General features: G+C 42.1%; 2 protein-coding genes across 2 annotated transcripts; one reads left to right on the top strand and one right to left on the bottom strand.

Annotated features, from left to right (window-relative positions):
* The first annotated feature begins 14,288 nt into the window (after positions 1-14,288).
* Slc67a2 (solute carrier family 67 member 2) lies at positions 14,289-33,408 on the top strand. The gene is made up of 6 exons (XM_004844474.3): positions 14,289-14,503; positions 16,613-16,700; positions 18,485-18,528; positions 22,231-22,360; positions 24,802-25,011; positions 30,746-33,408. The coding sequence occupies exons 1-6, from the start codon at positions 14,390-14,392 to the stop codon at positions 31,528-31,530; spliced, it is 1,371 nt and encodes a 456-aa protein (XP_004844531.2). The 5' UTR covers positions 14,289-14,389; the 3' UTR covers positions 31,531-33,408.
* A 7,861-nt stretch (positions 33,409-41,269) lies between these two features.
* Slc9a2 (solute carrier family 9 member A2) lies at positions 41,270-129,420 on the bottom strand. Its single transcript, XM_004844473.4, has 12 exons — positions 129,063-129,420; positions 98,366-98,829; positions 89,481-89,731; positions 70,701-70,918; positions 69,871-70,073; positions 57,003-57,092; positions 56,453-56,523; positions 50,826-50,987; positions 47,866-47,962; positions 45,990-46,121; positions 44,026-44,116; positions 41,270-42,834 (listed from the first exon to the last, which is right to left on the bottom strand). The coding sequence occupies exons 1-12, from the start codon at positions 129,316-129,318 to the stop codon at positions 42,461-42,463; spliced, it is 2,409 nt and encodes an 802-aa protein (XP_004844530.2). The 5' UTR covers positions 129,319-129,420; the 3' UTR covers positions 41,270-42,460.
* Positions 129,421-133,965: the final 4,545 nt, after the last annotated feature.

Here is a 133,965-nt window from a genome sequence, read left to right as displayed (position 1 = left end):
TCCAAGGTACCTCACAGATCTATAACAAGTTATTCTGAATAATAATCTCAAAAGTGAAATGATAGAAAAAGCCTCAAAAATATATTGTTTTCTGGGTGAAGAAAGGACCTGGTCTATTCTTTATATTCTCTTCAAAGTATATGGCTTCTTCAAAATATTAATCATACTTAATACCCATACTGACCACCTAATATTCACGAATCTACAAGAGTGATCAAAAGATATGGTGAATGCTTAAATTTTTAAAAGTTATTACAGTAAACACACACTGTCATTAACTCCTTCAAAAATACTCCTTCTCACTTCAAACTTACTTATCGCATTATCTTTGCCACATTCTGAAGCAGTTCTGGAAGTCTTCTTTCTTGAGTGTCTTTCTCAGAGAAAGATGGGATAACTGTGTTTAAAGGAAGAGGGGGTATTTTGAGGGGGACTACTGACAATGCATCCTTTACTATAATACATTTTTTAAATGTATACATTCACCTTGTTTGATCACACCTCATACATTTTCTTCAAGCCTTGCTGCTTTACAATTAGTTCATTTGTTCATTTGGTTTTCATGTCTGAATATGCCAGAGAGTGATTCTTTTTTTTTTTTTTGGCCCTTTTGGCGACCATGTCCTTGTATCTCAACAATAACAGGGACTGCTTCATCTTCTCAGGAGGTATCTGAGCTCCATCTGTTTCCTTCACCCCTTCTTTTGGCTTTGTTTAGGATAAATCCATATGTACTATTTGTATATACTTACATAAAGTGCCTCAAATAATTTTGAGAAAAGAAAAAAGACTAAACAATGAAGCAAACCAAAAGAGACATCTTGCAAAATCAAGTGTGAGAAGAAATACCCAGTTCTATTTGGTTTTGCCATTCAGTAAGTTCCTTGAAATCTTTGGTCATCCCTCCATTTTTTCCCTTAGTCTTATTATTTCCACTCATATAATTTCATGCCCTATAATTCCTGGAAATGACTTTTATAGTTTCCAGTTACCTAGAGAAATTATGGTGAAAAGATAAAAAACCAATCTTTTGAAATCTAGAGTACACTGAGATCATGAACATGCCAAGATATATACCCCTATCATCAGTACATACCCTATTACTTAGCAAATATCCAGTTGTATTTTATTTGTGAGTGATAATGAGCAAAATGTTTCTTTTTCTAAGGTCAAAGTTTCTAGTCTTACTATACAATATTCTAAATTATCTCAGAGTATTTAATAAAACTATTTAAACATCCTCCAGAAGAAAGTAAGTCAGATACACTTTATTTTACAAATACTCATGCATGGTAGTGCACAACACCCAACAATGCTGAGCATATTTGTAAACAAATATAGAAACAAAACTCTCAGGGCTGAGAATCTATGTTTCAGTAAACTGGAATGCTTTACCAAAGAGAACTGAAAATCTTTTTATAAAATATATTTTATGGTAAATTCTTTGTTCATAGGATAAATGGTACAGGTCCACAATATCTACAATAAGTCCAATATATAAAATAAAAAGCTTTTAACAAAGCAGATCTGATGGGCAAGAGGCTGTATAAAGTTAATGAGGACTCTCATCTATTTTATTGTATAAATATGAATACCTTTGATTACAGTGTCCCCAGGTTTCAGGGGGGATACTGTGCTAAGTAATATACAGAATATGCATGCTGCATCTTTTCTAAAATCCCTCAAATTCTGAATGTTAAAGCCTGTAAATTACAGAAAAGGGATTGTGGTCCATAGCCCATACCTAAGACAGTGAATTGAGTAATGACCCTAAAAATCAACTGTTCCTATGAACATCATTGAAACAGACTTTTACTGGTTTGAACTACATGTCTCTGTGACCCTAGCAACGTTTTTCATCTTAGTTGTTTTTTTTTTGGGGGGGGGGTACTGGGGATCTTAGTTGTTTTTTATACATCATGGTTCTTGTGTGATATCCTCTTTTTCACTACCTCTTCCACTACCAATGTGACCAAATGGTCACATCATAAGCATTTTGAGGTACTGTTCACAGACCTTCTATTCTTACATGTTACAAGAACAATTAACTTGGCAGAGGACCAGAGCCCTGCCTAGCACCAAGCAGCTGAGCCTTTGGGGCTCCCGTACCACTACCCTCAGTGTATAGGAAAAAAGCCCCACCCAGAACCAAGGAGGTGAGCCACTTGGGCACCAGCAGCACCCCCCCACACACACACCCCCATAGAAATGAGAAGACACATGAACAAGTCTCAAAACCAGACTTCCAGATCACCTAAAGCAACCTCAAAGGGAAATGAGATGGAACAATCTGATACTCAACCATCTGGACTCCTTGAACTGGCAACAAAAGAGGATCTGGAAAAAATGAAATCAGAAATAATTTCTCACATAACAACAGAGATTGTGCCCATAGTGCAAGACATAATTAATAAATCTAGAGAGGACACAGATTAAAAAAAAATAGAGGAGCTGAGGAACGTGATGGAACCCCAACATAGGAAACAAATGGAATCCATAAAACAAATGCAAACAGATTCCTAGGAGATTAAAATCTCCATTGAAAGTCTACACAGGAGAATGAGCCAATGTGAGGACAGAATTTCAGATATAGAAGATAAGATTACAATTAGTGACCAGGAAAAGAAAAATGTCTTTAAAATAGTAAAGGACCATGAGAAATCAATCCAGCAGCTGCTAGATGATCCAAAGAAGAATAAGACTGATTAGAGTCAATGAAAAAACAGGAGATAGTGCAGATAACATAAACTGTTCACAGAAGTGATGGCAGAAAACTTCCCAAGCAGGGGAAAAGAACTTGACATACAGATAAGTGAGGCATATAGGACTCCAACCAGCCTTGATCAAAAAAATTCTACACATAGGCATATAATAGTTAAGATCCAGAAACCCAACAAAAGAACAAAATTCTACAAGTAGTTAGAGAAAAGTAATCACATACAAAGTGAAGCTCATCAGAATCACAGTAGACTTCTCACAAATAGATAGACCAACTAGACAAAAAATGAGCAATGAAATACTAGAATTAAATCAAACTCTTTAACAAATGAACTTAACAGATGTTTACAGTCTTCCACCCCACAAAATCAGAATACACATTCTTTGAGCTGCACACCAGTCATTCTCCAAAATAGACCACATACTTGCTCATAGAACATGTTTAAGTAAGTGCAAAGGAACTGAAGTTATCCCTTGTATATTATCAGACCATAGTGTGATGAAATTGGAGATCAATAGCAAAAGAAACACGAAAAATTTCATAAACATATGGAAATTGAACCACACTTCTGAATAAACAATGTGTCACAGAGGAAATTAAAGAAGAAATCAGACAGTTCCTACAATTAAATGACAATGACAATACAACATATCAGAATCGATGGGACACAATGAAAGTCTTACGAGGGAAATTCATAGCAGTGAATACTCATATTAGGAAAACAGAGTGACCCCAATTAAACAACCTGATGCTGAACCTCAAGGTTCTAGAAAAAGAAGAGCAGGACAAACCCAAAGCTCATACAAGGGAGGACATAATAAAGATCAGAGCAGAGATCAATGCAATGGAGACTAAGAGAACGATACAAAAATCAATGAAGCCCAAAGTTGGTTCTTCGATAGAATAAACAAAATTGAAAAATCCATAGCCAACCTTATCAGAAAAAGGAAAGAAAAGGCCCAAATACATACAATTAGGAATGAAAAGGATGAAATTGCAACAGACCCAGCAGAAATCCAGAGGATCATCAATACCTACTTCCAGAACCTATATACCAATAAGATGGAAAACAAAGAAGAAATGGACAGATTCCTAGATACATATGAATTACCAATGTTGAATGAAGACCTAAAAATTCCAAACAACCCAATATCAATCAATGAAATTAAAAATGTAATTAAAAACTTACCAACTAAGAAAAGCCTGGGTCCTCATGGCTTCACTGCTGAATTCTACAAGACATTTAGAGAGGAACTACTGCCACTACTGTTTAAACTCTTCAATGAAATTGAAAGGGAAGCAGTACTCCCAAATTCATTCCTGGAAGCAAGCATCACCTTGATCACCAAAGCCAAGAAAGACCCAATCGAAAAAGAGAACTATAGGCCAATCTCACTAATGAACATAGATGCAAAAATCCTTAATAAGATACTGGAAAATAGAATACAGAAGATCATCAAGAAGATCATACACCCCGACCAAGTGTGATTCATCCCAGGGATGCAGGGATGGTTCAACATACACAAATCAATCAATGTAATACACTATATCAATAGAGTGAAGGACAAACACCATATGATCATCTCAATAGATGCAGAAAAAGCATTCCACAAAATCCAACGCTCATTTATGATAAAAAACGCTACAAAAAATTGGAATGGACAGTCTCTACCTCAATCTGATAAAAGCCATCTATGAAAACCAACAGCCAATATCATACTAAATGGTCAAAAACTGAAATCCTTCACACTAAAATTAGGAACAAGACAAGGATGTCCACTATCAGCACTCCTGTTCAACAGAGTTTTGTAAACATTAGCCACAGCAATTAGACAAGAGAAAGGAATAAAAGGAATAAAGATAGGAAATGAAGAAGTCAAATAGTCATTATTTGCAGATGACCTGATACTCTATATAGAAGGCCCCAAAAATTCCACCAAAAGTCTTCTAGACTTAATAACCAAATTCAGTAAAGTAGCTGGATACAAAGTCAACACAGAAAAATCAATAGCTTTCCTCTACACGAACAGACTCACTGAGAGAGAAATAGGGCAAACAATTCCTTTCACAATAGCATCCAAAAAACTGAAATACACTTAGGAAACAACCTAACAAAAGAAATCAAAGACCTCTTCTCAGAAAACTATACACTCTGAAAAGAGAGATTGAAGATGATATCAGAAAATGGAGGGCCAGGGCTTTAGCTCAGTAGTTTCACCATCTGCTGCACAAGGGCAAGGACCCAAGTTCGATCCCCGGTACCAAAAAAAAAAAAAAAAAAAAAGGAAAGACATGACTTGCTCCTGGGTAGGAAGAATCAACATAGTAAAAATGGCCATACTTCCAAAACTGCTATATAGATTCAATGCAATCCCAATTGAAATCCCAGCAGCATAATTCATGGACCTTGAGAAATAATCCAGAAATTCATTGGAAACAAGAAAAGATGTAGAATAGCAAAAGTAATTCTAGGCAACAGAGACATGGCAGGGGGTATCACAACCCCCAACTTGAAACTACCACAAAGCTACTGTGATAAGAACAGCATGGTACTGGCAAAGAAACAGACCTGAGTATGAGTAGAACAGATTAGAAGAGGCAGAAACAACTCCAGACACACTCAGCCACCTCATCTTCAACAAAGGAGCCAAACACCCTCACTGGAGGAAAGATAGCCTCTTTAATAAATGGTGTTGGAAAAACTGGGTTTCAACTTGCCCAAGATTAAAACTAGACTTGTATCTCTCACCATGCACTAAACCAAAATCGAAATGGATTAAAGATCTAAATATTAAAACAGTAATGCTGAACGGACTGGAAGAGAGGTTAGGTAGAACTCTTGAAGACATTGGTGCAGGAAAAGATTTTATGAACAAAATCTCATTTGCCCGTGAACTACCACAAACAATCAACAAGTGGGATGTCTTCTTATTAAACAGTTTCTTCACAGTAAGAGAAACCACCAACAGTATGAAGAGACAACCCGTAATCTGGGAAAAAATTTTCATCTGGTGTTACTCAGACAAAGGTCTACTATCTAGAATATATAAAGAACTTATAAAAATCAGATCTCCCAAATTTAAAGACCCAATCTGAAAATGGGCATCTGAAATGAACAGACATTTCTCAAACAAAGAAATAGAAATACCAAATAAACATATGAAAAAATGTTCAACCTCACTGGTCATTCGAGAGATGTAAATGAAAACAACGCTGAGATTCCATCTTACCCCAGAAAGAATGGCTATTATCATGAAATCAAACCAATAACAAATGATGGTGGGGCTCTAGGGAAAGAGGAACACTGCTTCACTGCTGGTGGGAGTGTAGCCTGATAAAACCACTGTGGCAATCAGTATGGAGATACCTCAAAGAACTAGGACTGGAAGTCCCATTTGACCCAGCTATTCCCCTGCTAGGTATCTTCCCCAAAGTATTAAAAGAGTCATACCACAGTGACATATGTACACCCATGTTCATAGCAGCACAATCTGTAATAGCTAAACCTTGGAAGGAGCCCAATTGCTCATCTACTGGAGACTGAATAAAGCAAATGTTTTATAAAATGGAGTACTACTCAGCCATAAAAAACGAGAAATTAGAGACATTCATAGCTAAATGAATGCATATTGAAGCGATACTCTTAAGTGAAATAAATAGGATACACATGTGTAAATACCGAATAGTTTCTCTGGTGTGAGAAACTGAAAGTGTAAATAGGGACTAAAAGGTATAATAGATAATGTGAAATTGGAAGAAAAGGGCCAAAGGGGAAGGGGAAGTGGGAGGGGTAGGGGAAAGGAGTGAAGGGAATGGAATTAATATGAGAAAATGAAAAAGTGGAAACAAAGTCTTTGTAAATAGGGAAGGATGGAAGGGTTGAAGAGAGGGCAGGGGAATGGGGAAAAAATAAGAACCAAGAGAGATTATGTAAAGGTCCAAATTTCCAATGATGAATGTCATATATTATGTACCTAAAATGTACCCATAAAATTAATTTTTAAAAAGCACAATAAACTCTATGGAGGCAATAAATGATTCTGTTTTTGTTTCCTGTTGCATCAACTGGCACAATACTGCAGTTACCACTTAATCAAAACTTACTGAGTTAAACATTCTTAGTTTGGACACTGCCATCTGCTGGCTACAGGTAAAAATTAGCGTTCCATAAAATAGTATGTAGGTTGTTGGGATTTTTACCTATCAAAAATATTTTAGAGCAAAGTTTTGCTACTCTCATATTATTTGATGTATAACAGCCTTAATAGGATGTTTTGTACCAAAGGGCCAAGTCCCTAGTAGAAAAACTTATACTGAACACAGATGTAGCAGGATCTGGACACTCACTGACTTCTTACATGTAGACAGCTTACTCTGTTAAACTGAGCCTTACTTACACAAATATTTCACACTAATGAATTTATATTAACAATATTTTCTACTTTGCAAAAGGGTTTTCTGCCTCACTGTGGCTCTATTCCACAAAACACACTCAATGTGTTTAAGTGTTTTAACTCTTGAAAGAATTCATTACAACACGCACTTCAGCAGAGTCTGAAAGGAAATGGGTTTCAGTGATGCTTACTGTAGTACCAGAATCCAAACTCACTCAGAAAGCTTTATTTATTTACATACTGAATACATGCAAAGACCTTGCAGAATCACTGATCATTTTCAAAAGATTTGACTATGACATTTGGGAGAATATTCTATTGTGCAAATCACAGGGATAGATATCATGAAATAGAAGACAAAGAGGAGAAGAAAGATTCCAGATTTCAGCAAGGATAAGTATTTCCTCAAAAAATGTTAAGATGGCAGAATTCCCTTAGGACAGCAGCAACATCAACAAAATAAAGATAGAAGTGTGCCTGTTCTCTTTGCAACCACACGACATACATTCAGGGAGGTATGATCCACTGTTCAAACTGTGTGCATATAATGATAAAGTTCTACAGATAAGCTATTTTATGTCCTCTGGTTTATTTCATAATTTTATTTGTCTTTGGCTTTCTGCATTTTGAATATGTTCTGCCTCAATGTAGATTTTTTGGTATTTATCTTCCTTGACATTTTACCTCCTGTGGTTTGGTATCAGCCACTAATTTTGAAAAATTCTAACTCATTATTATTTCAAACAATTGTTCTGTCTTTTTCTCCTTTTGGTATTACTATATGCTTATGTTATAATTCTTGAAATTTTTCCACAATTTATGAATGTTCAATTCTTTTAAAAATCATTTTTTTCTTTGCTTTTCAGTTTGAGAATTTTCCATTGACCTATCAAAATGCTCAATGTTTCCTTCCTTGGCTGAGCCCATCTTACTAATAATTGCAAGACCTAGGCCATCTCTGAGACTAACTCTAACACTTGGACTCTTAATACTATCTTTTCTCTATCTTTTAGAATGCCATATAGTTTTTTGTTGAAGACATGATGTAGTAATAGAATCTCAGGTACATGGGCTTTTAGTGAGCGGCTTCATGTCATCTGGCCATACCCAGGCTGTAGTTAACTTTTGCATAGTTGGGAGGCTTCAGTTTCTCCTAGTCCTCTGGTGGTATGTTTTTCCTCCTGTTGTCTTTAGCTTTGCCTAGAGACCTGCTAGGAAGCAGTGGGGTCTGGGTCCTGCTTGTCCCTCAGTTGTCACTGCTATTACACTGGAGCACTGTTGATATTTCATAAGGTGTTGGGCAAGGGAAATTAGATTTTAGTATTTTAGTGGTTTTAACCCTCTGGGGCTGTGCCCTATAGAAGCATTTCTTAGCATTTCTTTCGATCTTTATGTGAGACAAAAGGGTTAGAATGGATGCCAAATATCCCAGGACTTAGAAGATTTGGTGGAAAATTTTCCCTTGATGAGAGTAGACCTTTGTTATGGAGAATGCTCTGGATGGATTTCAAGATGGTCAATTTTCCCCTGTATGTATTTTTAAATTATTTCCTTTCTCTTTCTTCTGCTGGAAATATAAGATTTTTTTTCTCAGATCTTCACTGTAAGAACCCAATGGCACTTTCATCAGTGAAACCCATGAAAGTGTGGAGGAATCAGTAACACTACCCCAAGGAGATTTTATCTCTCAGGTCAGTTCTTACTCAGCCTCTGAGAATTCATCAAAGCTACCACTGAACTGTTCCTTCCAGTTGCTAGTTCCAGTACCTACCAGCTGCTCTTGTCTGCAATTCTCTACATTAGCCTCTCTCCATATTCGCAGGTGGTATGTTGCCCTGTGATCTCAATTCTCTAATATACCTGTAAAAATTGTTTTCTAATCTGCCCATATTTTTTCCTAATATAAAGTAGGTGTGGCAATGTTTAGGCTCTTTATACATTGGAGCAGAGACTAAAAGTACTCTAAATTTTTAAGATGCATAGACTCATAGAGCATGTATTCCTTTACATCTGGCTTCGTCATTAAGTGTAGCTGTGTCAAGAATCATCCATGTTGTTACATGAGTTCACAGTTCGTGACTTTTATTGCTAACTAGTACTAACTTGTATGGATATACCACATTTGTTTCTCCATTCATGTGTTGGATAGATATTTGGGTTGTTTCCAACTCATACATTAGGTATATGCTTTACTTTCTAACAAATCTCTAATCTCTTTTCCAAAGTTGTTATACAATTGCACATTCCCACAAGCATTATTTTTTCAAATCTTACCACATCTTGCTACACTCTTCTAATCTTAACCCATAAAATGACAAGTCATCAATGTGGTAACTATAAATGACTACTAAATAATATTGTCTTCTAGTTCCTGATTGTACTAAATGTCTTCAAATATTTTTGTTGCTTTTTCATATCTCTTAGCAGTGTTTCATACTTTTCACTGTATTTGACTGTTTGGTCTTTGATTTAATCTTACCCTGTCTAAAATCTAATCTATTCATAGATGCCAGGAGACTCCCAAATCAGAGACCAAAAAAAAAAATTTTTTTTACTCATAATACAGCAAGTAATATAAAAAACTGCACATATGTATAAGTTTTGCCTTGGGGTTACATCACACGAGAGTGATGTTAATAGATTCCTATGGATGCTGTACATGCTGTAGACTGTATCATTTGAGGAATACAGAGCTTGGGATAGTCACTGCATTTATAAACAGTAAGTAAGCTTTCTTCTTGACCAGTTAGAAGACATTACCTCATTTTTCAAGATTACACGATATATAGTCATGCCTGGGGAGTGGCATAAATAAAAGAATATTCTAGATGTTTGCCATCTTGGTGTCTCTTGAAATGTAGAAGGAGTTCAATAGATCCAAGGATTGCCTGCACATCCATAGTCATATTTATCCCCATATAATGTTTTTAGGTTGGAAGTGTTCTGAAACTCCAATTTCTAATAGCACACATGAATAAAATTGTATATTGACCTTGTATTCTGCAACTTCACTCAACTCATTTTATTAGTTCTACATGGATTCTTTCGAATTTTCTACATAGATGACTCTGTGATTTGTCAATAAAGGCAGTTTTGCATCTTCTTTTCAAATGTAATCTTTTATGTCTTTTTCTTGCCTATTTCACTCAGTTGGGCCAGTGGAAAAACACACTGGGAAGCCACTGGCCAGGATTCCTGTGGAAAAAGCTTGGAGTCATTTGCAGTGCACTGGGGAGGATGAAGTGGAAACTAGCTGGGATCCCAGTGAAATGGGCTGTGTGCGTGGATGCCCTCAAACTCTCTGGGGATGGAGGACCACAGGGGTCCTGCAATCTTCTCCCTGCTGCACCCAACAGAAGCAGAAAGAGTGAGAACCACACAAGACAAGAGTAAAGCTCCTTCCTTATGCAGTGTCCCTTAGTGCCATCTGTTGACAAAGTTTAACATGGTGCCATTAGTAAAGGGAGACTGTTTACAGGGCCCAGCTCCAGTATCACAAAGCAGGCGATGATGGGAATATTTGAAGCTGAGAGCATACATTTATAACTGGAACAGCCCACCTATTGCACTACTCAGGTCTTAAATGCATCCTTTTATCCACATTTCAACTCTATAAAACAAACAAAACCTCTATGTTTCCACTTTACACAAGGAAACTGTTATACTAATAATTGCTGGTTATGCTAATCACTTCATATGTTGAGTCAATCTCACTGAAGGGTCTGTTACCTAAATGTTAAATTGTAAGGTTAAACTACCAACTTCAGTGGGCCCTTGACTTAAGAACTTAATTTATTCCTGAGGGATGGTTGTAACTCAAGTTGGTCAACTGCCTTAAAAGTCTCTCTCTTGTAAAATTTTAGGCCACATTTTTTTCCAGGCAGATCTCAGTGTCCTTAGAGAGACACTGGCGCAGGATTTCTCAATGAACCTCACACAGGAGAGGATGTTGTAACGTTCCTTCCAGAACTCGTTAAGGGTTAAATCTGTATCTGAGACCATCTGGAACCACAAGCAGCTGGCATTCAGGTCATAACTCAAGACTTTGTTTGTTAGTTAAAACTGAAATTGCAGTTGTAACCCAAGTTGTTCATATGTCAGGCAGGTTGTAACTTGAGGGTCCACTGTACTTTTATATAAAATTACATTTGGAATGAGAAAATGCTTAGCATATTATAAATAAGCATATATGTACGGTAAGCAGAGAAAATATTCAAAACTTATTAGTTCTCAATGTTGTAATTTAGCATGGAGCCAAAAATGGTATCTATGGGTTCTTTCTTTTGCCATCTATTTCACCAATTTTTACTTGTGCTCAGCCAAAATATCACCTAGTTGGCATTGGTAAGACTCTTTCATGAAGGATGTGATTCTTTAACAGTTCTACCTTTTTTATTTGTATGTGTTTGTATTTTCCAGACATAGTCCTTCTTGCCCCTACTGTATAACATCAACTCAAATTCAGTTACTCCAGCCCATTGAGGAATCTATCTTCCAAAATGCCTCATGGTGGTCTCATCTCCAAATTCGATAGAACCTTTGTTTTGCTGGTGGTGTATCCTGGGACCTAAGGTTTCTAAAAACAGCAGAGCTCAAAGCTGTTTGGCCAGGGGAAAAAAAAAAAAAAAAAAAAGCTGTTTGGCCAGGAAGCAATCATTTTGTCAGTGATTCTGAAAGGAAACATTACCACTTTGATTCCCAAATCGTGGAATGGAGAAGAGAGTGCCATAAATGGATTCTGACTCAAAGCATATTCTATAAGCATCAAGACATAAATCTATCCTTTTAGGCTGTTATAATGTTAGCTGAGTAAAAAAGATAGGCACTGTTATGGTTTAGATCTAAAATGTTCCCCACAAGTCTTGTTTGGAGGGGCCCCTGGTTGGAAGGTGTAGATGACTGGGGTTGTGACCTCCAAGTGTGTAATTCTGTGGCTGGATCCTGCCCCAGGCCCTTCCACCCTACTGGTTTCTACACTGGAGTCAACTGACTATGCATGGACTGAAACCATAAGCCAAAATAACCCTCTTCACCTTCAAGTTTCAGATGTGGGGTATTTTGTTCCAGTGACTGCAGTGACTATAACTGGCCCCTTGTTTCATTCTTTCCCTTCCTCTGCAGTAGAATGAGAACACTGATCAGGAACCATGCTTTGTAAAATGACATCATGGTGTAAGGTTCTGTGGCTACAATGATGCAGGTGGTGCCACAAGCATTCTGAGTAGGCAGTTCCATCTCCAGAATGTGTGTTTATTCCACTGTGGATCACTGTCTACACCTTTCATAGCAGAAGAGAACTAATATAATCAACTGTTAATTAGGTTGCTAATAAGGCTTCTCCAGGGAATGACAGTATAGGAGGGTCTTCCTATTTGTGCCTTCTATTGGCAAATTAGACATAAAAGGATAGCATTAATGGGCTGGGGATTTAGCTCAGTGTTTCTGGCGCCTGCCTGGAAAGTGCAAGGTCCCAAGTTCTATCCCCAGTACCAAAAAAAAGGGAATAGCATTAAAAAGGGGAAGCTGCCAACTCTATCTCTAGTTACTTTGTCCAAGGGCCTAGTGAGGAAGCACTGTGTGACTGGAGACATCCAACGAGTACCTCATTTTATCCACCTGATTATTAAAAGTCTCTGCAGTGAAAACCCATTGCCCCTAAGTAGTCCTGTTGGACTTCAGCTGTCCACTTTCAGGTGGCACTAGAATATCATGGATCTATGTTTGTAGGCCAGACTCAAGTTTCATTTCTTCCTTGGAAAACTGATGGGAACTCTTCAGGAGACCGTGGACAAGGATGGAGGAAGAAGAGGCAGTGCAACAAGTTTCAGTGTTGGAAGGGTTTTGAGTCATGCTACAAGCTTTGGCAGTTTAGTTGTACTTTCTATAGTAGCCCCAAACTGATCTTCCGTTTGATAACGCACACATGTAACCTTATGTCTAGGTGAGTGCAGTCGGCTGAAAAATGGCTCCTCAAAGATATTCATGTCTTAATCCTTAGAATTGATAAATACCACCTTACATGCAAAAATTAAAGGTGATTAAGTTAAAGTTCAAGAAATGGAAAGACTGTCTTGAATTAACCAGGTAGGTCATAAATGCAACCACAGGTATCCTTAAAAGGGGGGAATGGGGAGATTTGACACACAAGGAGGCAGTGAAAGTAGAGAGCAGAGAGATTTGAAGATACTAGCCTTGACGACTGGGATGATGCAGCTGCAAGCCAAGGAACACCAGCAGCCACCAAAAACTGAACAACACAAGAAATACGTTCTCTAGAGCTTCTAGAGGGAGCATGCTCTCTGACACTTTGATTTCAACCCAATGATACTTAAATATCTTGTTACCAATTCCGTAAAATAAATTTGTTTTCAACCACCAAATCTGTGGTAATTTGTTACTACAGCTGTAGGAAACCAATACAGGGATTCAGAGAAAACACAGTGTGTGAAGGGAAATTTAGGCTACGCGGTCACCTTATGTCCCACCAGTTGTGTGATCCCCACGAGTCTGCCCCGAGGAAGCTTCAAACGAATAACTGACACTTGCTGCGGATGGTACAGATCTGCTCTACCACCTTAGAGCCTGGGAAGGCACCAGGACGCACCCTTACTTGCCACAGACATGGCAAGCACCACTGCTCGTTCCGGCTCAGGAGGCCTGATCAGAAGAGCACTTTCTACTACTGCGGAATCCTCACAACTCCGTTCCTACATTATTTCCCCTTGTTTTACAAAAAAGCAACTCAAAGCTTGGAGAGCCACAATCAGTGATCTCGGCTGACTAAGGGTCAGGGTCCACAGGAGGTCCCCACACTAGCACCAGGCTCGCTACAGTTCCCTCCCACCTTTCAGCGACAGGGTCAGCCCGGACGGAGGAAACAAAGAGCATCGCTGGTATAAGCACAAAACCGGAGCGCGCTTAACATATTCCATCTCACGCTCCCTCGCCTCAGAACGACAGAGGACTGCCCTCTGCAGCCGCACCGCTGCGCAGCACTCTCCCACCGCGCAGGTGCGCGCAGCTGCTTCCGCTGGAGGCGGGGCCGGGGTATGAGGCGGGGCTTCTTTGGGGGGGGTGCCCAGGAACTTGGGCGGGGCTACCACTGGAGGCAGGGCCGGGACCGGAGGCGGGGGGGGGGGGGGGGGGGTTGGAACGCGGGGGGCGGGGCTACCACTGGAGGCGGGGCTGAGATGTGTTGGGGGGCTATGGGCTGGTCGGCCCTCTGGGCGGGGCTGCTGGGGGAAGTTGAGATACGTCCGCACTCCTCTGCCTGGCGATGCAGCGGGAGCGTTGCTCTGCCTCCGCAAGCCGGGAGCCGCCGTGGGAGCCAGGGTCGGGCGCGGTGCGAACCCGCCGCTTCCTGCTCGGCCTCTACCTGGTGGGCTTCCTGGTGAGTGCGAGGCGCTGGGCGAGCGCGGGGCTTCGGGACCTGGACTCAGAACCTCCACCCCCAGCTCTGAGTCTTGCAAGCCCAGCCCAGCCAGGACCCCGGCCTCTTGAGCCCCTTTTTGCCTTCACCCTCACCCCTTTCTCTGCTGGCCCTGGCCCGCGCCCCGGGGTGGCCCCAGGTATCCACCCCAGTGGTGGCCGCTGGTGCTGGGGGCAGCCTCTGTCCTGACCAAGGTAAGGGATGTGGCTGTGGAGCAGCAGCGCTTTCTCCTTGGATTTACTGGTTGGCTTGATATGAACTGTGCACATCCGCTTTTCCACACAGTGTTTGTATATTGCACGACACAGGTTCCGGTTCCGTTTCATTATGGCGTGTGTGTGTGTGTGTGTGTGTGTGTGTGTGTGTGTGTGTCCCTGATTCACTCCAGAATTATTTCCAACGTGGACTGGAAAGCTAAGTGTGTCGCAGGGAAAGTCATCCATCCATGCCTGCAACCATTAATCAAATACTCATGGAAGGTAGAGTGTCTGCCTTGTGGCAGGAGCTCTGCTTTGCAACTTCAGTATTGTAATACTCGTCTCCTGACAGCGGAGATGTTGCAGTCTTACTAGTGAGCTTGTGTCCTGTCCATCACCTTCAGGGGGCTGACCTGCCTCTTCACTCCTCACCTCCTGGGGCTAGGCCTATTGTTGTACACCAGTCCCAGTTGTGAGCTAACCCAAGGCAGAACAGAGCTGGAAGCATTTCCTCTTTGGGCAAAAGGAGCTGGTTGAATAAGCTGTCAGTGGGAGAAGGCCTTGAAGATCACATTGATGGCACCGTTTCCAGGTCCCCCAGTTCAGCTGCCCATTCCCTGGAATTAGGAGTCAGGACCCCCAGGCATGTAGGAGGGGCGCAGAGAGGCTGGCTCCATCTCCTCCCTCCAGCAGGGTATCCAGCGGTCCATAAAGGCTCTCTCTTGAATGAAAAGTTAAGATCATGAAGAAAGTGTTTTTCACCAAATTGCTGGGCACGCAGAATCAGGTGACACTGATTCTGTATTATATGAATACATGGGATGGATGAGGAAGCAAACCCTTCACTCTGGGCCTAAGGAACATTTACATGCATGCTCTTTCGTTCAGTTCAGGCACGTTTATAGGTGAATATAAGAAAAACTGTATGTGTAGGTATCTCTCTCTTCCCCTTAGCCAGTTGTAGCAGGTAACCAAGGGAGGTGAGGACAAGAATGAAACCTAAAGGGAAAGCTAATAGTCTTCTTAATAGCTCATGATACTTTCCAACAGGATCCTTTATTATCCTCAGCATGCAAGACAGGAGAGAGATGTTTGGGCTTCCTTGTGTGCCAGGCTTTCTCAGCCATTGTGTCACTCTGTGGGCATCATGGTTCACCAAGAAGGTGTTATTACACCTCTTCTTTACAGATGACTGTGTCAGGACATGGTGACACTGAAACCTCCAAAGCACACTAAGTGGTGGAGCTGCCGTAGAGATGGTGTCTGACCCAAAGCAGTGCACTTTCTCTGACTTGTTTGTAAAACACTTCCTCCCCAGGGGAGCCCACCCAATGCCCAGGTGCTGTCTCCTTGCTACTGTCCTGAAACTTTTTTCTCAGCTGGTACCTTGGAGGCCACCAACTGCAGGTTCTAGCATGGTAGTTGCCTTCTCAAAGTTCAGAAGGAAATTGTTATCTTTAAGCAAGTGCTGCTTCACCAATCAATATGGACTGTCCTGCCCTTCTTTTCTACTTCAGTATCTGGGTTTTTTGATAATCTGATTTTTGTTTTTATATGAGGAGCTTGTGTTGACCACCTATCTTGAATCTCAAGTCTCAGCTACAGAGAAGCTAAAGATGAAATTGATCCTGGGTCAGGTAATCCAGGCATTTACAGGCAGTACCTGTCATACCACATTACATTTGGAGCCCTCCTCCTGGCCTTATCCAGGATAAGAATGGCATACTCTGGAATACAATTGCAATACCTTGTTTGCTGAGAAGGTTAGAAGCTGGGTTATTTTTGAAGTCGGTTTATAATTTCAGAAGCACCACTTTAAAACTTTAAAAGCCACAGTTTCTAACCCAAGCCATCCTTGTTTGTTTCCTCTTAGGATTTGTTTGGAGTCAGCATGGTCATCCCTTTGTTGGGCCTTCATGCCAGGTCACTTGGAGCAAGTCCTACTGTGGCTGGCATCGTAGGTGAGTGGGCAACTGATCAGCTTCAGAGCACTGAGTTTTAAGCACCCGCAAACAACTCAGCCTTTATTGCCAAATGATGTCCAAAGGCAAGTGGGAAACAAGATAAAATGAATTTCTAAAGTATTTTTAAATACTACTCTGGAGCAAATATAATTCCTCTCTACTCTGGACTGCCGAATTCAGAAAAGTTTTGGGTTTGAAAATGTGTTAACCCCACACCCCTTACTGGCACTGATGTGACCAGGACTGACTCTGTGTCCCCAGGGAGCTATCTGTGCATGCTGGAGGGCAGGGATGGCCGCTGCCTGCAAGAACCCGTTACCTGAGGGTGGACACCAGAGACTTAATCTGCAGAGCTCACACCTGCTGGAAAAGCTGGAGCTGAGCCTGGCAGATCAGTCACAAGCTTCCCACACCACCAGCAGCACATCTTGGAGGACTGTGGATACCTCTGGGTTTCCAACTGAAAGTCATCAATTTACAACCGAGACAGGAGTTGGGGTTTAGGAGTGCACTAATTAACAAGAAATCCTTATGACTAGCAGTGCTTAATTAAATTCACAAGCTGGACAAGTAGATGTTCTGGAACAGTTTTGTACATTGCCTTTGTCAAATCCAAGTCCATGCCAGGATTGATAATCCTCTGACAAATGTATTTTAAATTATACTGGATTATGAGCAGCATGGAGATTTCTACAAAAAGCAACAGGACATATTATATGATAAGGAACGTAATAGAATTCTGTAAAACTGTGATTTCTTTATAACATTATGCAATTATATGTACTGTGATCAAAAATAAAGTGAATGTTTAACACACTTATCTCATTATTCTTGCCACTTTCTGTAACAGTTCTGGAAGTCCTCTTTTGTGAATGCCTTTAGTTGTCCTGTCTTGGCTGCCTTGGTTACCTGAATCAATTCAAAAACATTTACCTTTCATGGTCATTTTGACTTTGGGAAAGAGCCAGAAGCTGCACAGTGCCTGATCTGGTGAACAAGGTAGATGACTTTGATCACACCTCATAAAGACACTCAAGAAACAGGACTTCCAAAACTGCCTCAGAAAATGGCAGTGAGATAAGTATCCAAGAACTTGAGAGAAGTTCTCAATCAATGAGATAAGTGTGTTCAAAGAGAAGGGAAAGATTTTGAGAGGAATTCATAGCAATGTGTTGGGTTTTTTGTTTTTTGTTTTGGTTTTTTGAGACAGGATCTTGCTATGTAGTCCAGGCTGGCCTCGATCTCACGGCAGTCCTCCTACCTCAGCCTCCAGAGTGCTAGGATTGCAGGCATGCACCACCACACCTGGCTAATGTGTTTTTTACTGTAAGGAAATTTTTTAAATTTAGATATTTTCCATGTATTTTGACCGTCCTTTGTAAAATGGTAAAATGTTAAAAGAGATGAGTCAGTATTAAGATTTTAAGACTCAATATAATTTTTCTAAGATTCAGCTATCTCCTCCCCTCTGTGCATGTTTGTAAGTTGGAGCTACACAGTTCTCATGGAACCGAAGGAGGACTTTCTTTCAGGACCCCTGAGCTTGACCCTCACTTTTATGCTCCCTCTGTTTACCCTCTGTTTTATTTTGAAGACTTTCTATTAAAAATTATATTACTTACACTCTTCCAATTGGAAAAAATGTGGGGCATTTTCCTTTTCCTTTGCTAAAACTTCTGCCCTTCTGCTTTTCTATTAATTGTTACCACTTTGATTCATATTTATAACAGGTTCACCTGATTTTGCTGATGTTATTTTTTTGTTTCTTTTGTTTTTGGCAGGCTCCTCCTATGGCATTTTGCAGCTCTTCTCTAGCACGTTGGTGGTAAGTCGTCCTCTGTCTGTAGTGTTTCTGGAGATCCTAGGCCTACATCTCTGAGGACCATGCTTGCTGGCTGTAGTAATGGAGGACTTGAGATTGACCAAAGGTTATTGGAACATGCAGTGTAGTTAGGTCAAACAGGATCCTCTCATTGCCCATTCTTTTTATTTGGTCCAAGAGAAGGCAGAGGGCTGAAGGGTTTAGATGCTGTCTGCTGGGAAACTGAAGGAGTTGGGTAGACCTTAGATGAGAAGGAGTTAAATTGTAGCATGTTCCTTTCATGAGTCCCTGCTAACTTCTTCCTGGAGAAAAAAGTTATCACCAACAGAAGTTATTATCAATTTTATTTTTTCCTTAACTTCATTGACAGTCATTACATCCACTTAGGTTTCTAGGATTCTGCTTGAAGTTGTGCCTGTTTAACTACATGCCTTATCTTTAAGACTTACACGAATAGACAGAAGCCGAGTGTGTGGCTGGTTGTATGTCTGCCGTGGAGGACAGAGGTCCAAGGTGACCCTGCCACTCTGCTTCTGACTATCCCCTGGGTAGAAGTGTGGACCCTTCATGACCACCCTCTCCTCTCTCCCTCCTGCTGGCTGCTGACACCAATCTGATTCGGAGACCTCAGTGTCCAGTGGTCCAGACAGTTTTGTAGTTGTTACTTTGGTCTCATGGATTGACCATTGATGACTGGTCTGAATTAAGCTGGCCTGGGGCTCTCACATTTAGTGAGCATGATGGAAGTATTCTGCACCCATGTTTCCTGAGAGTGGCTTCATTGTAAAATATGGTGTTTTTTTTAAGAAAAATTCATTAGGATCTTATATTGAACTTCTAAATGAGTAAATAGCTACTTCCCTGATTTATTTTTTCTTTTTCTACTTCCACAGCCCTTTCTGAGACAGTCTCCCTAAGCACCTAATTTTTCCAGGCTGGTCTGGAACTTTCTATCCTCTTGCTTCATCACCCCACCCAGGTTTATCCTTTTAAAAAAAAGTATTTCCTGTGTTAAATTTGCATAAAGACAACAGTTTTATTCTCATTTAACTACAACCCTGCAGTGTAGTTTGGCATCTCCATTCTTATAAGAGGAAATTAAGAATCACAGAATTTCAATAATTTGACTAAGTCAACTGGCTTCAGTATCCAGACTCTGTCCTGTCTACACTCCTGCTATTAACTTTTATTTATTTATTTGTTTGTTTGTTTATTTATTTATTTTGGGAAAGAGTCACCTGTCATTGCCTTAATGATCTGAGACAGTAGACAGAGCTAGGGTTACCAGGCTCTACAGCATTTCATACCCTTGGGAGCAGAACTTGGGCTGGACCTCCTGAACCCTCTGCTGTGTTGGGAAAGTCACCCACTTGTTCTTGCTGTGTGCAGGACTGAAGCATCTAGGCCAGGGTGCACATTAATCATCGGGTTTCCTCCCTCGCCCGCTGGACTCTGGCCACCCTGACATAAGGACTGGGTATCACTGGTTGTTATTTGTTACTAGCACTTATTACAGCACCTGGCTCAGGGTCAGCATTTTATGATTGTTAATTTTTATTGCCAACCCTCATCCTACCCGCTTTTTCAGATTGATCCTTTGTCTTATGCTTGTGCCTACAAAGCACATAATTTCATGGATCTTGATTTAATTGGAATTTAATAAAAATCTTCCTAAGAAGTTCTTCAAATAGAGAAGTAGCTAATTCCAATTTCCTATTTGACCAATACTTTTATAAGTACATATTTTAATTATGTTTTATAAAAATATGTTCTAAGAAGAAATGTCTATGAAGAAAGGTTGCCCCCTGTATGTTTTTGATGTAAGTATTTTCATAAAAATGGCTAACATTTATTAAGTATTTATTGTATATCAGGCCCTGTTTGCTGCACTTTGTTTAAGTTTCCTAGTCATGAGCCTCAGGGGTGTGGGGTGACACTAATGACTCCCTTTATATTAAGCTCTGAGTGTTGATAGGGAAAAGAATCCAAGGCCAATAACATTCCTGTCTTACAGGTAGAGACACTGAAGTGAGGGAAGGTAATCTGTATAGCAGAGGTTTTGGTGTGCAAAGGGACAGCTCAGAGTGGAGCTGGCAACCAGGCAAGGGCCAGCGTGTGTCAGCCGACGATTCTATCACCCCAGAAGCACAGAAAGTCAATGACTCCCAACTCGGAAGTTGGGGAGATTTCCAAAGGCCACTGAAAAGAGTTAGGAGTCAGGATTGGTGATATTTGTGTAAGGGTGACAATATTTTGGAGGCTCTGGATGTTTCTGAGAAAAACATTAATGACAGTTTATATCTTAGATCTCTAGGGTCCTTGAGAAAGAGAGACACATCAGGACAAAGGGGGAGGAGCATGAACAGTGCAGTTTGCTTTCCCTGAGGAAGAGAGGCTGGCAGAGAAGGAGACGGTAGAGCCAAGGTGGGGTGTTTTGGCTGTCTCTGAGGACAGGGACACAGGAGGTAATCTTAGGCACCTCCTAGCCTGGACTGACCATGCCTTGCTCTGGGGTGATGGGACACACACACACACACACACACACACACACATACACAACACCTATGACCTTGCCCTGCCTGTTCTCAGACTGTGCCCTGGGGCTCATACAGTCCTTAGGTAGTTGTATTTTGTTTTTGTTTGTGTTTTGTTTTGTTGAAACAGGGTCTTGTTACCTAGTTCAGGCTGGCCTTGAACTCACTGTGATCCTCCTGCCTTAGCCTCTGATGGCTGGGATTTCAGGCATGTGCCACCACACCTGGCCCTAGCAAGTAGTATTTTAAGGCTTTTAAACATTTCCTGGAAACCAAGGAACAATAATGATGCTTTCCTAATTACACTGATTTGGGATATAGATCTTTTAAAAGAATAATTTGTATGTATCAAATACCTAAAATTAGGCCATTCATTTATCCTAACAACCTAATACCAGAGCTCTATTCTAAGGATATTTCCAAGAATGTTTTCAAACAGTTTACTATGAAGGTACTTATTGCAGTATTATTTTTCTCTTTGACAAATTAAAAAGAACCAAATATCTAATAAAAAGATTTGTTACTAGTAGTATGTAGTACACTGATAGCATGATTTAAAATGGTAGTAATGGCAAACTTTTAATGACATGTGGTGATGTTCAGATCATACTGTTAAGTAAAAAAGTGAGTTACAACATAGAATACTATATGACCATTTTCTTTTAAAAATTTTTAAGTTACTGCAAAATGATTACATTCACCCTGGGAAATAGGCCCATGTACTGGCCTTAATCCTTTTTATTCCCCTATGACCATTTTCTTAAAACTACACCACATGTAACTTTGGGATCATGAGATATTTTTAATAGCCTTCATTTCGCTTTTCAATATTTTGCCAATTTCTAAACAATGAACTGGTATCTGAGAAGTATAGTTGCACAAAAGAAGGAAGGCAGAAATAAGCCTTTGTGAATGATACTCCACCCTCTCACCAGCTGATTCCCAGCTGCCGGATCATCAGGCTTTATTTTTTTGGACCAAGAAAAGTGTGGTCTGTCCCCACTCACCTTGTGGGAGGACAGAGCAAATAACTACCTGGTGGATGGCATAGCAGAGCTGTGTGCCCCTGGGGACAGCAAGCCAGCCCCCCTCCCCCCCCAGAACTCTGGGTCCCTCTGTGGGGCTCTGCCAGGTAGTGGGTGTCAATACAGACCTGTGTCCCTCTCCTCAGGGCTGCTGGAGCGATGTGGTGGGAAGACGCTGCTCCTTGCTGCTGTGCATTCTACTCAGTGCCCTGGGCTATCTCCTCCTCGGAGCCTCCACCAGCATGTTCCTGTTTGCCCTGGCTCGAGTCCCTGTGGGTGAGTCTCTGCCCCTCTCTCTGTGCCCTTGAGTCCGGCCCTGCTGCCGCTGCCACTGGTCCCCAAGGAGAGCCCCCCACAGAGAATGTGGTCCTCCCCAGAGAATGTGACGGCAAGAGCTGCACCTTCAGCAGCTGTGATATTGGAGCACTGGGCTGGCATTCTGCTGCCTTAGCCAAAGCTGTAGACCTCGTAGCAGGCAGGTCTGGGAGTCCCCACAGACTGTCCCATGGGCACTGTGCCCACACCCGACCTACCTCCTTTCTGCCCCAGCTCTCAGCGCTGAGTAGAAATACTTGTTGTCTTTGGGCAGTACCATGATTTCTGTCCCCTCTCTGGGTGAAGTGAGCTTCTCACTTTGTACCCGGGCTACTGACTTCAATTGAGACTGGCCTGGATGGCTTCCTGCTCTGAGACTGCTCTTGACTATTACTCCCTTCTGAAGTGCTTTATTTAGTGCACTCCTTGAAACATTTCACTATTTGTAAATGCCAGTGGTATCTGGTGGCTGGGTGGTTATGGCAGAAGTGCTTTATGCCCTCCTGGCCTTTCCTGGTGGTCAGAGCCCTGGAGTTTCTAGTTTTCTTTCCTCACCTTGCCTGCTAGAGCCCAGCAGCCTTTTCAGCCCTGGCCCCCAGGTCTGCAGTGCTGGATGTCTGCCCGCATTCAGCTAGCTGCTTGGCCTAGCTTAGCACCTGGAAGGAACAGAATAGGTCATTTAGCAAACAGCTGATGCTGTGCTCATTTGGAAGTGCCCCACCATCTCTATGACGTGCATATATACTTAGAGTGTCATCTGAGTACTCCCTCCAAAATGCATACTGTGGCTTTTTGTTGACTAACATCTTGGCTCAAATGTGGCCCATGATCCTCACAAACCTATCACCATGCCCAAGCCCCAGACAGTAGCTGCTCCTTGGGCATCAGTGTTAGGTTTACCATGTGCCTTCAGTTTGGTTAGCAGTGTCTTTGTATATCACACACCCTGCCAGTCAGTGGTGTGCACTGTTCATTATCCCAAAGACAGATGAGAGAACCTGGCTTGTTATACAATGGCCAGAGGTTAATGGGGAGGATTGAAGTGATTTAATGTGAAAAGATTCTGGTTGAAAAGATGATAGCTTTGTTTTACCACCATCTCGATCTCATCAAACAAGGAGAGCTATACATAGCATCCTTTCTCACCAATACGGCCTTCTCAGTGTTTGGCTGCAAACAGTGGGACCTGGAGTGTCATCAGGCTTCTTATGCCCATGGTCAGTTGTGGATTCAGATCCTCAGGTCCTGACTGTGAATGTGCCTGTGAATGTGATACCTCATTTTACCTTCCTCACCTCTCAGAGACAAGGGACCACTCACTCGTCTTTGTGGTCACAGGGTGCTCACTGCACAGTCCTCCTGGGCACAGGTGAGTCCACATGGACTCAGAACCCATCTCAGAATTTCTGCAAGATGTCTTGGAAGTCATCCTCTATCCCAGCCCTTTGCCACATGTAAGGAAATGCATCTAGAGTTAGTCTTATTCCTACAGGTCTTGTCAGTTTGCTTCCAAAAGGGCTGGCTGCCTGGCTCATCCATATCTCATATTGAATCCTGGGCATCTTGGGGGAATCAACCCAGAATAAGCACAGTGCCATGTGGAATGAGTCCACTGGTGAGGGATCCACAGAGGCTACTGTGTCAGGTGCAGTTCAGAGTGATCTAGGTCACTCATAGCAGCCTGGCTGAATCCTTGCTGTGTATCCATCCGGACAGTGGGCATCCTGCTGTCAGAGTCCCTCAGCAGCTCCACAGGGGTCTCGGGTGTGTAGGAGTTAAACACATCCGCAGTCCTAGGAGGAAGATAAAGTCACATCACAGGTCGCAGGCAGGTTGGATAGCAGATCCGCCAGCTTCTTGCTGCAGAAGTAGAAGGCAGTTGGCGTTTGCCTAGATGAAGGCACCATCATCTTTCTGCTCACATCTAGTCCCCTTCCATGCTCTGTTCCTCTCCATAGCCTCTGTCACCTTTGGGTAGATCCACTGTGGGTTCCCCAGGAAAATCCAGGCTCTAGGAGGGCAGGAATCAATGTCTTTGTTGGGATCAGTGCTGGACACAGCAGGCATGCAGTCTTTTGCTCAGGAGGAGAATGGAAACAGAAATAACTCTGAAGGAAGTCACCATGATGGCAGTCAGATAACAGAGAGGACTGGAAGAGGCAGATGTCATGACAGGAAGCAGGCACTTGAGGGCTCAGGGGTTGTGTCATGGATCGCTCACCTACCACAGCTGTGGCATTAGGCCAGGAATCCAGTTCCGATGGGGTGAGACTTGCAGGCTTGGGGTTTCAAAGAAGATAGAGGTCAGATCTCCATCTTGGACAGAGACCAGGTGTGAGATCACAGGAGATATCCTTCTGGCCTGGGAAATGTCACGGAATATGTTTCCTGTCCCCTTACAGGTATTTTCAAGCACACCCTGTCCATCTCCAGGGCACTGCTATCTGATCTGGTGGTGGAGAAGGAGCGGCCTGTGGTGCTGGGCCAGTTCAACACAGCGTCGAGCGCAGGCTTCATCCTGGGCCCCGTGCTAGGTGGTTACCTGGCTGAGCTGGAGGGCGGCTTCCGCCTCACTGCACTCACCTGCTGCTCTGTCTTCCTGCTCAACGCCGGTAAGTGGCATGTAGTCATGGAAGATTGCTCTGCGGATGTTACTAAATTCTACCCACTCTCATTTCCTTATAATCTGGTTGTTTTTAGAATAGACATAGTCACTGATTAAAAATAAAGGTCACCTTGAAGAATCCTCATGCTTTTCTCCACTGTAGCTGTACCTGGCCGCTTCACCACCACCAGTGTGCATGGCCTCCTGCTCCTCCACAGCATTTATCTTTTATGTTTTTTAATGACCCTCCTAACAGGGATGAGGTAGCATTTATTGTGGATTTGATTTGCTTCATTAATGATGTTGAACATCTTTTCAAATACTTGTTGGCCATCCTTTGGCAAAATGTCTATTTCACCTCTTTGCTCATTTTTTAATCATGTCTTACATTTGCTGTTGAGTTGTAAGAATACCCGTATATTTTGGATGCTAACTTTTTATGAGATGTGGATCAGATTTGCAAATCACATACCCATCTACAGGTCACTTTTGCAAATTGTTTCCCATATGGTGCAGTAGCTTTCTAGTTTGATGCTGCCCCCTTTGTCTATTTATGCTCTTGCTGCCTGTGCTTTGGGGCTCAAATCCAAGAAACCATTGCCAAAGCCAGTTTTAAGATGCTTCTTCCCACTTTTGTTTTTCTGGGAGTTTTATAGTTTCAGTTTTTATGAGTTTCTTTTTAATATTCATTTTGAGTTTATTTTTATGTATGATATAAAATAGGGTCCACTTTCATTCTTTTATATAATAACATATTCTTTTAGTTTTCAATTAAATGAAAATTTGCTTTATTTTATGAGTATATTAAAAATTTAAATCAAATTATGGATGAAAGATAGAAAAGAAGAAAGAAAGAAAAGGATAGACTGCACTATCCCCTGCCCTGAGCAGACTCCTGAGGCCTCCCCAATGGTGTTCCCATGCTTACATAGCCTACACCATTGTGGGCAGTCACTGCCTTGCTGCCCCTTCCGTGTGCATCAGCCACACTGGCTTCCTGGTAAACCTCTTACATACCAGGCTGATTCCCACCCAAGGGGGTTGTCCTCGCTTCTTCTTCCACTGCCATATTCTTTCCACCTATCTTTCCAGGCTTTCTCTTCTTCCTATCATTCACACCTCAGATATTTGCTTCCTTAGACCTTGTAGGATCAGTCTTCATAGTACTTCTACTATATTCTGTTTGTTGCCCTGTCAAACACACGCACACACTGTAGTAAGCACACTCCAGAGGGCCAGGATTTTGTCAGATCTTCTCATTGCTGCTACTCCTACTCAGGACAGACTAGATATTCAATCATATTTGATATGTCAAAGACTTCTTCCTGGCCTATGGGCTCCTTGGAGGCTGGGCCAGGTGCCTAACACATCTTTCACGTTTGCCCAAGGAGTGGGGCATAGGCAGCCGCCATACTTTTCACTTCCCTGGTACAGGATCAGATCCCACTAGTTCAGCTTTTGAATTCCCACATTCAGGGAATGGTGTTGAGCAGTAAATTCCATGTTGAGTCAGGATCTCAGATTTGGGAAATGAAGTTCATGAGTTTTGTCTCAGTTTTTGTAAGATGAGTTGGTAGTTTTCTTTTTTTTTGTTTGTGTGTTTTTTGCTTGAATTTTTTCTTGGTACATTCTAGGTATACAATATGTTTACATTTATCATTGGGTGCCTGGACCTGTACATGATACATCTTGGTTTGTTTTTTTTTTCCTATTCCCATTCCCTGTCCTCCCTTCACACCCTCCACCCTTCCCTATTTGCAAACACTTTATTTCCATTTTTTACCTTTTCTCATAATTTTACCTTTCCCTTCTTACCTTTCCCCTTCCCCCTCCAACTTCCCCTATCCCTTTGGACCTTTTCTTCCTATTTCAGCTTATTAATTACTCGTTTTAAACCATATTTACACTTTCAGTTTCTCCCACTAGAAAAACTATTCGGTGTTTACTCATGTGTGTCCTGTTTATTTCACTTAAGAGTATGGCCTCAATATGCATCCATTTACCTATGAATGTCTCTAGTTTCTCATTCTTTATGGCTGAGTAGTACTCCATTTATTTAAGAAACCACATCTTCTTTATCCACTTCCCAGTTGATGGGCACTTGGGCTGCTTCCAAGATTTAGCTATTACAAACTGTGCAGCTATGAACATGGGTGCACATATATCACTGTGGTATGATTTTTTTAATTAAATTCTTTTATTGGTACATTTTAGGTACACAACACAATTACATTTCTCATTGGGAATTGTACCTTTACATAATGCATCTTGGTTCTTATTTTTTCCCCATTCCTAGCCCTCCCTTCACCCCCTCCACCCTTCCCTATTTACAAAGACTTTATTTCCATTTTTTCCATTTCTCAGCATTTTTCCTTTCCCTTCTTTCCTTTCCCCTGCCCCTCCCACTACCCCTACCCCTTTGGACCTTTTCTTCCTATTTTGCATTATCGATTATTCATTCTAATCATTGGTACATTTTAGGTATACAATATAATGACATTCATCATTGGAAATTTGCAACTTTACATAATCTCTCTTGGTTCTTATTTTTCACTCTTACCCAGCCCTCCCTTCAACCCCTCCAGTCCTCCCTATTTACAAAGATTTTGATCCTATTTTTCCATTTTCTCATATTAATCCCATTCCCTTCTATCCTTTCCCCTAGCCCTCCCACTTCCTTCCCCTTTGACCCTTTTCTTCCTATTTCACATTACCTATTATACATTTTAGTCCCTATTTACACTTTCAGTTTCTCACACCAGAGAAACTATTCAGTATTTATACATGTGTGCCCTATTTATTTCACTTAAGAGTATTGCCTGAGTTGGTAGTTTTCTGCAGGATCTTAACCTGTAACCTCAGCCAGGAAGGCAGGCCTGATGGGTTGGCATAAATCTAGATAAAATGACTTGAAGGACACGATCAGCTGGCATGGTCTGAACCAGCCCATATAAAGGAAGGTACCTGAATGTGAAATCATACCAAGTGCAAAGTCAGTGTATGTATCAGTTAGGGTTCCCTGGAGGAGTAGATTTAATATATAGAATATATAGGATATATAAAGGATTTAGAAGGTAGGTTTACAGTGGCTGCCTGCAGAATCAAGTGTGGGAGAGTGTAAAAGAGCTATCTGTGCACTGGAGAACTGGAGGGTCCAGTCAAAAATCGAAGGTCTGGAACTCACCACAGAGTCCCATGCGAGTCCCTGTTGGGAAGACAAAGGGTCTGTGCAGGAAGCCTGGAGAACAATATCCAAAGGCCATATTGATGTCTGGAGCTCCTCCAAAGTAGCAGAAGCCAGACTTCCTTCTCCTTTCCCATTTTATTACATCCAGGCTACAAGCCTTTTGGTTGGTGCCACTCACATCCAGGCTGGGTCTTTCCTCTTCAGTAAGTCCATCGTCTACACCCAGAACTGTGCTAAATTAATCCACTGGGTGTTTCTTATTCAAATTGACACCACCATGAACTGTCAGAGCATGTAAATAAAAGTGATCTTGGCGCTCTCCTTTGGATTTCCCAGTGAGAGTGCAGTTTAATTTTCTGCCCTAACTTAAGCCAAGGTGGGTTAAGAATACACTCAGCTGTAGATGTTTTCACCTACAAGGGCATAAAGTTATAGGGATTTCTTTTTCTCACTGAAGAAAACTGGGGCATGGTGGGCCTGGGCCGACACTGAGTATACAGAGGAGCCAGAGAAAGACCAGGCCAGGCAGCAGGAGGGTCCCCCCTCATGCAGTGCACACCGTACTGTGCTTTCCTTGTTCCAGCCTCACCACTTTTTCCTCTTCGATGATTGCACCCATTCTCCTCTGCCCTTTTCACTCCATCAGCTGCTCCTGTCCTGGCTCTGATCTGCTCTGTGGCCTTAGAAAGCCTTCTCTTGTCTTCCTTCCATGACTTCTATCTGGTTAGCAACTGAGACCCTGGGCTGTAGTCGACTCAGGTTCAAGGCTCCCCGCCCTGCCACTCACTGGTATGTGCCTTGGTCAAGCTGCCTCTGTGTCCCATGCTCTCATCTTTAATGTGGGATAGCAAAGCTCACAGCCTTGTTCTGGGGACTAGAAGAGGCTCTGCAGGCAAGCAGTTCACTCTCGCATCTTGCACGTGGTGAGCAACACAGTGGACGTCAGCAGCGGTCATCTTTATTGTTATAATTATATTAATTCTATCCTTACTGTTAGTCCATCAGTGACAGTTCTTTTGTGTTTTTTATTAATATTCTCTGAAGTATCCAAGGACCCCTTTAAAGGTAGAAATAGATGAAAAGTCCCAATCCATGTTCTCATGTGATTGGTTTTCTGTTGTAAGCATGTCTTGGCTGAAGCACTTACTCTGTTTTTTTTTGAAAAACCACACACAAAGACAAGGTTGGTACAGACAACATGAAATCACCCTGAGTTCAGCCACTGGTCCATGTTGAGCTTTTAAATCTGAAAGATTGAGAGACCAGTAGGGAGGTGTTGGAAGGATGTCATAGAATGGCAAGTTGGACTTCAGATTTAAGAAGGTTTTAGAGCATGCACTGGCAAGAAGTTTTTCTACCTGGATGGCACAGAATAAATAAAACAGCAGAGCCAGGAGCATGCCAGAGGCAGGAGGGTGCCAGGAGAAAGACTGAGAGGGTGCTGTAAGGCTGTGTCATGATTTATGATGATGGCATCCTGAGGTTTTGCATGTGTGACTGGAGAAACACAGTGGCCTTGCTGGGGGAGGACCCAATAGAGGCTTCCTGAGAGTCATTACTGTCAAATTGTCCCTGCTGCCTGTCAAGCCAAGATCTGTTGTTGCCAGGGTCCACAGCACTTGTGTCTCCCCAGCATGGCCTCCCATCGGAACCTGTTTGCCTGCTTACTTATCTGAGCCTCCTTAGGTTAAATTCTTTAAGGACAGGATATTGGCAGGCCTTGTCTTTCCTGTTATTGGATTCCTAGTATTGAGCACAGGGCTTAGCACATAGAAAGTGCTCTATAAATGTTGGATGTTGGGATGGATGGATGGATGGATGGATGGATAAATGGAAGGATGGATGGATGGATGGATGGGCAGTTGGTGGGTAGACAGAGAATTAGGAAATGTATGAAGTAAAGAAGTAAGTATAAGTTTAAATTTATAAGATGTTAAATATGAAGTGATGGGATCTAGAAAACTTCCATGGGCTTTGAGCTGGGGACAAAGTGACTCTATTGTATATAGTTTTGGTGTTTTTGTTTTGTTTTCTTTTAAACTGAAGAAGACATGCTTGAATCCTCATATCACAATAGGACTATGGGACTGGTGAAAATATTGGGATCAGAAATACAGACTAGTAAATCTAGTACAGAATAGAGATTAGTAACCTAGTACAGGTAACAGCTCCTTCCCTGGAGGTCTGTGGAAGTCCACACGCTCAGCCCTTTGACAAGTCTCACGCCATTTTTTTTCTTTTTTCAATTTTTCTGAGTCTATGTTTGCAGTATAATGATTACATTCGTTGTAGGTAGTTGGTTTACACACATGACACAGCTTAATTCTTTTCTCATTCCCTCTCCCTCCCTGCCCTTCCTCCCCCCTCCATCTCTTGGTCCCCTAGCTATTTGCAAAAGATCTCTCTCCCTGTTTCCTACTATCTGTCTTTTATTTTGCCCTGTGATATAGCTATACTTGGATTTCTCATGCAAGAGGAACCATGCAATGATTTTAGCTGTGTGTCTGATTAATTTTGTTCAACATCGTGGTCTCAAGGTGCATCTCTTTACCAGGTCTCATTTGGCTCTTTCCTTGGAGTGGCACAGAAGTCAACAGGACAGAGAATGGCCCAGGATGGGTTAAGGACCAGTCACTGTCGAGAAGGACAGACCCTGAGCCTCAAAGAGCAGCCACCAGCCCCACGGCCACAAAGACTGCTCCTCCGAGCCCCTGGATGGAGGTCAGGTTGGCCTTGCAGGATGCTCAAAGCCTGGTGTGCTCCGAGATGGGCGACATCCTTCTCGTGCGCCTACTCATGGGGGTGGCAGTGATGCTGTACCATAGCAACTTTGTCCTGGCACTGGAGGAGCGCTTCGGGGTGCAGCCTCGGACCTCAGGCTACCTCATCAGCTATAGCAGTGCCCTGGGTGCCCTGGCGGGCCTCATCCTAGGCCCCATCCTCCACTTCTATAGACACAACTTGCACACGGCCCTGCTACACTCCAGTGCTCTCACCTGTGCACTGCTGCTGCTCCATGCCTCGGCTGGCACTGTGGCCCTGGTGGTCCTGACCTCTACACTCCTGTCCTTCTCCACTGCCATCGGCAGGACCTGTGTCACTGACCTACAGCTGACTGTGGGTGGTGCCCGCGCAAGCGGCACTGTCATCGGCGTGGGACAGTCAGTGACTGCTGTAGCCCGCATCATTGCTCCTCTCCTCTCAGGAGTGGCCCAGGAGCTCAGCCCCCGTGGGCCCCCCGGTCTTGGGGCTGGCTTAGCCTTGGTAGCTGTTCTTATAATGTTGTTCAACAAACCTCACTCTGGGGGTGCTCGGAGTGGGAAGTTAAAAAGTGAGTAGGACACACTTGGACAATTGGCAGTGTTCAATCGGGGCCAGTGGCCACAATGAGAAAGAAAGTATGGAAGGGGCCAAGGCTGTAAGTGAGTCATTTGTATGTGGCATGCTCTAGCCCTGCAGTTATGTTTGTGGGATGATTGGAAGTCATAGGGACACTTGGAAAGTTAGGATTAGACCAAAGCTTTGCCAAGAGGGACCATGTACAATGTTTACCTGAAATACTCTCTTCTGGACCAAACAATTAAACCTTCCAGTTGAAAAAAAGTTCCTGGCTGCATGAGAGGGAATGGCAGTGGAACCACAGCTCTCGATGTGTGGGAGGAGGAAGAAGCCATGACCGCATGCCCACCGAGAAGTAGGCCAGCACATTAGGGATGCACTGGTCCCCTGGAGCTTCCCATTGTGAAAATCCTAGAGAAGCTTCTGGATTAAACCAGCCGGCAAAGCCAGGCCTGGTAGCACACACCTGTAATCCAGCCCTCAGAGATACTAAAGCAGGAGGATTGCAAGTTCAAGCCCAGCCTGGACAACTTAGCAACTTAGTGAGATCCTGTCTCAAAAGGGCCAAGGCCCTGAGTTTAATCCCCAATACCAAAAAAAAACCAAAACAAAACAAAACAAAATGCACATTTTTATGCAGATTAAGGGTCCATGGTATTCCATACAGGCCATCTAGGAGAAGCATGGTTCCATAGGATTCATGTTCAAAGTCATGTCCTTTATTTCATTTTAATTTTGTGCCCAGAAAGAGCCACATTGAGCCACAAGCAATGTTGGGCCTGCCTTTTCCCGAGCCTTCTCTAAACTTCCATTTCATTAGCAGCACCCAGGGGGCCAGGGCCAGGCCCCAAGAAAAGTCTGTGCCAACTCAGGGAGGCACCGGCTGGGCACGCTGACCACTGGGGCAACATTGATGAGATTAAGAATGACAAAGACCCCTTTCCTCACACACTGCCAAGGTCCACATTCCTTTTGATCCTCTTAATTAGCCCACTAAGATATTATTCCCATCTCCAACCGAATGCACATGACATATGATTGTAAATGAAATTTTAATACACTAATTTGTTGCAATATTAATATTTATTGTTTGTAAATTCCATAGTTTTAGAAATTGTATGTGTGGGGTAAACTTAAGTATTTATGACCATTAGAATTATGTTTTAGTTTGAACATTGTCCTTTTTCTCACCTGGCTGCAAGAAACATAATGAACTTTTTATTGTAGAAATAACAATGTGAACTTTCATACAAAAGCTATGTGCTGAGAGACGGAAATGTGGTATGAATGGCCTTTTCCTTAAGGAGCATGCTAAGTGTCATGGAGATCAGACTCAAAAGGACAGAAATCTGGGGTTTATGCAATGAAATAGAAATTCGGGAATTTCTGCAAAGATTGATTTTCCCTCACTCTTAGAAATACATGAGTTTCCTAAAAGTTCTTAAGTTTGGCCATGTTTTTATTTTTAAGATCATAGCACTTTATTTTTGAAGTTAAAGCCTGTGAACTAGTGAGGCTTTGTGAATTGACCAGGCATATGGAAATATTGAAAACCAAAGATGGATCCTTGTAGAAACATTTTTGTTACTGTACATTGGTGACTTTAGCATTCTGTTAACATGGTGTTCTTCCTAGTACATGTCTCTCGCAGTCTTCTACATTGTCCAGTGTCCTGCTGTTCACAGTGTGGTTGGCCACCACATGCGCATCTAGGGCCGTGGGGGACAGGCCACTCACCCTCCCACAGACTCCTAGAGACCCTTTAACAACCATCCAGCTGATCCAGTTGTGCAGTAATGCTTGAAAAGCACTGTTCCATAATCTGTATTGTTTGTGGACTGGAAACTCAGGGAAAATAAATGTGTTTAATATTGGTGCTATTGTGTCCTCTAAGGTCTCGAGTAATTCTGTGACCCTTCCTTAACCATCAGTAAAACATCTCTTCTTAGAGTTCAGTCTAATATTCTTTGGGATCTTGTCTGCCTGGAAGCTTCCTGGAGGGAATGGCACTCTTTGCTGTATTAGGGCGGCCACAGCTAGAAAGCATGAGGGGGTAAGGCTTGGGGCTGGGCTCTGGAGGCCTGGCTCTGTCCATTGTGCCAAGGCATACCTGCCCTCGTGTCCAGAGGGACAAGTAAAGGACAGGCAGGGGTGCCCAGCCACTGGGGCTACACTGAAAGGCCTCAGCCCAGGCTGGGGGTCTGGATGGAGAAGACTCCTCCAGGAGTCAGCTGGAGCCCACAGAAGGGCTGGGACCTGCTTGCATGCCCTGCACCTCAGGAACCTGGCTTGTGCATGTGCCTTAAGGGACAGGTGAACTGGAGGAGGGCAGGACAAGGGGGCCCTCAGGGCGGTCCCCGGGAGCTGCTGTGACACCCAGGTGTGTGATCTGGGCAGAGCTAGTACTACATCAGACAGGCTACTGGTGAGTGTCCAACACTCTGCCCCTTCTGGGACCACCTGCAGAGAATGGGTGCGCATTTCTAAGAGCAGGCACTGCAGCACAGGCAGGATGCTTCTGGAGCACTTCCTGTCCTCTCCTGTGGACCCTGCATCATGCAGAGACCCGGCAGGCTTGCTGCAGCCCTGGCTAGAGTAATTCAGGCATTTGGGCAGCTGCATTCAAAGAACAGAACAGTTTGGGATGCACAGCAAGCTTACAGGAGGGCGATGCCCAGATCTGCCCAGACCTGCCCAGCAAACTGAGTGACCCAGCTCCTCCTGCACAGGGCGCCAGACCTAACGAACCTCTACTCAGTCCTAATTTTTTTCCTGAAGAGTTTGCCAGTTTCTTAATATTTGTCAAAAATAAAATCTCTTTGAAATTATAGTTGTTCTTTACTCTAATAAATTTGTATGTTTAGAAGCCATTATTATGTCCTGATATAAATTTGATGTTTACAACCATTACATAGCATCAAATATGTTCAGAATCTGAAGTTTATACTGCTGGCCAGTAGAGTAGTTTTGAGATAACATCATAGAAGATTTATTTCTAATTAAGCAGATGCACAAATATAGACCTTAAAACATTTTCTCTATAGTTCTTTTTTTCCCAAAAAGATCATCTAAACTCACCAGACATCTTATAGACAGCTCTCTATGAAAACAGTAATAGTCAAAACAAGGCTTTTCCTGAGTCAACACATTGTAAGAAATGGTGCTGAATCTTATTTTGAAGAGTTTTAAGAGAGCTTGTGTTGTTCCTTAAGTGGGCAAGATAATTATAGACATTAAGGAAAAGCATTAATTACTACTAATAACATGTAACATAAAAGTGAATTGTACAAATCTGGTGTACATGAAGACTTACATTGCTGTCAGTCTTGGTTTAAACTGTACCACCTCTTAAGAAAAAATCCTTCTTCCAAGAATACACTGTGAGGGCTGGGGATTTAGCTCAGTGGTGCGGTCACCTGCCTTGGGAGCGCAAGTTCCCAAGTTCAATCCTCGGTAACAATAACAACAAAAAAGAATACACTGTGAGAGAAAATAATAGTTAAATGTTGCACTTTATAACATGGATGAGAGATAGCCTTTTATCAGGTTTACCAGAAATCTCTCCCTCAGTTCCATACCTGTTATGGCTTGTGTCCTCAAAGCCTCATCTGGTCATAGGTGGGCCTTTTGCAGAGGTGGGTGGAACTAGAGTGTGTCATGGTGTGATGCTAGGTTCAAGGGCACTAGGATTACGGGTGTGAGTGCTACTGGTCCTAAGTAGTCTGGATAAGATAAAAGGGGTAGAAAGACAGTGTTAAATTCCCTTATTGCCTTTGCTGTCTTCTGCATGCATTGAACTGTCTCTCCTGTGTGACGCCCCTTTGCTGTGTGCCACTCTCTCTTGGAGGCAGCCAACTATGGACTCAAACCTCTACAAACTGTGAGCTAAATAAACCTTTCCCCTTTAACTTTGGGCATGGAATATTTTGCCTCAGCAACAAGAAAGTAACTAAGACACCACCCAAGGGCCACATGTTCATGCAAGAGGATGCCTGAAATCATGTTGGAACTGAACCTTATGTATCCTGTTTTTTCCTAAACATATATAAATTTAATTTTTTTGCATCCTAACTAAGCAGTTATTGTGCATAGTAACCACAGCTTTTGCAGTTTTAGGTATGACAACAAATTAGTACAAATTTCTTTTTCCTTTTTTCCCAATATCAAGAATAGAAGATGTTCCTCCTGCAGATCTTACCAACCTCAGAATATGACTTTTTTCTTTGTAATCAAGAACTTTCACCTTTTCTGTTAAAAGAAGCACTGCAGCTCCTCTGGTGTATCTGTACTGCCACCATCACTACTCACATGTTGTAACAGCATTACTAAGTAAAGAAAGATGAACTGAGCACAAGCCCTGCAATACTGTGGCAGTCTAACTGGTAACCCAACAGCTACTAGGTGACTGGTGGGTAGGTAGCTCATACACTGTGGATACACTGGACAAAGCATAGGACAGCAGGACAGTAATGCATGAAATGAAATGCATGTTAGAACAGTGTGAATTTAAAACTTAGGAGTTGTGAAATTTTCCATCTCACATGCTTGGATCTTGGCTGTCAGGAGTAACAAACTATGCAGTGCAACTTCAAATTTTAGTAAGGGGCTTATACATTGCATCTTGAATAGTTGAGACTCATGCTTTTATCCAAACAGATTGATTTTCTGGTGTAATAGCTCACTTCCTTAAACCTGTCTCAAGTGTGCTTAATGAAACTTCCTGAAATACCCAAAGTAAACCTAACATCATCAGTGTGTTCTGTTGTTGACCTGGGACCTGATCCTTTGGGCCTGCAAGCATGTGACAGGGTACGTGTTTACCTCGAGTGTCGGTTCCATGCAGCTGAGGCTGAGACCTGGATATCAGAATCCACTTCTGGCAGTGCCAGTCCAGGGCATCAATAGCAAGGGTGATTCTTTTCTTTGGTTCACAAAGCCCTTTCACTGTGCCACCTCTTTGGAGTTACACATCAACAGTATGTCAAGTAATAACTGATTCAAAATAACTTTCTAGCTATTAATGCCCATTAATAAAGGAACAGGCAATTACAGTAGCAAGTATAGTTCATGTTTAAAAACCTGTGCCCAAAACTATATGTCAGTGAAAATATAAAATTGAGGTTCATGCATTGCTTTGCATGATCTTTGAAAATCATTTGGTAAAACAATGATTAGCATTAACTTGTTTTGTTTGAATTGGCTTGGGAAGAAAACATTTAATATTTCTGAACCCTTTACAAGGGACTATTTAAGTATAGAAAATTAATGAATCAATTAAAATGCATATTCCTCTAATCAAGTTTCATTACAGAGTAATGATGTTAGCCTCATTTGAGATGTATGTCTTTGAAATTAATACAGTTGAAATGTTTAAATTCTTATCTCTCATGAATTCCAGCCACCAGAACCCCATTTATACAAATGAAAGTAGTTTGATACGTAAATATCAAAGTTGGAATTTCTAGGACTCTCATGTGATGTATCACCTCCATAAGTGATTATGTATATGTGATTTAATACCTAAAATTTGTAAGAATTTCCATAGAAACAAGGAAAATTTCACTTAGCATTGTACATACACAAAAATTTTGTATGGCAAGTGAAGTTAACCATAAATGCATGTAAATGGCCTCACCTATATTAGAGATTAGTGAGTAATCATACTTATGACTCAAAAGGAACTAATAAAATAAAAAAGGAGAAAAAACATGATATTTAATTCAAAGTATTTAGTCACAAACATAAAAAGTCAGAAAAGTCAGTATGTCTGCTGTGTCTGGCATTCTGTCACCAGGCATCATGGAACAATATTTCCCCACCCCATAGTAGGACAATAACAGATCCCTCTATAGGACCTTAGGGACAGACCGTAAGTTTTAAAGTAGGTTCTGAACCATTGAAAATGACCCATATGCTGTTTAGGTTGAAAACATGATTATCTACTTTCTCACTGGTTGACTCTGCACTAAAAAGGACACAGTCCCTGACCATACGAGGAAGAGAACTGATCCAAAATTTTATGAATCTACATAGAAGGAGTAAAATAGAATTTTATTTGAAAAATTACAGAAAGTTAGAAACAATAAGAGAGATCAAAAGCTGATGAACCGGCATACCATTAAAGAAGTGTTCTAAAACTACCCAGCTGGGCTGTTGGCCTGTATCCCTCAAGCAGCCCACAGTTGTCAGCTACGTGGTGTGGAATAGGAGGCATGAGGAATTCTGAGAGTGTCATAAGGAGGATCTAAAGTGCTTTTCAGAAGTCTTGAGTTCAGACGTGGGCCTTTTGCAAGGTGAGTGGGTCATGGTGGCGCTGGGCAGATTAATCAGTTGATGAGCTTGTAGCAGAACATGCTGTTAGGAGGTGGGGCCTGGATGGAGGAGGTGGGTCTCTGGGGTGTGACCTGGAAGGGTGTATATCTTGCTTCAGCTTTTGCATTTGTTTTTCTTCCTAACTGCTGTGGACTGCACTGCTTTCCTCTACCAGGCCCTTCTACCATGCCATTTCTGCTTTGGAGTCAGCCAGCCCTGGACTGAACCCTCACAATTATTGTATAAGCCAAATAAACCTCTCCTCTTTAAAGTTGTGAGTGCCATGTATTTTGTCCCAGCAATGAGAAAGCTAATACAGAATATGTAATTTGCTAGGAACAAAGACCTAAGGTTAGTGTCATGTATCCAAGTGGCTCTCACTATCCTTAGAAGGAGGCTGAAGACAGGGTCTGGTTAAAAAAGAGGCTAGGAAATAGCAGTGAGCTACACACTTGGTTCTGTAATGAAGAGATCAAAACACAAAACAGAGGTCCCCAGTGGTTTCTAGGTCATAAGCTTTCTTGTTAAGGTAATGAGAGAATCAAAGTACAGCCCACCTTCCATATCTACATGCTCCCGTGTAGCCGTAGATTCAACAAACCATTTGTCAAAAATATTTTTCAAAAGAAATACTTCTGTACTGAACACTGCAGACTTGGTTATTATTCCCTAAATCCAATCAGCATAGCAACCATGGATGTAGCATTTACATTGTTTCAGGTTTTATAAGTCAAGTAGAAATGTTTAATGTATATAGGAAGATGGGTGTAGGTTATATGTGAACACCAATTTTATATAAAGGACTTAAGAATCCACAGAGTTTGGTCACCTCAGAGGATCCCAGAACCCACAAACAAAGTGTTCAGGCATCAGCAGAGAATTCCAATAGCCACTCCATCTGGACAAAGTAATCTTTTAAATCAGTCTTTCAAGAATCAAGTCCACTTTATTCTACATTCTTTGTCTCCTGCCCTCTTCTCCAGTTTCCCACAGCTTAGGTGATCATTTTTGATCCTCCAGCCTTTCCTCTACATTATTTCCATTCATTTATCTCTCTGTTCTGTCCTCTATCCTTCTAAATCCTCCCCTATAGGGCAAAATCACTCCACTAAGGGGAAACTCACTGTGTACAAGTTCCTGGTTTCTGTTGGATTTTGTTATACAACTATAGATCTTGCTCCTATGGTTAAAGGTACCAAATTAATATTTACCACAGTTTGTCAGTTTCTAGGCTGTGTTTGATGATACTATTATTATTGTTAATGGTACTACTTTAGCCAGGATGTCATACTTGCTGTAATCAGTTGTTCTCCCTTGTATGACAACACTATATGATTGTCTGGGGTCATAACCATCACCATAGTCCAGTACCAAAGGACTGGGTGCTGAGCCGAACAGATAGCAACTTCTGATGCTTAATAAATTGGGAAGGTAGGATCTTGGGACAGATACAAAGACCAAGAACCACCTACACCCAGAAGACATCTCTGAGGAATAGACAGTCCCTATGGAAGCCTCGATACTAGCGATAAAGGTATCTGTCATAAGGAACTTACAAGCATCAACACAGAAAACAAAATAAAATTTAAAAAGCAGAAAATAACAGGACACATAACAGAAGTAAAATGCAATCCTAGTCCTCCAGCCCACCCAGGGCAAGTCTAGGGGACAATGAGATAGAGGAATTCAAAAGCGACCAACTTGAATTTACTGAAATGATAGCAGTAGAAGTAAATAAAATACAAAAAACAGATCATTGAAGCTATACAGAAAATCATCTCTCAGGTAAGAATCAAGTTCAGTGTGAACTTGGAACTAGCAGCAGTATGACTGGGCGCCTAACTGATTATGAAATGCTAATTTAAACATAAACATGATTTGCAGGCAGTGCCACAAATGTAAACCATGCAGTCTCTGCTTCTCCACACTTCTATAAATGAGAACCACAACACTCCCCCATTAGCACCTTGCAGCAAAGATTAGCAAAAGCTAAAAGAAATTTCATCCTAGTCATTTGGGGGACCTATACAGAAAGACATACTTTACAACAGATTTTGGTACTAATTTGTAGAAGTCTGCAGACTGGCAAAACTGTGCCCAGCAGTCAGCCCTTCCCTTTCTATAGATAGCATTAAACCCTGATTTTTCACTTACATGTGGTTCAAGTCAAATGTGTTACATCACAGAAGACCTATCAAATCGTACAGGCATGTTGGAACTATTGGATCAGAAATTAAGTGAATCATTTAGAAAGGATCCAGGCTCTTTCTATACTACAGAAATTCAAATTGTTATGGCATTTAAAGGGTCTTACTTCCTTTCGTAAGTTGTCACTATCTCTTCTCATAGGGACAAGAATTTGGTAATTATCAAAAGAAGAAAGTATACAGGAAAGCTAAAGTCAAATTTATTTTTATTGCCTTTTCCATCCAACAAATAGGAAAAAATTTAAACTAATAATAATTAAAATAAAATGACTTCACTGCTCCTTTTCAAAAATGTATACATTGTCATTCAAATTCTGATTGTGACCCTTGGCCAGCAAAAGCTGAGTTAGGTCTACTTGCTCAATAAAAAGGGCTAAAAAAATTCTCATTTCTTCTTTGGTTCCAGAAGATTAAATCTGATATAGTATTTATTTATATATAAAACAGGAAATTTGTTTTTTAAGGTCGTCTTTAGTTTCTACTTCCTTGTCCGATGTCATAAATCATAACTCTTCCGAAAACTTACTCTTGACTTTCTCAAAAATACACATCACATCTCTTGATCAATTATGCTTCTTTTTTTTTGTCATTGTTTCAGTATCAGGGATTGAACTCAGGACCTTGCACTTGCCAGGCAGGCACAGCACCACTGAGCTACATCCCTACCTGGTCAATTATATTTCTGTAATATAATTCTAGATCAGCTTTAATTTCTTTCCAGCAAAAGGAATATATATTTTAATGTAAATACTTTCACTTAAAATTGAGATTTTAGCACAGAATCCTAAGCTTGTAGTGTTCTGATTTTGTTCTACTCTGATTTCTGCTGATCAGCTTGGGAGTGTTGGGGAAGAAACTGAATTTGAGCCTGTGCATTCTTCTCCTGTCATATGCCAGTCACCAGGCAGTGTCCCAAGATGTTAGGGCATGAAAAAGAAGGTGTGCCTCTCCACGTTGATGAGCCACTGTAGGGTTGGTGGTCCACAGCCAAGAACTGTCTCTCTCTCTCTCTCTGCTAGACATTCATGTTCGTTGCCTAGTAACACTGGGTTCTTTGCTGCATGTAAAAGGTTCCAGTGGGAAACGAAGAAGCTACACAAAGGTCCTCATTTAATATCTAAACCCACAGATTTAAGAGTACTTGTTCTGGCAAATTTTAAAGAGAAACTATTCAGAAAGAAAAGACAGGTCAATAAAATCTACAGCTTAAGAACCAGGGATTTAAATATTAATCTTTAATGATTATGTTCCACTTCTTTCCACAATGTTCTAAAAAGTAATCCCATGAGTAGAATCCAATTTGATATGAAGAATTTGAGTCACTACATTATGGAAAGTGAAGAGGTAACAAATTACAGACTAGTGCAAAAAAAAAAAAAAAATAGGACTCCCACATTCTCCAAAGTGCTTCCTGATCAAAAGTCAAAACCCAAAATCTGGCCAATGTGTTATACAACAGAATACAGTCCACATAAACTTTTATCCTCATCTGCTTGGAGGTGCTGAACTGCACTTAAAAGTTCTAGAATGCTCTACAGAAAAATTCTGTTAGAGCGGGTAGGCATGGATGGGCATGAAAGGAGTCACCTCCCCCTCTTCCCTGCATTTCAGGAGCTAAACTCACCAACCATGGCTGGCAGGTGCTGCCAGACTCCCAGGGGCCACAAGAGACCATCATGCCTATGGCTTTTCTAATAGTTGTGCTGGGCAGCCTTTCTCTTTCCACTGCCTAAAAAGAAGGGGAGCACATGGTAGACAGAAGGAACAAATTAGGAACCGACTAATTCATTTGGAGGACAGGGACTGTTGCCCACATCAAGAGAGCTGCCACTTTGTCTGCCACTCACCCTGCCTGTGCTCCAGCTGTGTCCTGAGATGCCCCTTTTTGGGGCTCTGTTCCTCCTTCACCAACTGGCCCATAAGCTTGGGAAAGAGAAAGACCTCAACACTGAACTTAGGATCTACCTAATGTTCACCCCTGGGAAAGATGTCCTTGGTAATTTAGTGCCATTCACTTAAAAACTGATCTGCTAGAAATATACACATTTTTTCATAAATAAAATTTGAGGCATATATGTAATATATTAACATTTTCACTAACAAGTGTGTGTTAAAAATTTCAAGTTCTGTCATTCAAGTTTGATAAAGGCACACATTTTTTTTTCTTTAGGCCTGAAAAGAATACAATTGTTAGCCACAAGTCACAAAGACACTTTTGTGGGACGTTTCTCCTTTGATTTTCCTCTCCTTGGGATAAACATTCATCCCATGAATCGGTGGCTTAACCCTGCCACCCAAAGAAAGGGTTTCAATAGAGGTGTTTAAACAAATTCCAGGGTTGCTTTGGTGTCTGGAGTGACAAACCACAGCCTTGCTAGGTCAGTCCCCCAGTTCTACTTTGGCCATTTCCGTTAAGGCTTCTCACTTGCCCCAAATCGGGCTTTTTGGTTCCCAGGCTCTGATGCCCTCTGAGCCAGCCTGGGTGGTGGCCTGGGTGCAGCATCTTCAGTCAAACTATCTTCCCTGCCCTGGCCTGGCTGCTCTTTGGAGAGAAGGGGCTGACGAAGGATGCCCGGGGTCTTAGTGCCCCCATCCTTGCTGCTGGGTACCGGGGGGCTGCCAGGCTGCTCTTGGCCAGAATCCACATTCACCTCATTCTTCCATTCCATCCTATAGGGCTGGGTCAGCCTTCTGGAGAACTGCTCTGGCAGGAAGCGCCTGGCTCGGGGCTGCAGATTGAGCACGGTGGTCCCCAAGTCAGGGTCTGAGTCACTGCTGTTGCCATCTGTCACAAAGAAGGACAGGGTGAGCAAGTGGTTCAGAGAGGGGTGTTACAAGGACCTTCCACACCTCAGTGGGCCAAACAACTTCTAGGCTCCCAGGCTCAGGGGACCGCAGAGGTCACAGGGCCCACTCCAATTCCAGCTGAGGGACCTTGGGTGTTTTGTGGCACCTCTGACAGCATTCATGTTCCCAGCACTGATTTGGGAGTTTACTGTGTGCCAGTATTTTAAGTGCCTTGAAATGCATTTATTCATTTAATCCTTAGAATCACTCATTTTACAGATGGATAACTAGGGTCAAAAGGTGTTAGTAAGGGGCGGAGCTGGAATTCAGACTGACACACGGTAAACCTCTGCCCTTCACCTGCCTTCAGCCTCCGCCTGGAATCTCAAAGTCCCACATAAGGACCAAATCTCCAGTGTGCACTTTGCGACAAAGGCAGAGGCACTATGAGGGCCAGCCCCAGGTGCTGGACAGTGGACCAAAAGGCTGTGCACCCAGGAATTGAGATTTACAGGAACTAAGGACATATTTGCAGGGCACACAGTGGGAACACAGCCAAGATTAGAAATTCTCAGTGCTTCCCTTTCTCCCTACCCCTCCCTCTCATTTCACCTTGCCCTCTATGACCTCAGCAATCCCTAGACTTCCCTCTTCTTGGTTAATTCAATAAATGAGCAGGAGAGGGACAGAAAAGGGGTTTAAATTATTCTTCCATCCCACATTTTAACTATGCAAAATCCTTAGATAGTTCCTCTGGGATTTACAGGAAAGAGCTTGGGTGTCTCCATTAAAATTACCATCAAATAAAGAGATTAGATCTGAAACAAAGCTTAAATAATTTTACAAAGTAAAATCTACGGTTGACTCTATGAAAATATGTTAGAATGATTGTATAACTCTAAATGTTTACACATTTTCAGACTTAAAACCCTCTGTTTGTATGCTGAATAACCCCATGGCAACAGTGTTTGCTTTTTGCTATATCAAAGAATCATTATGGAAAATAAATGACTGGATTATTTATAATTTGCATAGGACATCATTCAAACGTCACAGTGCTAATAAAAGATCACCCTGTTATTATTTTACATTGTGAGTTATTGAACTCTTCCTTAATAAAGAAAAGTAATAGGAACATTTCTCTACCTTAGATAAATCTAAAGTTTTCTACTCCAAGTACATTCTCTACCTGCATTAGAAATATTCTTTTTCTTTTGTAGTTTTTCTGGAAGCTTTGTGTTTTTAGGTAAGGATAAATATCTGGAAGTTGAAGTGGAAGCCTGTAAAAAAAAATTAGACAATTTGACTTAGATTATATAAACGGAATTTATTGTATATGAGAAGTTGAAAATTTTATGATAGTACTTGGTCTAATAATAGGATTTTAGTTCTTCATCATTCCAAAAACTACTTCGTGAAATGTTGTAATCATTGTACTTGAAATAACTAATCTCTTCTAAAACCTAGTGGAGATCCATACTAAAGAAGAAAATAAATAGGACCATGTTATAGCTTGAATCTAGATGTCCCCCTAAAGCCTCCTGTGCTCATCGGTGGAGCTTTTCAGATGTGCTTGGATATAGGGTGTGCGATACAAGGATCAGGGGTGTACGATAACTAAATGCAGTTAGCATAGTTCTGGGTGTGAGTGGCACCAATAAGCAGGCTTATAGCCTGGGTAGAACATAAAGAGACAGAAGGAAGGGTGCCTGGTGCTTCCTGCCTGTTCTGCAATGCAGCCCTGTCTTGGAGTCAGCTGACTATGCACCGAAACCTCTATAAACTATGGACCAAAATAAATCTTTCCTCCTTTAACTTGTGGGTGTCAGATACTTTGTCCCAACAACAAGAAAGTCACTAAGACAGACCATCAGAAGCGAGGTGTGGAGGCCGTTGGGTCTTCCTTAAAGAAAAGCTATTAAAGCATCTATTTGTAAAAGAATTACTAGAAAGAAAATCTACATGAATAGGAAAAGAGATAAAAAGAATGTAGCCTACTTCAGTTTCACTCCCTTTAATAAACTTGAAAATGCTTGAACAACAAAAATTGCTAGAAATTTGCTGACATTTTGAACACAACAGTCATTCCTGTCTTTAGTTTCTAGAGTAAATTCTTGACAGTGCTACGTTTTACATGTAAAAAAAGTAATTGTTCACATGCAATGGTCTTGAACTCTGTGACCCTCTGTGAGCATTATTAAAAGTAAAGTGCCATGGCTGGCATGGTATATTAGGAAATCATGACACTGTTTTTAAATTGCTCTCCATATCTCTTGACAATGCCCTGGACCAGCTGCACAGATTTCCTTACAAATCCTCATCTCCCAGGCGCTCTGGGCTTCCTGCAGGGAAGAGCACATAGAACCTGGAGAACACAGACTTCCCCACCCTTGCCTGGTACGAACCCTCCCTGGATGGCTCAGAGAGTCATGAACTGCAGTAGAATATTTTGGTCAAAGACCAGTAGCATCTATAATGGGGATCCCATGAGATTGTATCGCCTAATGACACTGTAGTCAGCTTGTGTAAGTACACAGTGTGATGTTCTCATCACACAATCACCTAGCAACACACTTCTGAAAACACATCCTGATGTTATGTGGCACATGTCTACATTGCTTTCCAGTGGGGGAAGCTTGGCCCATGCCTCCTGGCTAAAGTTGTCATTTCATTGTCTCTTCTCTGAACTACAACTGTCAGCTTCACCAGCTGTTTGTGTGTGTGACCACAGCACTTATTACCTTGATCATAATAAATAATTTAGCTCCTATTCTTGGAAGCCTTCTCCACTTCCTGAATACGAATCCCTCAGCATGGGAATCTTTTAAAATGTTACTCACCAGTGTGTTCCATGTGCCTATGAAAGGTCACTGGCTGGAACGTAACAGACATTTAAAAAAATTAGAAAAGGCTTTATTATTCTTGACCTTTTTTCATTGAGATGGGGGTCTCACTCTGTTACCCAGGCAGGCTTTGAACTCCTGGGCTCAAGGGATCCTCCTGTGGGTTGGGACTACAGGTACCATCGGTGCTTGTGGCGAAAGGACATTATTAGTTTCATGCCAGGATTCCCAGGGATCAGCCCTCAGCAGCCACTCAATCAGCAGAGGCAAAGATCCCATGGCCTATCCACAACAGAGGCAAATCCTGTACCCTGCGGTCGCGGTTCAGGCTGTTGTCCTTCCTGATGCTCTCTCGCAAGCTGTGCCGCCGGCGGATCAGAATCTCCTTGGCTTGCCTCTCACTCACGTCGGCTGTCAGATTGTGTCTGTTGTAGGACAAAGTCTGAAATTGAGATGCACAGGTGACATTTTACCAAAAGTCCGATCATTTCTCCAGAGACTCCAAAACACTAGCACATTCCTTCGGATCCCCACCTCAGCCTGCCTCAAAATCCATGCACAGCAAAAGACAAAACAAAGTTAAAGTCAAGAATGTAACAGTTAATGCTTTCAAATTTTGAAAGAATTCATCTTTTCATAAAAGTCAGTAAATTTTTCTGTTGAAAAATAGGATTATTATAAATTTTTTAAAATGATGGACTTCACACCTTATCTATATTTAGCCATCATCCATAGCTAGAAAAAATACAAAACATCTTTCTACATTCTCTGTTGTTCACTGAACAGGAAGTACTGACATAAAAGCAAACCACTGGGAGCCACTTGGGGGTGCCATGTCCCTTAGATTGGCTCCAGAGTTTGTCCTTGTCCTTGTTCCAGCTGGGACTTCACACTGAGAAGTTGCTGCCACCACGGTGATGATCCTATCCCAGAGTGGGAAGGAGTGAAATTTCTAAGCTGGGCCACACCTGGCACCAATATTTAGTTAATAAACTGCATAGAATTATGTTTCCTTTAAAAAGCCATGATTACCAACAGAGTCCATTTTGTATTAAAATTGGCATGCACTTTGTGGGAATGTCCCTGTGACCAGAACCTTATCAGGCACGGTGACAGAGAACAAGACCCAATTCCTATGTGGAGGTGTGTGCCACATAGTCAAGCATTGAAGGCTAACAATGTGAACCAAAACCATGAAATTAAGGGGTCCTGTATGTTCCAAGGGTGAGCTCATGTGAGGATGGGGTTGGGGATAATAGGGTGGTTGCTGCAGAAAAGAGAAAAAGTGTACACCATGATATAAGCTGACAGAGCTGACCTGGAGTGGCGGCAGGCACCAAGGAGAGGGAGAGAGACAGAGCAAGAGAGAGACAGACCCCGCAAGTATTGGGGCTCCAAGGTTGCCTGGTGTGGGTGGGACAATGGGAATTAAGACTGGATGAAGCAGAGGTTGGACACAGGGCCCCAAACTCTGCAAGGAGAGTTTAGCCACACCTACCACTTCATCATCTTGAACAGGAGAATGCTGCCTTCCGAAGATGCTTTTAGGGAGAAGGAGGAGGGAGAGTAAGGGTGGGTGGGGACAGCTGGTGGGGAGACCAGCCAAGGAGCTTCAGATCCAATGGTCTGGCAGGAGGGAGGCCACCCTGCAAACTGTGTGCTCCCCCACATGCCACTTCACCTCCTGAAGCCTCAGTTTCTCCATACTGGAAATGGAGCCAACAGTAATGCCTACTCCTTTCCAGAGGACTGAGTGAGGCCTGGGGAACTGAGGGCTCAGAGGCTCAGTGACATTAGGAGCTCATCAGGAAGACTCAGTGTCTTCAGTGGAACTACAGGAAAGGAAGGAGTTGGAAGAGCGAGGGAGGAAGCCGCCATGCACTGTGTGAACACTGCAAGGCTTCCATGCATTTAAACAGCCCACGCTATAAAATATGTCTTTTAAAAAACAAACAATTCATTTCTTCACCCTTGGCCAGCATATTTTTATCTGCAAGCCCACAGGGGCTTCCGGCTTCAGCTCTGCTGTCCATGGGGGACTGTGGATGCTGCAGAGAGGGAAAAGGAGGTACCCAGGGGGCACCCAAGGAAGTAGCTGAATAGTGGGCCTCTAATTGCAGCACAAAACAAGAAGCATATTTTTAGCAAAAGGCAAGAAAATATTTTGGTAAATAAATTCTTCTCACTCGCTGACGGATTTGATAGAGATTCCTTGATAATATTTCTCGAATTTCATCCATTTCACCAGGGGTAAGCTTCCTTATTTTTTCTTCGCGGCAATCACTGTGAAAGTTTGGAAAAAGAAGATTTCACCTTTCCATGGGTATTAGAAGCACTGATTTTCTTTCTCAGCAGTAATGATACCATCATTTTAGAAGGACAATCTTTGTTTAAAAATAGCACTTGGGAATTATCCAATATCTCAAAATATTTTTAAATTCTTTAAATTTTTAAAAATGTCTCCATTTTCAAATAATGAAACATTCTGAAAATTATTTTAGTGTCAAAATTATTCATGACATGTAATCATATACAAGCCTTCAGAGTCTGTTTATGCTACTATATTTTAAGGAAGAAAAGTTACACGAAATGGTTTGCAATGCTATTGCTTTGTTAATTCTACCACTATAATTAATGTAATATAGAATTGCTTTTCACAGCAGAAGCTTAATGAACTATATTTTTACTAAGTATTTATTTTTGAAGTACTTCATTATAAATATCTGGAAACATCCTATTGTAAATGCAGGCAAATATAGTTGATCATTTGAGGAGTCCACATCTGCGAGTTCACCTACTCACTACAATGGAGTTGTAAGCCTGGCATCAGCACTCGGGTAGATTTACTCCTTCTCAGACACAGAGGGGCAAAACTCAGCCACTCAACGTGTGCCCCACACTGAGGCTGAACAAGGCAATGCCTGTCCTGCTTTCTTGTTTCTTCTTCTTACTGTACTGTAACTAATGTCCTTGTCACAGTCTAGTTAGTGATATTTTTCTCTTTCTTTTTTCCCTTTTTTGCTGCTTGTTGGTAACTTCACTGTTTAAAATGGTCCCCAATCACAGGGCTGAAGTGCTGTCTAGTGTCCCAAACACAGGTGTGTGGTAGAGGAAGTATGTGTCCGATATGCTTTATTCGCATGTGAGGTACAATGCTGTTGACCATGAGTTCATTAATGAATTAATGATATATATGTATATGTATGTATATATTACATATTGAATACAGTGTCATAAAACAAAGATGCACATAAAACAAGCTTGTATGTGAACTGGCTGATGAGACTTCTATGACCAGAGACTTTCAGAAACCCCCAAGAGCAACCATTCAGTATGATATTTGCAAATAAGTGATAACTACTACAAATAATGAGAATGGACTGTATTGTATGTTTTTTACTACAATTTCTTCTAAAAAGCCTTGAAGAAACCTACAAAAATATATAGCACAATAAAATAGATAAAATTAAGAAAATAAACTAAAACTGAAAAACTTGATTTGCAACACATCTTACAGAATGTGTGGCATGACACACAAGTTAAAGAACATAGTTGCCATGTTTTGTAATGAAAACTTAGTCATTACTGTAAATCAAGCATATCAATACTTAATGAGCCACATGAATGAGTGAAGAGAGATCACAGACTTCAGCAGACAGACTTCTCTAAATTTAGATTGTTCATTTTGTTCCTTAATCTGAATTACTTATATAATTTTTTATAAGTATCTTCTTAGGTAGAGGTATTGCTGTTTAAAATATGTCTCGTGAGTATATGTGCTAGCAGTAACAGCAAACTTAGATGATTTCTACAGCCATGGATTGAGATAATTCTAGGCTAAACTTCTTTCCTTTGAGGGGTAGGGTGAAGGACTTTGAAGTAATAACCTGTAGCTGGTACAGGAGCTCCTCCTTTTTGGTGGGCTCTGAATTCCAATCTTATTTTCTAGGGTCAATGAGTCTGTCATACTTCTATTTATCTCTTAAACTCTCTGTTACCATCTCTGTAGTTAATGGATAGCTCCAGAGAAAAAATGGCCCCACTGCCAGTTCCATCTATTTGGACATCTCTGTTCTCTTGTCTCCTGGTCATGAAATGACTCACCACACCATACTATCCTCCTTCCACCCAAACTCATAAAATACATTTTGTCCCTTTTTTCTAACAATCAGAAATTTAATTTAAAATCATAGTTTATAGAGTTGGATATTTTGTGGAATTTCTTTCTCTCTCACTTCAACTTCCTCACAGTTAACATGTTAATTATGTAAAGTTTAGTTTAAATGACTTCAAGCTCATCAACAGCAGAAGAAATCCTTGAATTTCAATCCTTGAAATCCTTGAATCACAGAACCTGTGATTTCTGTCACTTCTGTAATAGAGAAGGATGGATGTCTACATGATAAAGACTCTTACTTGCTGAGGGTCACTCTATTGGTGCTTTGGCTACTGATGGTCAAAAGACTTTGGGTAAGTCCCTGCACCATTCCAGTTTCATTTCTTCCTTTTTAAAATTAGGGAGATAGACTGGACCAATGGATTTCAATCCTGGCTGCATGTTAGAAACATCTGAAGAACTTTTAAATATGCCTGGGTTTCAGCAACGAAGATGCTAATTCAATGGTGTGGAATGGGGCACAGGCATCTGCATTATCTAAACAATCTTGGGATTTTCCAATGTGCAGGCTACTCCGTGACCCCCTGTATTCGTGTTCCTGTCATTATTGCCCCCCTCACAACTCCAACTGTAAGCCTGTGAATAATTTATAAGGAAACAGCTCTGTTAGCACATTCACATTCATAGTACCAAATATAACCCTAAAATAGGCCATTTCACAACACCAGCTATGAGGCTTTAATTTACTTCCAGTAAACATTGAATTTGCCAAAGCAAATGTAATAAAGGCACAAATATCCTAAGCATAACAGAATTATTTCTGACTGATCAATCCTAAAGTAGCATAACATAAAACAACATAACATAGGACACACATTTCTAGGCTGTTCTATTTCAATTAGAATCTCATTCTGTGTGAAATCTTAAGGTGTCTCTCTAGAATGTAGGTTAATTTTTTATTATTTCTAGTTTCAAAGAATTACCAATGAATATTTAGTAACACTAACTTTTCACAAAAACCGTACTTACTTTAGGGATGCAAAAGAAGGGACAGTACTTATCATCCCAGTCTCTGCCATCTCAATGGCGTGTTTGATTTCAAGCTTTTTATACAAAGACACAATGCTTGACTTCGGTTGGTTTTCCCGAATCAAAAGCTTCCGGAGATACTTGTCATCAAATTTCTTAAACCTATAAAATAAAGAAAATCAGAGCCAGGGATTTAGCTCAGTGGTGCCGCCACCTGCCTCCCAAGCACAAGGTCCTGAGTTCGATCCCTGGTACAAAAAAAAAAAAATCAAACTTTCAATTACTGAATACTGCATGAACTTAAAAACAAACAACTCAAACTATCTCCCCAGGTAAAACTTAGTAGCAGCAGTTAGCTACTCTGATCATAATGTGGATTTTCATATGTACATAAATACATATACTATACATGTGTAGTGTATACCTATGAATATATACACACCTATGTTGATACTTTTTATATGACTGTAACATGCATATATCTAGTATTCACTAATTACATCTACCATTTTCTACTTCCTCTTTCTTAAACATGTTGTCAAGACTTGCTAGCTCCCATTCTTCTCCTATGGCTCCTGAACATTCACAGTCAGGCTTTGGCTCCAACGCGCCATTCAAGCTATTCTCATCAAGGTCATCAAAGAACCCACAATATATGGCCTTGTTAGTCCTCGTCTTCCGGGCTTCACTGGCTCAACACACTGTCTTCATTGTTTTCAGGAAACCACACTCCCTGGGGGTCTCCCATTCTCTTTCTCACCTTCTTTCGTTGGTTCCTTTTCTTCTCTGTCCTCTGAATGTGGGAGTTTTGTGGGGTCAGTGCCAGGTCTCCTTCCCCAGCTGCACTCAACTGGGGAGTCTTACCCAGTTTCATGCTTTTTCATAGCATCTCTATGCCACTGACACTCAAATTTATTTCACTAGCTTCACCTTCTCTCCCAAACCCTTGAGAAGGAACATTTCACTGCCTACTCAGCATCTCCAGTTGGATATCCAACAGGCATCTCAGACTTGTTGTATCCAAACTGAACTACTCTTCTCCCACAAACCTCCCCACCTCAGCTAATCATGACTCTATGTAGGTGTCATCTTTGGTGATTCTACTTCTGTCATGGTCCACATTATGGGCTGAAATGTGTCCTACCAAAAAGTAATGTGACTAATTCCTAATTCCTAGTTTATCAGAATGTGACTACCTTCAGAGAGAAGGTCTTTACAAACATGATTAAGTGAGATACAGTCATTAGGGTCAGCTCTCACCCAAGATGACTGCTGTCCTCATCAGAAGGGTTCGCTTGGACACAACCATGTACAGAGGGAAGTCAACGTGAAGAGTTAGGAAGAAAGTAGCCACCTGCCACGCAGGAGAGAGCCCTGAAACAGACCCTTCCCTTCAACCCAGAAGGACCTGACCCCACTTATCCATTCCTCCCTGGCTTCCAGTCCCCAGAAGTGCCAGAAAACTTGCATCTACTGTTGAAGCCCCCTAATGTGTGGAACTGTGTCATGGTAGCTCTAGCAAACTACTATTCCAAATGCACCCTTGCGGAAATTTCTGTCCCTTTCATCATCAAAATAGACACAGAATCCAACCATTCCTCTCCACCTTTGAGGCCATCGCCATGGTCCAACATTTCATCCTCTTCACTGGACAGCAACTCATCATTGTCCTGTCCCCCACAGAGGCCAGGTGTTCCTATAAACACAAAGAACCAGGTGCCTGCCATGCTTCTGACCCAGGCAAAAGCCTGGTGACCTCTGAGACCCTGTGCCATTGGGGTCTGCACCTCTCAACCCTTAGCTCCCCATCCTCAGCAGCAGCCTTCCTCTATTGGGGACTTCCTGTCTTAGATACTTCCCCCTGGGCTTTGGGCTGTAAACTAACTATTCTTCTAGTAGGGATGTTCTTACAAGATACCTGCAGGGTCATTCAAATACCTCCTTTAAGTCCTTCCTCAACAGCAGTTTCCTACATTGAGCCTTTCCTATCCATTTTGTTGTAATCCCATATCCCACTCTTGACTTCACTTCCCAGTTACCACTTCCTGACATGATAAGCAGTTTACTTATTTATCTTATTTACTGTCTCCTAGCACCGGGAATGTGGGCTCTTTATACAGATCCTGGCACAGCCTGCCAATCATGTGTAATAAAATGGACCATTTGTGTCCAATGGCTCCCTGTGCCAACACCTTCTGCTATGTTACCTGGCAAGGTCTGCCCGCCATGGCCTCGGTGCTGGGCCCTGCCCTGCTGCCAACACTGAGCTCAATAGTGTTGCTCATTTTGGTCAATGAGCTATTAGCAGATGTGATGATGGAAGAAGAGGCCTAGCATAGGCTTGCACATTGCAGCCTATAGGGTATGCTCCCATGGTTGTCATTCCAGGACAGGCACAAAATAGCATGGACGAAAGTGAGGATCACAAGAAAGAAGCAGAGTTGCCTCACCTCATTCACATCAGACAAGGCCTGCCAGACTCAATGACCCACCAGGCAGCCCCCAGCACAGCTGATGGGAGACCTCTTCACTCATACCATAGTGAATGACTGCTATTCTGAGCAGCTGAGTTTTGCAATAATTTACTATGCAACATTATTATGCCAATATATAAAGGAAAGAGCCTGCTATAATTATTTGTTGAGAAAGAAATAAGTGTACCACAGTGATGACTATAAACTCAAGGAGGTTTACAGGCACACCTGTGTTATCAAAGGAACCAATGTTCACCCACATACTTGGCACTGGTCCTTAGGTCTGAATACTAGAGGCCTCTGAATAATTAAAGCAAAACCATCCAGAATGTACCCTGCTATTGAATGGTCATCAGGCTAAAGACTGGGCCTACTGTTTCTTGTGTTTATTTTTCATTTCATGTTAGGCCCATTGAGCCAGGATCCCCACAGGGATTCAACATCTTCTTTAACTTCTTGTATTGTTATTATTGTTTTAGCCTCTCATGAAACATCAGTGATAGAAAGGATAAATATCAAGGACAATGGTGTCTCATCCATTCTGCATAGGGACTTTGTGTTTTCTTTCTTTGCTTTCTTGTTACCCTTTTCATTTCTCTGCCAAGCCACACGCAGGTGTTCTCTTTCACCATCATTAGACTCCTTTGGCTGAGTCTGAGAAATGTCCATACTGTATCACCCTTTCATTCCATTCCCAAAGGGTCAAATGTCTCAAGTATTCTCTGCCAGGACCAGTGGAAATCCACAGCAAAAGGAATGTGAAAAAAAGAAAAGATACCCAACATGCCTAAAACAGTCTTTTCTTTTTGTACGTAATTTTTAGTAACATCAATAATTACGTAAAATCATAGATGTGATCTGAGCATAACTAATTTTTTAAAAAATTACTCGCTTCATTATTCTACCTGTGATCCCTGAAATTGAAATTTACCTGGAAATAATTGTGCAAGGAAATCTATCAGTGATCATAAAACTTATTAAATGAACTATATTTGCTGCTGAGAAAAATATTAGAAACAGAACAAACAACATTGCCTCTCTGACCCAAGGCACAGTAGGTCCTACTGCCTTGAGGTGCCTTCCTGGGAGCAGATGCAGTGACCCAGAGGGTGTGTCTCTGCTGAAAGGACACAGCCAGACTTCTGACCTTCTACATCAAACCCACATGATCAAAGTGACCACCTCACCTTCCTCTTCCCAGTGTCCAGGGCTGTGGGCCTGAGTCTTAGCCCACTCAGATCGGTTTTGTCCCCCAATTGGGAGGCAGAGGAATGGTGGGAATGGGGAGCCCCATCTAAACTTCTGAAAGGAAAACAGGCTGTTTGGGTTACACTGCTGGTCACTTCAGGAAAGTACTGATAGGATTTTAGAGGAAAGGAGAAGCGTGGCTGGGTGGAAAGGGAGAAGGCAGATAGAGAGAAGTATGGTTACCAAACTAATGGGCACTGAGGGAAGGCAAGTCTGCTTCACCAGCTAGGCACAGATAAGGACCCATCTACATGAGGACAGTCCCAGGATGCCAAGTAGGGGTGGCTAGGTCATCTGGCTTGACGCCTGCCTCCTGGAAAGGGAGTGTTTTCCAGCAGAAACAGCCATCTCTTCACATTTTTACAATGCAGATTTTGGTTAACTTTATTTCTTTTTGCTCATATGTGATGAACTGTGTACTCTCTCTGCACATCTTTCCTTTATTTATGAAATAAGACTAAGCCCAAACGGCCTTTCATTAGTGAGTAGTATTGTAAAGCCAATAAATGTTGCTCTGGCACTAAAGTTTTTGTAGCTCACTGTATTCCTTAAGGATCCCTCCACCCACCCTTGCATATACACATACCTGTTTATGATGTGACTGTTATGCCTCTATTATGTTGCAAAATTTTAGAGGCCTAAATCTATGCCTTATTCTTTTGTAATCCAATATATCAGCACATGTGACCAAACAGAAGCTCTCAGAACTTAACTCATGTTAAATTACATAGACTGACAGGTTGCCAACTTTATATGAAGTAGTAGTGGAGAAAATATGCCGCAAGTTAGGAAGGAGAAGGAGACAGGAGCCTGCAGATATAGGTTAGAATGTGTCTTCCTTTGTCAGGGTCCAGTTGAATCACTGCCTCCTGCCAAAGTCTTGTTTAGCTGGTGATTTGCTAAGAATCATCCTACAGATTGCTCTACAAAAGCAAGAGCTCGGATCATGGCACCCTTGGGTCCATGGTATCAGCACTGCTGTGATGGCGCCAGATGTGAGAAGGGAGGAGAAGAGGCCTGTGAGGAGCCCCCAACTGGAGGGAAGGGCTGGCACCAGGCCCTTCTGTCCTAAACTCTGCTCTCATAAGGAACCTGTACTCCTGGTCCCACAATTCTGGTTCCCACTATATTAAAACATCCTTCTAAATTCTGCCTGTGTGTGTGATTTATATAAATGTATGTAATCTTTCAGATAACTCAAGCCTTTACAAATGTACCTAATTTTTCGGATAATCAAAGAAGCCTTTACAAATGCAGATCTGTGATTTCTGCCAGCTTAGTGACCTCCTCAGGCATTCTGCATCTCTGCCTTTAACAAAGCCACCTGACCCATGAGGCTTAACAAGCCATGCTCTTAACCATGAAGCTCACATTCCTCAGCCTCCTGGGCTGAAAGGAACGGCCATGGTACTGGGTCCGGGCCATGTGATATGAGTGGAAGAACCATGTGACATGAGTGGAAGAACCATGTGACATGAGTGGAAGAACCATGTGACAGCTTCTGAAGACATCAGTTAGGAGGCAGGTGGCAGATGGCCTCTGTTTTCTTGCTATCATGCTTCCTTCATGCAGCCTAAAATGGCCAAGGAGCAGCAATCATGCCCAACAGGAGGACTGGAGAAAATGGAAGTGGAGACTGTTCATAATAGATAGATGACAGAGGGTCCTGAGGCCTTGGTACTCTGTGGTGTGGAGCGTTCCAGAACTGCCTCCCTCTAGCCAGAGAAATAAACTTATTTAAGCTACACTTGTTCCACATCTCTGTTCCAGCTGAACTTTACCTTAAGGGACACACTGTGGAACAACACAAAGATTAAGAACCCTGAAAAATAACACAAGTCATCATGTCCAGCTTCCAGAATGACCCATAGCCTCATTATAATAAAATGACATAAGCTTTTTTACTTGTCTCTCCAGAAGTTGTGACCCCAATGTCCACAAACATCTTCAATCCCAGTCTTCACATGATCAAAAAACTGAAAACAGAAAGAAGCAAGTGAATTGGTTGGTATTTACCTGAAAGCAGTCATTCTCACACCATGTGTATCCTGCCTAAACACTAACAACTCTGGCACTATTTGTTTCTTATTTATTTGCTTTACTGAAAGCAATAGAACAACCACTTGTCTTCAAACAAACTGAGATGTTTGTCATATCAATATTAAGAAACGCTTCAACTACTTTGGTGCTCATAATAGTTTGATCATAATTTTGAAAAAAAATGAAGAATGTTAATAAGTGTCCATTAAAAACATTTGTAGGTTGAATGAAGTAAAAGCAGGTTCTTGCTCCTCTACTCATGGAGAAGTTTAGCGAGCACAGAATAACCCTCATTCTTTGCTTCCCAACTCTGCCACTTCTGTCTTCTTCCAGAAATGAGTAATACGGTGTCAAGCTGTTTGAGTGAGTCCAGCATTTCCCTTATCATCTACGTTGCTACACTGTCAGCACCTACCCGACAGTGGATTTCTTCACTGACAGCTTGCTGCTTCTTATTGGATCTCTTAACATCAAGAAACTCCACCAATGGTCGGATGGTAATTCCCTACCCAGAAAAAAGGAAAACCATCAGTAAATTTTCTTATAAAATAAAATTTAAAATTCAAGAATAACTCCACTTCTAAACTTGGGATGACCAACAATGAAAGGTATTCTGCTGCCAAGATTTGAAGCGGTAAATGTAACATTTTACTAATTTTTTCTTCCTTTCTGATATTTGATCTACTTTCAGAAGGCTACATCCCAACGTCCCAACACAAAACGATAGACAAAGGTGGAAGAAATTTAGAAAATAATTTTAAGAAACAAAGTATTATCCAGTACAGAGGAATCACCTACTTGCATCATTCACAGAAAAATCTCCCAATGATTCTTTCATTTGCTCATTTGTTCAGACAATTATCACTGAGGTTTGACTGCCTACAGGTCAGGGGCTTGGGCACTAGGAATACAAAGGTGAATGGTTAAGGACTCAGCACTGGGACGTTGGAATCTAATACAAAGTCAGTTCTATCCAGGCTCAGTTACAAAGTAGGCAGCACAGAAATGAGAGAACCAGGAAAGCTCCCTGCAGAGGAGGCCCTCAGTGGGCACCTAGGAGGAGGTTAGAAGTATCCCCACAGGCAGCAACCTCAAGACAGCTGTGGTCAGGGTGGAAAAGGGCACAGGATGAGCCTGGGTGATCTCATGGGTGAATATTAATATGGGAAAGGGGCAGAATGCTATGCTCTTCAATGAACTAGGAAGAGAAAAGAAAATCACCTGACACCATGAAAGCTGTGTGCCAGGACCTATGGTGAGCATCTCACTTTAGGATGCAGCACTTTTCAAAGCTTTTCCATGAGAGACAGGAGCCATGGAAGGGTGCTCCCCACTGCCACTTGGCCCAGGTCCCTGCCACCTAAATAAGAGGGGACAAAGAGGAGGGTGATGTATAAATACTGACAAGGGAATGACAGGACTTCTGTGGTTGATGGATGACCTATGGGAGGTGGAGGCATGAGGATTTCCACAAGTTTGAGGCCAGCCTGGGATACATAGGGAAATCCAATGTCAAAAAACAAATGCACAAAAAAACAAAACCTGGGGAAATTTAAAAAATATAACAGAAGTAACAAGCATAAAATTAACAAGCACAACTCATCCCAGATACTAATTAAAAATGTAAAAGAATAAATACACAATGAAAAACATATAATGTGTGTAACTCATATATACTAGTAATAATATCTATGCTAGTATATTATGTAGATACCAAATATGTATACTAGATTACTAGATATATTCTGTGAGTCTATGTATCATATATACATATATATATATTGCCCTGGCATAAATGGATTAAACTTTAAGGAGGGAGCTGTAAAACTTAACCAAAGGATATTAAAAAATTTGATTTTTACAAAGACATACACAGTTCCTAGATGAAATACCAATATTGTGATGACATGATGTTAGCATGTACATGTGACACATTTCCAATAACATATGCTTGAAGATTCTTAGAAGAACTTGAGAGGTTCATTTTAAATTAATCCGAAAGAGGAAATGTAACAAGAAAACTTTAGAGAAAGGACAATAAGAGGAAACTCACAGATACAGAATAAACTACCAGCTAATATTCTTTGAAGTGTGTGAGTTTGTCATCAAAATAGGCAGCTGAGGCAGGGGAGTGTAGGTGGAAGACAATGGCTGAGGTAATTGTTGAGGGAGGGTGCTGGTGGCTACCACTGCACAAGCAGAGAACTTCAGTAAGGGGGTGACTGGGTTTTGTGGAGGTAGGTGGTGAAACACTAACATCCATTCCCTGTTGTGTGATCCTCATCCTGCCTCACCAACGCACAACCTTCCATCGAAGGATTCTTTGGTAATGTCAACACACACATACACACACACACACACACACATATACACACACACACACACACACAGGCACACTTTAAAAGAAGGTCATGAAGGTCACGGCTTTTGCTCTGTCAACAGCTCTGGGCATTTTTCAGTTTAACTTTCATTTTAACTTTGGGAAGTGCAAACTGGTTTTGGGCCCAGTGTGGTGTGAGACGCATCTTGTGTTCTATTTGTGTTTCAGTCTGACACTCTGAGATAACATGGGGGGAATAACAGTTCCCCAATCAACACATGTTCTGTAATTTTCAACTTATGTCAATGAATATGGATGTCAACATGTGGTTTTCAGAGATGGGTGATTTCACGAGCTTCAGATTTTATGAAGCCATGAGTTTAACACAGTTCAAGTAAAAGTCAACAAAATCAATTTGATTTTTTAAAACTATACAATGTGATCTAACAGCACTAACTGCTATTTCACATATTTTTTTCCTATCAGCATTCACTTACTAAGCAACAAATGAGTGCCCAGTATTTGGAAATACAGGACATAAAATAAAGATAGGACACAAGGCCTTCCCCAACACTAACACTGAACCTTCTCTTTCATCAGAGGATCTAGATGCACGACGTGATTTATTCAAATCACACCTGATCAACTGGAAAGAATGAGTGTGGCTTCTCATATAGATCAATTCAAGTTTCTAAAAGTAGACAGTTAGTGGTGTGTGCCTGTAACCCCAGGTAGGAGGATCATCACAAGTTTGAGGCCAGCCTGGTCTACTGTGATTCCAAGACCAACCTAAACTGCATAGCAAGACCCTGTCTCACAAAACAACAACAACAAAGAAAACACAAAATGAAACAAATCAAAAATGTCTCCAAGTATAGTGTGTTTAGGTTTATAATAAAAAACATAAAATTATGTTTAACAGTTCCTTTTACTATTTGCCCCATCTCCTTAAATTATTTGAATTATTTGCCCAGTAGGAATTATTCTAGAAATGCTGCCTTTTTCTCTCTCCCATCTTTTTTCTTCCCTTTTCCATCCACCTATCTTGGAGGTAGAGGACAAGGGCAGGTGTCTTAGTCAGTCCAAGGCAGTGTGGCATGGCAGAAGGGGAAGAGCCCATGGTAAGGCAAGCAGGAAACATAGAGAGCAAAAGGAGGAGCAGGGAAGAGATAAACCCTTCTAGGCCATGCCCCCAGGGACCCATCTCCTCCAATCAGACTCCACCTCTCAACTTCCCATTTATCTATAAACTCATCAGGGGACTAATCCACTGATGAGTATCAGCCCCCATGATGCAGTCACCTCCCAAAGCCCCACCTATGATCACAAGAGGCTTTGAGGGAACATCTGGGTATAAACCATAATGGCATGTGTATGGCATATTAAACTGAGCTGGATCTTACATTCTGTTCTAGTAGCCCTTGTCTCTGGTTGGGAGGAAGAGACACACCTTTGAGAAGAAACCTTATTTTACCCCTCTGGAAGATTTCTAATTTAGATTACCTGGGAAGCAATCTGATAAGGCTTAGAAAAGCAAAATAGCTTGTTACTATTTGTGCAGGCTAAAAAATAACACTCTTAGTTTTCCAATAAACTACTAGAAAACATATGTGCAAAACATAAGTTAAATTTTCACCCATTCATCTGGCTTGGCACAATAAACACAATATGCTAGAGTCCGGCCTGGCTGCTGGCTCACTTGACAGCATGTTCAGGGGGAAGATCGGGAGTGAGATGTGTTTTTATCATGTTCTACCTTTGCCTTTCTTCCACCCTGTGGTTATGTGAAGGGAGGAAAAGTTGAAAGAAACCTGTGGTCTGGTTTAAATGAGCATTCTTTGGTTTGTTCTAGGGGGTAAAATGAGCTCGTGTTTTTGGAATTAATAGTTACAAAAACAGGGGGACAGGGAGAAACTGTCTTATATCTCCTGCTGATTTAGCAGGCTATTCCCAGAAAAAGTTGAAGAAACTGTTTCCTTTTACTTAAAGCTATCACTTTTGTTGATATACTATCATCTGTGAAGCCTTTCTGCCAGGACAAACTTGACCCCAGAGTTCCTAAGGCAAATGCACAACAGCTATCTGAGAGCCGGGTGAGCAGAGAGACACCCACAGCAAGGTTGAGTGGAGACCCAGTCCTTGGCTGGCTGTTGTCTTTCATCACTCCCCACACGGCAGTGAGACTGCCTGTCAGGATCATCTTCCTCCTTACTGCGCTCTCCATGCCTCCCTCCCTCCTCTGCCATCCAACTTCAAGGAGCTGCCATGGCTCCCATCTTGCAAAAGCTGGAGTGAAAGCCCTCCTGTGGCCAATGGACTCCTCTGCCCATACTCCCTGTCTCTGCCTGGCCTAAGCAGAGCTTCTAGGATGTCCTAGTCCAGTGTCTCTGACCCTTCTCTCAAATACAGCCAATGGGGTGCCATCTTTGCCCTCTGGCAGGAAGTGCTCTGGGGAAGGTGGATGTTCCTCACCCACTGCTCTACCAGGGGTCTATGCTCCATTCACCCCTCTGCCAGCAGCTCCTCTGCCAGAGGTTCCAGAACCCTCTCATTCCTGAATGTTCTCTTCACTTGGTCTCCAGTACCCCATCTGATGGCCTTTCTTTCCTGTTGTCACCTGGTCTGTCTCCTATTTCACTGAGGCTTTCAATTTTCTTTTTCTAAGTACTAAGGATTGAACCTAAGCCCTCTGAGCTAAGTCTCCCATCCTGGGGATATGAAGGGGATGAAAAAAGCAATTGAGAAATGTAAAAAGAATGTAAACATTATGTACAGCAAAGATGTACTAATAAAATAAATTTTAAAACAAACAAAAGTTGTATTTATTTATTTAGTCATTTATTTATTTGTCATTTATCTAGTCATTTATTTATTTTTGAGACAGGCTCTTATTAAGTCACTAAGTTGCCCTGATTGAGCTGGAACTTGGAATCCTACTGTCCCTCAACCTCCCAGATTGCTGGGATTACAAGTGTGTACCACCACACCTGGCTCAATACGTTCTTAATTCCCAACTGTCAAATATTGGTGCATTTCAGAGTTCAGCCTTTGATGCCTTTTCTTCTCCCCTTTTCCACCCATTCTTTGAATAATTTCCTCCAGATTCACAATTCAGAAGCTAGCTCTACACTGAGTCCTCAATTGACATCTCCCACTCTGACCTCTCCCATAAGTTCCTGACTCCCACACACACTTGCCTGTTCACTATCTCCACCTGTCCATCAGACAGGCAGATGTGGAACGTGTGTATATCTAAGGCTGAACACTGGACTTCCTGCCCTTCAAACCCAATGCTGTCCCTGAATTGCACATCAAAGTCGATGTCATCTTCTTTCACCTGATTACTTAGTCAAAAACACTGGAAAACATCTTCTACTTTCCTAAATTATTCATCTATATTTTCCCATCTTTGAAAAGCCTCCTCTATTTGCTCATTTCTTTTTTTCCCCATTAAGTTTATTGGTACATTTTAGGTATAAAATACAGTTACATTCATCATTGAGATCTTGTACCATTACATGAGTATCTTGGTTCTTATTTTTTTCCCCTTCCCCTGCCCTCCCTTCACCCTCTCCAGCCTTCCCTATTTGCAAAGACTTTGTTTCCATTTTTTTTCCCTTTTCTCATATGTTTTCTTTTCCCTTTTTTCCTTTCCCCTACCCCTCCCACTTCCCTTGCTCCTTTAGACCTTTTCTTCCTATTACACACTATCAATTATACATTTTAAAAATTACAATATCAAGATCTAGGAGACATTACCACAGATTTTACAGAATTTAAAAGGATATAGAAAGCATATTACAAAAATCTTTTTTGAAATAAATTTGACAACTTCTAAGAAGTACCTTGGAAGACAAATTAATAAAACTAACTCTGGAGGAAATATAAAATTTGAATAGCACCTATTAAAAAGAGTATATTCCTAGCTTGAAAACCTACCTATATGACAACAGCAGGCTCATATACATTTTAACTGATAAATTATATTAAACAATTAAAGCAGAAAAAAGAAGGAACACTTCTCCCCTCATTTTAGGAACTCAACATTGTGCTCATCCTAAAACTGGATAAAGATAATAGAGGAAAAAAGTATGAACATAGATAGAAATTTGTTTAACAAAACAAACTATTAGAAGTCAGATCTGGCAGTATGTAGAAAGTGGTTTTTTTATAGGGATGGCAGTGTTGGTTTAGCATTGGAAGATCTACCCCCAAAAGTCATCATTTTAACAGAGGAAAAGAAAAAGCCATATGATCCTGTCACTAGTTGGAGAAAAAATATTGGACTAAATTGTACAGCTGTACATGGTAAAAGCTATCAGGAGACTAGAAGTAGAACAGAGCCTTCTCAACAGATTAAAGACATGTACTCCATACTTCCAGCGAGAATGCCTTATATGAATGGAGAAGATACAATGCTTTCTCCTTAAGGTGGGGAACAAGGGCAGATATGCTTACTCTTTATCTGTCCATTAAACTTTGAAACCTAGGCCCAACCAAAATAGTCTGGCAATAAAATGACACAATCAGGATAGGATTGGCAAGGTAGAAGTAAAATCTTTATATGTAGATGAAATGATCATCTACAGAGAAAATACTAAGAAATCTCTAGGAGCCCCTAGAACTTGTATTTGAATTTAGTAGGATTAGAAAACACAAGGTATATATAAAAATTCAGGTCTGTGTATACTTGCTATAAATGAAGAATTGGATATTGAAATTTAAAAGTTATTTAGGAGTACAAAGGACCTAGAAAGGTTAAAAAAATAAAACACAAAAAACAGCATTAGAAGATGTTTAGTACCTAATTTTAAGACTTCTTCTAAAGCTACAGTAATCAAGGCAGTGTTGGTGTAAGGAAAGGCATATAGATCATTTGAATAAAACAGAGAATCTAGAAATAGAACCACACATATATGGTGCATTGAGTTTTGAAAGATTATTTAACATTAGCATTTTATAGACTATAAACTCAATTCAAGAGCCGAAGAAGAGATAGTGTTTTCAGCAAAGGGCACTAGAACACCTGGTATCCATATATAAAAATTAACCTCAACCTTTTACTTCCATACGTGAAAATAACTTGAACGGATCTATGAACCTAAATATGAAAGCCTAAAAGTATAAAACTTTAACAAGAAATTATAAGAGAAAAGTGTTATGAATTTAGGGAAGGCAAGAGCTACCTAGGATACAAAAAACATGATGTATAAAAGAAAAAAATTGATAAATGAGATTCCATCAAAATTTAGAACTTTAAATGACATCATTAAAATGAAAAGTAGTCCTTAAACAGACCATATTTACAATGCATATAACCTATGACCAGAATATATAAAGAACTCTTACAGCTCATTAATAGACAACCCAATTAAAAAGTAGACATAAGAAGATGATAAATAGCCAGTATAGCACAAGGAATGGTGTGCAACTCTAGAATCAGAAAAATTCTAATCAGTACAATAACAAGATTGAATTATACACTCATTAAGGAGATGAAGTTAAAAGTTTTAAAAGCCTTGTCATGACTTTTTCTTTTTGTTGGTTTCTCCCTCTTTGCATTTAATTTGTCACACCCAGTGGGTTCATTCTGCTGGGTTTCCTGGGGTTGTGATCCTCATTGTCTTTTCCTAGAGTATTGTCTAAAAATTTTTGGAGTGTGGGTTTGGTATTCATGAAGTTCCTGAGGTGCTCTTTGTCATGAAAGTATCTTATTTCTCCATCCATTTTGAAAGATAGTTTTGCAGGGTCCATCAATCTGGGTTGGAGGCTGTTTTCCTTTAGGGCTTGAAATACATCACTCCAAGCTCTTCTTGCCTTGAGGGTTTGCATTGAAAAGTCTGCTGTGATTCTGATGGGCTTTCCCATGTATGTAATTTGTTTCTTTTCTCTCTCTGCTTGTAGAATTTTGTTCTTCTGTTGGATTTCTGGAATACTAAATATTATATGCCTATGTGTAGATTTTTTTTGAGCAAGGCTAGCTGGAGTCCTATATGCCTCACTTATCTGTATGTCAAGTTCTTTTCCCCTCCTTGGGAATTTTTCTGCCATCACTTCTGTGAACAGTTTTTTTTATATGTTATCTGCACTCTCTCTTCTTTCTTCATTGACTTCAATCAGTCTTATGTTATTCAATCATCATTTTGCATTTAGTGCATTTGTTTCTAGATAACTACTGAGTGGATTTATAGAATTCTGGGAATCTCCCTTATGATTAGAAGGATTAACTAAGCAATTATTACCTTACTCTAATTTTCCTTCCAAATAAAAGAATATTGAAAGAAGTTAACTTCTTCTTTCTTTTGTTTTTACTTTATTTATTTACTTAATGGTGTATATTAAAACATGACAAACCTTGTTGTTAAAACCCCATATCAGTTGGGCATGGTGGCTCACACCTGTAATCCTAGCACTCAGGAGGTTGAAGCAGGAGGATAATAAGGAGTTTGAGGCCAGTTTGAGCTACATAATACAACACTGTCTCAAAAAATAAAAAAAAAAGAAAAAAAACCTGTGCCAAATATTCTTCTTGACATGCATACTCCAAGTGCTGCCTGAAAGCGAGGAATAAGCATCATCATGATTTACAGCTAAGCATACTGCGGCCCACAGAGGCTATAAGGAGCAGGCTAAAATGTCAGATCAGACTGGCCTAATCTAAAGTCTGCTTTGGATTCTGCATCTACCCTCCCTACTTCTGAGTACATTTTTAGAACATGAGACATAGCTTATATTTTCTATAAATAATATTATCAACTTTACTGAAAGGAATATGAGCAAAAATGACCAAGGAATCAGGATTGTTTACTTCTTCAATATTCCATAAGCAGCACCACATTCTGATGGCATGACAGTGTGCTGCTCAAATCAGCAACACAACTCAGGCCTTGTCTAAGTTCCCAGGAACGTTTCTGATATCCAGTTATAAACCACAAACTCCTGCAATTCTCTGTGTGAAGACAGGGCTGACTCAATGGCAATGGACAGAAAGAGCTTATCCTCTAGGGTGTACTGAAACAAGGAGAGGGAAATGTATTTTAAAGCTAAATAATGTCAGCATAAAAGCTGTTATTTGGAAAAGAATACATAATCCTTACTTAGAAGGCAGAATCTTACACACGGGTTCATAATTAGTTAATCTTACCAAGTTTGCAACCATCAATATTTCCCTCCAGGCCTCTTTCACTAAGTTCCTTCATTATTGATGTAGTCTGGAAAAAGGCTCCTTCCCTAAGGTTTTGTGTGTGTGTGTGTGTGTGTGTGTGTGTGCGCGCGCGTGAGCGCACGTGCTCACAGTGACTCAGGAACGAGGTGGAGAGCAAGGCAGGGAGAAAGCGGGTCACATTTGCACATGGGCTCCAGTCTGTACACTCTCAGTGCTGGGCTCGGGACAGGGGACCACCACATGAGCCAGCTGCAGCCCCCTGGGCACCAACCTCTCCTCTATCCTCATCAGCTGGGACTCCAGATGCTGACCTGAGCTTTTCCACCACCTGAGGGCCTGTGTGACCTGCTCCAAGGACCAGACTGGGCCGGTGCATTTTAGCTGTCCGTGGTGCTGGTGCCTCCTTTCTCCTCAGCCACTAGGGCCCTCCCACCTTCCTCTCCCTCAGTGCCTCCACCTGCTCACTCCTCTGCACCCTCAGAGAAGGCTGGGGCTTCCACTGCCCCCTGCAGAGGGGACCACCCCGAGGACTCCCAACTTCTCACATTGCCACCCAAGGCCCCTCCTTTCTGCACAGCATAAGAGTTGTCCATTATGCTCAGAGTTACCTTCGGTCCTATGCCAGCTCTCTCAGCCAGTCCCCCAGCACAGCAAGGACTCCATCTACTTTTTTCTGCCTCCTTCACGACTACCAAGTGCAAGTCACTATAACTGCAACCTGGACCACTGTGCAAGCATCCGATCTGTCTTGCTGCTTCTATGTATGTCTCCTAGAGTTCATTCTTCCACCATAGGGCCAGCGATGGACAGTGGCTTAAAATATGTCCTTGGCTTGCTTTACCATTAAATCACAGCCACACTGCCTTAGGCTCCAAGCTCTGTCCTGTCCCTTCCTCCCCATTCGAGCCCCACTCTTTCCCTGCCCCCTGGGATCCTTACCTGTGTTCTGTGAGCTTCACACCTCAGGATTTGCGTCAGCATCTTCTTCTGTCTGGAATGCTCTTTGCTCAGATCCTAGCTGACTCCATGGCCTTCCTGTCTCAGATTAATCATCACCTCCATAGAAAGACCTTGGTTCACATGCCCTGTGTGTCCAATACTTTCTGTCTTTGACACCAGGAATTTTGTTGTTTGCTTTGAGCATCCTGAACAAACAGCTTTGTGTATAGGGCGAGAAGGTTTAGACCATGCTACTCAGCGCAAGGTCTCACGGATCCTCTTCCCTCAAGAGCACTTGTTACTAGTCAACAATGAGATAAACAAAGACATCCCACCTCGGTCTGTTAGGTTAGTTAACAAGCAACAGAGCAAGTTTATCTGTCACACTAAAAATGTTAAATATCAGCATCCATGGTGTTCATTCAAAGAGAATGTCTAGGAATTTAATAAGGTAATTGGTATTTCCCTTAGAGTTCTACCCTGAGTGTCAATCCCAAACAGCCAAATAATATGTGTATAATAGTGAAGCCTATATTAACTACCAATATACTTTTCATAAATAATGCTACCCATTTTTGCAGTACTGTATTTCCTATACAATGCTTTCTGTGATTGCAGAGATATAATTTCTATGTCTAGTGAACATAATAACTAAGTATCAGAGCTCACATTCTGTGTCCTGGCCTGAACAACCTCTTTCTCCAAAGTCACTTTTGTGTGATTGTTTGGTTTTTTTTTTGGTACCGGGGATCAAACTCAGGACTTTTCCCTTGCAAGGCAGGTGTGGCACCGCTGAGCTAAATCTCTGGCCCACTTTTGTGTGATTCTTGAGTGGGTCTATGTATGGCATTTGGAGCAGGAGGCCTAATTTTGCAGGGTGGGCAGTGGGGCAGCCTCATGGAGACACCTGGCTGGCCTGGTTGCCTCCCACAGCCTCGTTCTACAAGGCAGAGGGGTCATGAGCACTGGGCACCTTGCTGTGAAGGATGAGGCAGAGGCCCAGGAGGAGGAGGGGAACCTCCCACCCTGCCTGGCCTGGCCCAGCCCCAGGGTGCAGGGAGACCAAGATGCTTAGGGCAAAATCAATTCACTTCCCAACTTGCTTGGACAAGGTGTGTTCAGCAAATAGGATGGCTTGCTGCCAAGTTCCTCATCTCAAGGGGATACCAGTGACTGAGCTGCCCATTCTCACCTGTCTCTTCCATGCACACTCCTTTCTGAGGTCTGCAGGCCCAACCCTGGGGATGTCACACCCCTCTTTCCCTTCTGGCCACACCTAATCCATCAGGGACTCTGTGAGTCCCATTTTCAGACTGAATCCAAGGGTCTTGCACTTCTACACCTCTTTCCCATCACCACAGGGCAGGCTGGTGACAGCCGTGGCCTCCCCTAACCCTGTCTCTGCCCTTGCCTCTTTTCACAGAGCTGGGGTATCTGTGTGCAGACGTGCAGATGAGGTCGCTCCACTGCACCCACGTGTCTGCATGAAGCCTCCCACGGGCTTGGGCTTGCACTTCCTGTGGAGGACAGTGAAGCCTGGGATGTAAACCTACAGGGCCTTCACAACCCAGCTCCAGGCTCCCTGCATCTCCTTCTCCTGAGCCCAAGTGCCCCCTACTCTGCCACCCTGGTCCTCAGAGCATGTGGCACCCCACACCACTGTCCAGCAGTGCTCTCCAGCAGAGTTCCCAGTCCCATGCTTCTCTGCTCCTTCCCATGAAGGTCAGATTAGAGCTGTCCTCTACCCCTATGTGGTGTCCTTGCTGATCCCCCATGGTTCCTTTGAACACTGGATCCCTCACCTTTAACACACTCTCTTACTTCCTCACGTGCTAGGTTCCTTGTCTAGAGCCTGCCACCTCCCTCTGCCCATTGTTGCCAGAAACATGGGACCTAGGGGACAGGGGTCATTTTGTCTTGCTCATATTAGGACCCTAAATATTCAGACTCCTGTATAACCCATAGTGGGAGACCAATGGATACTTACCAAATGAGTACCTGCAAATGGACCCTCTGAGAGTGACTGGGTGTCTGCAAGAACTTCCAAAGTTAGGCCCTGGACCTAGGTCCACCATGTTTGTCACAACCCAATATTATTACTATTATTATTTATTTTTATTCATCTATTTTTAAAATTTTTACTTTTATGAATCCATGCTTGCAGTATATAATGTTTGCATTCCTTGTGGGGATTGGTGCATGCACATAACACTCCTTTATTCTTTGCACTTCCTCTTCCTCTCCTTTCCCTCTTCATCTCTCCATCTCTTGGTTCCCTTCCCATCTGCAAAAGATCCAACTCCCTGTTTCCTCTTCTCTTTTATTTTGCTCTTTATTTATACTTTGGGTTTCTCATATCAGATAAATCGTGCGATATTTAAGCTTGTGTGTCTGATTTATTTTCACTTAACATTATGGTCTCAAGGTGCTTCGTTGTACCCCATTTTTAAGCCAGAGTTGACCCAGTCCCCTGTCTTGGGCAGTTAGCTCATGGTACAAGGCTGCTTCAGAGTCACGGAGCACAAGCAGCCCATGACGAGCTCGTTTACTGGGTCAGAGAACAACACACCAGGCAGGATTAGCAAGCACAGCCTGGGAGTTTCCAGGAGTAAGCTGAGCTCACTCGGCTATGTTTCCATAAATAATCCTTCTGTGGAGGCCAGGTAACCAAACTGGACTCTCATAGCTCCCTGGACAATCCAATGACATGAACCCAGACAGGAAATATCATTTTCTCTAATATCACAGCTCCTAAGGCCTCAACACACTTTTGTCACCTTGCATGCTATCTACAGAATCCATATGATAGGTGGAAATTGGTTCAGGGAGGGACTCACAGGGAGGAAGGACATGACTCACCAGGATAAAGACAGTGAAAAATATAACGACAATGGCAGCCGTAATGAACAGCTTCTTCCGGGGGAACACAGCGGCAGGGAGCAGGAAGACTAGCGAAAAGCAGATGGCACCACGCAGGCCTCCATAGGCAATAATGAACTGGTCCTTGAAGGTCAGCGGGATGGTGCGGAACCAATTGATGACCTGAGTCAGGACGAAGACACCTGTGCAGAAAGACAAACCCAGAAGGAAACAGATTATGAGGCCAGGCTGTGCAACAGTTCCACCTGTTTTGTGTACTCCTTTGATGGGGCCAAGTATTGAAGAAGAGGTCCCAAGGCCTGCCCCTTTCCTCCTGTCTGGAAGTACTAGTTGGTGCCAGGGTCTTTGCTGTTATTGCTCCAGGACACCAGGTGAAAATGTGGAAACAGAGAAGCCAGAGGGACTGATTGGATTTGCAGCCAAAGGACGAAAAGTTTATGTCAGGAAGTGGGGAAGAGAGACAGGGAGAAGAAGAGGAAGAGAAAAAAGATAAGGAAGGAGAGGAAGAGGAAAAGAGAGGAAGAAAAGGAAGAGAAAGGAGATAAGCAAGAAAGAGAAAGAAGAGGAGGAGAAAGAAGGAAGAGGAAAGGAAAGAGGAAGAAGAGAAAGGAGATGAGAAAGGAGAAAAGAGGAGAGGGAGGAAGAAGGAGGAGGACAAAGAAAAGGATGAAGGGGAGGAAGGAGATGAAGAAAGAGAATAAAAATGGAGGAGGAAAAGGAAGAGGAAGAAGGATATGAGGAGGAAGAAGAAATAAAGACAAAGCAGCCACTACAGCAAAAGATGGGGGACAGGAAGATGGGCTCCTCACCCAGTGCTCGCCAGATGAGGCAAAAGGCCAGCGTGAAGCAGACGAAGGCCCAGTTCCACTCGTGGTTCTTCCCCACAGTGGACACACCCATGAAGATGAAGATCAGGGTCTCGCTGACGCTGCTTAGCATTTTCATGAAGTACTTGATGGTGGTATAGGACTTCTGGGACACGTTTTCTTCCACGTACTTGTTCATGGTCATTGCGCAAGCAGTGATTCTGAAGGGAAGACACAGCTTCTATGGAGACATGACAAGATTCCAACTGGAACACAACACCAGGCTCCTAGGAGCTAAATGATCATCTACCCACCTGCTCTGGACCACGGCATTGCTCACTGACCTTTGTATGAGCGTCTGACTTGCATGTAAACCTGAGGTGCCTGCTATCTCTCCAAGGCTTCCTCAGCTACTGGGCTCCAGCTCCCTGCTCCACCCATTCCTCCATGCCCTGTGCCCCTCCTCCCAGCGTCACAGGTCTGCACGTCTCCTGGCATCAGCACCATCGCCCTCCTCTCAGTTATACAGGTCCAAAACAAATTTGAAGCCCTGTATCTTCCTATAAAACCAATTCCTTTGCCTACATACACCGTATTATCTAAAAATCCTCAACTATTGCATAAAACCCTAAATTTGAAACAGAGGTCACCCTGGGCGTCCCACCTCCCCGACACACACATGCCCCCAGCATCCTTCTCCATTAACTATGCTATCTCTGTCTTCAGTGCTTCAGATCCCTGAACATCTCTTGAACCCACTCTTTTTTTGTTGTTTTTCTTTTGTTATTGTTGTTGTTGTTTGTTTGTTTATCCCAATGCTTAGTTCTTTTCATTTCTGTTTATCCATCTACTTCTGTGAAATTCAAAATGTGTTTGTAACCTCTGAGAATTCCTAAAGGAAAGAAACTATTCTGCTGGTTTCCCTCTCTATTTATTTCCAAAAAGTCGGGACCACAGAATACTGGATTCTATGTTCATCATATCTGTTTTGATGCAGAACCCTTGCAACCAGGAGAAAGGCCAAATCCTGGGGCCTAAGGTGGACACATATGTCCCTCAGGGACCACTAATACCCTGTCCCCCAGCCTCCCACCCTGGCACAGGCTGCAGGCCTTGGCTCTGTGCAGTTTGCCAAATGTGCCCTGGCTCTTTACTGTCCTCTTGCCTTACCACACACATGGGCTCCCCTCTGGCCCCAACATCCCACCAACCCAGATCCCATCCACAGAGGGAAATTTACTATGAGCCAGGGCACAGCTCACAAGCAGCTGAAGAGCTGTGGTTACTATGAAGTACCCAAAGGACTTCTGAAGCAGAGGTTTTTGCAAAAGGAATTCAGAGGCTGGAATTAACTCGAGCTGCCCCATCCTCCACTCCAAGATAAGGAGCCACAAACCAGAGCTCCAATGACCTTGTGTGCCATTCTCTGCTTGGCCCCACCATGGGGTCCTCTGTCCCCTGAGGCTTCTGCTGTCACTGCAGGAAGTCCTCCTACCAGGAGCAACAGGACAGGTAGAAGGATGCAAACCTGAAGGTCCCCTGAGTTAAGACCTAACAGGTCACCACAATCACATTTCATTGCAGGAATTAGACCTGGGCCTCACATAGAAAATATGTATACTTATTTCTGTGCCTCACATTCAAACAAAACAAAGACTTCACCCAGGCAAGAACTGTGCATGGAGCCACAGTGTCCCTCTAGAACACACAGATCTTTCTTTAAGATTTATGAGTGAAGTACACATAACTGCTGTGGTTTCCCCAAAGAAAAAAAGGCCTTATTAAATGTGCTAATAAAATTCAGCAGTCACAAACACATGGCAAAGCCTCTGACTGGCTGATGGCTTTGGAGACACTGGTCCACATGAACGGTACCTTCTCTGTGTTACCAGTATGGTAACAACACTTTGCAGACTGTGTCACTTCAAACTCATGAGAGATTTACACAGTGAGTTCATCATCATAAATTCCCACTTTTATAAACTAGAGAACGAGGGTGGACACGGGTTCAGTTACTCCAGACTGCACAGCTAATTAAGGTTGTGCGGGGTGTTGTCCAGGCAGCCTGACTCAAAGCCTCACTGTCCTGTCTTAATCACACCTCTGACTCCGACCCTCTTTCCTCCCTCTTCTAAATATTCTTGTGATTTCATCAAGCCCACCTGGATAATCCAGCCTACTCTCTTCATCTCCATCTCCTAATGTAGTCTCATCAGCAAAGTCCCTTTTGCTCCATAAAATAAAAGGTTAGTAATTCTCAGGATTGGGATGTGGACATCTTTGGGGGCCATTGGTTCACTACATTTATGAAAATCTTCATCTTTCGTTTTGGCCTAATTTTTCTTTAGACTTTTACAAAGTAAGATTTTCCCAACACAAAATCATGAGGGCAAAAGCAGATTAAGCTGATTAAGAATCTGAATAGTAACATGTTTTGTAAAGGAAAGACATAAACATTGCATCACAAACCAGTAAGCTTTCCTTAAAACAGAATATTTATAACAAATATAACTTACAATGGCCATACTATTTCTTGGAATTCTCTACTTCTATGCAAAAGATGCTTCACAGGGGCAATGGGAAAGATGCTTTGGAAGTGCAGGGAAGGCAGCCGGAGCTTCTACTGCAAAAGAGGGGACATCTGTCCAAAGTCTTCATTGGTAAATGTGAGCTTACCAATCAGGAGACCAAAGAGGGAATACAATTGTCCCTCAGTATCCCGGGGGGCTGGTCCTAGGAGCCCTGTAAGTACCCACATCTGAGGATGCTCAAGTCCCCTGCATAAAATGCCATGGCATTTGCATGGAACTTAGGCACAACCCCCTATGTACTTTAAACCATCTCTGGACAACTTACAGCACGAAATAAAATGTCAATTATATGTAAATAGCTGTTATACCACATTGCTTAGGAAATAATGACATGAATAAAATAGTCTGTTCATGTTCAGAACAGATGTAGTTTTCTTTTGGAAAGTTTTTGACCTGCAGTTGATTTAAGCTGTGAATATGGTCTATGCAGATACCAAGGCCTGACAGTAATCCAAGAAAAAGAAGCAGGCATGGACTGAGGCATGGAGGAAAGAGAGGTTGGCACATGCAGGGACTGTAGGATGGGTCTGCTAGCTAGAGAACAGAGAGGTGGCCACACTAAGAGCAGACAATGAATGATGTTAGGGTAGGATAATGACACTGGTACACCTAATGCTTAGAAGCTCAAACTTTATTCTACAAGCTAGAGGAGAAAATGAGATATTACAATTTTGATTATATAATTAATCTCTACCTTTGGTTATATAATTATTTCTAATCTCTCTACCTGTATCTCCACTAAGACTCAGCTTTCTATTAGGAAAAAGAAGTGTCTTCCATGCCTAGGACAGTGTCTGGCACACCATTAATGCATTTTCACCAGCAACTGTATGAATTGTTAACAGGAATGGTGGTGGACAGAAGGAGATTTGTATTTTAGAAAGAGAAAACTGAAGGACAAATGGAGGATGGAACTGGAAGGTCCTGAACCAGGGGAATGGAGGGCGTTTGTTTCCTATGATGGTTCATCATTCTACTTTTAAAACCTGTTGTAGCACCTGGCCCATAGACCATCCCTGAATGTCCACGTTTTGATAGGTGTTAGCTCCCTTCTATAGGACCACACGGAGGCTAGCATGTATAGAATTCACTGGTGCATTCTACTTAGTTATTATCTTGCCTCGCTTTAACATAATTGTGGGGTGATTATCACCAATTTAGAGATGGAGAAGTAAAACCACTGTAATTAGTGGTTTTTACATTCACCAGAAATTGAGGTTTTCTTATCCATATATCACTCAAAATACAGCATGGGCAAAAATTAAGCCAGCTAATACCACCTCACCCAAGTCTAGGGGGGAAAACAGACTTTCTATTTAGAGGATCGGTCATGTAGTGATTTTCTGAATAGGAAATTCCACAAATTCCTTCTCTATAGTACTCTGTGACTCCACTGAAGCACCAGAAGGTGTGCTTGGAGATCCCAGGAACCATCTCTGCTCAGTGTGGGCCTCTGTCTGTGGAGGTACCACATTCAAGTTCAATCAATCTCAGCTATGTCCAGGATAAGGAAGGCCCAAACGACAAAGGCTGAATTCTGCTTGTGAAGATTATGCATAAAGCCTATATAAATATAAGGTGCATATATACAAGGAGTGACAAAATATGGTGAAGGTTTCAATTTTTAAAAAACACTTCAGTAAAAGACACATTGTCATTAATCCCCCTCAGAACATTTACCCTCTCTGTGGTTATCCCATCATTCTCGCCACTTTCTTCAGCAGTTCTGGAGTCCCCTTTCATGAATGTCTTTAGTTGCACTGTCCTGGCTGCCTGGATGTCCTGAATTGACTCAAAACTTTTAGCTTTCATGGTCATTTTGACTTTGGGGAAGAGCCAGGAATTACACGGTGCCCGATCTGGTGAAAAAGGTAGATGAGGACACACTGTCATGTTTTTATTTGACAGAAATTGTCATAAATATTACTGATGAGTTCAAGACATTGAGTGAGGCAGCCACAAAAAGACTTGTAAGAACAGACTTCCAGAACTACTTCAGAAAGTGGCAAGTATGGTGGGTTTAAGTATGTTCAAAGTGAGAGACAATGTATTTCTTACTGTAAAAAATTTTTACATTTTTTAAACATTCATCATCATTTTTGATCAGGTCTCATATATATGGTCTGTGTTGACATAGTAAAAAGCCTGTGGCTCTTATTTAGTTTACAAATAAAGATGATTTTTTTGAGTGAAGAGTAGTCAATTCTCTGATTTTTATTTCCACATTAGGAGACACTTCCTGGAACTCGGACTGTTTTGAGGGAGCTGAACTGATAGCAGGTTGCAGAATTCATTTGCTCACATTATCTATCTCTACATGATCTTTAAAGAACATGGATAAAATTACAGGCAAATATAGCCCAAGTAACACAGTCTCAGTCAAAACTTTGCCAAATATGAAGCTGTACTCAGTGCCAATCGTTAGCAGTGAAGACTGACGATTAGAAAGCTTTCTCTCTATTGGTGAAAGCCAGGCCATGCAGCGATGCTGGGTCTACTGCAAGTTCTCAGAATAAAGCATTCACTCATGGGAGCTAAGTTAATTATTCCGTGGCATGGACTCACTGTATAGTGAAGTGCCTCTTCCAGGAAACCTGACAACCAAGAGAAAGTGAGTTTGACATATGAGAAAATGCCACCAACATTTGTTTTCCAAAGGAGGACCCTAGCATAGAACTAGAACAATCTTTCTTAAAATATCCAAGATGAAATAAGTCAGTTGAAACTACTGTAAATACCGGTGCATACATGTAGCCTTGTCCACTGTGTGGATTCTCTGTGTCATTTTTTTCCTTCTTCATAAATACTTTCACTCTGTTCCACCAGCATTGACATTACCACTTACAGTCACCAAGAGCAATCATGATTGCACACAGAAAGGATACACAAAGGATTGAAGCTCAGCATCAGAAATGTACTGAAGCATGAGGTGGAGGTGCCAGGGCACTCCGGAGCCTCCTGACTCCAGCTGGGGAATGCGGTGAATGGCTTTGGAGAGGCAGGAAGACTGGACTAAGGTCATGACAGTGGAATTAACCTTTTCCAGATGGAGAATTCCTGTCAGTGCTGGAGGTGAGCTGCAGGTGGTGCTGGGTATGAAACTTTGCTATGCCAGGAGCTCATGCCAGATTACACACAGAGTATCCTCAGTGCTCTTCTCAAGCCCTGGGGACATCAGTATGTGTCACTGCTTTCCGAAGCTCTGACAGCCCTAGTAGTGTATTCACCAGAGCAGTGTGGTCTATGGACCATGTAATTACTGAAAATCTCTGGGGAAACAAACACCAGGGCCATATCTGAGACCTCCAGAGAATCAGGATCTCTGACAGTTACCTGGTATTCTGCCTAATAGCAGACTTTTCAGATGATTCCTGAGTACATCAAAGTTTGAGGAGAGAAGGGGGGATTAAAGGAGAAGAAAGAAGGAGAGCAAGAGCTGAAACTTGCTTTATTTTATTAAACATTTTATTGGAAGGTGAACCTAAAGGATCATGTGGGACTGGAAAATGACTGTGGTTCTTATTACCCTTTGTCAACTGCTGTCTTCCAGACACCTGCACCCTCCTGCCCCTGTCACCTCCTCCCCAACAGGGATCCCTCAACCCCAGGAACAACAGGCAGCTCAGAGCTGGGACCTCCAGCTTTGAACCCACAGAGCCACTAACATGTTATCAGCTACGTGACCACACTCTGTTCATGTATCCCAGACCACAAAATAAAATATGCTGTAATTGTGTTTAGTCTTTGCACAACAGCCAAAGCTGCCCCTTCTCTCTGCCTGGAGCTTAGTGTCTGCATGCACCAGAGCCCTTCACTTGAAGCCTTCCACTAGCCATTTCCCCTTCCCAGAATTCCCTTCTCTTCATCCCTGAGCTGCATCCCAGATGCCCTCATTCCCACCTTCCATCCCTCACTATGCAGGGCCAAACCTCCCTTGGTAACTTTAGTCAGCCCAGACTCTCAATGGTGGCCTCAGTCTGTTACCTACTGGTAGGAGATCCTACTTCTCAGGTCTCAGAGTGAGTCACATGACAGTCTGATCCAATCACAGTTCTCCAAAGCCCTGGGCCAATCATAGTCCTTCCTTAGACATTTTTCCCACAGGGGCAAGCAGGCAAGAGCTCCTATTCTCCAATGACACAGTTATGGATATACATATATGCTTCCCCCATTTGTCTATAACCATGCTTCATGTTTTGGAGATGGCTAACTTAAAACAAGGAAGCCATTGCACTAAGGAAGACCAAGTTGACCAAGAGCAATGGCTCCCATCACCCTAAGACCAAATCCATACCTGTCCTCATGGAGAATGTGTTTTTTTCTTTCTTTATATTAGAGCATGTAGTACTATAGAATGATGAGGTTCATTTTGGGAAATTAGTGCATGAATTTAACTTATCTTGTTTATTCTCAATGCCATTATCCCTCTCTCCCTTTCCCCAGTCCCCTACCCCAACCCCCTTCCCTCTCTCCAAAAGTCTAGTTTTCAGTTTCCTGTCATCTCTCCTTTATCCTTTCTTCCTTCCTTTCTTCCTTCCTTCCTCTCTCTCTCTCTCTCCCTCTTTTGCTCCCTCTCTCTCTCCTCTCTCTCTCTATTTATTATTCTCATATAGGAGAAACTATATTTTTGACTTTCTGAGCCTAGCTTTTTCACTTAACATGATCTATTTTCCTGAAAATGACATAATTTCATTCTTATTACAGCTGAACAAAGATTTCCTGAATAGGACTCTAGTAGCATAGGAGAAAATATCAAGAATCAACAAGTGGGACTACTCAAATTAAAAAGCTTCTGCACAGCAAAGCAAACAATAGAGTGAAGAGACAACCTTCAGAATGGAAGAAAATCTTTCTAAGAGGATTAATATCTAGAATAAAGAACAAAAAAAAATTAAACATCACAAAACAAATAACCCAATGAAAAAATGGGCAAATAAACTGAACAGATACTTCTAAAAACAGTACAAATGGCCAGTCAAAACTGCTTTGAGGTCCCACCTCATGCCAGTCAGAATGTCTGTTACCAAGAATACCATGAAGTTGGGCCAGGGATTTAGCTCAGTGGTTCCACTGCCTGCCTAGCAAGCGCAAGGATGTGAGTTGAATCCCCAGTACCAAAAAGAAAAAAATAATACCATGAAGTTAAGTGAAATCAACCAGGCACACAGCTTAAATATCATATAGTTTCTCTTATATGAAAAACTCAAAATATAAATAAATTAAAGAATAAAATAAAAGATAGAGAACAGGAAACAGAGGATAGATCCATTACAAATGGAAGGGAACCGAGAGATGGAGGGAGGGGGGAGAAAGAGGAGGTGACATAAAAATAATTACTATGTGTTAAGTACATGCACCAGCTCCACACAATGAACATGATCATTATGTACTGCAAACATGGACTCATAAAAATACATAAGTCCTGGCAAGGATGCGGAGGAAAAGGAGCACTCATATTGTTAGTGGAAATATATGCTAGTATAGCCACTATCAAAATCAGTATGGGGACTGCTTAAAAAACTACAAAGTGGGGCTAGCGATTTAGCTCAGTGGTTCTGCCGCCTGCCTCACAAGCGTAAGGTCCTGAGTTCAATCCCCAGTACCAAAAACCCCCCAAAAAACTAGAAAGTGAAATTCCACTGGAGCCAGCTCTACCTCTACACAGCATATTCCTGAAAGAATTAAAGACACCGTACTGTATTGACACAATCACACCCATGCTTAAGGCGGCCTGATTGAAATAGCTGTGGAAATAGCCTGGATGCCCAGAAGCAGATGAATGGATAAGGAAAACGTGTCCTATCTACACAAAAAATATACCTTTTTTTTTTTTTTTTTTTTGCTATGTAGTTCAGGCTGGCCTGGAACTCATGGCAATCTTCCTGTCCCAGCCTCCTGAGAGCTGGGATTACAGGCATGGACCACCACACCTGATCCAGCTAGGTCCCTTCCCTGGCTTACTCTGGTTTGATTCAGTCCCCTCTCTAACACAGAGACCCCTCTGCTGTCTGAGCAGGACTTTGGCTACAGGCACCCTGGTGACTCAGGTTCCCACAAATAGCAAGGGATTAACTTTGAGGGTGACTGTGGAAGGACAGCCTCTCGGCCATTGGCCAGGTCCCTTGGGGACACAGGAAGAGTCAGGCCTCATGTGTAAGCGAGGGAAGAGACAGCGCAGCAGAAAGGAGCACACTAAGGAATGAAGCAGAATCCAGAAGAGTAGCTTGCCTTCTCCTGTCCAGGGATCAAGGCAGAAAGTCTCTGGGCTCCAGCAGGCCTGCTTCTTCCCCCACAGAGGTTGCTGGGAGGGAAACGGAGGCTGGCTAAATCTGCTCTAAGGCTTTCCTTAGAAGGCCTGGCCTGTCACTACAACAAAAGCCTTGGTTCCCAGTTGAATTCCCTGCTCCTCTACCCTCCTCACACAGGGGCTGGAAATTGACTTAAGCCAGGTGTGGTGGTGCATACCTGTGATCCTGGCACCCTGGGAGGCTGAGTCAGGAGTATCGCACATTCAAGCTTGGCCTGGCAACCTGGTAACTTAGTGAGAGCCTGTCTCAAAACAAAGATGAAGGGGGTGGGGGTGCAGCTCAGGTGAAGGCCCTGGATTCAATTCCCAGTACAGAGAGAGGGACAGAGACAGAGACAGAGAGAGAGGAGTACTGGCTAGGTGTTAACTGTGTGTTTCACTTCGGTATCACTAGAAAAAAATTCTTTAAAAAAATAGAATTTTTTTCTCAGCATCAATGAAATTCTTTACATTTCTGATTTATTATCATTTTATATTTTGGCCTGTTTACGGCCATACCACCCTGAATGCACCCGATCTCATTTGATATTTTGGCCTACACGTTATTAGAAAGTAATATTATTTTCTACAGTATTCTTAATAAAATAAGCTGGTAGTGATAACTTCATTTTTAAATGAACATAAAGAACAGCCAAGAAACTGTTCCAAAAGCAAGTGGTGGCAGTAAGGCAGGAGATAGAGGAGGGAAAAGCCAGGGAGAAAAGGGAGGGCCCACCTTGGAGAAGCTTCTGGGCCTGGGTCTACCTTGTAAGCTAAATGTAAGCCCAGGAGCAGGCTGCCCAGTTCAAAACACAAAAGCAAAAAGTAACCAGGTAACTTAGCTTATACCTAGTAAATCCCTGGGGAAGATGCCCAGTGGTCTTCTGCAACCCTTGGTGACCCCACCCCTAGTTACCATGTCACTGATTATGCAGATTTAACCTTCTTCCCTGGGCTTTGGCCTCCATGACAATTCCTTTAAGGGCCATAAAAGGTCAAAAACTCCACCTCCCTACAGAGGTGCTGAGTCAACCGGCTCATTGCCAGGAGAGTCAAATCTCAGACCACACCCTCAATCCCATCACAAACCCTAGGCTCAAAACACTTAACACCAACCTCCCTCAGGGCCGTGAGCTCTTTGGCCCATTCTCACCCTGTGGAGTAGATCTTGTCTTTTCTCTTACATAAATCATTGGTCCTGCTGCTACTCCAGGGTGCACAGCTCAACTCTTTATTTAGGACATCAAGAACCTGCACAAGACTTCCAACCCAGTAACAGCAGCATTATCCAGATATGTGAAAATCTCCATTCTTCAAATAGATCTCAGAGAATCATTTCTTGCTGTGCTGGGGATTGAACCTATGCTAGGCAACCACTCCAACAGCTCTACCACTGATCTATACCCTCAGTGTGAGCATCAGCTCTTCATTTAGAAACAAATTGTTAAAATTTTTTGTCATTCAAGTTTAGCAACAACACAAAAGTTTTCCTACCTGAAAAATTCCCACTCCTCTCCTAAAGTCTACTCAATCATGCACAATAAATGAGAACATGAGTCTTCTCTCATTCTAGACAGTCGTCATAGAAATGTAAGACACTGAATATCAGCAGCCAAAAGCAGCTGCTGTGGGATTGGTCATGTATTCTATTGTGTATTCTAGAAAATAACTCTTCTGTCTGTGTGTCCCTTACACTCCACTAATTACATGTACTCCACTAACACAATCTACTTGATAGACACAAGAAGAGGCAGGCGGCAGCACCACTGAGCTAAATCCCAGGCCCAAGAAGAGAATCAGAAATAAGTTAGGAGATGAGGAGAAACTGATTGGCTTTAAAATCTGCCCCTAATAATCTTCAACAATGGAATGTATGATTACTTGGGGGATATTTCAGGATTTTTTTGCTTCCACCAAAAACAAGTATCTTTTGAAATTACTTAGAAAAAACTAGAGATCTTAACATGTAGGTTCTAGGGATCATTTTCAATGACTCTGTGGAGTAAATACAGATGAAAATGAAGTTTTTAGTATTGACTTCTAAGAAGATGAGGAAAGAAAATACATTATTTTGAATACTGAATATTGCTGAAACTTGTAACTTCAATTCACAAGCAATATAAAATACCCATGCCCAGTGGACCTGTTTTAAAGGACTTTGCTTATTGCTGCAGGGGTCCCAACTCCAGGGAGAGTTCTGCTCCTCAGCCAAGTTTGGAGATGCTTATATAAAACCCCGAGAGGGCTGGGGATGGGCTCCGTGTAGAGCACTTGCACAGCATGTGTGGAGCCCTGGTTCCCATTCTCAGCAGCCCCTAAAATGTGAATGTTGTCCTTGGGTTACACTTCCCTCCCTCCAGACAGCTTTAGTCTGACATCTTAATTATTTGAGAAAAATGCTGCACCTCCCCTCAGCCTCTCCATTGTTTCCTGTCCAACCTTCCCCATTCCCAAAGAAATACTCTTTAAAAAGCACATCACTATCAATGGAAGGAAAGTACTTCTTTTTTCTTTTTTCTCTGTTTTAATTTCTATTTTTTCTTTTATTTTATCAAGGGAAATAAAACTTATTTCAAGTCTCCAGATAGCAAAAGCTAATGGTGAGCTGTAGAGTATAATGCTGTCTCACAAAAACAGAATACCGGTGGTGTACTGTATATAATTTCCATTCTCCTAGTCACTCTGGCTACAACATAAACTGGTGAGTTTATTTTCATACTATATTTTCTAACCCATGATAGCTAAATATCAACACCTAATCAATATAAAAATTACTAATGAGATATTTTATAATCCTTTTTTTTCTAAGTCTTAAGAAAAAATCATGTGCATATTTTGCTCTTAGAACACAACTCAGATGGACTAGCCATATACCCTGTATGCAAACGCTACATGTGGCTGGTGGCTACCATTTTGGACAGGGCAAGATGACAGCCTGGCACCTTTTAGGGAATGCTACATCTTAGCCATTGAGTCTATTAAATTAAACAGGTTAAACCATAAATATACATGCAAATAATTTCATGAATGATTTACATGATCCCAGGCTAAGGTTTATCAATTCAGATTCCCTCCTGTCTTTTCTAGTTTTACGCTGCACTTTAGGCAAATTTACACAGAAGAAAATAAAAGATGATGCTAAGTTTGTTGATTGTTTGGTTTTACATTTTCCAGAAGGTGTCTAGAGAATTAAGGGGTCCATGCTATTATAGTACAGACCTTGAATGTCCACCAAAGGTGCTTATGCTGACCTTGGTCCCTGGGGTGGTGTTGGGAGACAGGGTCAAGTAAAAGGAAGTTGGGCCACTGGAGGTGGCCCTTGGGGAGAACATTGGAACCTCATGGAGTCTTTCTCGTTCTCTCTCACTTCCTGGGCACCATAAGATAGAAATTTACTCTATCACATGCTCCCCACCATGATGTTCTGACTCATCACCAATGGCCCCAAAGAAACAGGCTGACAGACCAAGGACTGCAGCCTCTGAAACCATGAGCCTAAATAAACCTCTCCCCTTAAGCTGATTATTTCAGGCATTGTGTCTCAGTGACTGAAGCTGACTAACAGGTATGTTTTGTTTTCCTATTAGCTAATTTCCTGCCTCATCTGACTACTGTTTAGCCTTTATGTTTGATGGTCACAGCAGATTTTAAGGGCTCAGTCTTGCCCAATCAGAATTACCATTGAAGGCATTTACCATAATTAAAAGTAAGTTATCATCTTCTAGAGTGAGAGAAGGTACACTGAAAGCTGCAGAGGGTGTGGAGACAGAGATCTCAGGCTCCTGTCTTGGTCCCTTCTGTCCTTCTACCCAACTCCATCTGCTCATTGTCACACTTCAAAAAGTAAATTTGAAGGTCAAGTGGCTTCATGTGTTTTGAAATATAATAAACATGATTCTTTGCATATGTTATGAATGTCCTACACTGTCTTGCATCTCTTAGTTTTACAGATTTTTAAGAATATTATAAACAGGACCTGGTGGTTCTACCACCTCTGGGCACACAGGGAAATGAATGCATACCTTTGGATCTTGAAGACATCACCCCCCTACAGGTCACAACATGTGGATAGGAGGACCCAGGCAAGAAGTAGAGCCCCTGTATCCTTTGTGAAGAACCTCGGTCTCCTGGGACAGCAGCACTCATCACTGAAAGCCACAGCAGAATGAATGGGGTTGATTCTCAAAACCTCTGTAATCTCACTCCTCCCTCTTCAAAACTGATGCAGATCAACAGACTAGCAGCCACCAGATTTCCTCAATCATTTTGTAAAGATGAAAGGGGTTGTCCAGAAAGAATGGCTGCTATGAAGAAATCAACTAATAACAAATGCTGGTGGGGGTGTGGGGAGAAAGGAACCCTTCTCCATTGTTGGTGGGAGTGTAGACTGGTGCAACCACTGTGGAAATCAGCATGGAGATACCTCGAAGAACTAGGACTAGAGGTCCCATTTGACCCAGCTATTCCCCTGCTGGGGATCTTCCCAAAACAATTAAAAGAATCATACCACAGTGATATATGTGCACCCATGTTTATAGTGGCACAGTTTGTAATAGCTAAATCTTGGAAGCAGCCCAAGTGCCCATCAACTGGAAACTGGATAAAGAAGATGTGGTTTTTTTTTATAAAATGGAGTACTACTCCGCCATAAAGAAGGAGAAACTAGAGACATTTATAGCTAAATGGATGCATATCGAGGCCATACTCGTAAGTGAAATAAATAAGACACACATGTGTAAATACCAAATAGTTTCTCTAGTGTGAGAAACTGATAGTGTAAACAAGAGTTAAAATGATTAAAATGAATAATTGAAAGGACTAAATGTATAATAGGTAATGTGAAATAGGAAGAAAAGAGGCAAAGGGGAAGGAAGTGGGAGGGCTAGGGGAAAGGATAGAAAGGAATGGGATTAATATGAGAAAATGGAAAAATAGGAACAAAATCTTTGTAAATAGGGAGGACTGGAGGGGTTGAAGGGAGGGCTGGGTAAGGGTGAAAAATAAGAACCAAGAGAGATTATGTAAAGGTGCAAATTTCCAATGATGAATGTCATTATATTGTATACCTAAAATGTACCAATGATTAGAATGAATAATCGATAATGTAAAACAGGAAGAAAAGGTCCAAAGGGGTAGGGGTAGTGGGAGGGGCAGGGGAAAGGAAAGAAGGGAAAGGAAAAATGATGAGAAATGGAAAAAATGGAAATAAAGTCTTTGTAAATAGGGAAGGGTGGAGGGCATGAAGGGAGGGCTAGGAATGGGGAAAAAATAAGAACCAAGATGCATTATGTAAAGGTACAATTCCCAATGAGAAATGTAATTGTGTTGTATACCTACAATGTGCCAATAAAAGAATTTAAAAAAAAAAAAAGAATAATTGATAATTTGAAACAGGGGAAAAGGTCCAAAGACGAAGGAGTGAAGCGAGGGGAAGGGGAAAGGAAAAGAGGGAAAGGAAAAACTATGAGAAAAGGGAAAAAAATGGAAATGAATTCTATGTAAATAGGGAAGGGTGGAAGGGGTGAAGGGTGCACAGGTAATGGGGAAAAAATAAGAACCAAGATACATCATGTACAGGTACAAGCACCCAATGACACATGTAAACGTATTGTATACCTAAAATGTACCAATAAAAGAACTTAAGAATAAAAAAAAAAGATGAAAGGGGTTGAAATCCTGTCCTGCATTTAGATGGTCTTGGAGGGGTCGGGGATTTAGCTCAGTGGTTCTGCCACCTGCCTCACAAGGGCAAGGTCCCAAGTCCGATTCCCAGTACGAAAAAAAAAAAAAAAAAAGATGGTCTTGGAGGATGTTTATCCATCATCTTCATGGTCTTGAGGTCCTACCAAAGTCCCCCTTTTCCTCCTGCCAACAACTCTCCTCCATCACTGGTTGAGTACACAGACTTGGGTTTGGTAACAAAGCTACAGGATGGCAAACAAAGGTATGCCTTCCTGTTTCCCTCAAAGTTTTTAGCAAATGAATACTGTCAACTCTAGGAATGAAAACAGGAAGGAGAGAGAATAGGAGCGTCCTTCCCTCTGCAGGGACTCCTCAGCCCCACAAGCTAGACTTCAGTCCTGATCCAGTCACTCTAGACATTCCTGTCAAGTTCTCATTTAAATCTTTTCTTTGAGTGTAGGTTTTTCATTTTTAAGGATCCTGGACTGGCCTTTTCTCTGGAGACCCAGGGTCCAGGTGTCACTAGCCACTGAATCACTGGGCAACCAGGATTTGTCAATCTTAGCCTTGATTTAAACATTTATAAAATGAGACTAATAATTCCCATTTCCTACTTTCTTTACAGTAACACTTCTAGAATAATCAAGATAAATGGGAAATGCTTAGAAAGTAAGTAATTTGAGGGAAGAAAGACTAAGAAATTATTAACCCACTGAAGCAAATCCAAGAAACACTGGGAATCCACTCTCTGATCCAAAGAAGGAAGCAACTGTTTTTGAAACTCATGAGGCTCATGAAAGAGATCAGCATTTCCAGGGGGCTGTGAACTGCTGTGGAAGTGGAGCCCAAGGGGCATGTCCCCCTGAAGGCAGTGTGCTTTCAACGTTCCATTAATCAGAGTTCAGGGGACTGTGCAAGGCACTGAGTGAGGACCAGAGGGGTGCGTGGTGTGTAGGAGGGTAGAACAAACTCCCACAGGGCCATGTCTCCATGGATCGGATTCTTAGGAGTCAGAGGCATCTGAGGGTGACCTCAGGCAAGAGAAGCAAAATGGGCAGACATCCTCCATTGTGAGCAAGGCCACCAGCGCTTCCTCCCTGAGCATTTCTCTGAATGTGAGGTCCAAAACAATGGGCTGGGGCTGGGGATTTCTAACAGCAGCAAGTATCCATCATCTCTATCTTCCTGCCGAGGAAAGTGCCCAGTACTGGGCATATGAAAAGATCTTGTCTAGGGGACCAGAGACTTCCCCTTTACTTGAGGTCTAGTGCCATGGAATCCAACCCAGAAACCCCACCACTATAGACGCATGCACACATACAAGTTTTCCTTACTACAACAAATAATGAACAGAAAAAATACTTCAAAACAGGGAAATTCATCTTTCCTGAGTGTTTGAATTTAAAATTCTTCTGAACACACACTAAAACATGAACAGAAATTAATTCCTTAACATAATTAGGTTTAAAAGAGTCATCTCTCCAAATGCTTTATAAGACAGAGGAGAAGAGATGGACTCAGTTAGTGAAGAGCATGTAAAGCCATAGTCTCAGGATAGCAATAAAGAGCCTCAGTGGACGGGAGGCTGTAGGGATACCGGAAGTGCATTGCTTCCCACATCTCGCTGAAGGAAACAAGATGAAATCCTGCCTGGTGTTGTCCAACCTCAAAGACTCACTGCATTTTAATTTCCAAAGCCAAGTCTTTGGTTCTACACAAGGAAGTTTCCTTTTAATCAGACTTTTTTTATTAACTACCCGTTCGTGATGTGATCTGGTTCAGGAATAGGCTGTCCAAAAGTCCACCCAAGGCAAAGCTCCTGGGTGGTGAGTTACAGGCCTGGCAGGCAGTAAGAGGAGGAAGCAAGATGGAAAGACAGAAGAAAGTAGGGGGGGAGAGCAGCAGGTGAAGCTCAGGTGCACAGTGTTACAGCAATTATGCAAATCTGCCAGAGCTGCTCAGCCTTCTCCCAGGCACCTGCCTTCCTCTGCCTGCTTTCCTTTCAGATGCTGCCCCTTTCCTTTCAACAAGGGAAAGCACTAGGCTTGCTGAGCACCTTAAGGGTCTTTACTCCCATTAGCCTTAAGATTTGATTTTAAATAGTAAGAAAAGAGGTACAATTACCATGAGTAATGGCAAGAATTTCTAAGCTCAGTACAATTTAAGCCCACAAAAATTACTAGTTCTGTAAAAGGTACACATGGACATGCAAACTTAATAGCATCATTAAACTGATTCTAGGACCAATGTCCTAAGGTAAGTGAAGTAATTACAACATGGGCGTGCACATAGTCATCTACACCACAGAGAAGCATCGCACAAGGGCAGCCTCTGAGGAGCAGATTAACCCACATCAGGAAACCAGAAACCAAGCATCACTTCTGAGGAAGAACAGCCTGCCAGTGTGAATCTGTCCCTTCATCTGCTGTCCCAGATAATGGGTGTGCAGGTTATTCTAAGTGCAAACTTTTTACTTCTCCTGTAACAACTCATTGAAAGGTTCATTCACTATTTTGGTGCACACTCTGGACAACGACAATATCAACTTAAATGTAAGAAAGGAATTTACCCTATGTCGTAAAATAAATGCTCACACTGAAGTTGGAAATAAAGGTTATGTTCATCATCCACACGCAAACTGCATAAAAGAATCACCTGTGCTGTTTACCAAAAATATGTGGCTCTCTTTGTCTCTTATTTCTGAATTCCCGGCACAGCACAAATAAACCCAAGATCCCCATCTTAACAAGAGGCCTCCCAACGCAGTGGATCCCAGCAGACATTTCTAGTCCATCCCCATCCAGGTCCACCTAGCTCTTCAATGACACCCCCTGCCCCATACTGTGCATCTTCAGGAAAATGACTACTGAGTACAGCTGCTTTGTAAGTGTTCTAGTTCACTCATACATGCACATGGCCAGCAGGGCATAAGACACTCCCCCTCGGCAATTCAAGGTTCCTATGCAAACTGTTCTAGAACAGCCTTGCTGTGAAACAAGACACCCAGTGCTGCTGGCACATCTTGGAACCAGCTGATCACACATTGTCAATGTCACTGCTCACAGAAGAGCAAGGAAGCTGGAAGTCATGCAAATGATATGAATAGCAACCAGGAAGACATGGAACACTTCATTACTGGGTCACACTGGATTAATATGCTGCTTTATTTAGGTTCTCTGCAAAACTGAAAACCACCAGGCTCTAAGCTGTGGCTTTCCTGACAGTGAGCTCCACTCTTCTCCCAAGGAGCCTCTGACTTCCTCCACCACAACCCTCATCTGCTTCTGATATAAAACAGCTGATGTGAGGTGGGAAACAAGATACCATAGCCTTTCTTCAGAGCATCACCTAAAACCAGCTGGGAGAGAACATTTCAGGAAGAATGATGCCTACATTTCCAGTAGCAAAACTCTATCATATGTTTAGCAGGTCCTAGGATACAGCCTAGGGTGCAGGGGCTGCAGATAAATATCTGTCAGTGTAACACAATAAAAAAGAAGGGATTTCATTATTCATTACTAAGGAATTCTCACTGACCTTATACTGAGGGTGACCGTAACGTAATAGGCTTGTTTGGGGAAGCCCACTTGTAGAGTCCACTTGAGGTACTTTTTGAGAATTTCTACAGGTTAGTCAGTCAGAGAATGATATATTAATTGTGTCTTTAATGAATAAACATTTCCTGCTTTATAATCAGAGCTCAATATCTTAAAAATACTAGACTAATATTACATGATCAAATCTGTTATTGACTGACTTCGGCTTTGAATGATTTTAAGCTATTATCTGCAGTCTTATCTATTGAATAAAAATATTTCTACCACTAAGCTTGTTCGAATGAATATTGATAAGCAAACCCAAAACTCCCTGAGGAGTGTGGGTGATGTAACCTTGTTGGAATATTTTACAGCCTCCCACGAGAGACACAGCAATTGGGAGGAGGCCCATCAAATTCTGGTCTGACCAAGGGCCACCCAACAGTCTATTGTCACATTTCTTAAGAAACTCAAGAGGTAACTTTTAGATTTTATCTTAGTGCCAAATCATATTTGCCATAAATTGGATAGATTTTCTTTCTTAATCACAAAGGTAATCTATTTTCAGTTGTTCTTAGAATAAGACAACCTAGTCTTTCCTATTGTGTATTCAATCTTAATACCATAGCTAGAATGCATGATTCAGTGGAACGTATATAGCACAGGCTTTTAGCCAAAAAATACTTACGCCATGATGCCAGAGAGGTGAAACATCTCAGCTGTTATGTAGGACAAATAGCTGTACAGGAAGACAAAGAGTGGCTCAATCACACGAATATTATGTGTGAAGCGCGTGGTAAAGGCTGCTATGAAGCCCAGGAAGATGCCGATCAGCACCCCACCAATTCCTACAACAAAGAAATTAGCGATCCCTGCAAACACGTCAATGGTCTCGATGGTTTTCATCTGGCAGAAGGACTTGAACAAGTTGTACAGGACCTGTAGGAGAAAGAAACACATTGTCAACACACCTGTAATTTCCCATTTTCATCTGGGCACAGCCAAACTGCCTGGCTTTTCTTTTCCAAGGAGGATACTTCTTCTGGGGACCCATGTGAATGACAGGTGGCAGTTATTGTGTAATTTGGCATATACTTTTCTATTGGGATTTTAAACTAAAAAATTTCTTTTAAAAAATGAAACTTTCTAAAAATAACAGAGATTTCAAGGTTCTTATCTTGTTCCTAAAACACTGTTTTCTAGATGGTGCCTGAAAGACTATTATGAAATAATTTATTGCCTTCCAGCACATACTACTCAAATTACCATTGTTTGGGAAGCCATGCACCACGCAGGTAACCAGAGTTCCTGTCAAAGGATCTACAAGGTCCCGCACTCCTGTTGTGCAGTTGCACTGTGGAAGGGAGCCTCTGACGAAGTCTTCTGCCCCAGTCCTCTATTCTATCCCACCTCTGCATCCTGCTAACACATATATGTGGGGTGACAAGAGCTCTAAAGGGATTTTCTTAAAGCAAAGAAGCATTGTATGTGTGTGTGCTGTAATTTCACACGAATTTTATGCCTGTAAAGTAATGAGGCTATGCTATTGTTTGGCTTTTCGCACAGTCCTGGTTTAACTAAGGGTTGGAGAATGTGAGGCCCTCCATCCATGCCCGCTGGGCAAGAGGCTTCCAACCTGCCTTAAGCCCTGCCACTTGGATTTTCCACAAGCATGAGGCAACCCTTCTCACCATGATATTTACGACTCTGGGAGCAACCAGATCTTTGAGAAAGCCAAGTGGTAAGGACGCTGGAGATGAAGGCTGTGCTACATCTTCCTTTGAGTTCTGAAAAAGTCAAAATTGATCCAATCTGTCCAACGTCAAATGTCAAAATTGATCCAATCTGTCCAAGGTCAAATGGTTCCAAATATCAGAGGCAATACTAGAGTGCAGGCCTCCTGGCCTGGTTATGGTGTTCAAGGCCTAACCAGGGGCACATGAGTGAAACTCCTCCTATAACCAGCCCGCTCCCTGGCAAAGGCAACCTCCCTCTTTCTCTGATAACTTGTAGTCATTTTTATAACCACCACATTACAGAGTTGGCATATTTTTCATCTTCCTTCTGGATTATAAACTCCTTGGGGTCAACCAATACCTCACTATGATTTACATCTTCCATGTAGCCTAGTATATAACAACAAATGTGTTTGTTTCGAAAAAACAATGAACATTTCCTTAGAAAGCAGTGGGCATTTCCTTTCTCGCAATCATTATCATAATACTTAAGAGCATTTGGAACCCTATTAGAGAGCAAGGACATGGGAGGAGAACAAAAAAGAGATTTCCACCCTTGAAGAATTAACTGTTTTGAAGGCATTGCCATTGGCCAAACAAAAAGAAACTGCATCCCAGGAGTAGCCCCTTCCTTCTTTCCACCAGAACTGGCTGAGGACCAGCAGCATCAGGACCTGCTGCTTCCTGGAAGAGGATCAGGGATGCGCTATAAACACCTCTGACTCTGAGCTTGGCCAGAGCCAAGGGTGACAGTCACCAGCACCTCAGGATAAAGAGAGGAGAGAGGGTTTCCAGCACATTGTGGAATGGCCCATTTTCATTTCCGCACTGACAGCCTCTCCTGGTCCACCTGGCCATTCAGTTCCCAGACCCTACAGCTTCTACCCTCACCTCCTCCGGTCTGCACCATGCATTTTTTTTCTCTTTTTTTCTAATTACAGCCCCCACAAGACCTACTTGCTTTAAATGTTACCATTCCAATTTCCAGTCCCAAGATGAAAACTGTAGGCTACCTGACTTTTGCAAGGCCAGACGGACTCAATGCACCTGGCACATCTTTTTCTTTTGCTTTTACTTTTGCTACTTTCCAGCATCTTGGGAAGTCTGGGGCAGGGTTTCACCACTGCTGCTCAAAATAACATATATATCCATTCCAGCCTGGGGGTTTCCTTCCCATCATTTCAGAAACCCAGCCCAAAATGCAGGGAAACCACCTATCTTCTTAGGGGGAAAGCTGAAACCATTGCTCCCCCAGATCCCTTCCTGGACGCCTCTGGCCCTTGAGAACCCCCTCTCCCCTGACCCCCCACAGCACACAGATTGGCTCCCAAACCCATCAGCGCTAAGGGTCCAACTTGTATGGCTGGTGCTATCTCCAGAGTGACTGCCTCATCTCTCCAACAAAGCTACTGATCCTCCTCCTCCTTCTCCTGTACAGACCCAAGTCAGCTCCTCCTCCTCCTCTTCTGTCCCCACTCCTTCTACCTCACAGACTGACCAGGACCCCAAGGGAAGCTCAGGCTTGCCCCACAGAAGTGGTATTGCAGAGGGTCACAAGCTCACAGTCCTTCCAAAACTATGCTCCTGGAGACTCTATCTACCCAAACCGTCAAAGGGCCATTCTATTTTAAATATCAGAGTAGGCCTGGTGCTTTCAGCACACTGAGCAGAAGCCCAGGCTGCTCAGTCTACTGCCTGAGCCCAGAAGCCATGACAGAGGAAGCTCTAGGGTGGGAACACTGCCATGACAACCAGAAACCCTTCCACAACACCCAACCCAATCTCTGCTAAACCTGATTCCAAGGGATGAACCCTAGGTCAAAGTCTCTAAGTTACAGCTGGCCACAGGCAACTCATCCCAGTGAAATCCTTTGGTTTTATCCAAGGGAGTCTATGTGGCCAAGTGCCAATTTATGCATGTGTGTTAAATGTAAATATATATGATGTACAAGGGCTACAATATGTCCCCAGGGGGTCTGTGAATTTGGGGGATTAAAATTCCAGTGATGTCTAACAAATTCCATAACAGGCTAATTTGACAGATGAGTGCCTTTCACTCTGTCATATGGGCAAGGTCTATTTGTTATAATTACTTCAAATATATATAAAATTAGCAGAAATGACATATTTGAAATTTTGATTTAAAATGAGCACTAATTCAGCGAAGTCACATAGAGCAAAGATACAAATTATGCAATTACGGTGGCTTATGAGAATAGCTCTGTTCTGGAATACAGTACTCACATTTAGGTTACTCCTTCTCACATGAATCATACAGCACAATCAGTTTTGTTTAATGAGCTTTAGGTCTGTTTTGCTGTTTACAAAATCAAAATTAAGTTCTAGGTGCTCACCACTTTCTTTCTCCATCTTCTGAAGTTAAAAGCTCTCTGGAGCCCACAGTCACTGCCCACCTGAGCTTCTGTCTAGAGGGTCAGTGGTCCTTCACCAAGCCGAGTTATGCATAGACAACTAGACAATACTGGAGGCAATCTTTAAGTCTTATTGGAAAATGTATTAGAATCCTCAATTCTCACATTAACAGACTCTAGGAATGATATTAGAAATTACCATGGGAACATAAGTACTTAAGTCATTTGATCTGCAATTTACATCCCATCAATTTCTCTTGCTTTAAGATATATTTATGCTAGGTTTTGTTCCCTTTCACCTTTCTAGCTGAAAATTGAATTCATCATGATCTGGAGAAGGAGTTACTTGCTTGAAGACTAAACTTCCAACATTAATTCTCACTAGATTCACCTGTCTCCTATGTGCACCATGTCAGCTCCAGGACTTTAAACAGTCCACATGTTTAAAGGCTTTTCCTGTTCTGTGAGTTTCCCAAACCTCTCCTAAGGATAAGACTGAATGAATAAACCAAAGAGCCTTCCATAAAACATCCTGCCTCTATTTTTTAAGGGTATCTGACTAGAAGGCAAAGCTTTAATTTTTTAACATGTGTTTCTATTTCTAACATATATTCAATTCAGTACAGTATTCAGCCAATGCATTGAAACATTGGATAGCACATTCATTAGTATTAGATAGGCAAATACCTGGTGAAACCAATACCCTGTGAGTCTGGATTTTGAGGAGACAGCAGCTTTCAACCCTGAAAGAAGAGCTCTTTAACAAAGAAGGCTTTTTCCTATGAAAGCTTTGTAGCTGTTGGGACTCACACAGCCTCTGGCCATGGACGTGAACCTGCTGTACCCTTTCGTTGTCCTTGCCCTCATTCCCCACTGGGCTGGAAAGATGGGCTCTCAGCTTGGCCTGTGCTCGACCCAAGCCAGCTCTCCCTCTCCATGCAAGGAGTCACAGTTGATGACACTGTGCCCATACATGGCAAGGACTCCTAGGACATGCCTCTGGGTTGCCTGCCTCCTTTGCACCTTCTCAACAGAGCTGGAGCCAGATACTTTCCTGAAACCTGATTCTGGACACACTCAAAGAATGAACCACTGAGCCCTATGAATGAGAAATATCTAAGAGGCTGGTGTGCAGTGTAAATGGTGCACCATTCTGAAACAGACTGACTTCCCCCAGCTGCCCTAGAAGGAATGCAGGAAGGTGATCTTATTTCTTTGGAAAGTCCCTTCATTTTCATTCTGAGAAATCCACACTTAAACATCCACAATCTCCTTCAACAAGGGTAAAATTTACATTTCAAACATAAAATCACAATGGAAAACTTGATGCCTGAAGAAGTTAGAATGAGTTAGAAAACGTCTTTACTATAATAGCAGTTAAAATTTAATAGTGAAAGTTAATGACTAATCACTGTTAATAGACAATAGAATATAGGAAGTGGATTTGGTTACTTGAGTGAGTTAACTTAGCTGTCTTAAAATGTCAGTGGTTGTTTTAAAAATAATAATCAATAAACTGTCAAAAAATTATTTTGTACATAATAATGTCCACATAAAGCTAATGGATGTCTTTTGAGATGATATTTTATGTAGTTTAGGAATCTACTTTTACAGTAGAGCACAGCCAACAGAGAATAGTGTTACTTTCTATGTAAACTCTTCAATGAGGCATAAATAACATAATGGTAGGAGCTAATGGAGGGGTATTAAAAAATTAAGTTACTCAAGCACTTTACTTAATGTTTTCCTGCCTCAATTTTCTTATTTGCAGAACAGGAAGAACATCTACTTCATAGTTGTCATCAGGAGCTGAGCCCAGCAGAAAGACTCACAAAGGCTGGTGGCTGTCATTGTATAACATTGAGGACTGGCTTCTCTACCCAGAATCCCAAGTGTCCCCAACCAGGGCATGGGGCACTGTCTGAAGGTCTGAGAGTGACAGGAGATGGTTCCTCAGCCCTCCCCTCCATCCTTGCCAGGGTGGAGATAAATTCTGCCAACATTAAAATCACAATAGCCTCTGATTCTAATTATGTGTCAATTAAAAGAGAATTAGCAACCATCTGTGTTTTCTTAATAAACAGCCACTTATGGAAAAATGATGAAGACCAGAAATGTATAAGTTGAGTAGTAACAGAAAATGAGTACATGACCAAAAAAAAAGGCTCTGAGATCATTAACATAATAAAGCATCCCGGGATGGAGAAGGACACTTAGTAGGTATTACCATTTCACAGGTTACTACATACACCATAGGATGTGTGATCACAAAACATTACGAATGTTCAAATTTTTAAAAAATTGACTACAGTAAAAGGTACATTGTTAATAATTTCCCTTAAAATACTAAAAATACTCCCTCTAGTTTTGCCTAATCTATCCCATTGTTCTTGGCAATATGCCTTTACTGAGATAAGTTATTTTCTAAACTTTAAACATTCACTGTGTCTTTTGATTACCTCTTGTGTACTGACAGCATTACCTCTCACAAGGACCTCTGGACTCTGAAGTCTTTTACATCATTATCAAAGACCACCTCTTTTGGAGGAGGAGGACAGGGAAGGACTGAGCTCATTCAAGGCTGCCTCCCTTGCCCACTCCCTGGCCCCTCGCCCGCTCGCCGGCCCCCTCCCTCCCTCCCCTCCCTTCCCCAGCCCTGGCCCATTCCAGTTCCCCTCTGGTCCTAGGGAGGATGTCAGGCTGGTCACTCCCCAGTGCCCTGGCCCTCTTGCTACTGCTGGTCTCTGGCTCCCTCCTCCCAGGGCCGGGTGCCTCTCAGAAAAGACCTGGGAGAAGTGGCTGAAGATGACCCCCCAACAACAGCGCATGGCCACGGTAGGGACCGACAAGGAGCTGAGCGACCTGCTGGACTGCAGTGCGAGGTTTTCCCCACCTGTTAATAGTGGGAAAACCAGACCAATGACACTGGGAAGCAGTCGGTTCAGTGGATCAGAACTTAGAAGATGATGAAACACTTTCCACCCTTCTTTATGAAGCCAGAATTAACCTGATTATGTAAACCAGACAAACAGTAAAGAATAAAGGAAGGACAAAGGAAAAGAAAACTATGGACCAATTTACCTCACGAACATATCGCAGAAATCCTAAAAAAAAAATAGCCAATTAAATTCCACTGTTCATAAAAGGAAAATCATAATCAAAAGAAACTACAGCTAACATCATACTTGATGATGAAGGAATGAAAATTTTCTTCCATGAACAAGAACAAAGCAAGAATGTCTACTCTTAACCTCTCTCCAGTTCAGTATTTTACTAGAAAATCCTGGTCAGCAATAATATGGCAACAAAAGGAAATAAAAGAGGAGGAGACTGGGAAAGAAGAAATAAAACTGTTTCCATTGACAGACAACATGATTGTCCCAAAGAAGCTTCAAAAACCTAGAGTTTAGCAAGGTCATGGGATATAAGATACACACACACACCCCCATCCCCATCCCAGTCTTAATTCTCCATATATTTGGCCCTCCATTTCTTCAGGTCCATTGTCTTCAGATTCAACCAACCATGGATTAAAAGTATGTGGAAAGAAATTGTGGCTGAACTAAGCATGTGTCTGAACTAAGCCCTTTGTTGTCATATTCCCTAGGGAATATAATATAACAATTATTTATACAGTGTTTATATTGTCTTAGGTATCATAACTAATATGGAGATGATTTAAAATATACAAGAGGATGTGCATAGGTTGTATACAAATACTGTGCCATTTTCAAAAGAACTTGAGTATCTGTGAATATTGGTATTTGTGGAGTTTCCTGGAAACACTCTCTTGTGGATACTGAAAAACCACTGTCTAGCAATGTACAATAGGAACATTCTTGGAATAATAAGTACTATTTACAGTAGTTCCAAAGGAACAGATACTTAGGTATAAATATAACATACACGTACACTTGATCTGTATGCTGAAATCTACATAGTACTGAAGGAAATCAAAACAGACCTAAATGTAGAAGTATACTATGTTTGTATAAAAACTGTCAGTCCTTCCCAATTTGATTTATAGATTTAATACAGTTCCAATAAAAGCTCTAGCAGTATATTTTATGGGCACAGGGAATGTGACATCAAAATTTAGATGGAAGTGTAAAGAAATTAGAATATTTAAAAATTTTGGAAAAGAAGAATAAAATAAAAGGATTATACTTTGTGATGTTATGTAGTGTAATTTACAGGAAGTACTGCACTGTGAGGGATACAGATGCCTTCTCCCCTTCCCTCCCCTCTTTTGACTCCTTTCTGTATTTTGGGGCATAGGTCCAAGTACTAAACAACAAAATATGGTTGGCAGACAAGCATGTCATTTCTAGAGAATCATATGTAGATGTATTCTCATCCAGAAAAGAAGAGAAAAATGATTTGAAAGAAAAAAAAAAAGATCACCTCTTTTGATAATATGGAGACCAGGAATGGTCAGAGGTCATAATCAAGGTCAAGCTCTTCCAGCATAACCAGAGCCAGGTAAGAAGGGACCAGCCAAACACATTCCTGGGCCCCAAAGCAAAACAGAAATGATGGGCTAGTTGTATAATAGTAAATAAAGGAAAGAAATTAATAAAGAAATGCATGAAGAACTTCAGGACAATAACCTCAGAACATTAGAGCAAATGAGGAGCTGTGGCATTATGAAGTGGGCATCTGATCTGCCCTGTTTCCTAGACTACAACTTCTAAAATTCTTGGAATATTGTAAAGGACAAGTGTACACTAACAGTTGATGGCAGGCAGCCCCAGTCTACCTTTGGGGTGGAAGGAAGTCACCAAGGCCGGGCTCAGGCTTGGGACATTCAGTCTCAGCCTCTGGAAAGGGGAGTGGAGGTGAAGGTCAAGTTAATCACGAGTGGCCAACAACATGATCAGTTGCCCATGTAATGATACCTCTAGAAATCCCCCAAAGGTCAGGGTTCAGAGAGGATTTTGTTGCTGAACTCATAGAGGTGACTTGAAGCTTCCTGCCTCTTCCCAGGTGGCTCATAGGACAGCTTTCTTCATCTGTGTCCTTTCTGCTATCCTTATATTTAACCAGAAAATGAAGGAGGTGTTTCTCTGGGTCAGGAGCTTCTCTATCAAGGAGGCAACTATGGGAAAGCCAATATAGGGGCCTGCAGGTCACAGGCACAGGTGAAATGACCTGGGTTTGGGGTTGGCACGGCAGGGGCAGTCCTGGGACTGAGCCCTTAGCTGCAGGATCTGATGCTACCTCCAGGTAGACAGTGTCAGAACTGAACAGGACGAGGTGATCCCAGCTGGTGTCCACTACAGAATCGAAGGCTGGCTTGCTATGTGGGCAACACCTCTGCACCTGGTATCACAGCATGTTGTGACAGTACAGTGGCAGAGAGTGAGTTTGGTTGGATTTTTCACTCTCTGCTCTTGGAAGGACCCTTCTAAGACTCTGGTGGGTGGCCCTATGTGTTCCATGGATGCAGAGGACACGTCACTCACCACTGTCACTGCATCATTCAGCAGGGACTCTCCAAAGACCAGGATGTAAAGCTGCTCATTGACGTGAATGTTCTCAAAGACAGCCAGCACAGCCACAGGGTCCACGGCAGAGATCAGGCTGCCAAAGAGCAGGTTCTGGAGCAGGGTGATGTCTTGGAGGCCAAAGGCTTCGATCTGGCAGATGCCAAACAAAGACACCCCAATACCAATGGAATTCCAGAGTGTTCCCACCACGGCGTACCAGAAAATAGTGCCTATGTTCTCAAAGAATGGGCGGGTGGGCATGAAGTAGCCAGCATCCAGCACAATGGGGGGCAAGAGGTAGAGGAAAAAGACATCGGTTTTCATGGCCGGTGGAGACTTCTCATCCACGCCAAAGATAATCCCACCCAGCAGGAGTCCAACCATGATGAGCAGACAACTCTCAGGCACGATGGTGGGCAACTTGTGATAGAGATGGAAGCCTGTGAGAGAAGCAACAGAGACACAGAATTCAGGTTACACAGGAAGTGTGAAGAAGGGACACTGGTTCTCCTGGGCAGAACCAAGGGGTCTAATTCCAAAATCTCCTCAGCCATTATAAGTGGCTTTTCAGGTGACAAAGCAGTACACATGTACTTATGTACGTCCACCCAGTGAAGATCAGGCACTAATTGGTAGCTAAATTACACTGAGAAGCTATAGAAACACAATATCTACAAAGCACATCTTTTATTTTCTACACTTCTATGAAGTTTTTCTTAAATATTGGTGCAGTGGAAATGGAATAAAACAATGCAGCTTTATATTTGAAATAACTTAATGATTTCCAAAATATTTTCAGACGTAACATTTTGTTTCATCCTTACAAAAACCCTAAGGAATTAACAAGGGAGTTATTTTCATACTTATTAAAAATTTAAGTGGCAACCAAGATTCAAAGACTTCCAGGGTCTTACCAAGGTGGTTGGGCCAGCTAGTGTTTGGATTACTACTGTCATCTCTGGCACTCATTAAAGTGGGTCATTTACTTATTTCTAATTTCAGATTCTTTCATTTGGAATATGGAATATGTGTGATTGTTGAGATGCGGGATCCTCCCAAGACAGCCAAGTTAATTCATCAAGAGGCATTAAATAGCTGATGGAAGCACACCATGGTCTCCAGTGTCTAATGGTCCCCATCAAGTGATGGAGCAATGCATTTGTGACTTCTGTGACACAAAACAAAGTGGGACCAGGCCTCAGCCACATGCAGGAGGACACAGATGAGGAAGAGACACCATCCACGCAGGCTGAAGAGACAGAGAGGCATTGAACCAGACACCTGTAGGAGAGGAGATGGAGAAATACCAGGTCTCCTAATCTCTGCTGGAGCCAGGTATGTCTGGGTTGTGGCTTTAACACCAGAGCCGGGGTGGTGGGAGGGGGGGGCTGGACCAATGCTTGAGGGCAACATGGAAAGGACCTAATCTGGAGGAGATTCCTTGTTTGCAGAGCAATAGGAAGTCACCCTGTTAGAATGGAGCAGAACGTGAGAATCTGTGGTTTACATGCAACCCCCCCCCAAAAAAAATTCAAGTGATATCATTAAGAGGTGTGCCGTTGAGGGATGACTGGGCCGGGAGGGTTTCTTTCTCATGAATGAGATGATGGCCTTCAAAAAAGAAGCTTCCAGCCAGGCATGAGTGCCTATCTCAAAATTAAGAATTTTCAAAAGAAGTGGAGATGTAGCTCAGTGCAAAGGTCCCAGGCTCAATACCCAATATGAGATAGATGGATAGATAGATAGATAGATAGATAGATAGATAGATAGATAGATAGACTGAGACTCTTCTACCACTACCAGTCTTTCTGTCTTCTACCTTTTCAGGACTCAGCAAGAAAATCCTCACCAGACACCAAAAACCAGGTCCTTGACTTTGGACTCCTAGCCTCCCAAAATGAGAAAATAAATATCTCTTCTGTATAAGTTACCCAAGTTAAGCTGTTCTGTTAGAGAGCAATAGAGGGTTAAGACGGACACATGTCTGCATTATAGGATGGTGATACTAACATGATAGAATAAGTCTTTAGAAACTTCTCATCACAGATGTTCTATAAGCAAATCCTTATTACAAGTAGGACTAAAGCCCCAACACTAAACGCTTTCTTAGCTCAATCAGCACACCCTCATAGTTTGAAGGGATTTAAATAATTCATTCCTAAATAAGAAGACCCTCTGTATGAGAGATATTGTGTCGTGTCGTTTCTCCAGGGCTGGTGGCTGTAGGATTCACACCTCGGGCTGCAGCAGTGAGCGCACAGCTGTTCTTCACCCAGGACCTTCAGCCAGCCACCCTCCCCTGTAAACACAGAATTAAAATGCCCTCTGCAAAGCACTTTGCCATCTCCCCGCACTGCCTCTGCTTATAGCCAAAACTTTCTGTGTGATAAGAGCAACCTTGTAGTGGCCTCCCCAGGCACCCAGGATCCAAGTGCAGTCCCCTCCTTCCAGCAACATGGTCCCAGCCTGAAGGTCTCTGACCACTACCTTTGAGCTTGAAAAGCCAGCCCTCCACTCTCCACCTGTGACAGTGGACCGGTGCCCAGCACGCCCAGGCCTTGTAACTCATCTGTGAAGCACAGACAGGGACAGGGACAGTGCACCGCTTAGATCTGAGATGATCACGAGGGCAGTCGCTCACAGTGCATCATTTTCGATGGTGCCTGCAGTGTCTCAAATCCCCCCAAGTACAGTTTCCTGTCCGTCTTCCACAGGAAAAAGCAAGAGAAAACAGTTTAAAGGAATGTGCAGAGGCAACAGGACAGGACAGGCTGGAAGCAAACTGGAGATGAGGAGGTGTGCACAGATGCTCCCACTTGCTCTTCTCGCTTTGTTCTTTCCTCTGGTCGACCCAGCCCTGGGGACCCAGTGCTCTCCCAGGGGTGCTAGCCACACCCCCAAGTGGCAAGGACATTCCTGAGAGTGGAACAGGGGAAACCATGAACAGGAGAAAGCAGGGGACACAGGCTGCTTCCCGCCTCTCCAAGGCCACAGCAGGCCACAATCCGCTTTCATGCACCTGAGCCTGGCCAGGAGCCAGCAGGAAGCAGAAGAGGCCACTGGGACAGAGGCTGCAGGAGGCACGGAGAAGAGGGACAGAAGAGGAGCCAGGACAAGGAGAAACCTCATGAAGAATAGCAGCAAACCCAGTGTATTAGTTCAAGAAATCATGTGTCTGTATTTTTAAAATCTGTTCCCCTTTTTATGAAGGCTAAGATCATTCAAAATTCCTCTCTCTCTCTCTCCCTCCTTCCCTCCCCCCCCTCGCTCTCTCTTTCTCTCTCTGTTTTCTCTTGTACTGGGCATTGAACCTAAGGCCTTTTCCCTGAGCTACATCCTCATCCTCATCCCTTTTTACATTTTTTACTTTTAGGCGGGAGTCTTGCTAAATCACTAAATTACCTAGGCTGGGTTTGAATTTTCAATCTCCCTAGTTTAGCCTCCCAGAGTGCTGAGATTACAGGTGTGTTCCACCTGTGAACCCTCCCAGCTGTTCCTGGGAAAGAAGAGCTAAGCGAAGGGTGATCCCTGTCCCCTGCTCTCTAGAAAACAGAGGCAGGGCAATTGGCTCACACACGGTGAGTCTGCCCAAGGCCTTGAGTGTGAATGTCTACACTCCTCTGAGCCACTGCAATGGAATAACTCTTATCAGCAAGGTAATTAGTGAAAATGAACAAACAAAAAAGGCTTCTTAATGTCAGTATTCACAGAATAAAACAAACAAATCACCAATCACAAACACACATGCACTCGGGGACTCCCCCAAGTGTTTCTCGCAGAGGAAATGAACTCCAGTAGAATTTGCCTCCCCCAAGCCATGATCCCACATGATATTATCAAGATAGGTATGAGTTATTGGGAAAAAAAATCAAATGAACTTTTTGATGGTTTCTACCAAGCTGAACATAAGCTACTGAGGGTAGGATCTACTGTGCGGTCTGCATATTGGCTGACATTTTTCTGAGAAGAGCCAGGTAGTAACTATCTTCAGCTTTCAGGCCACACCTTACTGTCTCTTTTCCATTGCCAAAGCAGCCATAGATAATAATAAAATCAATAAGTGTAGCCCTGTTTCAGTGAGATTTGATTCATGTAAATGGACATTAGAATCCCATGACATTTTATGTGTCACAGAATATTCTTTAGATTGAATTTTAATTATTTGGAAATGTAGAAGCACTCTTAGCCACAGAACACACAGAGAAACCCTTAGCCCAAATCTGGGCCCTGAGATATAATGGTACCTACTTCTGGTTTATTCCACTTTCTCTATTTCCTGCTAATTTCTGTCTGTAATGTTTGGGACATTGTACCTTGTGTTATTCAATTTTTATTAGCAGCGCATTAAAGTCTGTCAGAATGAGTGCTTTAAGGATTTATTATCTTATTTTAATTGCAATAGAATTCACTTAGTGGGAAGGATAGCTGGATTATATAAAATATATAATGAAGACTTTCCTCCCAGGGTAAATACATTTTAATTTCTGTCTGCATACATGTTTAAATCAACTGTTAGAGCCAAAGATCTCCATGTAACTAAGCACTACACCATAAATTCAGTATAGTTTCTCATTCTATCCACAATGACCTATTTGTCAAATCTGGGACAGAAGAAAAGGGAGAGACAACACAGGATAGCAGATAGCAGGACCTGTGGAAGAGCAACAATGTAAAAATCAGAATCAGAATCTTCCACAACAAAAAATACAAAGTAAGTTGGAGCTACAACAGCAAAAACTCAAAACCAAAAACCCACAGTCATTATTGGCACAAAAGAGGAAGGGAAAGGAGCAGAGGAGGCCAGTGAGGAAGCCCTCAGCACAGAATGCCCGGCTCCCAGTGCAGACAAACACCAATGCTGTAGTCGATGTTCTAGATTTTATTTCATTACTTGGCTCTACATTTTAAAAGGGCTTGAAGAAAAAAATAATGGCAACAATTGGATCAACAAATATTTGCCAAGCTCAGGTTAAGTACAGGGCAAGTACCCACGGGTACCAAATAAGCACCAGACAGTGACCACAGCTACCTGGCCCAGCTCGCTCTAGGAAACCCTGCACTTAAAGCCAAGCATGGTGTGAAGTAAATCATGCCTATCTGGCTGGAGAAAAATCAGGGGAATATTCATAGACTATATTAAACTTCTTTTAAATTTTTAGGAAGAATAGACAAGTTCATCCAAGCCTAAAAATATTGATTTTTATGCATCTCAATTCACACAGCAACCAAATAGATACGTTAAAAAATAGAACTGTAGTAAATAACCACCAGCCAGAAAGAAACATGAAGAAAATGGTAAGAAGCAGCATTTTAATCACATAGGCCAACACATTTCTGTCATCTTGTAAAACTCAAGTAGACAACAACTGAATAACATTTGATTTCTGCAAATAGAATCATATTGAGTAAATAATGCAAATAAGATAAGCAAATGAATAATACATAAAATGCAGTTCAGTAAATAAAGCAGAATTAACTGATCTATGTCAAAAAACATTAACATGGAAGTATAAATTTGCCTTAACATTTAATCATATGCCGGGACTGATATTTGACAATTACATCACCAAAACAAGAGAGCTATAAATGTAGAGAGTTTTAAAAAATATTCCGCTTTTTGTTTTTCAAAGGACTTATAATAATAAAATAATTCAAAATAAAAGTGAAACACTAAAAAATTGCTGCATAATTCCAAAGCAGAACTTGGATGGCATTTAACTTTTCCAAAGGGAATGGCCACTTTCAAAGAAAAAGAAAACCGGAGGAGCACTCTATTACTCATGGGAATGGATGAGGGAAAGATGAGAGTAGAGACAGCCCTTAACCACGTATTTATCAAGTACCTTGTTTGGACAAGGCTCTGAGGGTCTGAGTTGGATCATGAATAGACCCTGTCTTTAGAGCATTTATATCAAGTATAGGAGATAAGATGGAACCATAAATGATTATGATACATAATGGAACATGACAAATGTTATAAACAAGGAGACATAATAACTACTAGAGAAGGGGAAGTAGTTCAGGTGAGGCCACTCTGTCCATGGCCTGAGAGCCAGCTGTTGAAGACCCACCTCTGTACTGAGCAAACAGGAGCTAGTGAAAAAGTCTCAGAGCCACCTTGTCTCTACACATGGAATGACAAGAAGAAATTCCTCCCAAGAGATCTGAGATCAGATATTGGAATTTAGAAATAAGGGATCAAGGCCGCCCAAGGGAAAGGTTAAATCAAATGGATGTAGTTACTCAGTGAAGATAAATAAGTTGTCTGTGACCATGTAGCTGAAACATTTAAGAACAGCTCAGACTCCAAAGGAAGAACCACTTAGCACAAGGAGGGCTTGATGCCAGGACAGAATTATTGATTGGCACATCACCTGTATTGCAGGTAACAAAAAAAAGCAACTATAGTGTTTGAAGATGGCATGCTTATCTGATTAGAAAATCCAAAAATCTTCACACACCAGGACTATTTATTGTGGTGATAACTGGAGGTGATAAAAATGACCAGGCTCATGCAGTCATTTTTGTTTCATTCAATGTGTATTTATTGAGGTCCTGTCATGTACTGGGTACCAGCCTAGGCACTTAGGATGTGGTGGTGTTGAGTGAGCAAAGAAAGGCAGAGAGAGTGAGGGCCCCTTTCCATTGATATCTTACATCACTGCCAACAGAGAAATACTCCTTGATGGTTCTGCTGGAGAAAGGAAGCAGGTAGCCCAACCAGCGCTCCTTCACAGAAACCCAGGAAAGGGCTGGTGGTGGCTGCCATGCAGGTGTGGGGACCATGAGGGGAGGTGGGATGAGAGGTGTGCTGTGACAGTTGCTCTAACAGAATGTGCTGTTAGCTAGGATGACGGATGTGGAGCACACAGTCAAGGCTGAATCCAAACAACTGGGCATAGAGTAGGGTTATTCACTATGATGGAGAAAAATAAAAAGAGAGAAAATTTCAGGGGAGAAAATCAAGACATAAAATGCCAATTGGAATCTCTTTGAAAAATGTCACAGAACTTAACAGACTGATGGCAGGATTACTCAGAAGAAATGGCAGGCGATTTCTATACAATATGGTTGAAGAGCCATCTCGTCTTAAAGAGTCTAAGGTCAAACTTGCCCAACCCATTGCTACACTTCCTTTTATGACACCCATAATGAATCACAGGGATGAAACAGTAAATCAGATCATGCTGTGCAGAGGTACAATGAGATTATATAAAATCAGAAGCTGTATAATAACAGGGAAGGGAAACATAATTCAACCAGCATTATTGGAGCCGGTGGATAAAGAGCCATAACCAACATACGGAAATATAAAGTTTCTTTTTTTACTTCCACAAACGTGGAAAATTCCATAAAGGTCAAAGACTTTAAGATGAAAAAAAATCTACAAAACCAGAACATAATTCTCCACTATAGTCATCTTGCTTCCCAAGAGGTTATTGATTATCATCAGGGACAAATGTAAAGAATACTGAGATAGAAGACAGGTCTGCCTGAATTCACCTTTGTAAAGTCAGTGCAAAAATAAAACAGGGGAGGGAGAGTGAGAAGATGACGGTTGAAAAGAGAAGAACAGATTTCTACTTGTAAAAAGATGGCATAGACAGCCATTTTCTATTCTTCCCAGGCAGTACTTCTAAAAAGCTTAACTGTAGACATTCTTTATAAAACAAACACAAGAAGACTCTGGAAAGTGGAAAGAGAAGATGGACTGACAAGCAGATGATTAGGCCTCCAGATCTTAAGAGTAACATGGTAGTGCCTCCTCATGATCTTCTCTTTTGCACCTCATATTCTCAGACAGGAAGCTGAAGCAGCCAGTATCCCAGAAGTGCTCACAAAAGCAGCCAACAAAAGCCTGGCCAGTGGCCTGCTTCCTCACTCAGGATGGGCTAGAAAAATGTATACCTACCAAAGAAGAAAAGTTTTCAAAAATAACTGCTTTACTCCAGCCAAATATCACAGCAGGAACTGTGGTCTCACCCCCAAAAGACTTAGCAGGGAATCTGTATTTCAGTCTTGTCAAAGAGCTGGGACCCCAGGGAAGGAAGCAGAGGGAGGTGGGATTCTGGATTCCACTGTCTAGTAATGGACCTGCTCTCCCCAACTTTCCAGGTGAGGACTACTTGCAGAACAAGGTCTTCCAGCACATGATAAAAATGATGTAAACTTCTCGAATCCCTAACCGAGAAGGGACAGAAGACATAGAACACCAATATTGGGAATGACTCCAGGCCATGACTACAAAGCACCATCAAAGAGCTGCTGAGAAAATGCTATGATCAATTCTGCACAAACACTTGACATTGTAGTGGAAGTGGACCATTTCTTCCAAGAGTGCAAACTTCCACAAGTCACCCAATATCACCAATATGGAGAGAGCATTTGTGTAACCCTACAACTAACAAAAAGTTTAAAAAGTGAAATTATAAAAAAAATCACTAAAATGTACACTTCTAGAGAGTGACTTTTAAGATACAGTTGGCACTCGAAACACACAAATCTATCACAAATGGAATACTGTGAAATGAACATGTACACTTTTTTCTTGTTATTATTCAAAAAATAATACAGTATAACGACTATTTATATAGCATTTGCATTCCAGCAGGTATTAAGTAATCTATAGGTGATTTAAGGCACACAAGAAAATATGTGTAGGTTATTTACAAATATTATGCCATTTTATATAAATGATTTAAGTGTCTGTGGGTTTTGGTTTCCATGGTCACCTTGGAACCCATCCCTCTCAGATACTGAGGGATAAATGTATATTAATTATATCTCCTAAAGTTATTATTAGAAAAAAATCCTCCCCTCAAAAAATCTCTAGGCCCAGGTGATTTCACTGTTTAATTTTACAAAGTAACACTGATTTTATGCAACTTCTTTCAGAAAATGGAGGAGTAGGGAACATTTCAGATATAATTTCATGAACCCAGTATTACCCTAATTCTAAAACCAGGCAAAAACAATACAGGAACATAAACAACAGACTAACGTGTCATTAATAGATGTAAAAATCCTCATGAGAATATTAGCAAGAATTCAACAATATGTAAAATGAATTATACACCATGATCACATGACAGTTCATCCAGGGATGCAAGGTTTGCTTACTATCCAAAAATCAATTAATGTAATCCATCATATAAATAGGCTATAGAAGAAGAATTACAGGATTATATCAATGGATGCAGAAAATGTATTTGACAAACTCAACTTCTTGACAAAAACTCAGCAAAATTGGAACAGAAAGGAACTCCCTGGATTGGATAAAGGGCTTCTACAAAAAGCCTGACTGATTTCAAATGCATTATCAAACACCACACAGAATGGTGGTCTGTTCATCTTTTGGATCCAAGGATGTGAATTCACAGGCCCATTTGAGGGTCTGTTATACTACAAGGGGACAGGTTCACTGGACTTAGGGCAAACTGGACTTATCTGTGAACCCCCACTGTCTCAGCTGTATTAGTAGGTTGTGACATAAGAAGAACAGATTTGGACTCTGACCCCAGTTCCTGTAATTGCCTGTGTGATAAGGATGACAGAATCATCTTCTCATGTAGTATTTGATCTTGGTCTTTGGTGCCCAAGTTTTGAGATGCTTGGAATCTCTGGAGTCATGAGTGGCTTTCACATGTCCATGAGATGACTGGTGGGCAGGATCCCTAGGTAGCTTTCAGGATGGGGCTGGTCGCAAAGACCAGTGCATGAGGAGAGGGATTTTGAGCTCCACAACTTGAACTCTGGAGAGGGAGGAAGAGCTGGGGGTTGAGTGTCAATACTAATGGCCAATGATTTAATCAGTTGCCTATGTAAATGGAGCTACCATTGGAACACTGCATAAGGAGGTTAATAGCTCTCCTAGCTTGGTGAATATATGGAGATGTTGGACAGCAGAAGGTAGGGAAATTCTGCACTCTTCCCTTATTCTTGTCCTATGGACCTTTCCATCTAGTTGTTCATTTTATTTTTTACAATAGACCAGGAAACAGAAATGTTTCCCTGAGTTTCCTGAGCTGTCATAGTGAATTATCAACCTAAAAGGGAGGACAGAAGTACCCCAATGGATAGCCTGTTGGTCAGATGTATGACATCCAAAGAGGAACAGTCTTATGGGGCTAAGGACCTGGACTGGGGGCTCTGCTCTAACTCCAGGTCACCAGCATCAGAACTCACTGGAAGGTGATCCAAGTGGCTTCAAGAGAACTGGAAAATTGGTGGTAGTGTGAAGGAAAAACCCACATATTTGGTGTCAGAAGGTTTAAAAGAAAACAGAAACATCAGCTTTTTATTTAGGCAAGAATGACAATAAAGATAAAACTCTTAATCTTCCTTTGATCTTCTTGGTCTCCTTTAGGGATTGGATGCCAGCCCTAAAAAGATGCACCCAGTGAAACTGTACCAGATGTGCATTTTATAAATGGAAGTTTCAAAGGTTGAGAGGTAAGATCTTATACCTCACTTTTTGTCACAAGCCTCACATGGCTAGTTCTAACTTTTTCTATTTTCCTTAATCTTTAATTTTATTTTTTATTTCCCAACAGAATGTATAGTCAAGTGATTTATTCCTTATTATGCTGAAGGTTTATGTTTTTATGACTCCAGATGATATTGACCTTTGTGTCAATTACAGTGAAAGAACAATACTGTTTTTCCTTACAATCTTCACTTTAGCTAGGCACAAAGGAACAAATGCTATAGAGTGATTCTGCTTATAGGCAGTACCTAGAATAGACAAGTTCATATAGAGACATAAAGTCACTGAGGGTAGGGAACAACTAGGAAATTAGTGTTTAACTGGGACAGAGTGTCACTTTAGGAAAATGACAAAATCTTAGAGATGCATGGTGAAGGCTGCACAACTCTGAAAATATGCTTAGTGCCATGAAATTGTACACTTAAAATGGGTGAGATGGTCTGTTGCATGTTATGTATGTTATATCAGGATGAAAATAATCTTCACTTTCATTTTTATCTTTCTGGCTCATTACTATAAAGTAATGATGGCAAAGGAAAATGAAAAATTGACCTAACTGCACCAACAATGCTAAACAAACAGGCAGAAAAGAGGATGAAGCTAGAGACATGGCCACTATGTGGTGGAACCCAAACTTCCCACTCATTCACTGAAACAGTGTGAACCTGGGCTTTCCACAGCCACTCTGTATGTGTTGATATAACATATGAAAGACATGGGCTATTCAAGCTGGGGATTTAGCTCAGTGGTTATGCCACCTGTCTCAAAAGCACAAGGACCAGAATTGGATCTCTGGACAAAAAAAAAAAAGACATGGGGTATTCAAAACGAGAAGCAAGACCTGAGGACTATTGGCAGTTCAAAGGGTAAAACAAGTACTTTTAACAAACACTCATAGTAAAATGCCAAAGGACAGGAAATATGCAGATATAGCATGTCAACATGATGTGTCAATCCATCACACCATGCACACTTATTATATCAGCTCTATGGACCTTTCTGAAACAATGTCCAGTGGAAAACAGCCCAAATGCCCATCAACTCTAGACTGGATAAAGAAAATGTGGTTTTTTAATAAAATGGAGTACTACTCAGCCATAAAAAATGAGAAATTAGAGACATTTATAGCTAAGTGGATGCACATTGAGGTGATACTCATAAGTGAAATAAATAGGACACACGTGTAAATACCGAATAGTTTCTCTGGTGTGAGAAACTGAAAGTGTAAATAAGGACTAAATGTATAATAGGTAATGTGAAATAGGAAGAAAAGGGTCAAAGGGGAAGGAAGTGGGAGGGCTGGGGGAAAGGATAGAAGGGAATGGGATTAATATGAGAAAATGGAAAAATAGGAACAAAATCTTTGTAAATAGGGAGGACTGGAGGGGTTGAAGGGAGGGCTGGGCAAGGGTGAAAAATAAGAACCAAGAGAGACTATGTAAAGGTGCAAATTTCCAATGATGAATGTCATTATATTGTATACTTAAAATGTACCAATGATTAGAATGAATAATCGATAATGTAAAATAGGAAGAAAAGGTCCAAAGGGGGTAGGGGTAGTGGGAGGGGCAGGGGAAAGGAAAGAAGGGAAAGGAAAAATGATGAGAAATGGAAAAAATGGAAATAAAGTCTTTGTAAATAGGGAAGGGTGGAGGGCATGAAGGGAGGGCTAGGAATGGGGAAAAAATAAGAACCAAGATGCATTATGTAAAGGTACAATTCCCAATGAGAAATGTAATTGTGTTGTATACCTACAAAGTACCAATAAAAGAATTTAATACAAAAAAAAAACAATGTCCAGTGGAAAACTGCATAGAAGTAGTTACAATATTATTTTTATTTTCCTTAAAACTGTTAAATTCATGACTTTGACTCACAGATATATTTTTATAAGTCCCCAATTTATGAACATTCGAACTGTGAACTTTCTTTAGTGTACTGTGTAAGATTCACAGGTGTACTGTATAAGATTCAGAGGTATACTGTATAAGACTCACTCTGTTGGATTACAAATGAATCCGATTTACAAACATTCTCCTAGAAGGGAACTCTTTTGAAAGTTGGAAACTAACTGTAAGTAACACTTTCATTTCAGTGAAGTTGTCACTTTCTTTGACAACTGATTCACCAATGGGTTTACCTTTCACTGATTATGAAATCATCACATGACTTAACATGGTAGGTTCCTGAGTGCTTGTCTAGCATGAAACTTTTTTCTATGCTGTTTATTCTACAGGTAAAACATGCATGCTTTCCCTTAAATATTCTATAACAGTCTTCTCATACTTATGAATGGTCAGAGTATGTTAGCCATTTCTATTTTATTTATTTCTCACTTCATAACACAATTACTTGGTGAGAATCTACTAAGTTTTTGAGAATGTACTAATTTTGATCAGTGTTAACTGTCACACAAATGCCAATGGATCCTGAATGCACAAGTATCCCCCACACAAATGCAGACAGTGCCTAATTTACGAAGTTTTCATGTATGATTTTTTAAACTTTATAGTAGTCTAAAAGTGATCCACACTCAGTAGAAACCAGACTTTAGATTCTGAATTCGTATCTTTTCCTGGGCAGCAAGATACAATCATGGTCCTGGGCCACAGGTACCAGTCAGCCACAGGATTTTGAAGGGAAACAACTGAGACCGTGGTGTGCTGTGTTGCTGAGCTAGGGTGTTCCACAGGTTGGGTTTCTTCAGTGAAATTTGGCTTAGCATGTTATTAGCTTACAAAGGGTTTATTAGCACAGAACCCCGTCCTACATCGAGAAGCATCTATAGTAAAAGCAAAGTTTCTTTCACATAAAAATAAAAGATAGAAACTGTTCAGGGCCATGACAGGAGCCATGCTGGCCTAGGATAGGCCTGATTTTGCTCAGCCCCTCTAGTGATTTCAAAGGTTCAGTTTGTGTTTAGAAACTGAGAGGGCTGGGGATTTAGCTCAGTGGTTCAGCCGCCTGCCTAGAAAGCACAAGGTCCCAAGTTCGATCCCGGGTACCAAAAATAACTGAGCAATTCCTCTCTAAATCCTCCTGTCTGGCTTATCTCAAAACATCAGCAGAATGGGGCGCACCCTCTGTTGCTCACCCTGTGCCAGTCTCTCAATCAGCGGGAGCTGGGAAGGGGATCCTCTGGGACCAGGAAAGGGTTGGCTGTACAGCTGGCCCATCCTCATCCTCATCCCCACCTTTCCCGCCCAGCAGGGCATGACCAGCAAGGCCTGCCCCTCTCAAGTTCACGCATCAGACACTGACACTGCGAAGGAGACTGAAGCAGCACAACTTTCCCTTCTGCTTTTCCTCACCTGGCTTCAAGTCGTAACCAGAGCAATGGGCACAAAATGTAGGCACTGGAGTTCCATGAATTGCAGGAGGGTTCCCAACCCTTCAGCAGCCAAGGGAGTCCTGGCTGTGCCGGGCCTGGAGTACTCCCATCCCTGTCCTGCCTGGGGCTGGTAGCTGCTTCTGGTTAGGGGCCAGGCTGCTGCCGGTCCAGGGCAGCAAGCAGAGATGAAGCTCACTTCCAAGGCTGAGGAAAGGTGGAAGGTCACAGCTGGCCAAGCAGCCTCCTCTCCAGGGAAGGTGGCCAAGTCCTCATGTGACCCCGGAGGCAGGACTGGAGCAGGACCTCACTGAGGTCCTGACTGCCATGGCAGACTCTGTTCACTGGGCCATCAGTGAGAGGAGGACAACTATTTCTCCACAAGCAGCTGGGCCCAACAAATACACTTCTATCCAGTGAGTCAGAAAAATATTTTGCTGAACAGATTCTTCTAATATCCATTACAAGAAATTTCATAGCACTTTAACTTTTTATTTTACTGTTTTAATTTTAATTTTTACAAGTACACACTGGCAGTACATAATGATTACATTCATCTTGGGGAGTTGGTACATGTGCATAACACACCTTAATGTATTCATAGTTTTTAAATATCACCTTAGTAATTCCTCTTCATGGACTTGAAAGATATTGAGTGTGTGCAGAAGTGTGTAGACCACGTGTAAGTACACAGTACACACACACATCATTTGTGAACCCTTCTCGGTGACACTGACACATGGAAGATGCAGTCCCTGTGACACAGGACACACCCACGAGGTAGAGAAAGTGCTGCCCTCAGCTTTTTGATATGGAAAAGTCCTCTAATTCCAAGGGAAATCACAAATTGAAGAAAACAACAAGCTATCCCTTCTTACAACAGGGAATTCTTTTCTAGCACACATCAAGTTGTCTGGGGAGAGTTACGCTTTGAGCAGTAACAGGGTGCTCTGGGTGGAGCTTCTGGCATTGAACCCCTGCCCCCAGTGACCCTAGCAGGGAGCAGCAGGGCAGGTCCTGGTGCCCAGCATGGGCTGCCAAGTATCTGATGGTGACACTCTGTAAGAGGAGCAAGGCAGTGCTGCAGCCCTGACCTTGTGACCTGACCGCATTTCCACAGCCCCCCAACACCTCCCTAGCATCTATTCCTGGCACTTGACCATCACAGTCCCCAGGTGCCACACAGCTGGCTCTTTTGGTGCCACAAAAGCTTGTTATTTTCCCAGAAATTTTAATAAAGATCAACAGAATCTCTGTATAGTACAGGTGTCAAATTCTTTTGCACACTAGTCCTGTAAAAATAAACTGACTCCTCCCTCTGCAACACAAGAAACTGAACCATAGAGTTTTAAGAAAGACAGTGGAGAAACAGTAAAGAAATTGATAAACAACAAGTATTGTACCTTTCTGTAAATAACATGATTCACAAATGAATAAATAAGCATTGTACCTTTCTGTAAATAATATGATCCACTTTTGATTTGGGGACTCACGGTTTTGAATTTTATATTGACTTGTTTGCCATAATCAAACAAACCCAAACCAATCACATGCTTGAGCACCCTGTCTACTTCCTGGTGGAGAACAGTGTCTCAGGTTCCTCTGAGTCCCCCTGGCCTTGTTGAAGATAGAAATGCAATAAGCCAGGCAGGTGGAGATGAAAGCCTCCTTCTACTTTGGAAGATGTCAGCTGTAGTCACCAGTATGCTCAGATTCCCAGCATTTAAGGGAGGAACAATGCCAAGGCCTGTGTCGCATGAACTCTGTGAAATGCTCTGTGAGCAGTGAAGAGGAAATAGACACGCAACACCTTTGGGCAGCCCAGAAATTATACCTGGCTTCATTGTGCACACCCCATGACCTGATGCAGGACAGAAAAGGAAGGGCCCTGGGTGGTTCTCAAGGTGTTTCTGTGTATCTTCCTGCTGGGTGCGAAATGTGTGCCTCCCGAAGGCCAGAGAAGCAATCCACAGACGCCAGGGGAATTTCTAACACAACCAGATGGGAAACAAGATCCTCACTGGTCAAACACCCTATGCACTGCCCAGACCTGCTGAGGGTTCTTATTTAGCAGTCTGCTCTCGTGTTTCACAGCATCTTTCAGGGCAGCAGGTTCAGGGGCTCTGGATTTGCAGGGAGGGAGCAGCTTCCACAGACCAGACCCCCTGTGAGCCCAAACAAGCTCATCTGCCCCAAGTTTCATGTCCATCTGGCTATAGGTCCCTTGTTTTATTTTTTTTTAATTTTTATTTTTATGAGTACATGTTTGCAGTAGGTAATGCTCACGTTCACGGTGGGCAGTTGGTACATGTATGTGATACATCTTCATTCTTTTTCATTTTTTTGTCTTCATTCATTTTTTATCCTCTTCCTCTTCTTCTCATCCATCTCTTGGTTCCCTTTCCTTTTGCAAAAGATCCATCTCCTTGTTTCCTATTCTCTGTCTTTTATTTGGCTCTTTAATTTATTTATACCTCGGGTTTCTCATATAAGATAAACCATGTGATATTTAATCTTGTATGTCTGATGTAATTCCCTTAATATTATGGTGTCAAGGTGCATCCATTTTCATACAGATGACTTGAGGATCTCCTTCTTTTTTATTTTGAGGATCTCCTTCTTGATTACTCTGCTTTATTTTCTTTTCTCCTGTCATTTTAGAAATGTAAGTCGATGAAATGGTTGATCGTAAAAGGATTTGATGGAAGACATCCTCATACAGGTAAAACTTCCCCCGAGGATGGGCATGATTTAGGGGATGTTCCTCCAATGAGTAACTGAGATCTTGTGATGACTTGTGCACAGATCCTTCGCAGTTAAGCCAGAGAGAAGCTGCTGCTGGTGGTAATGAGGACTAGTGTTCTGTAACCTAGAGCCAAAACCCTCTGTGCAGGCCAACAGTTGAAAGCAATTTTTACTCTATTGCCCTGGGCTGGGTGTTAAATCCTAGGGTTTGTTGCTCTCTCAGGCCATATGTTAGTAAATGATTTATGCCAACTTTGGTTTTGTTGTTTGTACACTGCTGCCATTAAGTGGTACACATTTTTCCAAGGAGTCCACCCCACCCACCCATGCATCTTGGGTGGGAGCTTCATTTTCTGTCTGGGCTCAGGAGCCTGACTGCTCAACAAATTTACCACTTGCTTAAAATAAGTAGATGAAAGTGTGGTGAAGGAGCCCACAATTGCCAGTATTTGCTACCTGATATCATTTTTCAATTAAGTGGTTGCTAAAACCCAGCTGTGGGCACTGGTAATTTACGGGCAAGCGACCTACTTGCACACTGGGGACCCAGGCTAAACTAAGAAACTACACTATTTGGCAAATTACACTATTTTCTAAACTACCTAGAATCATATCCTTTCGTTGACTGTGTCGCCTCCCTGATTTCTGATTACCGACGTGGCAGATTGCACAGTCACAACCCCTGGCCTCTGTGTGCAGACTAAAGGAGCTTCCACAAGGAAGAGGACACACACATTTTAAATCCTGATGGACAGTTTTCAGTGCCACTGTTTTCACCATTACTGTGTTTCAGTAAAGTGACAGGCAACCCCAATAATGCATTTGGTAGGGAAATGGAGGACCAGATCCTTGCCCGTTACATACATTGGTTTGGAGATAGGATCAATCATGTCTCCCCTATTTCAGTGGGCTCAAAGCACAAGATTGAAACACCAAGCCCAAACAAAAACATTAAAAAAAAATTATTGCAGAGGAAGCAAAGTCGTTTGTACATAAATCAACTATCTTATCAACCCAATCCTTTTAAGCAGCACATTCACATTAGGGGTGGCCTTTGCCTGGGAGGCCTGAATGAATGGAGGTCAGCAGTAACAGGAAATCAAACAGAAGAAAGACTCTTGAGGATCAAGGTCAGTCTCAGATGTGAAGCACTTCAGAACAGTCAGTGTTAGCTAGAACACAGACAGCATTAGTTTTAACTAAGCCCATTGTAAGCTGGCAAAAACAGGCCTGCTTCCCTGAGCCTCCAGGAGAAGGAGAAGGAGGAGGAGGAGAGTGAGACACCTGCTAGTAAATAAATAATCACATCAGATGGTGACCAAGGCTCAGTAGAAAGTAAGCCCAGGCAACGGGATACAGAGACTGGCTGGGAGCTAATTCATGCAGGGCATGCATTTTCTGATTTCCTCCAACATCCTGAGTTCCCAAGAGACCCCTGAAGAAGGAAACTGCTCTCCCAGGAAAGCAGTCTAGGGTTGATGACACAGATAGCTCATCCCTCCCAACACTGAAGGCCAGAGTTTCAATCAGATAGGAAGAGGAGAATTTATCATCATCATCATCTTCTCTCCCCATCCCAGGGTTTGAAGGAAGCAGTCAGCAGCCTTAGGGTTCTGCCTTAGAACACTGGAGAGGAGCAGTGCTGTTTGATAGTTTTAAAGAAGCAGTCACTAACCTAGGTGGCACTTAGCTTTAAAATTCTTTCATATTTGGAGTTCTTAAAAAAAACAAACACCCTGTTAATACCCCCCAAAATGCACAAAGAATACTTGGAAAGCACCTGCTGATCAAATGCATTTTTACGGTATAAGCACCAGCTGGGGTGTCTGTGACACCAATGGCACTGAGGAGACCCAGCAGCTTGAGGCTTTCCAGCACAAGTCTGGAAGAGGCCAAGGAAGGGATCACCTGAGGGGTGGAGCCCCCTGCCCACCTACCTCTCTTCCCTTCCACCTGTCAGGCCTGGCTGCTCAAGCTTCCATTTCCAAGGAGGAACCTGGATAGCACAGTGGGTGTGTTCTGCCTTTCCCACTGAAAACTAACTCAGCCAAAGCAAAAGGATGTTTTTGCTTTTAACTTGGGCAACACTGGAAACAGAAATATGTATGATTTGGAAAGAAATCTATTCATAACACCAACTGCAGGAGACCAGAACATCTAAACATCTAAATCTACCAGCCTTCAGTGGAACAAATGGACTAAACAGATTTCACCAGTATAATGCTGTTATGCTTCAAAGAAGGAAGCAAGAAATCTGTTTTGATCCAAGGCTGTCTAAATTTCTGAAGTCTTGAAGAAGCCACTACTGGTATTACTTTATTTTACAGATGAAATAAGAGAAGTTGTAGAGATTAACTCTGACCCCAAATCCACAGCTAATAAGTGGCAGGGGTGGGATTATGGACCCCAGAATTTAAGTTCCCCCTTGAATTTTTTCCAAAAATATAGCATGTATGTTAGAAGTCCAGAGACCAATAACTAAGATATATGAGAGTGGACAGGCACAGTAGTAATACATCTGCCAGGACACGAAGTATGAACCTTTGATGTCATGCAGAAACCACAGTGTGTGGTCACCTTAATTACCACATAATGAAATTGTAGGGAAATAAAAAGTGTCTTCAGATAATAGTTATTCATTGACTCAGTCACTATTTACTGAGTAACTACTATGTGCCAGGTACCATTCCAGGCAGTGAGTCAAATAGACAAAATCCCTTCCTTTGTGAAGCTTGCACCCTAATGAATGACACTTGTGTGTGCATATGTGTGTACCACATGATTGTATATGCCATTCAATAAGTGTGCATTTGTGTACAACAAAACAACACATACTAAACATTTTTTCTCCTATAATCTGGGAGGGTGGAACTTTGATCTATTAAATCTACACAGCAGTCCAGGTTTTACGAGTTGAATGTTTCTTTAGCCTATGAGTCATTAACATGTTAAATATATACAATCATTTCCCCTTATCTACAGGGAGATATGTTCCAAGACTCCCACTCCCTGATGCCTGAAACCATACACAGGATCAAAATCTGTATTAGCTGTTTTTCCAACACATATATACACTTACGATAAAGTTTAACTTATAAACTAAACAGGGGAAGAGGTTAATAACAACAAATAATAAAATAGAACAATTATAATAGCATACTTTTATAAAATTTGGGTGACTGTGGTCTATTTGTCTTGAAAGAATCAACACAAATTTTAATATTTTCAGACCATGGTTGAGCACAAGTCACTTGGAAAATTGACCTGCAGATAAGAAAAAGTAGCAGAATTTCATAATCACTAAAATTCTGCATTGTCTAGGTCATGGGAAAGGCCACACTAAGTCTCAGAAGTTCTAGACACATGTTCTGGCTCTGGTATTGCTCACCTGCTCCACCTTGCCTTTGGATTAGATCTGCCCTACCCAACTCACAGCACCATGAGGCCTCATTAACACTGACTTTGAGGCCCTATCCACTTTCACAGATGATCACAGTTGGGCCTCACAGGCACTCTGGGAAGGTTGCAGTGGAATTATCAACATCAAGTGCTTTGCTGTGACAATCCCAGATAGTGCACATGAGGGGAAAAGGGCTCCATATGAGACTCCAGAGCAGGGGTCTGGCCAGGGCTGGGTAAGAGGAAGCACCCAGAGGTGCTCTGTGGTCCACAGATGGAAGGACCGAAGAGCTGAACCTCAGGATCCCTAGACACCAGCTCCAGGACCACAGGGACACCAAAGTCTGCATCCACCCAGACGCCTCACAGAGACAATGTTGCACCTCCATAGCAACTACACACCTCCTCCTGTGCATGCCAAATTACCTGGGGTTGACCTGCATCTACCATGTAAATGCCATGTAGAAAGCTCTTACACTGCATCACGCAGGGAGCAGTGACAAGAAAAACATCTGCACCTGTTCAGCACAAACACAAATTCTTCCTAATAGTTTTCAGTTGGCTGTTGAATGAATGCACACATGCAGAGTCCAGTGTCCCTTCCCATGACAGGCAGTGTGGCAGCACTAGACACAGAAGCCTGAGGAAGAGCAGGTGGGGCTCCTCTTCCACCTGGCAGCTGTGATGCTTCAGACAAGTTAACAAAGCTTCCTAAACCTTGTTTCTCCACCTGCTTTTTTACACTGGGGTGAGAGTAGTGCATACCCCCAGAGCTACTAGATTGAGTATGGTAGCATGTACAAAGCACTTGGCCCAAATGCCTGGCAGGGAACAATGCTCTGTTCTTGTTGGCTATTATTATTTCATTAGAGAAACTGTGGCAGAGGCTCACCCATCTCCACCCCCCAATGCCACAGAAATGCCAGCACTGGCTGCATATCTCTGCTTGGTCTCCCAGGCTGGGGATGTCTAGAAAAGAGACCTGGCCACTGAGAGCAGCCGATGAACAGTGGCAGAATCAGGGAAATAGGACAAGGAAGCTATGTCACTGCCCTAGGACTCCCTAAGAAACTTTCTGTGGACAAGAAAACCTTTAATCTTCTTCAGCATGCTTCCCCATGTAGAGTAGGCAGGTGTAATCTAACTTGTTTTCAGCAGAAATTTCTAAGTGTAATTGTAGGTTTCGTTTTCGCCTGTCTTTCCCATGTGAGCCTCTGTAGGCCAACATAAAGCAAGAGCATGAAATTCACCTGTAAAGTACGATTCTGTCTCAGCCACAGCAGAGATTTCCAGAGAATTTCCCTACTTCTCCCACCTGGAATTACTAAAGTGGGAGAGGAATACTAGACATCTTCAAACAGAAGATACACTTGACAAATCTACATTAGAAAGCTCATGAATAGTGATGAACAATGGACAGATTATTGCATGAAATATGTCAATTATGATTCATTACATTTAAGAGATGTAATTGGAAGTGAGTAAGCTATAATTCTGCAGGCATCATTTAGAATGTCAGCACACCCATGTCTACACATCACTTTAATGTAGTAAACACCCACTTGTCTTGGCTTCAGTTTCTTTTGCTATAGAACTAAAAGTTCTGTCATCAATGACTCCCTTCTTTACAGAGAACCTGGTATTTCCTTATAGAAATATTCAACATGTCGGGGAGCTACGTACCGCAGCTTTGATTAACTCAATGGAAGAACTGAGTAGGGGGTGTCTTGCCAGGATCCTAACACCAAGTTAATAGAAGAAGTGTAATTACAATAGGGACTTTCTACTTCTTATCTGGGGTATCTTTTCCAAAACTTAGGTCCAGCACTTCCTCAACAGCTGAGCTTTAAAACATTGAAAGGAAAACAAGGCAGTATTGTCATACTTCTTCATCCTAAAATTTTTTAAAAAGTGAAGAAAGTATAATTATTTTTTGCATTACATTAAAGGAAAGCCATTGTGATATTCTATAAGCGCAATATAGCCAGAAATTTTGAACACTGTTCTTTAAAATGTACCATTCAAAAATATTACAGAGGCAACCAATGATCTGGATACAGATAGAGCCTCCTCTCAACGAAAATATATGATATTAATATCTATCCAAGTTCAAAATAAAAGAAAATGTGGAAGAGGACAGAAATAACGAAAGAAATCCTAGTGAAAGACAGCAGTTGGACTCTAATTATATGTATATAATTTTCTCTCTCTTAGAAGCTAGAGGAGTTCCAGATCTGGAGCTCACTGTAGCTGCTAGGACCTGGCAGTTTAAACTCCCATTAAGACAAGAAATCTGACTGTCATAGGAAAGACTCTTGTATAAATTCCCAAGTCTTAAAGAGCTATCTTGTCCTAAATAAATAGATAGATGATAGATAGATAGATAGATAGATAGATAGATAGATAGATAGATAGATGGAAAAAGATGCCTGTAGCCAGGAAAAATGGAAAGAAGCATGCCAATACTTTATGGGCACTGGGCCAGGGAAAAAGTCACCTGTGAAGTATAAAACTCCAGGCTTACCACACCTACAGGTGGAAGGTTTATATTTATAGTATTTGATTCATATAGGAAAGCCAAGCTAAGAAACTAAGATTAGAAATGAACCATTGGAACCCTAGGTCCAGAAACAAAAACACTCAAAACCATTTTGTAAGAATATTTTACAATATAAGGAAAATAGACTCGATCAAATAAATACCCCTTGAAGAGAAGCTCACAATAAAAACTACTATCTATGTAAGACATAAATATCCAAATAGAAAGTTATAGATGTGATGAGTTTAAGAATTAACACTCTAAAAACTAGGAAAAAACTGAGAATAATCTAAAAGAGGCTATAGAATGAATATAGTTTAAATGAATAGAGGAGTAAAAGCTAGGTAATCAGTAGTAATTAAGTGAGTATAATTAAATATAAAAGTATGAAAATGACCTTAAAGATTAAATGAAAATATAAGATTAAAGATCTAATGAGTAAAAAAAAAATCTAATGAGTAAGTGAGATACAAACTAGATGCATACTAAAAGTAATATGGTAATCTGGGGGAAAAAAGTCAAAGAAATTAGCAAGAAATAGTAGAGAAAAGAAGAGATAAAAAACATGAAAAGCAATTAAGAAACATAAACATATAACAAGTTTCAAATCAGAAAAATAAAATAAATCCACACCTATGCACATAGAGAAACAACAGATTATCATAAATAACCAAAGAATCTTAAATGCAACCAGAGGAAACAGTCCAGTTGATTCCAAGGGCAATGAGTGTAATAACATAACTCCCCATAGCAAAAAGAGGGCAGAAAATAATGAATTCATAACTTCCAGTGGTAGTACCTCTAAACTCTGTATGTGGTAATATTTTTATTTAAGAATATAATTAAAATAAAAATGTTTTCAGATGAAGTCTAAGGCTCTCCCTGAATTCTCCACTGAAAAATATACTTCAAATAAAAATGAAACATCTAGAAGGAAGAAAGACATAGATGTAAAAATAAAGAAAAATTAGTATCATGTTTGGAAGTCTATATAAACACTGTTTACAAAAAATAAAAACTAATTTGCAGAAAAATAAATATAAAACATGTCTAAATTAAAAGGCAAAAAATTAAAATTTTGAAATAGGCATTAAAAACTTATGAAGTTCAAGTGTTATTAGAAGAGGTTAATAAAAATAGCATATGCCATGTTTGTCACATTCTAGGAAATTATTTTAACACTTTAATGTATAAACTAATTCTCTGAACAGCTCATGACATTGATACTGTTATCTTTATTTTATCACTAGGGCAACAGAGCACAGAAAGCTAAGTTATCCACCTGAAATTGCATGACTACATAATATGTTTAAAAAAAAAAAAGCAAGCATGGGAAGTGAGACAAAACAATCTGTGCTGACTCCTAATAAATCAGATAATCATAATAAACTGAACAGTCACTAATTTAAAAAGTAACCAAGCCAAAATTGCAAAAAATGAAAATGAAGACATTTTAAAAAATCACAGTAAACTAAGTGCAAAATAAATCCACATTATCATTGTTCACAATAAATGTAAAGTAATTGTATTACTCTTTCTGAACTACAGAGATTTCAAAATATAAAGATACAAATCCCACTTACATATAGCTCGATGAGCCACATCTAAATGAAAATGACACCACTGATGTGATAGTAAAGGTATGAGAAAAACAACATATCTGGAAATGATGACATTAAAAATAAAGATAAGGAAAAATATATGTGCAAAATATTTTATGTTGAACAACAATGATGATACAATAAATAGACACTGAATCACAGGAAAGAACTTACTCAGAACATACAATAATATTGAACTACTATGTACCTAATAGCATAGCATCAAAATAAATTGAGCAATAATTGACAAAATTATAAATAGTGACTAGCGAAACAAACTTAGAGGTTGACTTTATGTAACTCAGAAACTGATAGACAGAGCAGCCAAAAACTTGGTAATGCTATTAATGGTTTTAACACCATGATTAGGACTTTATTAGTCTGCCTATACTATTAATAATTTGAACACTATAAATAAATTAAGCATTAATAATTAATATTATTAATTAATAATCAATAATGTTTATTGATTAAAATGTATTAGTCTTCCTGTATTGTGTTTTCATATATATGCATGCACACAGGTATGAAACCCTACACCCAATAAAATATAAATACATCATTTTGCAAGCTAATATACAAATTATAGTTTTTAAATGGCCTCATATTAAGTCACAAAGAATACTAAATATCAATATTATGCCTATCTAGCCAAATTCCAACAAAATATGAACAAATTATCCATATATTTATTAACTAGAAAGTAAAATGTAATTATTAAGTTACCAAAAAAATCACAAGAGATTTGGAAATACTGAAACTTGGACACAGTGAAAGCTTTCCCATATAAAAATTATGCAATGTAACTAAAATAAGACAGAAAGGTGTATTTCTACATTGCTCCTCTTCCAGAAAATACCTATTTGAATCATGATAAGTTATCCTTAAGAACTACCTTTAATAATCCTGTTTTAGTTCATGATCTCATGAAGACCAAACTGATTTTATGGACTTTAATTTGGTGGCTGACCACCCTGAGATGAGACCTATCAGTAAATTATCTTTCCAGCTTTATCACTGATGTCTTGTCTTAAGTTCTCTCAAAACACCCATGTTTCAATATTTAATAGCAAAAATGATATTTGCCAACTTATCTGGCAAGTGTTACTTCCTTTGCATCACTTCCCTGAAATAATTTTATTATTTATTATTATTCATTACTTATTTGTCATTTATTTATTATTATTTTATTATTAAAATCAATGATTGTTTTTGATAAATATTAATTTTCATAAACTTTGAGTATCATGAATATGTCTTCCTTTTTGCTTAGTTTTAAATGTATATCATGACATGCATTTGAATTTAATAATGGCAAAAATTATCCATATTTTGGAGACATTGGTGAAGGTAAAATGGATTCCTGAAGTTATAACATGAAGTGAACTACTGAAATAATTTTGTCCTTTTTAATAAAAAGATGTACCTTTAACATAAGCATCTATCAATCTTGAACCTCAGGGATTCATAAAAATACAGTATTCAATACTATGGAAACTACTAAAAATAATATTAATTATATTTTCAACTATTAGTGTTTTTTCAAAGAGTAATTACCCTTGTAGGGCAAGAGTTGACACTGGAAAAGAAGTACATTCAATACTGAGCTAAACTTTCAATCCAATAATTAAATAAACAATCTCAAAGAAAGTAGGAGTAAGTAAATAATAAAGGTAGGAGAAGACAGTAAATCAGAAGCCAACTAAAAATGAATTATTTTCAAAGAGTATAATATAGATAAAATTATGACAAAAATATTAGGAATATAAAAGGAGAACATGAAGGTAAATAATACAGAGATCTTTAAAGTAATAAAAGTTTTTTTCCAATAAGTGTAAAATTTCAAATGAAATAATGATTTTGTAGAAAAATGCAATTCACCTAGCTTGACCCATGAAGACATAAGTAAGCCAAATAGAAACCATGAAAATAATTGAATCATTGATCAAAATCTATCCATATAGCAAAACCATTGAATTCATTTGGTTTCAGAGGTGAGTTTTTATAACCCTAAAAGGAACCTTTTTTGTTGTTGTTTTGCAGTACTGAGGATTGAACTAAGGACCTTTGCACTCAGCTATATTCCCAGCACTTCCCCGACTTTTAAATTCTGAGACAGGGTCTCACTGAGTTGCTAAGTTGCCCAGGTTGGGTTTGAACTTGCCATCCTCTTGCCTCTGTCTCCCAGTGCTAGAACTCAGCTAAGGAACAATTTTATATAAAAAAAGTTCTTTGTATTTTATTAAGGTTTCAAGATATGTGAAAAACTCAGTAAGAAATCAAGCATCTGTTAATAATAAATACTGTTGTCTTTGTTAAAGTTGATATAAAGTAATGCTCCCAGTTGTTGAAAAATAGTCTTCTCTTATTTTAAATATATTCTTTCTGTTTTTTTTTTCTTTTGGTACTGGGGATCGAACTTGGGACCTTGTGCTTTCGAGGTAGGAGTTGGAACCACTGAGCTAAATCCGAGGTCCAGTCTTCTATTATTTTAAATGTACTAAAACACCTTGATGGTAAAACACAGTGGGAGATTCCATAGACCCTAGAGTTGGTCTTCATAAAGTAATCAAAGAGCTGAAGTTAGCCTTCAGCCAGGAAATAGAAATTGTATTTGCAGCCCAAGGAGAGTGGATGGAGGATTGGGGAGAGAAGGGAATCAGGTCTCTTCTTCTGGCTTTTGTAGGACCCAACACATATGTCCCCAGGAACACATGACACTACCTATGTGTGCAAAGGGAGATGTGGCTGAAGTCACACCGAAGACCATGAGCTCAAGATCAACCAGCTCCAGGTAAGACAAACAGGGCAAAAAAACAGACAGAGAAAAAGAGTATGGATTTTCAGAAATCACAATCTCTGTAATTTGGGCAGACACGAAACTCTTGGGTTTCATATTTCAAATCCAGCCTGGAATCCAGAGGAGACATCTTCATAGACCAATTTGCTTTCTGCTTTTCCCTTAAAATAGTAAGAATATAAGTTGATTAATTTCCAGATAGCAGGATGGAGGGAGGTAGAAAATTCTACATCCTTACGTCAAGTTGAGGAGTAAAAGAAATGCAAAGGACAGGATACCCTGGGACATCTGGGAAGGGAGGCAAGCAGACCCTCATAACCCTGAGGCATGGGGAGGGTGCATGGGGGAGCTCAGCATGAGGAGCAAGCTGTGTTCCTTGACAGGGCAGGGGTCCCAGGGCTCCGTCCTCTGAGCAAAGGTAGGGTGCACAGTGGCTCTCATTCAGGTCAACACAAAGCCCACTGACCCACTTCCTGGGCAAAGAAATCAGATTGGACAATCTTCACAAACACCAGGACATTTTCTCTTCTTAGTTTTTTGGTTACCTATTAGTCCAGGCCTTGGAACTCCATTCCTTGCCTACAGGATTTACCAGGCAAAGTTTGTATTTATAACTACACAAAGAAAATAAATGGTTGCTCAAAATATAAATAGCCAAGGTGAAAAAATAATGAGTTCCTATGTCTGAGGACCTAAGAAACAAACTAGGAAATGTTTCTTGTCAACATGTTTAAAGCTTTTCCAAGATGCACTCAATTTACCACATGCCTTTGTTTGTTTTCTTAAATGACTTCACATATATATCAACATCATTGCCATCACCATTGTCCTTTTAGGACATTTTCTAAGTACTCAACTACTTTTTTTTTCAACTCAAGAATTAGGAAATTGATTTTCCCTAATAACAAGGAAAAATAATACTGTAGATATAAAGCTGAATATTCAACACTTTTCCAGAAATGTATTTTCACTTCTAACTCTAATATTTCTAATATTATAATGTATGGCAATTTAGAAAACTATTACAAAATCACCATCAGGCAATATTTAAAAGCCCTACATATGTCATTAGGAACGTCCAGTTTGGGTAACATGTTGGTCCTTGTTTAATGTTTCGCAATGTTCTCTGGAGCAGGTAAATTCAGGAACACCAGGTACAGAGAATAAAAGGGCTCTAAATAGAAACCATAGCACTCAGTGTGAGCTGCCATTTGAGTTATACTGTGTAGCCTCACATGCCCCTACACAGCTAAACTCCTCCTCCTTCCCAAATATGAACAATTGAACACAAGTAGACTGCTCCCAAATAAAAGTTTTACCAGTGCAAAAGTTACAGCAGAACTTGAATGACTGGACTTCGTTAAATGAGCTGTGAAAGTGTCCCACAGCACAGGACAGTTGTGGCCAAGCCAGGCAGAGAGCTCTGGGCCTGGGGAGGGGGCGTCCACAGGAGACAGTTTTCTGGGCATTTGCAGGCTCCTCCAGGAATGCAGCTGAAGAAGCAGGAGAAGGCTGGGGTAAGAGATGAAGACACATGGCAAAGACCCCAAGCACCATCTTTCTGGACTTAAGATTGCACTTTTTTCCCAGTAAGTATATTCCCTCTCCACCCTCCACAACAGTCTGCACCTGGCTGCCTGGGATCCCTCTCTAGTCAAGAGACACAAACATCTGCGTTGTCATCTCTCTGCACTGCCCAGATGCCAGAGGGAAAGATAACATGGTGGCTAGAAAAGTATGGAATTTGAGGAATGCAGGTGGATAGGGAGGATGGGAACTGGGTCAAGTAGTAAAAAAGTGGACCAGGAGCACTCACATGCCGGGCTAAGCCCACTGCCACCCTTGAGCTTGTGTGCATGCATGAATCAACACTTAATGAAACGCCACACAAGGAAAGCCATGAGGTCAAATAAGATGGATGGGACATCACAGACATGGCAGGGACTAAAAGACCACCCACAGGAAAAGGACACTGGAAAAGTGCAGAGACAAAGAGGAGAGAAACACAAGAGGCTTCCCAGGGCCCTGGAAAAGGAAGCTGAGTGTCAGAAAGAGCAGTCACTGTTGTGCCACTCTCACTACGCCACCAACACCACTGCCACCCAGGACAGTGCTGTGGGGTGCTTCTGCCTATGCCCCCAGCGTTGCCCCAATAGAACAGGCACAGAGATGCCACCTGTGCCAGATGGGCAGTCGGGCTGCCCCTCCCCCAGCAGAGTCACCTCCCCCGTCACAGCTTCGTCCTCTGCCAAACAGGCTCCTGGTACCCGTCCAGGATGGAGGCTGTGAGAATTGCACTTAAGTGCGGACTAGCGGCTGTCATTAGCGTAATTAATCTGATTAAAATAATCAGGAGCAGAGAACAGAAGAAGAAAAGGCCAGAATGCAGCAGTGTTGGGGACAGGTGCAGCCCTACAAGGAGACAGTGACCGGGCTGCAGGCTGAGACAGAGTGAAGGGCAAGGGTGGACCCCTGCGCACTGTACCTCCCCCACTCGGTCCCCGCTCTTCCCTCCCACCTCCATGCGGTGAGAATGGTCGAACTTGCACCCCACAGGGCAGGGACGGTGTGAGGACCAGGTGCAGAGGTGGCATCTGAGTGTACTATGAGAGGCTGGGTGTTTATCAGTCCAGCTGGTGTACGAGGCTGTCTGGTCACCTTATACCGCTGCTCAGCCAGCAGAGCCCTGCCGAAACCCAGCAATTACAGCCTGTGAGGTCATCAAATAGTATGGGGCTCCCGTGGTCACCAACAGAATCTCATGAATTTACACTGACACCAAAAGTGTGTTTGAGGCTCATCTCCCATGGCTTTGCCCCTCACAACCATCCCTCCACCCACTTTGCGACCTCTTCCAACTGTGTCTGTATTTCACCCTCTCTGGAAGGTTGCTTCCCCTCCTCACCTCCAGCTGAACAGACTCCAGGCACCCTTGCAAATCCAGTGCCTCCTTGCACTGCCCTGTGGTGTTTGCTGAACTTGTCATCCTTACTTCGGGTGCTAAGTAACTGGCACCCTCTACCCATAATCAATAACCTGCCTCACCTCACAAGACCAAAGCACAAAACACAGGAAGCCTGCATTCTTTCCATCTAGTAATCTTTTGCAGTCATCAAACAGCAGTTAATATAGTTTAAGATTTCTTTAAAGTCATTAAAGCACAAGGTTAAAAATAAAACACCCTGATCATAACATAAAAGAGCAAAGATCCGGAGTGACCTGGTAATGGGGAAAAGACATCCTAGGAGCTCTGCTTTCCAAAGGAGAATTAAGATGGAGGGAACTAGGCTAATTATGTTTAAATATGCAAGGGTCCCTCTGGCCTAAGTCACCCTAAGCAAAGGCTTCCTGGAGAGTGACTAGCTCCCCAAGGGGGAGGACATGGCCCTCTACTCAGGGTCCCCGGTTCCCTTCCTCGCGTTTCCTTAGCCAGGGCTCGGGGTAGGTGTCCCCGGCTTCCCAGGGTCCGCTGTACCCAGCATCCAGGGCAGTGACCAGGTCAGCCCTGCGCTGGCTAGCGCCTGTGCCTGTGAGCGACAAGGATCCTCTTCAGCCTGCCCACTTCCTCCCTGGGCAAACAGGCAAGAGCTGTCAAACTCGCCAGCCTACGCAGCAGGACGCAGCAAATCGCAGGTCAGGATGGGCGAGTCCCGCTGGGCCACCCCAGGCTGGGATCCCCATAGGAACCAAAGCAAGAAGCCAACTCCTCTTGGGGCCTCTGCACCCCGCGGAAGCCGCAGTCTGTCCTCCCACTGGGTCCCCGGCCCCCGCTCACCAATCTTGGCCAGCGAGGCCAGCAGGATCCACAGCGTGATCTCGAAGGGGATCTGCACGTGCGGGTAGTCCAGCGTGAACACCGGCAGCCGGGTCTCCTCCAGCGGCGTGGTCCCTGGCGCCACCACGCTGGCCGGGCTGGGCGGGTCTGCGCTGGTAGCCCCTGGCCCGGGCGCGTCTGGCGGGGTCTCGGCCGTGGCGCCAGGCAGCAGCGCGAGGAGCAGCAGGAGGCCGCCCCCGGGGCGCGCGGGGTCCATGCAGCCGGCTGGGGTCTCAGCTCATCGCGCCTGGTCCCCGCTGAGCTTCGCGACAGAGGCCACAGCGGCCCGACTGCCTGGCCGCCCGGCAGGCCCTGCCCCGGGCGGGGGCGGGACGGGGCGGGACGGGGCGGGACGCGGGGACCCGGGCGCCACCGCGCACCTGCTGCGGCCCGCGGGGGACACAGGCCCCGGAGACCACGTGCCTCTCCCTGGTCGCTGAGACCCCACCCTGGGCGACCCCGGTCCTGGCCAAAGACCTCTGGTGGAGCTGCCAGCGGCGTGCAGGACCGAGCTGTCCCCGCCCCGGAGGCCAACCCTGGCGTGCGTCCAGCGAAGGGACACGGACTGCGACCCACGCGTCGCGCGCTATACCCCGCGGGCGCCTGCAAGGACGCGGGGAGACTCACACCCCCGGGAGAGGCGCTGCGCCGCTGGCTGGGGTGCAGTCACTGCGCGCAAGAGTGGTCTAGGCTCCGAGAAACTTTAGAAAAGCCTCGTTTTGTGCCGCACCCCCCGCCCCGAAGTCTCAGCACAGGAAATTCATGTTGTTCGTTCTGCACCCTCAAACACACGGTGCGGAAGCCCGCCCCACTCCATCCTCCACGGGACCACCAGGGCGTGCGGGATTCGCTCACTGTCGGAGGCCAGCTCCTCTATCCTCCCTAGGCTCACAGAAAGAAAAAAAATCTCCCTCTGCTTTTAGGCTTAGAGGTGAACATGTCCAGGGCCATCCGAAATATAATCATTTCATGGAAAGCCAGTGATTTGCCTGGCGCAGATTGAGTGGCTCCGCTAATTACAGGACAGCTGTGGTTTGGATGGGAAGGAAGGGCGCGCGATTCTCCTTGATCTAAAAGCTTTATCTTCCAGCCAGCCTCTCTCCTCCTCCCTCTCAGCTCCAGCTCTCCAAGGGCTTTTTAGACTTCACGGGTTGCAATCTTATCACCAGTCGCTGAAAGGAACCGGTAGGCAGAGGAGCTGCTATTCAGTCCACGGAAACAATTTCCCCTTTGGTATTTGTGAAATAAAATCCTCCTCTTTCCTCGGTGTTTTCTTGGATGGGAACACTGTGAACACGTGGGCCTTGCTATGACACGCATGCCCAACAACTCCCCTGGCAGAGCAGTTTGCGGAAGGTCTAACAAGAAAATCCTTCGTGGGAATGGAAGGAAATAAGGCACCGTGGCCTTTCAGCCTGAAAGGAACACAGGGGTAAGTCCGGTGTACACGGGGAAGGCTTCATTCAGTTTATATTTTATAAGGTCAGGGTTTCAGAGGTGAAATAGAATAGGCTCAAATCCGAATTCTCTTTGAAAAGAATCTCTACTCCATCCAAAACCCAGTTGCCCCTTTTCCTGGGGAATTTTTATTGAACATGTGTGCCTGGGGTACCCTTGGGATGAGAGGTCTGCCTGGAAAAGCTTTCTTCTTCCACTGGGTAGCTCTGTGTGGAAGCACCAAGCAAGGTACTTGCTTTGTTAATCATCCCAGAAGCCAAAGACAGACAGACACTCTCATGTTAATTTTATCAGTGAAGAAATCTAGATGCATGGATGTCTCCAAACCAGCGGGCTGACTCAGTTACACATGGACCAGGCTCTGGAAGGTGACTTCATCCAGGCCTGGCTGGTTTCAACCAACCTTCCATCCCAGGACCAGCTGTCTGTGAACTGCAGGTCAATTTTTAAACAGAACACTGGAAAATAGTTTAGGAATTATTCCAAGTCATAGCAGAATAAAGTTTTACTTATACTAAGCAAATCAGGCCTGTTCTAACAGCTTAGTGTCTACAAGGACAGAGCAATTCAGACAATCATTTCCAGGGGTTTGAGTCACAGGTTTGAGTCTGGTTTGCATAGCAAACCAGAAGAAATCTACACTTTCAGGACTTAGTACCCACAGTAACTGTGGAGATTCTGGACTCATGGATCATGGTGACTTATAAATTCATGCCACTGCCATTAAAGCTTATCCAACTTTTCTTCCCTGTGCAAAAATGCCCCTTTTGTCCTTGCAAATAGAAAATGGTATATTTAGTTCTTGAAATAATCTTTTTATCTTTCTCCTGAAGCAAATAAGAAAGTTAAAGGAGGGGCCAGGGATTTAGCTCAGAGGTTCCGCCGCCTGGCCCACAAGTGCAAGGACCTGAGTTTGATCCCTGGTACCAAAAAAAGAAAGTTAAAGGATGCCCCTGTGGTGGTTGAATTTGAACTGTCTCCTAAAGGCCCATATATTGCAGGCTCAGTCCCCAGTGGATGGCTTTCTTGGGGCATGGAGCAGAACTTCTGGAAGGAAGGTAGGTCAAGCAAGAGGAAGTTAGGGCACCAGGGTGCTGTGCCCCTAGAGGAGAACCTGGACCCCAGCCCCTTCCATTCCCTCTCTTTCCATTCCTGGCCACTCGAAGGTGGCACTCTTCTCCATCGCCTGCTTCCTCCACGGCCCAAGTGACCATGGGCTGAAACCTCTGAACCTATGAACCAGAATAAGTCTTTCCTCCTCACAGTTGGCTTATCTAAGGTATTATGTAACAGACACAGGAAGCTAATGCTGCCCCTCTACTGACATTGACTTGGCAGGGCCTTTTCTTCAGCAGATACTACCAGGACTAGCTCTGTCTGAAGGCAGAAATTGAATCCTGTTCCTCCCTATTTGAAATCCTTTAGTGGTTTCTCTGTGTCATTTGAAAAGTCCAAAAATCCCACAATGATTCATCTAATTAGGCTTCTGCCTCTCCTATGACCCATCCCTCCCTCCCCATCCTGGGCCCTGTGAATGCTGCCTGTGTTCCAGATGCCCTCCTACCTCAGGGCCTTTGCACATCCTATTCTTGTCTCATCCCTGCCCTCAGTTTTGCCAACTCTTCTCAGGGATGTCCCCTTAAAGGCAGCTGAGCCCAGGAAGGACTACCTGGCCCCTGCCTTACTGGACTGGAGTCTTTGTGGACACATCTTAGAAAATTTCTTCTCAGCACTTAATCATCTTACTTTTCTCCCATTAAATGGCTCCATGAAAGTGACAAGACTGTTGAGTATTTGACTCGCTCTTTGACCCTTAATTCCTGTCACAGTGCCTGGAACACGACCAGTCCCACTAAGTATTTGCTGATGACCAAAAGTGGGCTTTGACCTGAAATCAGTTGTTCTTCCTTTGGATCTGGCTGTGGGCCTTTCTCTTGTTTGGTTCAGGTGTGGGACAGACAGGAACCTGTTCCAGTGTCACATGAAACATTTCCGTTCACTGATCCCTGGTTCCTATATTGTGATTTCACAGCTATATTTTTTCCCTTCTAACCAAGAGATGTGAGAATCCAATTGCATTACAGAATTTCTAAATATTTCCGAAGTAATAATTACCTAGTTGGAACTCCAATTGGGCCTGAGGAGTTGGCTCAGAACCTGCAAATCCCCTGGACCTACAGCGATTTGTCAGGACACCAATGATGTTAGTGGCTTCCCGGAAGAAGAGTCACCCTTGAGTCACAAGCAGGGCTGCATTCCAAGCATCCTTAAAATTCACCAAAGGATTTGGAATTCTTTCTGGGTATGAGGGAAAGAAGCTAGGAAAGGAAACCTGAGATGGCATAAGAGGATGAGCACCTGAAAAATAAAAATATGAGCTACACAGAGCTTAGGACCATCCATCTCCTAACACAAGCCTGGTTTTAAGTCCTCCCTGGAAACCTCTGGGGATGCCAAGGCTACCTTCGTTTCTCCTGCCGCGCCGAGCTGCACAACTCAGAGAGAGTTGCTGGCTGTCGACCCCCCAGGAGCTTCTGAATGAGGAGCAGCAGAAGACTCTGCACCCCAACAAACCTGTACAATTCCACAAGTTGATCCCTCAGAGGTAAAGATGAAGGGCTGGTGAGCTGCAGTGCTGCCCGGAGCCACAGCGGGGCGCCAGCGCCCTCTCCAGGAGGCAAGCTCCTCCCCAGCTCCTAGCTGAGGTGAGCCGGGCTGGGTCTCAGATTGGGACCAGGGAATGGCTCCACCCTTAGATACCACAGCCTCAGTGTCTGCTACCTAAAAGGCTGGAGAACAGAAGTGCTTTGGATTTCTGATTGTTCGGACATGGAGATACTTACATGAACATAGTGAGATACTCCAGGAAGGGATCCTGGTCAAACACAGCTTCTCTGTGTTTCCTACAGGTCTGTACACAGAGCCTGTAATTTTATGAAATATTTCTATGGTGTGTGCCTGTTTGGACAGTGACCTGTCATTCGAGGTCAGGGTTGGAATTTTCCTCTGTCTCTTGTCAGCACTTACAAAGTTGCCGATTTTGTAGCATTTCATAGTTTGGATTTTCGGATTAGGTACATTTAGATACTCATATGTCACACCATTCTTTGCATATTTGCATAATATTCCTATCTTAAATTCTCCCTTCTTTGATATCTGTATTATACAACCACTAACCCTTAGATGTATACTTATATTTCAACTCAGAATGTTGACCTAAAAATAGTTTGTACCCATATCACTGTTGACTTAATTCTAGTGCTTCATCCCTATGCCGACTTGATTTTGTTTGAGGAGACAGTCCTTAGCAAAACTGGGGGCCTGTTTCACAGAGAGCAGCCCTATGCAGGCACAGGCAGCAGTGTGAATGTTTTACTGATGTGTATCAGTTTAAATGCTTTTCCTG

The sequence above is a fragment of the Heterocephalus glaber genome, unplaced genomic scaffold (assembly GCF_053883595.1).
Source record: "Heterocephalus glaber isolate CG9 unplaced genomic scaffold, H.glaber_assembly_v1.0 deba00000470, whole genome shotgun sequence".
Lineage (NCBI taxonomy): Eukaryota > Metazoa > Chordata > Mammalia > Rodentia > Bathyergidae > Heterocephalus > Heterocephalus glaber.
The sequence above is the reverse complement of the archived record's forward strand: the minus strand, read 5'-3'. Positions and strand labels throughout refer to the sequence as shown.

Excerpts from the sequence above, each read along its gene's own strand:
- Slc9a2 (XM_004844473.4), bottom strand. The coding sequence starts at position 129,318 with ATGGACCCCGCGCGCCCCGGGGGCGGCCTCCTGCTGCTCCTCGCGCTG. Across the intron at positions 46,122-47,865 it reads TCTATCAAATCCGTCAGCGA|ACTTTGTCCTACAACAGACA; the intron begins GTGAGAAGAATT and ends TCTCAATTTCAG. Across the intron at positions 42,835-44,025 it reads AAAGAATATTTCTAATGCAG|ATGGCAACAGCAGTGACTCA; the intron begins GTAGAGAATGTA and ends TCTTTGTGACAG.
- Slc67a2 (XM_004844474.3), top strand. The coding sequence starts at position 14,390 with ATGCAGCGGGAGCGTTGCTCTGCCTCCGCAAGCCGGGAGCCGCCGTGG. Across the intron at positions 16,701-18,484 it reads TACTGTGGCTGGCATCGTAG|GCTCCTCCTATGGCATTTTG; the intron begins GTGAGTGGGCAA and ends TGTTTTTGGCAG. Across the intron at positions 22,361-24,801 it reads CCTGGCTCGAGTCCCTGTGG|GTATTTTCAAGCACACCCTG; the intron begins GTGAGTCTCTGC and ends GTCCCCTTACAG.